Source organism: Melospiza georgiana, chromosome 7 (genome assembly GCF_028018845.1).
Source record: "Melospiza georgiana isolate bMelGeo1 chromosome 7, bMelGeo1.pri, whole genome shotgun sequence".
NCBI lineage: Eukaryota > Metazoa > Chordata > Aves > Passeriformes > Passerellidae > Melospiza > Melospiza georgiana.
Window position 1 is genome coordinate 9,692,335 of NC_080436.1, and position 144,179 is coordinate 9,836,513.

Here is a 144,179-nt window from a genome sequence, read left to right on the forward strand (position 1 = left end):
TGTTAAGTCTGTGATAGCTATTACTGTTTAGTGCAATTTATTTTTGTGTAGCATCTAAATATTGTTCCCTACTAATTCAGTATTTTGTTTTCTTAAATATTTATTTGTAGAGGCACTGGAGATACAGTGGGCTGTGACAAAATGGAACAGCTGTCTGTGGACTACACTGGGTCAGATACCACTACTTTACAGTGATCCCTGTCCAATGCATGGAGAACCTTTGGGAGGAGTTTCTCTGCTACAGGCCAACGTTGGTCACCTTTCATTTGCAAATATCAAGGTAAGGAACCAAGCAAATACATGGATACTTGTGTTCAAGCCTGTTTTCTCCTTTGATAATTTGTGCATGGCTTATGATTATGTGTTTGCTGTACAGCTCTGGGATTCCCTGCTGGACTCTGCCCCAAGCACTGGCCAAGGGCCCACTGGCTCCAAACCAGTTCTCTGCATAGAAGGGTTTGCTCCTGGCTCCTTCACAGGCAGAATTCAGTTTAGATTGCCTGAATCCACCAATAAAACTTGGATTCACCACACAGCACCAGCACCTCTGGGCACTTTTTCCCTTGTGGCAATTTTTCATCTTGATACTGATTGTGAAATCTGAATTTCCAGGAAAGATCGTTCATCTTAAATCAGGAATTAACAATAGTGTGCAAGCACTTTTCAGAAAACTGGCTTTAATTTTTTTTTGTATTTGTAGTTAAGCTTCAAAGGAATTAGCAATAATCATATGATCTTTTCTCTTTGTAAGAGTTTTTATTTAGAGTGGTGAATCTTGTTGAGGGGAAGAAAACTTTGAAGTAGTCATTAGAAGTAGTGGCTGAAAATGTATTTAATATTTAGGGGGCAGTGATAAAACTCAGTTTAATTTAAAAAGAATCTTGTATTTCATTTGCCTCAAATGAAGTGTGAACTCCATGTGGATAAATTGGAGTTGTTCATTTAGGGAGTATGGTTTAAAAGATGTTAAAGAGCTCCAGCTACAGGGTGATTGATAGATAATTGTTACTATAAACAGGGGTCTGTCACTGCTGCACTTGCAGTCAGACTCACTTTGGACTGGATTTCTAGTTCAAAATGAATTTCGTATTTTCTTGGCAAATGGATGTTCAGAGTCAGATAATTTTCAAAGCTAAAACTTTGGTTTAGAACTGTGACTTTAATGGTGACTGCCACAACAAGGATGTGCAAGATATGCTATTGGAGTAATTGGAATATTTTCAAAGGCTGTAATCTTGGTATCTTGCAGAGAGTGGAACAGAATTCTGTGCCAATATTGATCGAATTCTGGTAAGCTTGTTTTAATTATTGTGAGGCTACTTGTGTATAAGGACACTTAGTTTTTTAAAATTATATAGAAAGTGTAAGGATCACAGTTTAGCCTGAGGGGGTTAGGATGCTGGGTTTCATTTTGCTTTTTAATTGCTATTGGGAACCTGCATATACTGCACTGGAAAATGCTACTGTAACTGTCATTTATGTTCCTACATTTATGTTTCTACTGCCATGTGAGTTACAATAAAATGTTGTAAGGAGCAGCTTTTGGATTTGGGGAATTGGATTTACTTCTTCTCTACAGTTAATTGCATTACAGTACACAATAATTGTTAAATGGACCGGTTTCAACTCTGTACCTACAGAGAATCAGTAAGGGGGAATATTGGTAGAGAACTGAGGGAACAGACATAACTTAGAGTCTGTAACAATTTCCACTGCCTGAAATTTGGTCCCAGGAACTGGAAATCAAAAAAACCTACCTGCAATTACAGGTTGCTGCTTAGAAGTCGTGAAGAGAGGCAGGATATTGTGCATTTTTTGGATGGATATTGGCACACTTTAAATAGGGATAACAGGTAGACAGCAGTATTAACACCCAGTATTTAAGATCTCCATGTGTTGTTAAATATTCCTTGGGGTTTTTATTTGAGCTCAGGTTTGCTTATCTAGCTCCTCCTCAGCTGAGGGGCTGAAGAAGACAGATACACTCAATTTAATCTCTGCTGTTAGTTCCTGATGAAACAGACATTTTGGCTTAAGGTAAGTAAGTATTAACAACTTTTTATTAAAAGGTGGATTCAGAAGACAAGAAATAGGGATATTAAACTTTCAGGTAAATAATTTTATGTCCAGTCATCTTATATTATCTGTACAAACTTCCTCCAGAAATTCAGCACTCTAGTATTAAATATAAGTATTGAAAAACACTTAAAACCAGCATTGTTAGTAACTCTATGTAATTATTTTCTCCCTGGGTTAATATTTAACCAGCACAGAGTTAAGACATCTGTGAAAGCCAATTTAGATCAGCTTTGTTATATTACAGCACAAGAGAGATGAATAAATTGAGTAATATTTTATTGATCAGAAACAATACTTTTCTCAGCAATTAAAATGCATGATTCATATGAACAAGGTGAAAATGAAACAACCAAAAAAAATAACTTCACATTTTTTCCATTTTCTTCTTAGTGTAAGCAATAAATACAATGCCATAGCTTCTATTAATCTTATTTACATAGTACAATAAATGAATGTTGCCTGGTTGCCAGCCCAAATGTTTCTTGACATCAAAAGGAGTACATGTTGCAGCATTTCTACAGCCAAATACTCTTGTAGATCACCACCATGAAAAACTGAATAACATAAATGCCAACATTAAAAAACAAACGGAGGGACCCTGCAATGCAGCCATTTATTAATCGAAGACAGTAGCATTAAAAATAGACATTTCTCTCATTGAATCATAACATGCTGGTGTTACAGATAAAAAATGTAAGACAACTATTGCTGTAGCCCCTGTAGATTGATACAATAAATCCTCCGTAAATAAACAAAAAAAGAAACAGCAAATAACAGGTAATAAACAAATAATAATCTGCATGTTCAAAGGAATCTCACAGCCCCACCAAAAGAGAGTTTACTTCCATCCCAGAGAAGACAGCTATGGACTACAACATTCTGTAGAGAGAGACATGAGAAATCAGCATAAAAATTTGATTTTAACTTACAGTGACAGAAAAACATTTTAAGAATCAGACTCTTCTCTTAGCTATGTAGAAACTGAAAAAAGGTGAGGTAGGAAGACAAAATAAGGAATTGGTATTTTCCAATGTAAATTAGAAAACAGATTATCTAACCTCAGCAGGAGAGGGGAAATACAGCTCTGCTATACCATGCGACCCTTCACAGCCAGAAAGATTTTCTTGCACATCCAGCTGGCTGTGTTTCTTTTCCAAAGTGAAGATGGAGAAGTGTGTGCCTAGAAGGAAGCTGTGATTGTCCACCTAGAATTAGGGAAATTTCCAAATAAAAACAATTTTCCCTCCTAAATTATAATTACACATTTCTTTAATAGAAATATATATTAAATGACAAAATCTGTAGCCTGTTAAATTTGAACTGTCTCTCTGAGATTGAAGCTTAATTAAAGTCTAATACTGTATCAAACGATAAACCAACATCTATGTGTTAATTACAGCAACAATCCACCAGGTACCATGAAATAATTGTCTAATAATGTGCCATAAATGGTTTACAGCACATTTAAATGGACAGACACCTGTCTGGCCTTTGAGTCTCAGTGGTACCTGCAGATTGTGCAAAGGGAACTCAAGACAGATTTATACCAGCTGATGATCTGGTCCCACAAATGTAAAGCTGGAGCAGGGATTCTCTGCACCACTGATATCTTCAGAAGATGGCACAAATGTTAAGTAACACTACAAAGATCAGCAAGCAGAGTTGTAAATAACCTCTAGTCGTGTTGTAGTCATGTTGTAGCAGACATTGTTACTGTCACTCTTAACAGTTAAGAGACTGACATCTGATTGCCAGATCTCACGCTACTCTACATGATCCAACAGATTCTTCAAATCATCCCCATCAACTGACCAGACAGCCTTGCAGTAAAGGAGAAACCTTCATTTGTGCATCCTAGCTGAAATTCTATATTGTGAAACGATATCATTAATAAAACACTTCCTATGTTCAATCTCCACACAAAAGAACTGTAAAAAAAACCTAAAGAAAGGTGCAAGTGGTAGGACCTTGCCACGTCCTCCTAATGTTTTCTTTTTAAGTACAAAGTATTAAACACTTTACGAAGTCACAAAGTAATAAACACTGAAAATTACCTTGACACTACTGAAGCATAGAGAAAAGTTACTGACAAAAATGTTTAAATGTCAAAGTCAAGGTGGCTTGTATACAATAATTTTGTATGCAAAATTATTTCTAACTGGTCTCAGAGAGAACTGTCTTCCAATTTTTTGACTGGACTACATGCATCAGAAATATGCTCATTAGCAAAATAGTCTGTTACAGTTCCAGCATCTACTTTTTCTTCTGCCTAATTTTGGTTTTTCAAGTAGACTTATCTGCAAATGAAATGCATAAAATTTTTTCTTACATTTTTCCTTTTCAGTGAACTCACCTCGTTTCATGCCCTCATTCTTGAGCATTTTTATTTCACTTAACAAAGCTACTATTCCTTTAAAGCATAAAGATTAAGAAAAATATAAGTTTCTCTAAAGATACATTTTCTCAAGACCTTCCTGACAACCTCCTAGTTTTCAGTGAGACCTTTATGCACCAGCAGAACCAAAGAAACAACATATAAATTTCTGTTCTTAGCTAATTAACTGAGACAGAGATTCAGATTCAACCAATCCAAAATAATATTGAAATTCTCAATCCATAAAGTTTTGAACCTTTGTAATACAAAACTTATACTGGATTTTCCAGATAATGAGAATAACTAACATTAGTTTGCTTGGTTGGTCTGAGTCTTATACTGGCTTTAAAGGTAGTATAACATGTGCACTGTGCTCAGTCTTGCCCGCTCACCTCAGACAGCAAAAACAGCCACAAAATTAACCAAAACTTTTCCCCAAGAATGAAGGAATAAGTTATCAAGCATATGGCCAGGGAAATACATAAAAGTAAAATCAGAACAATGCCACAAGGAATTCTGTACATGATCTTCTCCAGTTGAGTAAATTCCTTAAGAACACAGTGAAGTTCCACCAGCTGCAGTTACTACGAGTGTCTGGAGGGACTTACAGTGACTCAGGTTACTCCTTGCTCTGGCAGTGAGGCCTCATCAGTATTGTCTTTGTTAAATCCAGAAGAAACTTCCATACAATGCAGGAGAAGGAGACACTTCTGAATATCCTGAAATAGCTTCAATAAAATTTCTCAAATCTTGGTGCAAGATAGTACATTGCAGTACAGAAGTACATGAAGGCTCACACTGGAAGTGGTGTCTCTGTGCTTGGTGTAAAACAGTGGGAAGAAAACAAACTGGCCAAACCAAAGCAAAACATCAATCTCTTTAACCAAAACAGCAGTATCTATCTTTGAATCTATTACCTCAGACTGCCTGTCAGGATTTTTGACAGCCAAATGAATACTGGACCAAAAAAAGAACCTGGAAAACTTCTTGTTATTGCACCTACTTAAACCATTTTGCTTTGTTCTATTTTAGGTTGAATTAAGACAACAGAGTACGGTATTTACACTCTAATATTCTATAGGCAAAAGAAGTGGCTTCAACACAGCACAGTCTTATACAAACTTCCAAGAAAATAAGAAATCCTTCATTGATTCCCTTTGTACAAAAATTTGCCAACTTTGTCTACACAGTAGAAACTGAAGAGGCAAAGTTTGTATCCTTGTATAAATGCACATACATACATAGATATATATGCACAGATGTCCATACTGGATAGATACACAAACACAAACAGCAGTATATATGCACGTGTGTATATACACACACACACACATACACACGAGAAACGTGTCGGTTTAGGAGAAGAACATACCCCAAGGTAGCTGAGATCTTCTGGCCATGAAGTCACTGGATCAGCTGTGGATGGGCACAGGGCGTGGGGCAGGGGGCAGCCCCTCAGCCATAGAGCTTCTCAGTCTTGAGAGCCACGCTGTCCATGTCGTGGTAGCCCTTTCCATTGAGGTGCTCGCCGGCGCAGTCGTGGCCGTAGCCGTAGCCCTGCACGTCGCTGATGGTGGACACGGTGTAGGAGGCCGTGCGCATGGCGTCCGAGTGGCTGAAGCTGTGCTCAAACTGGATCTTGTACTGGTTCCAGTGCCTCCTCAGCACTGCCTGCACCTGTGCCCACAGAGAAAGCAAAATGCACGTAAACCACGGCTCAGGGGCTTCGTTGTTTGTCTCTTCATTCTGTGTCTCAGCAAATGGGGCAGCAAGGCCCAGAAATCCTGGGCAAGGATACCCACCTACAGGCCATTTAGTACTTGAGGCTAAAAGTTTTGAATTCTGAATTGTTCACCACTTAGCATCATTTTTCAGCAAATTTGGTGGGAAGTAATAGCACTTTACAATTGTAGTGTACCAGCTGCTCAGGAAAAGCACAGGTTACAGGAGGAACAGCAGCGACACAACTTTCTGCATCCTCCCCTGTGAGCTGCCTTCCAGTGTAGGACAGATCAGAAACAGAGGTTAAAAAGCTAATTTTTGTTCATCCTTATTTTCAAAAGCCTACATCCTCAGCATTTGTAAATCCATTTACTCTCAAAAACCATAATTTACTGTAATCATTACATGATTTTAGCTCAAGTCAGTTTTTCCAATATCTGGCCGTACCTTAAGCAAATGACAAGAAGGACAAATTCCTGAACTGCACATTTCTAGCAGAGTTAAAAATAAAGCTGATAAAATAGCTGAAGGCCCCACTGGTTTACATGTCTGCACTGAAAGGATGTGATGTTTGTCACGGCCTTCCTCCCCTCCAGTATGGTTAAACACCTGTGCAGAGTGGAGCCATGAAGTGTAACATTCATGAAATTCCCACAGAATTAGTCTCTCAGGGCAGTTGCCAAGTGGGGAATGCTAACAATGGTAACAGCTCCTGTTGTTGCTTTTTCAAACATTTTTCTACTTTAAAAAAAACTGCCTACAGGTCATGAATATTTAATTTCCTTTTCATCCAAACTTTGTACAGAAAGCAGTCCTATCTGCTAACCAGTGAACAGTGACTGCTCCAATTAATTGTTTATATTGTGGGTAAATATTTTTAGGATTTTCCATATGTCTTCAGGGTTTATGTTTGCTTTCCATTTCCCTCACACAATGGTTCCTTTTGTCTAATTTTACTCTGGCTTTAATAATGAAAAATAAAAATAAATACAAGAAAAGGGATGTAGTTTTTAGACTTCCTGCAGTCTGGTATCAGAAACCTCTGTTTAAAGGACAACTTCGTATTTCTCAAATCCTTCACAAGGAGATGTTAGAGCAAGGAAAGAAGTATCAACCAAGTAACATAGATTAGCATTTTAGAGCAAAGGAAGTGCTTTGTTACTGTTCACAAAACCTTTCTAATCCACTCTAAACATCTAAACGCAAATTTTCAAACACTGAGAAATCAATTATCTTAACAATTTTGAGTTTCAGACCTTACTGATTTTCATATAAAAATTGTGCACTTCTTCAGAGCCTAAAGGGTGAGTACTTGATTCAGCAAGGAAGTTTTTGATTAATCATTATATGCATTGCATGGAACCATAGAATAGAGCAAATACAGAACCTTAAGTCTTTGCACAATTTGAATCCATCTCCTGTAATCTATCATAAAGCCAAGACAAGGAGCATATTCAAAATTCCAGCTTTTCCAAGAGGGAAGCTTGGAATTTAGTTTGGAATCAATCAATCTGCGTTCATCACTAAGATATGTGATATTTGTTCTCCTTTCACAGTCAGTTATTTCAATAAGCTCAGAGTTTGAACGTAGACACACATGCAAAAAATTACACATTGAGCAATTTTCACTTTAGACAAGACAGGCTGGAGGTGGGGAAAATGCCAGCAACTGGAAATAAATGGCTTAACAAGGTCAAAAAAGTCTCTTGGCAGAGCTGGGAGATTAACTAGGCTTGCCAAGCTACACACTCCACTCCTCTCCTCTCCCACACTTCTCCTGGTTCCTTCAGTGACAATTGTCCATCTTATTTTTGCTTGTTAATAGCATTTGTTAACCAATCCTAAAGGTTTCCATAGCTCCTGAGAGCCACCAGCATCCCTGCAACACAAGTGTCTTGGGGCTAGTGCCAGGGGAAAGCAGTCCAGCTGCCCCATGCCAGGGACAGAGCTATAAAAGGGTTTCCTGCCTGGGCAAAGAGCATTTCCTCCCTGCCTGCCCCAGTGCCCATCATGCTCTCTCCATGCATTTCTGACTGAGCCACTATTCCTGGCATTCTTCCCAAAGCCTCTCCATAACTGCTGAATCAGGACTGCACCCCTGTCCTGCTGTGTGTCTCTTCTTGGAGGGTTTTATATCCTTTCATCTGTTGTGAGTGGCTTTCAGTCTTCTCTAACCTTCCAATCATTTATAGAAAATAATGGGAAAAACCAATTACGCTCTGTTTAACAATGTGTGTCTGCCCACTAAGTGAGAACAGAGCTTTCACCACTTTCTCCTCAGCTTTGAGCAGTGGCATGGAGCTGTAAATTCAGCTCAGGAGGGGCAGAACTTGGTAAATTTGTTACAAGAAAGTATATTAAGGAAAGCATTGAATGAAAAAACATTATGATAATATAATTGTGTTTCTCAGTCATTAACAGAGATGCTGGTCCCAGCCAGAAGAGTCTTGTCTTGTCTTGTCTTTCTTTCTCACCTTATAACTTAATAATGGCTGGATTTGATGAGTTTGCAGGAAGGACTCCTTCCATTCAGCCCTATAACACTGGTAGCTTGATGCTGGATACCAGACAAATTAAACAGCTCAGTAGCCAACCAGGAGAAAAAAAACAAAGCAAACCACAACACAGCCTCATCTATCTCATCTATTGTACAACAGATTGTGTAACCTTGCAAACCTGAGACTATGATATTCATGGCAACGTTTCTGTGAGCAGTGAAATGAAGGGAAAAAAGCAAACAAACCCCTCAAGGCTTACACAGATCAAATAGGTCATTACAGCACCTGCTATAAAAATTTCAACAGGAATCTTCCTACTGGTTTATCAGAGATCTGGGACAAGCTTCTGCTCTGAGCACAGCCTGTATGAGCCCAAAAGCCACTCCAGGCCACCTGAAGCTGGCAAACCTGATGTGCTGTGAGCAGACTGGCTGTGAGTGTCCTTGGGGAAGCCCTGCCACAGAGCATCCAAGCTGAAGGGCTTGCACATCCACCCTGGCTGGAGGAGCTCTGTGGCCAGCAGCTGCAGTGCCTGCAAGAACTGGATTTGACAGGCCATCCCTGGCTGCTCTGCTCAGCAAACGAGATGTTCCCTGGCTGCAGTCAGCAGCACATACCAGCTATTTTTCTTACACTTCTTAATTCATCTTCACTGAAGTTCTATCTTAGCAGATCACTTTCTTTCACTTTTTAGCCAGAAGTGTCTTGCTTGAACAGGATTTGGCTCCTGATATGTGGTACACACTAAAATGTACAGTAACAGGCTAAGACTTAGAAAGAAACTAGTGCTTTTAGCAATTTGTAATTGCTAATACCCCCAGCCTGCAGCCTCACTTGCTGGGGCTGGAACCTTTTAGGAGAAAAAGGAAAGACATTTTTTCTGTGCTGGGCATTTTTCCCTACCTACATTCTCCCTCTTTGCATTTCTTTTACTGATACAGTTGTTTATAAAGCACTAAGTTCTTTCTTGAGCAAGGTGTACTGAAAATAATTTTTAAAAAGGCAAATGGTGGTCACTGAAGCACTGAACCCAAAAGTGGTTTAAAAAGGATAAATTTCCACTCTCTAGAGAGCAAATACAGACATCTATGTTTAACTAAGTCAAGGTCTATGGTCTAAAAATTGAACTCCTAAATTAATAAATGTTAAAATACCTCCATCCTCCTTTAAATATTATTCTGCCAGTAGATATTCAAGCAGTGATTCACTTATTAGCAGGAGTTGTGGAAGAGCTCATCTTTTACCACTGATGAGCCCATGGTGAATTAAGGGCATGACTCAGGTTTGGTTTTTCTTACACAGCAGAAAAGGATATGTTAAAAAATATGAGTTTGTAACAATGAAATATTAACAGCTACAGGAATAGATTCCAAAATCAATCATAATTTAAAATTAAAAACAGCCTTGGAAGAGGCACAAGGATGAAGACAGAACTGAGCAGTGGACAGTATTTTTTCATAAAAACTCCAGAAATTCCACAGTTTTCCACCCCTCCTCCTTAATTTTCTGCTGGACAGAAAAATCTGATTTTTTTCCAAATATCTGTTTTTAGAATGCATTCTGAACTATACCATGGCATTGTGAAGGCATCCTGAGCTTTCTGCTCTGTACAAGGGAAAGAGTGTCAATGAGTGAGATGTCAATGCAGAGTGAGGGCAAGTGATCAGATCCAATCCAGAACACTTAATGATGTTCTTGTTTGGAAATAAATGTATCAGTAGAGACTTGAACCCGCATCAGCTCTATGGCAAAATCAGATCAAGGCCCCTACCCCAGACAAAGCCTTTCTTCATCTTTTCTGGCTCCTTGGCAAAAAATAAAATCAGTGAGACTCATGCATTTGGGTGGGGGGACACACAACAAAGACACACAAATAAACCTTCAAAGCCCATAGTAGTTTCATTGCAATTCTGTCAGCTTTGGACTTGGGAAGAGAAGGAAGGCCAATCTACACTAGTCAATTCTAGCATTAATGAAATATTTACCTTTGAGTAAAAATTACTCCCCAATAACACTACAGAAACACACTGACACAATTTTAGATAAAAATACCCTATTCAGTCTGAGGAAAACATCTGGTTACTCCCAACTTTCTGTTTACAGCCTACACTGTAACCACACTAAATGTAGAACAAATGAGCAAACAGATGTGTAGGAATAACTATAGCATTGTAATTGTTCCTCTGCCAAAAGTGCTGGCAAATTACCAGTTAGTTTTTTGCTGGGGGTAGTTCTGTTCATTTGTTTTGGGGTTGCTGGGATTTTTTTTTTTGCAAGCAAGAGCAACATCAACAATTTCAGATATATTTTTTTAGCCTTCCTACTACTTTGATCTCTGACACTAAGCCTCTGAAAGTGTAGTCTCTACAGCCTGGGGCAAGAGTTTCCACATGAAAGTCACCCTGTGCCCTCCAGGGACCTTGAGCTAGCCAAGATAACAGCAAAGCTTGTTAGCTTCAACAGGATCGATACCATCTATTGCTGACACCTGGCACAATCCTCTAATGTCAGAATGAGCTCTGTCCTTGGAACTGGCTGATCATGGTGCCTTAAACATGCACTTGTGACCCACACAAATTCCTGCCCCAAGTGCACCAAGCTGTTAAGGTCTGACTGTTGGAATGCTGCTTTTCACTTGTGCTAAAAAACACTTTTCCAAACCTCAGCCTAAAATTCTCCCAGGGAGCCTCATAAAACAGTCCCAGACTCATAGAAGGAGTTTGGTTGGAAGAGACTTTAGTGACCATCCAATTCCAGCCCCCTGCCATGGGGTGCAGCCATAGCCCAGCCCAGCAACACCTGTGCAGTGTGGTCCTGTTCCTGCTACAGAGGGACCGAGCAGTGATTCTCCAGGATAACATCTTGCACAGCTTCCAACACAGACAAAAAAACCTTCTGGGTGTTGAACTGCTTTTCAGTGTTATGAAATTTATCTGGAATTTATATCAAAGTGACAACTCTCTTCAATTTCTTAATCAAGACAAATGTGTATAGCTCAGCACCCAAGAATCAGTCCTAACACACTTAATGGTGCCATTAATGATCCCACAGTCCTTTCCAAGCTCTGCTTTTGGCATCCTGATACCTTGTTTTCTTCTTTTAATTTAGACAAATTTAGACATAAAATTAAAAACCAGGAAGAAAATATTACCACCTCCTTAATTGCTGAAACAAAAGCATATAAAAAAGAAAAATTATTATAGATATAGTAAAAGTTGTTACTCTACCTCGCCATTGAAGAAGCAGAAGATTGTAGCCACCAGTAGACCCTGTAAAATAAAAACAAAGATTCTGCCTTAACTCATATGCATGTAGGCTATTTCAGGTGTGAGATAATTAAAGGTTTGTGATACAATTTCAGATATAGATGGCACAGAAAATGCAGGACAAATCTAAACATGATGAACTAGTTCTACAAATAGACCACTAAAAACATGGGGCCATCTTTCTGCCACGACGTTTCCTTTGAAAATTGGAAGGTAAGTAAATGAACATGCAGCATACTGAAAAATCAAAAACTATGGATGAAGATCTTTAAAAACTCCAATACACTACTATTTCTCTTGATTTGCTTGCTGTGCCAGCTGCTCTGAGCTGAGGGAGGCAGGGCTGCCTGCTGTCCCCACCTGGTAGTGCATGAGGATGTGCATGACGTAGTCGTACACCTCCTCTGCGATCCTGCCCTCGGGCCGCCACGGGAACAGCACAAACTCGATGCCAAGGAGAGGGACAAGAATCAGGGTGGCTCTCACTGCCTTCATGTACAGGTTGGACTCAGCCTTGTGGGTGTCTTTCAGCTTGGTTATGAGAACACGAACGATGTTCAGCAGGAAGAAAAGGTTCACCTGTCAGAAAAGGAAATGACACTGAGAAAGAGGTCTGGAAAATAATCCCACACACTGACTTGTGAGACTGGAAACCAGACAACACAAACTCACACTGCTTGTATAATCACCCTGGGATTACACAAGAGATATCAGAGGAACATCTTTGAAAATACCTTAAAGTAACTGAGATGTGGCTCAAAATTCCACTATCCACACCCATTCCTCAAACTCTCTAAGCAAAGTACCTGCCAGTGGTAATAACCCACACACCTTTCTCTCTGCTGCCAGTAACAGTGCATGGGTAAAGGACTGATTCTTTTCTAGCTGGTCAAGAGAGAGGAAGATGCTTTTCCCTCCTTGCATTTAAATATGGTTCTTCAAAGCCCTACTTTTTATTTTTCAAACATGAATTTGGTAAACTTCAAGAGAAGGTAAAATCTGAATAATAATAAAAAAATCATCAAAATGCTGCTACAAGGAGCTGTATATTCCTCTGGACAAACAGTACATTTGGCATTCTTACAGTAGCCAATGGTTGGATCTTTTATTCTTTCAGCAGAGCTGCCAATGGGGCAAGCACTGAGATGATGCTCCATGTCATTCCCTTGCACTACTGAAATTGTTTATTTCCATAGTTACTAAGGCTTTCTTTTGTTAGAAATGGTATATCTCTGTTTTTTTTCCAGGTTTGACCAGGAAAAATAATCCCAAACTGTCATTGTGAGCAAACACAAAACTGATACACGGATATGTGTATGGATACAGACACACACAGGTATGTGCATGGATACACACACACAGGGATGTGCATGGATACACACGCACACAGGTATGTGTATGGATACAGACACACACAGGTATGTGCATGGATACACACACACAGGGATGTGCATGGATACACACACACACAGGTATGTGTATGGATACACACACACAGGGATGTGCATGGATACACACACACAGGGATGTGCATGGATACACACACACACAGGGATGTGCATGGATACACACACACACAGGGATGTGCATGGATACACACACACACAGGGATGTGCATGGATACACACACACAGGGATGTGCATGGATACACACACACACAGGTATGTGCATGGATACACACACACACAGGGATGTGCATGGATACACACACACACAGGGATGTGCATGGATACACACACACAGGGATGTGCATGGATACACACACACACAGGTATGTGCATGGATACACACACACACAGGGATGTGCATGGATACACACACACACAGGGATGTGCATGGATACACACACACAGGGATGTGCATGGATACACACACACACAGGTATGTGCATGGATACACACACAGGGATGTGCATGGATACACACACACAGGGATGTGTATGGATAAACACACACACAGGTATGTGCATGGATACACACACAGGGATGTGCATGGATACACACACACAGGGATGTGTATGGATAAACACACACACAGGTATGTGCATGGATACACACACACACAGGTATGTGCATGGATACACACACAGGGATGTGCATGGATACACACACACAGGGATGTGCATGGATACACACACACACAGGTATGTGCATGGATACACACACACACAGGGATGTGCATGGATACACACACACACAGGGATGTGCATGGATACACACACACACAGGTATGTGCATGGATACACACACACACAGGTATGTGCATGGATACACACACAGGGATGTGCATGGATACACACACACAGGGATGTGTATGGATAAACACACACACAGGTATGTGCATGGATACACACACAGGGATGTGCATGGATACACACACACAGGGATGTGTATGGATAAACACACACACAGGTATGTGCATGGATACACACACACACAGGTATGTGCATGGATACACACACAGGGATGTGCATGGATACACACACAGGGATGTGCATGGATACACACACACAGGGATGTGCATGGATACACACACACACAGGTATGTGCATGGATACACACACAGGGATGTGCATGGATACACACACACAGGGATGTGTATGGATAAACACACACACAGGTATGTGCATGGATACACACACAGGGATGTGCATGGATACACACACACAGGTATGTGCATGGATACACACACAGGGATGTGCATGGATACACACACACAGGGATGTGTATGGATAAACACACACACAGGTATGTGCATGGATACACACACACACAGGTATGTGCATGGATACACACACAGGGATGTGCATGGATACACACACAGGGATGTGCATGGATACACACACACAGGGATGTGCATGGATACACACGCACACAGGTATGTGCATGGATACACACACAGGGATGTGCATGGATACACACACAGGGATGTGCATGGATACACGCACACAGGTATGTGCATGGATACACACACAGGGATGTGCATGGATACACACACAGGGATGTGCATGGATACACACACACAGGGATGTGCATGGATACACACACACACAGGTATGTGCATGGATACACACACAGGGATGTGCATGGATACACACACAGGGATGTGCATGGATACACACACACAGGTATGTGCATGGATACACACACAGGGATGTGCATGGATACACACACACAGGGATGTGTATGGATAAACACACACACAGGTATGTGCATGGATACACACACACACAGGTATGTGCATGGATACACACACAGGGATGTGCATGGATACACACACACAGGGATGTGCATGGATACACACACACAGGGATGTGTATGGATACACACACAGGGATGTGCATGGATACACACACACACAGGGATGTGCATGGATACACACACACAGGTATGTGCATGGATACACACACACACAGGTATGTGCATGGATACACACACACACAGGGATGTGCGTGAATACACACACAGGTATGTGCATGGATACACACACACACAGGGATGTGCATGGATACACACACACACACAGGGATGTGCGTGAATACACACACAGGTATGTGCATGGATACACACACAGGGATGTGCATGGATACACACACACACAGGTATGTGCATGGATACACACACACACAGGGATGTGCGTGAATACACACACAGGGATGTGCATGGATACACACACACACAGGGATGTGCATGGATACACACACACAGGTATGTGCATGGATACACACACACAGGGATGTGTATGGATACACACACACAGGGATGTGCATGGATACACACGCACACAGGTATGTGCATGGATACACACACACACAGGGATGTGCATGGATACACACACACAGGTATGTGCATGGATACACACACACACACAGGGATGTGCATGGATACACACACACAGGGATGTGCATGGATACACACACACAGGGATGTGCATGGATACACACACACACAGGTATGTGCATGGATACACACACAGGGATGTGCATGGATACACACACACAGGGATGTGTATGGATAAACACACACACAGGTATGTGCATGGATACACACACAGGGATGTGCATGGATACACACACACAGGGATGTGTATGGATAAACACACACACAGGTATGTGCATGGATACACACACACACAGGTATGTGCATGGATACACACACAGGGATGTGCATGGATACACACACAGGGATGTGCATGGATACACACACACAGGGATGTGTATGGATACACACACAGGGATGTGCATGGATACACACACACACAGGGATGTGCATGGATACACACACACAGGTATGTGCATGGATACACACACACACAGGTATGTGCATGGATACACACACACACAGGGATGTGCATGGATACACACACACACACAGGGATGTGCATGGATACACACACACACAGGTATGTGCATGGATACACACACACACAGGGATGTGCGTGAATACACACACAGGGATGTGCATGGATACACACACACACAGGGATGTGCATGGATACACACACACAGGTATGTGCATGGATACACACACACAGGGATGTGTATGGATACACACACACACAGGGATGTGCGTGAATACACACACAGGTATGTGCATGGATACACACACACACAGGGATGTGCGTGAATACACACACAGGTATGTGCATGGATACACACACACACAGGGATGTGTATGGATACACACACACACAGGGATGTGCGTGAATACACACACAGGTATGTGCATGGATACACACACACACAGGGATGTGCATGGATACACACACACACAGGGATGTGCATGGATACACACACACACAGGTATGTGCATGGATACACACACACACAGGGATGTGCGTGAATACACACACAGGGATGTGCATGGATACACACACAGGGATGTGCATGGATACACACACACACACAGGGATGTGCATGGATACACACACACACAGGGATGTGCATGGATACACACACAGGGATGTGCATGGATACACACACACACAGGGATGTGTATGGATACACACACAGGTATGTGTATGGATACACACACAGGGATGTGCATGGATACACACACAGGGATGTGCATGGATACACACGCACACAGGTATGTGTATGGATACACACACAGGTATGTGTATGGATACACACACACACAGGGATGTGCATGGATACACACACACAGGTATGTGTATGGATACACACACACACAGGGATGTGCATGGATACACACACACACACAGGAATGTGCATGGATACACACACACACAGGGATGTGTATGGATACACACACAGGGATGTGCATGGATACACACACACACGGGTATGTGCATGGATACACACACACAGGTATGTGTATGGATACACACACACACACAGGGATGTGCATGGATACACACACACAGGGATGTGTATGGATACACACACACACAGGTATGTGCATGGATACACACACACACACAGGGATGTGCATGGATACACACACACACACAGGGATGTGCATGGATACACACACAGGGATGTGCATGGATACACACAAACCCCCAGGGATGAGGAACCAGAGCCCCAGCAGCCCTGGGGATGATCCCAGCCCACCCTTACCTCCTGTGCAGCCCCTGGTGGGAGCTGCAGGCAATGAGACCCTGGGAGCTGAGCCAGTCCCTGTCCTTGTCCCAGGCTCAGACAGGACAGAGGTGCTCTGGGAAGCTGCTATGGAAGGGACAGAGGCTCTGCTCCCATCTCTGCCTCCACAGGACTGTCTGCCCTTGCCAACAGCTACAGACAAATGGGGGTAGGGGAAGAATCTGGCAGACAGACAGACAAATCCCTTCTAAAATACATCAGAATTTCTGGTCTAGGAGGAATTCTCTGTCTTGCTGTAGCACAAGTGCAAGCAGGGAAGGCATTTCAGACTGTGGCTGTCACGCTCCACAGCCCTGGCAGAATTCTTTCTGTCAGTTCAGGCTTTCAGGATAAATAGCTCTGTGCTATTATAGCAACACAGCCCTTTACAGATATGGGATGTTATTTATATTCTACTTACATGCTATTTAAATAACTCTAACAGGAAGCTGTTTTACATAGGAAACTACTGCATGAAGTTCTCCTGGAAGCCTCCAGCTACCTTTAAGCTTTGTTTAAACACCCAAGGTCTTCTGACTCTTTCTCAAGGGATTTATTTGGATTTTATGTAGCCCACGATCCCTATCCAACTTCCTATTGTACGTGCAGACAATGAGTCCTTCCTCCATTTCTAAATTTAATCCTTCTCAAATCTACTTGTTCAACATTAACACATCTCAAACACTGAGTTTTCTGTCCTCTCATGTTTTGGCAGTGTGGCCAATTCCTATAACACTGTCCTTAAGTGCCAGCTGAAGATGAAAGCTGCAGCAGCCAGGCATAAATTGCAGTACCCAATGAGGGAGTTCTTTTAAAATATGCACGGATTTTTTCTATTTGTTTCACCCACCAAAACCAAAATGCACAAAATTAAGCATGCAATGAGTTTGCAAACAGCAAAAAGGGAGGAGGCAATGCAGAGGGCAGAGCTGAGCAGAACAGGATGAGTGTCAGTACAAGTATGTAGCACTAGTTTTTGATGAATATCTCTTCTGTCAGAAAATAAAAGTGAGATTGGGATGAACTGAATTTTTAATTGAAGTCATGAAAGCAGGTCCTGGTTTTAAGTAAGGTGCTGAGTAGATTTTTACATTTAAGCAAAAGTAGGGCAGTGGAACTCCTTGCATGCACATTATCATCAAATTGATTGTGATGGTTTGGAAAAGCCCAAAGGAGCTCTGTTGTGCTATCTGCACAATGAACACAGAGTGAAATAGCAACAGCCCCACAGTGACCTGAAAATTGAACAAGGCAACTGAGCAAAAATAGAAACAAAGGCAGAGAAGGCAATCCTAGACACAAAAAAATGTGTTGGTGCCTATACTGGAAACTCAGCAACATTTAGAGTCTGGCTTGAGAGTCACAATGAACTGAAGCTGAGTTCCTAAGTCAATAGGGGCTGCAGTTTTTGAATTAAACTCTCCTCATGTCCCTGATATTTCTACTTTTCTCCATGCTGAGTTTGCACTAAGTAGTATAGTAATCCTTTTAGTTTAAATTCTGTTTCAATTCTTCCTCAGTATGATATAAACAGACCATTCTCACTCAAGGCACTCAGATATTTTTAGTTATGAGTTGGTAGCCACTGCCTGGCTTTTAGTACAGTTGTTCAGCTCCATTTCTTTGCCTGCTTGGACACAACTGAGCATTCAACTTCTAAACTCCTAAGCCTGGTACCAAGTTGAGCTTAAAATCATTAAACACAAGGACATAAAAGACAGGGGAGCACCTGAGCTTCATTCTAGCACACCTTCACTCAGAACTTGCATCTGTAGAGGTCTGTCAGACTGCAACACCAACAAATAACATTATTGCAGGGAGAAAGGAACATCCCTGTGACAATATCTATATGAAAAATGGCATAGCTAAGTAATCCAGTGGTACCCAAACAAAGAAAACCACAAGAGCACTGGCACATCTGAAGTCTACATGAAATCACTACTGCTTTCACTGAAGTGCAAACCAATTCCTTTTCCCTCCCCACTCGATTTTGATCAATATTTGTCTAGCATGCAAACTAACATCACCCTCTGCTGTCTCATTCCCACTCTGTTTCTTTAATTGTGAGTGCTTAGGCAGACAGTTGTAATTTAATGGTCAGTTGAAGACAATTCCAATCAAAGTGCAACCTATGTCTGCTCCTGTTTCTTTGGCAGAAGAACTGACCACAGTTACGTAACAACAGGGGCCATAAAAGCAGCGTTGTTTTTAACTTTATGTAATTGTAGGATTTTCAGTGGTGTACGAGAGTTAAATTTCCATTGGTTTCTGCCAATTCTCCCTGGCACCCACTTGACAGTCCCCTTCACGTTCTTTGAGATCTGCTCCTGCAAATAGAAACAGTGTCTTCCCCCTCGTTATCTAATTTGCAGTTTAATGTTGTTGCTTAAATGTCTACTAAAGCAGGTCATGCTTAGTAAAGTGTGGAAATTGTATCTGGCAAGCAAGCTGCTTAAGCAAATGAGGGTTCTGTTCACAAAGCCTAAACACATGCATTTAATCTAACATCTTTAGCCCTGCCTTGTCTTTTCTGAATTGAAACAAAAAAAAATCTTTTTTTTTGCCTCCAGAAAAGAAAACAACTCCTTTAAAGTACTTTCACATTACAGGCAAGATGCACAGTTTAATCTGTTATTCCTAGATGATTTTCAAATAAATTTACTCATTGTACTGAGGCAAGAAAAATACAAGAGAAACACTTTTAGTTCGGTCATGAAAAATATATGAATATCAGGTGAACAAAGTTGTAAATTGCAAAGAGGATGGACAAAGACCCTGCCCAGACCAACCCCACAGAGATGATTATTATGCCTCCAGTAAAATCAAAGAACATTCTGAATGTGGCCTTGAATAGAAACAAGACTTGGTCATTTGGGATGGATCCAGAGCATTTGAATCCCACCGGAGTCTGGCCACTTGCAGTGTGATTTTATGGAGGCCACTGCTTAGAAAGAGAAAAAAATGACCTTACATCCTAAAATGAGGCCACTTCATGGAACATAGTACAGTCTTACAGTTTTTACACAAATTTTTACATTGCTATTTAAAGCAAATTCTAATACTAATTATTGTTCAGCTTGAAAGAATTTTACTTAAGTGATATATCTGTGAAGAGACACCAGAACAATGAAAGTAACAACCCACAAAAAACCCCAATACTTTTCTGTGAAAACAGGGTTTCATCTCCTGTGTAAAGCAGAGGGAATAAAAACTGAAAGGATTTAGAACTGAGTTTAAGTTTACACATTAGAGCATAGCAGATCCGTACATGAACAGATACAGCAGACCTGTCTGACAGGGCAAGAGATTACCAGCAATAATTCACACCCCAAGGGTCGCAGATCTCCATGACTTCATGGGTATTGCTCTGGCTGCCCACACACATGGGCTCAGGTCTGTCATGGTATCACAGTCTTCAAAATTTAAGTTCACTAGTTAATTTCACTGTGAATGAAAAAGGGATTCACAAGAATCCCAGGATTTATGCAATGGTCTTCTGAGAGAATCCTCCATGCACTGAATGCCCTCCACAGGTATTCATTAACAAGTTAACAGAAGGGCAAAGTGTAGATCAGAAAGGGAATTATTTCCATAAAGTTATGAAATTCCATAAAGGTTTTTATTCCTATCAACTTCTTTTTGTGAACTGAAAAGTGGGGAGCAAAGTCAGCAGCCATGGACCCAGCAGTTTGGCCAGATCAGCTTGAGGTTTTTGCTTCAATCAAACAAATGACTGTCAGACACCGTCAGGGGCTAATGACATATGGAATGCTTCTATGCTAATTATGTTAATTATGATAGTTGTTTAAGTGCACACCTATTTCTATTTAGCAACAATCCACTGCCTGAATTCCATGGGGTAAATCCAGTCCTGGTGCAACTGACCTACAAGATTGATTTTTATGCAGTAATGTCCTCAGCTACTCACCCAGAATTTCATTTAGCAGTGAACACTGAATAGAGCTGGCACTGACTTGGGGTGTCAGACAGAACACTGTGCTCTAAGATTTCCTGAGCACTCCAGAAACAGAGGAGCTGCAATACCCCAGTGGCCAAAGCAGAGAGTGCTAAATCAGTGTCAGAACAGGGCCAGTCACAGGTACTGGCAGAACCATTTGCACTGGCTCTCTCACAATCACCTGCTGTGATTTCTCTCCATCCCATATTCCCATCCACAGCCAGTCCTGGCACCCAAAGCCCCTCCCTGAACCCCAGACAGTCTGGTGGCTGCTTGGCCACGGCTCAGTGAGGCTCCTGGCAGGGTCCACCTGGCAATTAGTCTGGCCAAGAGAGGCATTCTCAGCTCAAGGAAGCATTTTAAATTCCCCTCCACTACTCCAGGTAAGGTTTAGTCCTTCTTTGTCTCTAACATTTAAGTGGAATGATAATCAACACTGCAAACCCTGAGTTTCTCCAAGGACCAGAAGCACAGATCCTTAATAAGGCCAAGACTTCTTGTATCTTGTGTGTCTGAAGCACCTGCTGGGTGAAGCAGCAGACTCACAAGTGACACTGACCTCTAAATGTTGGCTTAAGGCTCTTACCTTTGTAAGCCCATCAAGAGCAGCCAGAAAAAAAACAAGAAAACAAAATATTATTTGAAAAATGCTTACCAAGAGAGCAGCACAAATAGGGCCATGGATGATGTAAAGCAGATGAGTATCAGAGCTGATCCAACAACTACAGAAAACAAACAAGAAAAGAAAAAAAAAAAGGTATTTATTAGCTTTGTTGGGTTTTTTTACCTTAAAGAAAATATAAAAGTTTTGCAAAGCAAGCTGAAGCTACTTACTTGTCATTATAATATAAGCTTCTTGCAACAGCATGTATGCAGGCAGGGATCAGTGGAAAACCTGTGGAGAAAAAAGCCAGCATTTTCTTCATTAGTAAAACCTGGTTAATACCTAAGCAAACTTGCATATTTTGTAGGAATCTTCTGTATTTTCATCTCACCCAAACTATATACCTGCAGAGAAAATAAACTAACATGGACCAATTTAAACTTTCTTTCCTTAGATTTCTTTCTGAGGGCTGTGTGAAACCTTATTCCCACTGACTTGCCAAGAAATCCACAGCAACAAGCAGGAAAGGCAAATCAACTTTTTAGAATACAAGTTATCTGCATTAACAGAGGCTTTTCAGGCTGCAATCTGCAGTTCCAGCAATAGGAAGGTAATATTAAAATGGTGGTTGCATTAATGAGCAAAGCTTCAATAGTGTCACCAGTGGAGAGCATGTTCTCACTGGTATGAGGACAAAGTATCAACACCTTGCTGTATTAAAAAAAAACAGCTTTGAAATTAGACTCAGAAAATTAAGCCAAATGAAAAAAAAAATGAAAAGAATAAGTAAATTAGTCATCTGGGGCCCTTGACCTCTGGTGGTGCCTGATCTTCAGGAGCTGCTGAGCAGCTGTGAGCTCCCAGCTGTGCCTGCAGTGGGGCAGTGACCCAGGTACCCATCACACTGGAGCCTGGTGTGCCAGTGCAGGGAGGCTGCCAGAGCCCTCACTTTCACTTTGTGAACAAGCCCTTGTGCATTATCTGCAGTGAGTGGGCTTGGCTTGTTGGTTTTGATACTGATACTACTCGAGATGTCCAGTTACTGCTATTCTGTGTTTGCTTAGTGAACAATACAGGTCAAATGGAAGTGCTGGAAAAATAAATCCTCAGCCATCTCTAACTCCTGACCCTCCACCCTCGGCATGGCGAGACTTCTCTGAAAACAAACATTCACTCCTGAATAAACATCTTTGAGGTGAGGAACAATGAATAATTACTTCTTAAGGTCTCTTTTATATAGGAGACTATTTTCTCTATACAAAGGAGGAGTCACTTCCTGACTCCAGAGATGCATAATCTCTCTCTCTCAGCAGAGGTACACACAACTTCCTACATTAATATTTCTAAGCTTGTTCAAACACTCCAGACAAAGAATTGGGGTGTGCCATGGTCACTCAAAGCTACAGCTCAGAGAGGCAAAGGTAGGGGTGTTTGAGGGAGGAAGAGGCTGCATTGACCTGAAAATGCACAAGGTGAAAGCACATACCCCAGCCAAGAAGGTAATACCACATCAAGTGCTGCTTCTCAGCAAAAACAGCCACCACAATCAGTGTGTGCAGGTAAATGCCTTCACACAGCATCCAAAAGTAGTTGCAACCCATCAGGTACAGGTAGATGAACTGTGACACTTTGCAACTAACCTGCAGGGAAAAAGAAACAGGGTATAACATAAATTTATAATTTGCAGAAATCTCAGAGTTTTATTTGCAAAGTGGAAAAAATATCACTGGAAATAATGTTTATTCTGCTTTTCAATACAATTACATATTTATTTACTTTTTTAAATAGAATTTTCTTCAGATTACAATCCCCTACTTTGTGGTGACATAAAACTAATAACTGAGTCTGGATTTTTATTATTCAAACACGAGGACCCTGACATGCTCCAGCGTGACAGAATGCTGCTATGATATTTTGCCTTATTGCAAACCTTACCACACTTAACCATTCCAAATCTTTAAATTATCAGATAATAACCCCACAAGAAATGTACTTTGATGTGGGTAATCCCCTCTGTTTTACCCATCACAACATATAACTACCTCAGAGAACAATTCATGTTTTTAAAATGCTTACAATACTTCCAGTTGTAACCTACTCATAACTGCACATATGGACTGAGAGCTCAGAGTAGGTTCGGGAGAAGCCTGACATTTATTATTTGTATTTAGCTTCAAAATATATTCTACAGTTCAAATGCTATAAATATAATTTATTGGGAAGTATGTGAGGTTGTGAACAAGGACGAACAGCTAACTTGCAGATTTGGTCACATTAAAACATTTTTTCCCATCCTTCCAATATTGCTGCCTGTTTGATTGTTCTATTTCTGCCACTTGGCTTAAAACAAACCAAAACCCAATATTGTTTTACCATTTTCTGCTACCTAACTCACTTGATGATGATTATTAGCAGCTATCTCAGGTATGTTTTCCAGCACATTGATGACTGCTTCTACAGGAGAAAAGGAAATCATCTTTTTACTCAATTCAACTTCTGCAGTGTTTAACCTAACTTCAGAATTAAGATTTATCTTCCATGTCTAAAAAACAATAAAGCCAGAGCTAGGGATTTGTTTGTTTATGTACTTCATCTTTAGAATATTGTGTTGCAAAAATGAAAATTTTTCTTAGTTTAACTGAAGATGGCCATGCTAAAGCCATAAGACAGATCCAAAACGTCTTGCAAAACCTTGGTGAATTCAGCTGTCAGCCTCCCTGACCCTTATACTCTCACAGTAAAGCACAGCCATCTAGAATAGATGCAGCTGTTTCAGGGCAAAAAACCACTCTGTGGAGCTGGGAAGAGGCATCCAGTGAGCTCAGCCCCACTTTTACCATTCCACAGCCTGGAGAGTGCAGCGTGCCAGGCACTGCGAGGCATCTGCAGAGAGCATTCCATCAGCTGTGCACTCCCACCTCTGCTGCAGCACTCTCTGGGCCACTCACCTACAAACACACACACTCTGCCAGACTTTCACTTACTGGGTTGGTTGCAACTAATTCCTGGTTGTTGGCAACGGCCGTCAGTGAAATTATTGTTACAACAGAGTTGCAAACAAAAGAGAAAAACAGATTTTTATGCAGGGTAATCCTTTGGCAGCTCAAGCTCCTGGAAAAGAGAAACAAGAACAAATGAGTACATGGGAGGACAGCTATGTGTACTTGGGGACAACTCTGACATTTGAAAATGTTAGAGCTCTTGATTTTACTAACAAGTCCTACACCAACACTTTCTTCATGTCCAGAGCAAATTTAATACAGCAAAGGGAAGAAAGAAAGTACATTTAGATCCAATATGCTTATAGTGTCCAGCTGAAAGCTATTTAAATGCTGATAATAATTTTCAGAAGATTTACTTTTCTTTTGGTTAGTTCCTGAAGAATTTCCCAATTACCTATCACACCTGTATTTGATGAAGCTGTCTTACCCTGTTTCCATTTACCCAAATCAGACCTTTCATATCCTTTTCTTCTCTTTTCTTCAGCCCAAAGTTAGAGAATTATCTAAATAAGCAAAGTAATGCAAATCTCCCCCTGACTTTTGTGTATAATTTAGTTATAAACAATTTATAGGACATAATTATAAAATCCCTAGAGAACTGCATTTAATTGTGTTAATTTCTAAAATTTGCTTTTAATCTTGCAATAAAATTAAAGAGAGAATATCTTTGAAAGATAAACAAAAAAAACCAAACTGAAATTCAGCTATATCAAAGAATGTTGAACTTAGGTGCAGCAACTTTCTGTTTTTCCGCCATTCTAGAGGAAGCAGGAATAACTCAGTGTAATCAAGGAGGAGGGACTGCGTCTCATTCAAGATTTTCAGTGAACTCCTGGGCTGCTTCAGAGACAGCACTGAGTTGCTGCAGAGTCCCCACACCTGCCTGTCCCCAGGTAATGGCCAGAGAGATGGAGTGCAGCTGATTGACCCTTGGGAATGACCAACTGGGGGAGAAAATCTACCACTTACACACGTGCCACTGAGAGAAATCAGAAACACATTCAAAAGGGCAGCAGGGGACATGTCTAAAGGGAAAAAAAATTAAGTCAAGTTTTCTGGCCTCTTCAAATAGCATGCCTGGAAGAAAAGATAAAGGAGGGACATCGGTGATTTGTTTTTAATTTGAGAGGATATAAGGGACACCTTTATATTTTTTCAGAGAAATGCAGATATGGAATCTTCACAAAGGCTGGAAGAGTACATTGAAAACTGCTGACAGATGAAACAACAACCAAGGTGACCAAAGAAAAAAGAGGACAGCCCCACAGGCCTGGCCATAGGGCAGCCTTGGCTGCACCCTTTGCAGCTCTCACAAGGGCAGGGCACCAAGCACCCACAGACCCCTGCACTGAGCTCACAGTACTCACTGCCCTGAGACACTCCCAGCCCATGGCACTAAAAACAGGGCAAGGAGAAGGAAACCCCTCTCTAACCAGTGCTGCCATTTAACAGCGACCTACAGGAAACTTTGGTTGCCACGTGTCATTTGGCTGAAGAAAACACAAAAGAAAAAGTTTCAAAATATGGACAACAGGGTTGCATATGAGTTTGAGGAAAAATATATTTCATTAGGCTCTTTAAGATTTTATTTGAGTCTTGTTTTAATACCCAAAAAAAGGATAAAATTTAATTATTATAACATACAGGGTCTTACATTCTTTGCAAATGTATTTTTCTGTGTTTTCTTTTCCCCCCTGTATGTTTTATATATGAAAAGAGAGACAATGCTAGATTGCAGCGAAGGGCTTTGTGTAAACAAGTCCTGAACAGCTCTGGAATTCTGTCTGCTTATTGTTAAGACTCAAGGCTCAGGCGAGGAAGAGCACGTACAGCTAATGGGGCCATCGCTCCGGGTCATCCCGCAGCTGTTCCTGTTGAATATTCAAACACACCCATCCACACCCACCTCCACCCATGCATGAAAGGACTGAGAGGATCACCGGACAAGAAACAGAAAGCAAGACTGATGACATTTAAAAACTAAGACTGTCTTTGGTAATAAAAAGATTTTTCCTAAGCTTCCCAAGCTTCCCCACCCTCTCTCTCCTGTTATCCTTCCTATAGTCCTTTATTCTCACTGTTTATCTTAATGACATAATATCCTTTAATCACTTAATTCTCATGTTTATGATCTAAGTAGATCTAAGTACATTTGAATGACCAACCCCTCAATTAAACCTCAAATAAAGAGAGACTTCCTACTATATTATTTATTTCCCTTTTTTTTTTCTTTTTTTTTTTTTGACTCCTGTATATCTTGGGAATCAGGGAACAATTAATTTCTCCAACAGGAAAAAGGGTGACATTTTCAAAAGCCCCTAAGTGGGTTTGAGATTTAAGTTTTCATGGTATTTCAATACTGCAAAACTCAACCTGTGAGATCCACATGAGCACCTAGGGGAACGATGTGTTCAGATGACATTAACTGAGTGATTTAGGTAGCTCTGTCTCCATAACAATCCAATAATCAGCGCTTTGCCCACTCTCTCTTTCTTTAACACACTGCTGCTCTCCTGTGTGAATGCTGTCATGGGATTTGATGTGACACTTGATCAACAACTGCATTGTTTCAGGTGGGTTTGTTTGTTGGCTTTTTTTGTCTGCTTTGATTTTAGGTGGGGGCACCTTTGAAACTGCAGCTCCCCTTTATCCTAAATCACTGCTTTTTAAAGTATTCTCTTGCCTCATTTTTCATTCTTTATGCAAACCATGCAATTATTTTTAACATTTGCATCACGTGCATGATCTCGAGTATGTTCCAGAATGACAAAGCAGAGACACTGCAAGGAGTTACTTTTATGTCTCACAGATGAGTTTTCAGAGATGTTCAGAGTTCCAAGCTATGACCCATCTCATTCTGTTAAACCAAGAACTCCAATGCACTAGGGGAACACAAGTCACAAGCTGGACAAGTATTTCTAAGGAGGAAATTTTATGAAGAAAAAACAAAACCTAAAACGCAGAAAAATTTTAGTCCTAAAAAATAATTCAAATCCCAAACAGTTGATATTTCATTCGAGGAAAAGTTCCAAATTCCTAGCCAGATCTAAAGATATCCTAATGATCAGAAATCCAGAAAATGTTATCTGGAAACTGTCAGTTGACTTACAGATTAAATCTTTTGGAAATGACAAATTCAAAGACATCCCCCACAATAGGAAAAAAAAAAGTCCACCTGTTAAAGCTATGAATAATTATCCAAGCCTTAGCTGATACATAATACATCCTGGTATTAATCTAGGTCCTTAAATACCCTTCTGCTACTAAAAATACTTTAGAGGAACTGTACATCCCAAGAGAACAGCTTGCAGAGGACTTTCTTCAGCTTCCTTTGAATTTTGCAATTTCCTTTTATATCCCAACATAACCACAGTCTAGAAAATGTGGTTTGTGGGTCTGGATTCATTCCCTGTGGTTCTCTGAGGAAGGATGATCCTGCTCCCAGAGAAGAAAATCCTTGGATGGTGAGACAAACATGACACAGGATGGCAGCACAGCAGATCACCTGCTTTTGCAGTAAATGCCACAAGCAAAGATGAAATTACTTTGGTTTTCATATTATCGTATAGAAAAATCATGCTTGACTCTCTGCAAACTTATAAAATCATCTCCTACTCCAAATCTTTTTCTTTTCCCATGTGTTAAAGCATTTTTCCCATCACATTAGAGATTTAGTCTGCTAAACTTTGTGTCATTTATTGCAACAGTACTGTTCATTTTTATGCAAAATCAAAGTTCTTATGATGACTCAGAGCCATTTCACACATTGAGTTTGTGGAAGGAAAGTTAATTTGGAAAGAAATGTTGTTTTTATAAATCATACAAAAGAAATTGATTGAAAACCAATTATATGTGTTTTCCTCATGAAACAAGATCAGAAAAAACTGAAATGCCATCCTGAATACTGGATTTCCAAAGGAAAGGCTACAAAGTTGAAACCCTCCTGTTTGTGGGGATTTGCAGGAATGCTGTGGAAGCCTGGGGAAATAATGCACAGCTAAAGTGGGAGTGCTGCTTTCAGACAGACTAAAAAGAACTTTTTTTCTTTTTAATCAGCTATCAGCTGCCTCCACCTAATCAAAGCCCACAGCATGAGAAGAGCAGCATCCACGGGCACTGGCAGTACCTGCTATTGCTATTTAAATGTCAGGAGGAAACGGAGTGAGGCAGCAGGGGCAGATGTGCAGTGCCAAGGAGAGGTGTTTATGAAATGATTAAAGCAGGCTGACAAGGGCAGCCTGCTCTGGCCACAGCAGCAGCTGGCACAGGGAACAACTCGTCTTTCTCAGCTCTGCCCATGTGGCAACCCTCCTGGGTTCACCTTTCCACCAGGCCTCAGCAGCTTCTTAAAGGAAGAAGAAAAGAAAACAAGTCTTTCATAGGGAAGCAAAGAAAGTTCACCAGATATAAAGTAATAAGACTGATTTTAAGAGGCCTGTGTAGTGTAATATGAGCTGTTGGGACAATGGTGACACTACTCAAACTTCCTTTCAAGAAGGTGACATAATTGTTAGTCAGCAGATGACAAGCCTGTCATGCACAATACTATGAATCAAAAAATGGGATTATTCTTATTACTTCCATTTCTACTGTAGCTCTCAGCCTTTCTTCCCTTACAGTTGCCATGTTTTGTGAGTACCACTTTGGAATGTTACTGTACCTATCAAATGTCATCACTATTTTGGTTTCCACTTGCTCTTTAGTCCAGTTGATGCTTGGCATAACACAGAATCATAAAACATCCGGACTTGGAAGAGACCCACAAGGATCACTGTGTCCAGTTCCCAGTATCATACTGTCATTTATCACTAAAAAAATCCAGACATCACAAACCCAAAATGAACAAACCTTTTCCTATTTTCAATATATTCTACAGGTTTTTGATTTTAGATTTCTGAGAAAAGAAACCTGCATTTTTACTACAATATAAAGTCCAATGGCAACCCTATATACTGGCTTTCTTCACCTTCCTGCTCGATCTAATTTTATTTGGATGGCTGGTGTTCCAAAGCACTGAAACCAGGATTGTGGCAACCACTGGGATTCGATGAAGGATTTTAAATGTACTTACTTAAAATAAAAGAATATGCCAAGAGAAATCAGAAGTGATACAATTGAAAGTCCATGTCCGATGATGGCCAAGTAATACAAGTTCAGAGCAGTCTGCAAGACAAAAACAAAGCCAAGTGATTCAGACAGAGCTACTGCTGATAAAGCACATATTTATACATCTCTTCTTGCAATGAAAGTGACTTTAGTACTAATAAGGACAAAAAACAAAACAAAACCATTTCAGGTAATGATGGAACACGTCTTTTCTCAGCATTTTCAAAGTGAGCTATGATTATGGTACTGGAAATTCAGTTTTTATTGAGCATTTCAGGAAGGGCATGAAAAAATTGACAATAACTCAAAAACAGTGAAGACTATTATGTTAAATAGTCATAATTATGTTTCAATATTATGTTATGTTAAATAAGCCTGCTACCAATTATGGTATTATGAAACTCTGGATAGGTAAAAAAGGTTAAAAAAAAGGAACTAGTGATTTAATATTTGGAATATGTTCATGTTATCATTCATTCTTGTAGCTAATATATTTATTTACTAATAAGATTTATCAGAAAGTAGCAAACCTTTACTTTTAGTCATGGAATCTGTCTTGCAAAAAACCCTTACTGCACTAAATGTAAGGGTATAATTTGGCACATAAGGAAAGGAAGATTTTCAGGTTGAACTTTATACTCACACAATAAAGCACAACTATTTGGATTCCATAGGGAGAGTTAGAGCACATCCAAATGCTCACATACTGCAAACTCTGTGTATCCCCTGAACTTATTATTCCAAGTTAGAACAGAGTAATAGCAGCTGGCTATATATACTGACTTTTGAGATTAAAAAAATGATAAAACGATTACAAGTAAAACTTTAAGAAGGTTGTAAGATGACACAAGGGTAACTCTTGAATGTGCACTAGAAATTTTCAAATTAAAATTATTTTTTAAATGAGATAGCTTCCTTAAAAAAAAAAAAAAAAAAACCAAACATCAATGCAATAGGTATAAATGGAACTTATTGTGAAATTCAGAAAGTGAACAATTTGTGAGTGAGAAAAATCGAGCGTTACCCCAAAATGCTAAAATTTGAGATGTATAAATGACAGCAGCTGTTCTGGGACAGGTCCATATCCTGTACCACCCCCTCACTCAGTGGCCAACCCAGGCAGAAGGGCATTTTAAGGATTTAGAGATTGCCCCACACTTTAGAACAGGCACAAGAGCGTGGCACAGCAGGGAGTACTGCTGAGGGCACTAAAAATGAGAATTAACAAAGCACAACAGCCCCAGTTACTGTGCAGTGTCCCACCCACCTTCCAGGCACAGTGAGGAGATAATGCTGCTGCTGAGCAAAACAACAAAACAACACACAACTGCAGCAAGGCTGTCATTGGAGCTGTTATTCCATACAGTGGAATATTCAGATTTGTGACAGAGTTGGAATATGCTGGCAAAACAGCCTGAGGGGAACCACCTCACTATTCATAAAGAGGGATTGCCATAGATCTGCTCCTTTCTGAATAATATCCTCCATTCCCAGCACAATATTAGCAAGAGCCAATGAATTATGGTAATTCTGCTAATAGACTTAAACTGCCATTACCAAAATCAAACTCTCATGATTTGAGAAAAAGCAATAATAAAACGCCTTATCCTCTGTAACCATCTTTTGCCCAATATGGTTTTTAACTAAGTACCCTAAGGCATTCAAGAGCAGTGGTGCAGGCAGTTAGAAACTATTACAGGACAGATTTTTTGACACAGTCTGCTTCTACTGAGCCCTTTAACATGAGATCCAAATAAACTTACAGCCTGTCCTGGTCTGTGGTTTGTATTCCTGGTTCTTGGGAATTCACAGTTTCAATTTACTGCTTCTTCCCATGACTGAATGTTTCATAAACATAAGGAGTATTAGTGGACATAGAGTTGGGGAGCAGGGCAAAATATGAAGTTTTGCCCATTGTATTCTCACATATCACTAAGTAACTCTAAGAGGTCATTTAGAGATTTAGTTTTTCTTTTTCTAAATCTTGTAATGGATGGGCATATTCAAGATAAACTGAAATCTATAGAAATAGCATTCATACACAGACCCGCTACTTTTGACATATAGAAACTTGTAAAGATTCTCAGGTCAGTTTCTTGACGTGGGTACCAAGCACTCATTCCTGTCCTACCTTCACTTTTTCATGAGTATAGCTATTGCACTGGGTGTAGTTTGTCCAGGTCCTGTTGCTTTCTGGGTGTCTGAACCAATTCCCATTTGGATCACAGATCTTCGTAACTTTTTCTGCAATCAAAGTTGACGGAACGAAAAACAAAAGAAGAAAAGTGAAAGAAAAACACAACAGTCAGCAATGAAATTCTCTTTCCTGATGCCAAGCATTTAATAAAGATTGGCAAACACATGACAGCTTTATTAATATGACTAGAGAGACTTTGCTTGTTACTATGAATTCTGAGAAACTTGAGGCTGTTGCTTTTCCTTGGCAAGGGCGAGGGATGATGTGATTCTCCTTAAGAAAACAAATAGATTTTCCCTCTCCAATCCATTAAGTATCAAAATACATTGAACTAACTGTTAGAGAACTACCAGATGAAGTGACAAGAATATTTAAATGGCTTGCTTAACATCCAAGATGGAAACTGAATTAACTAACATCCTACCACTATAAATTAGTATTGGACAGGCAGGAAAACATAAATAGCAAAACTGCTCAAAGAACCAAACTGGAAAATTGCTGGAAACACAGTGATTTCTATCATCAAATAGCCATGAAAAGACCCTGGGAAATACAAAGAAATCCATTACATTTTCCACATGCTCACAAAGCTTAGCCCATAGAAACAGGAAATGATTCAAAGTGGGAGAACCTCTTTGTTAACTTCAACTGTTAAATTGAGGTAAAGGAGTAAGTCATATTTCTTCTTGTATGTCAGAAATGCTCATCTCTAAGAAGAAAAAAGTGTGATCTAACTTCAATTCCTACTGCTAATCTACAGAATCCCTCGGGGATACAGCTCAGGAAAGAAAGTAAGTAACTTGTCAGTTTTCTATGAGATAAAAGGAAAATGCAAATAACAAATCTTGAGTGTCTGAAATCTTGGAGCACTAATGACTTGAGTGAGGCAAACATGAGACATCAAGCCCCCAGACTCTGATTTCAGTGAGAAACACACTGATGTAGAAGCCCATGCAGTCATACCTGATGGGTTGAAATCCTGAAAGTAGTCAGGACAGCGCTGCACCGACACGGTTCCCGCAGCAACGTCACTCCAGCACAACCAGCCATCCCAGGTCCTGTTGCAGTAAGGACCTGCAAACAGAGAGAGACCTGGGAATCAAATGTCTCCTGCTTCAGAATGGGCTTTCAAAGGTAAGGTGTAGGACAGGGTAAGGTAGGTTTGCAGCAATGGGGGAAAAAAGAGAAAAGATTTGGCAGTGGTTGATTAAAACTTCACTTAACAGAGATAGCAGTTCCTTATGCATACATTTCTTTGAACGCATTTCAAAATCTTTTCTCCTTCACCTTGAAATGGCCTACATCTACAACTGGCAAACCTCAGATCTAGAACATGGTGGGCAAAACCCCCTAAACTGATTTGTAGTCGATAATGTACCTTAGCCAAGAGCCTCACTCTTTCAAAGACCGCTTTACTGAATTTATTTCTATTTTGGATGTACACCAAGCCTGTACATGTGTTTGCTTGTTCATAGAAAACACAGAAGCCAGGAGAAAGGCTGGCTGGGAGGCAGCCCCAGCTGCTCTGCCTCAGGCTGGGCTGAGCCTGCAGCAGCCACTGTGGACAAACACTTCCCTAAGAGCCCCAGGAACAGGGAATCCAGTGAGCCTCAGGAGCCTGTTCCAATGCCTCATTGCTCACACACATTTCAACGTCTAAATAAACCTCCTTGAGAATGAGCTGGCATTTTACAAACAGATTCCTTCCCAAAAGTCAATGACACAGTCATTCTGTGTGCCTCCCTACAAATTTCAAGATGTTTTTATTATTTACGAACAGCTTCAGTTTTCTTTTAAAGGCTGATTAACGTCCCCATCTCAAAGGCTGCAGCTCTCAAATGTCCTGTCGTTCCTCCTCATGTGAAGATTTTCCAATTTGTGCAGATCATTCTGAAGCTGTGAGGCCCCTTATGCTGTGGGCATGAACTTACACTGCCATGTCTGCATCCAGTCCTGACCTCCAGGCACTCAGCTCCTCCAAAGAATCATTTCAGAAGAGAAAAATCTCTTTGTACAAGAACACAATTTCACCTTTCCTTGCCTCAAAAGCCACTCAGCATTTCCAGAAGCTTCCAAATGAATACAGCAGCAGGTGGGGTGGCTGAGGTCAGCTCTGACTTATCAGGAAAAGCAGTAATGACACCAGCACAACCCTCAGAGCAGGGAAACTGTGTGGAGTAAGATACTTACAATTTTTAAAGGCAGATGTGACCAGGCAGACAGAGATATAAAAAGAGCATGAAATGAAATGAAATAAGGTGGTAAGATTAATTAGTCATGATTTTTTAATGTAGCTATCTACTTAAATTAACATTTTCTTATTTCATCAGAAAGAAAAGCTTTGTGTTGTATCTGAAGTGGTGCTATGGGCAGACAGCATAACATATTACTTCATGCACCCCAAAGTGATGTTTATAAAAAAATTGGGAAAATAATGTTACAACCTGAAAAAAAAGAATTGCTAGCAAGATAAGAAATTAATATAACTACAGGATCCTGAATTACTGTAATAATATCTGTTGACAACTTATTAGTGAAACCTCATGAGAAAGCAATCTCTACCTTCTTTCTTGTGAATAGGGTCTTGCATGATCTTCTGGTAGCATTCATACTGTGCTGTCATGATTTTATTCCTTGTAACACTCAGCTGGGCAAAGTCCATTGAGGAGTTCTGCTGTCCCTCAGCAGGAGAAGCAGTAGCAAAGAACTAAGAGGAAAAACACTTCTTTTAGCAAATCACAAGTGCAAGCTCCAACACACACTTTTTCAACATCTATCTTTTCAAATATTGTACATTAAATATTATTTTACTGAAAGAGAGTGATCTTTCAATCTTATTACTGACAATATGATTTTATGTTTTTCTGGTAATTCTTACTACTGAATCTTGATAAACATCTCCTGAATGAGCATAGGGTAGGAACAATTGGCAAGATTTGTAAATAAGAATGGCATAGAAAGAAGAGCATACATAGAAAGCACTAAGACAGTCAGAAGCATATGAACAGCTTTAGTAAAACCCAGTGAAATATCTCTAAATTTAATCTAAAAGACATTTCAGTCAGGCCAAAAGTGATCCTTTATAAAAAATGATCTTCCATATATTTTTTTGCACTGAAGCATTTAGCTTGTTCAGAGCTATTTGGTTTCTCTGTAGTCAGGTGAACCATAAAGTCAACCCTCAGAACAGAGAATGTTATTCAAAAGACAAGTCATCCACTTTGATAGGTATTAAAATTAAAATAAATAAAAATCTTTAAAAAATTGATCTTGACCATAACTTGAACTTTTTAAGTGCATTTTTAATAATAATTAAATATTTATGGGAAGTTACTAAGCCTCACAGAAAAACAAAGCTGCAGACTGAAATACAGTACCACTGCTGTACAAGGGATGAAATTACAATTTCTGAGGATGTCTCTGAATCTCAGTTAGTTTTCTCCTCCTGCTCTTCCTGGGGTCTGCAGGGTACTGACTCTGTGTCACTTGTCCACTGCTACTGTTCTGAGCCAGCAGAGAATACGCTGGATTCAGCACAGGTGAAAACTACATCTGTTCCTTTGCCAAAGGAATTTAACAGATAACAGAAGACAGATAAAGATCCTGTTGTGCAGGAGCTACATCTGAACACAAGATTAGCTCTTTCTGTGCTTCCATATTAATAATTTCTGTGGTACCCTCTACAGGGTTGTTAAGGCTGGAGGTGATTTTAAAAATTCATAAGACTTACCATAGTAACCAATGAGAAGAGCAGCAAAAATGTGATCCAGATTTTTGTCATTTTTAGATCTGGTGCAGCCAATCTTATGTTGTAGCTGAATGAACTCAAACTGCAATAGCAAAAAAAAAAAAAAAAAGGAAAGAAATTTAGGAATTAACAAAAGCCAACACTGATAAAAGAGTTTCACATTTTATTTTTGAACTAAAACAAATTGATGGAGGTCCTTTCTGTTTCTGTTCACACACAGTGATGCCATGTGAAATATACAGGGATGCACCAAAACAAGGCACTCAGTTTTCCAACCCTGAGCTCCAGCAGCAGGGTTTTCCTGCTCTGCTGCCTCCAGTGCCTCCACCAACACCTTCAGAGGGTTTGTGCCACCCCCAGAGCAAACAGCCCCAGGCACAAACTGCACTCTGGCCATCTCTGCCTTGGGAGCCCACTGCAAACTGCAGGTCAGTTCCCTCAAATACACTCAGACTTTCAAACACACACATTTGCTTCCCATTTTCTTCAGAGCTCCTGATATTTAATTTTGCCATTTCTGAAATAATTGATCTAGTGAGAAGCCACTTCATCCTGAACTTCCAGCTTCACAAGGATGATAGCAGCAAAGCAAGAATTCACTGTGAGCTGTAAAATAGTTTCTGTATGTGCAGAAGATGTAGTTTATCTGTCATTGGAAGAAAACACAAATACCCAAGCCAGCTATGACCACCCTACACTGCAGACTCTTCTTAGAATTGATTCTTGAAGTGAAAATTTCACCCAAGGCATAAAATATACACAATTATTTATGAAGCACATAGACCATCTATTCAGTGTAACCCTGCCATGACTACTGCCTCAAGAGGAAGGCAAATGTCAAGGAGTTTTGCCTTTTAATATTTCAGTGTCCTGAAGTATCCTGAGAAGATCACAAAGCTGAGACTGGAACTGAGATAAAACCTTCTGATTGCATTGTGACAAAAGAGCTCTGCACATCCAGTTTAGTTATTACAACTACACCACCTTTCCAAAGATCCAAGTATCTCACTGCGGCAGCATTAATGAAGCTGTTCTCAGCTAAAATAAAAGCAGTAGTAGCTTTTATTTTAGCTGAGAATAAGCATGTGCATGAGCTTAGCTCCCTGGTACAGATGAGTTCACTCCAACTCTCGGGATGTGATGTAAGACACAATCCTTGCATGCCCAAAGTCCTCACCCAGCCCAGAGCATCCAGAGGGCAGTGGGTGCTGTGCCACACACAAACCTGCACCCTGGCCACACCACATCCCCCTCACAGCACCCCTGCTTGGCTCTGCACGTTTTCCCTTCCAGCAGTGATGTGCTGCGAGAGAATGGGGGAGGACAAACAGGCAGGCCGAGATTATGGCACAGAAAGCTCATTGCACCCCTGTCCCAGTCACAAAAAGCAAGCATTCAACATCAAACTCTTCTGCTTCTACGCTGGGACTGGGTCCTCCTAATACAACTAGAGTACAATAAACAGCTTTTTGTAGGACATATGAACTACTAAATATGAAATCACTGCTGTTTATTGCACAGCCTGCTGCAAAGACAAGAAATGTGCTGTAAAATCAGCTGTGCCTGTTTAACCCAGACTGAAGTTGTATCCACAATCTCCCTTCTATTTTTACCAGTGGCATGCAATCCTGGAACACTGCTGCAAATTGCGCAGGTGAGATTCTGAAATTCAATTCTGAAGGATCTTAAAACACTTAGAGGAAGACCAATTAACATATATGAAATACATCCTTGGTTTGAGCTACTAATTGCCTGGAAAATCCACATGATAAGAACTAAAGTGAATAGATAATTTTAAAGACCTTGATCTGCTAGCTAAAGAATAAATATCTTTGTGTAATGACTGAGACTTCACTAAAACCAGGTATCTAAAATATATCTAAATTAACAGAAGGGCAATAGGAGCTCAATTCTGCATGAAAACTGGGGGCAAGTGTGATTAATTCAAACTTATCACATGTTTTATTCATTTACAGCTGTGTCTGTTTTTCTAGGGGAAAAAACCCTGACCTTCTAAGGAAATTGGAATTAATAACTTACTGTAAAATAATTCACCAATATTTTCTCTCCCAAGTACGACAAAGCACATCTGTGCAGGGTTAACCCACAAAATGATGCACACAGGACAAGCCAAGAGATGAACCACAAGTAGAAAATAGCAATAATAATTTAGTGTATGTTTTCTATACATGTATAGAAAAACAAGAGTTCAAAATAATTTTCTCTACAATAGTTCCAAAAATCTTTATGCTAAAACAAATGCTGGATGGAAAATTTAAAATGCATGTTTGTATATTGCTCTCACTTAGCCTTGCTTATTTTAATTTATCTAGAAGATACAACATCATATAAACAAAGGCAGAAATAATCTGCTTTGATTCAGAGTCCAAGTTTATTTCTGTTTCACAATATCAAAAGTCATCCCTTAGCTCAGTTCCTTTAATGCTCCAAGTCTTTTCATACCTAGTAGTTCTGTAGACATTTCCCATCAACTGCTCCAGTATCTGCTGCTAAATTATTAACTCTTCCCAGGAGATAAGATGTCAAGTCAAGCCTATAATGCACTCTGTGCTTTCCACTCGTTTCTCTCAGTTGCCAACATATAGAGAGAAAAAATCCCCAAACACTGCCCTGTTCTAGACATCCCTACTTATGGACTTAATTACAGAATGCAGGATGAAGGTCATTCAGATGCCTGTTTGAACTGCAGGAAAGCATTTCTTGCATCACTACATGAATTTATTCACTCAATATTTACTCCAGTTAGTCTGAACAAGACCTTTCCAAAGAAAATCAAGAACTTTCTTAGGGATGGACAGCAATATATTCCATCAACTGAGGCAGCAAGCCAGTGCTGCTAAGAAAGTCAGGCTGCTTTTATTAATCATCTGCTCTGATGAGACACAAACCAAAACTAATTCTCTGGAAGTTCTTTCCCTCTCTGAGCTGGGAGGTATTAGGCACACAAGAAATTAATAGTGAAAAGAGACCATTCGTAGGTTTCCTCACATCATGATGCTTCCCAAGTTGTTCTGCTGTTGTAAATCTGACAAGTCCACCATGGGGCAGAGAAAAGAACTCTGGATTGAGATTAACCTGAGTGTCTTGAATGAATCCCTCGACTCCACTCAGTGACAGTGGGAATCTGCACAAAAGCCAGTAGGGCTGGGATTTACAAGGCAGGCATCGACTGAAACTGAGTCTGGCAGTCCTCTGGCTGAAGGACTTTCCCACTAAAAGGCAACATCAGAGAGAAAAGAATGGGGAATTGTAATGGTAAATCAGATCTTCCAGATCTTTGAAATATCATTTTTATTTGTGGTGCATATTCATGCATTTAGTGAAGACTGGGATAACTGAAAGCAAAACAACAACAAAAAAGGAGCTGCCTGTAATGATACTGCCAAGGCCTAGGTTGTGTTTGTCACTGATAGCAGTGACACCTACTGCAGAATGAGGAATTAAAAAGGAACTGCAAGCTGGACTTAGCCAAAATAGTCACTGGTATAGCTTTAACAGATGTTCCCATTTCTCTTCCTCCTGCTTTCTCTACAGAGCCATCCTGCCTCATCAGCTGTTTCTACTTATAACTTTTCCCCATCCTCCCAGGAATAAGTGGCACCCTTGCTGAGCTCCAGACATTTCCCCTTTCAACCATACAGTAAAAGGGTTAAAAAAAGCAGTCATTAAAAAGAAAATAAAATCCTTTTTTTTGAACTTGAAAACCACATTTTGTAAAAAACAAAAAACACAGGCAGCTTCCACCCCAAGCAGTTCTCAAATCTGACTTCAAGTGAGAATGCAACTCTGTGGGAGTGGGACAAGAGGGAGAGCCTTCTTGTGGCACTGCAGGCCCATCCAAAAACGCCCAAATATTTTTCACTAATTGGTAATCTTTAATGTGCCCAGAAGCCAACAACACAACCATTCCCAAAGACGACAAAGAGAAAACCACAAAACTTGTGCAGTGTAAATTATTTACCTTGCAGAGTGCTGTAACCCTGTAACACTGGACTTGAACATGTTTGCATACAGATATATAACCTTCATCTGAAAATGGGGTCAGGATGGGTATTTTCTTGGCACTTTGCTACTTCTGGTTCTTTTTGGAGGGAGGCATACAACTTGAAGTACTTAAAACCTCAGGCAGTGTTTGGTTGTTTCAGCCCAACATAAAGGCAAAAACAAGTTGGAAAACACTTTTCAAAGTGTCCCTAATTTGAATTTCTGTTCAAACTGCACTGGCAATAAAAAACAAACAAACAAACAAACAAAACTAGTAGCCTCAAATGGAATTCCAGATAGAGCCTCCACATATTCACTCACACAAACTTTCTGGGAAATACTTCTCTGGCTAAAAGGGCTTCACAAGCGGGCAGCACCAGCCAAGCAGTAACACACACCAGATCTGCTGAGTCCTGGAGATGGGCTGCAAAATCTCCACACTTACATTACAGAACAATGCAAGGCAGTTTGGAAATCTTCCTACTTGGGTAATCTGCCTTTTTTTCTGAGGGAATCACTTCTGCCAGGATTTGAACAAACTGCTGAATGGTATCCCATAATTGCTCACAGCTGTATGTGTGGGAAATACTCCATTCTCCTGATAATTATGGAGCTTTAAAGTAAAGGTAAATAAAATACAACATTCTCCCTCATAAAACACAAACATTCTCTCTCTACCTTCCTTTCCAGGAGTTTCTCCTAGGAAGAAGTTGAGGCACAATGGCATTTACTGTCTTCTTGGGGATTAAAAGAAATAAAGAGACACAGTGGCATATCCCAATTTATCCCTGAGTTATTCTGCAGCACCTTCCCTGTGCAGGTGGCAGTTCAGCTCAGCAGGAGAAAGTCCTCACTGTTTAACTCCTGGGCCATGTGCTGGGCTCATGGTACATGGTCTGTGCAAGAAGGAAATTTGGACTGGCTCATTGGGATGTTTCACATCTTGCATTCTCTTTATTAGCACACTTTTTGCTTTTGCATCACTCTGGCTGCATGTCAGAGGCCTCACAGAGATTGCAGAACCATCTGCATATGAGATTACACAGATTAAATTACTCCTGGGTGCTTCTTCCCATGAATAGCTCTTGGCAACCATTCAGATACGTTTTGTCACCTGCACCCAACAGAAATTACTAGCAGTAATTGGCAACACTCGTGGCCAGTTCCAATAACACCTAAAGTTGCACAGTGATAGTGGTGCTAGTTTTCCTCTATTTTCTGACACTTCTTTTGAGCAGTTCACAGGTGAGGATGACATTGCAAGTTATTCTAAGGAGGTCCAGTTAAAATCCAAACCAACCAAAAAAACCTGAGCAAAAAGTGCCACCACAACAAAGCTCTCCAAATAAGATTTTGGAGAGGGAATGTCTACAAGGTTCTTTCCCTGGCATATTCTGCAATCCCTGCCTTTGGTCAACATTAGTCCTCTCCACACAGCAGACTGCAGAGCAGATTTTTTGTGGTTTTATCCATCACACCAATTTTGGCTCTTTAAAATAGGATTTCCACTGATAAAAACAGTATTTCCTCCTCAATTTTACATTTGAAAAGTCTTCTCTTGGCCCTTGTGCTTTCCATTCCACCCCTATAAATTATGAAGGCTCTGTCTCTCCCTGTCCAAAATTATGAACTTCCTACTGACTTTAGGACACATGAATCCAGGAGTAGAGATGGTGCACTTCCATGTGGAAGAATGGCCAGGACTCACTGAGGGTCACAGGTACAAGCCAGCAGGGTATCTAACCCTGCCAAAGAGATGCAGCATAGGAATTTTAAAAATATTGATGCAAAGTAAAATTATTTGTGTCTCCTGAGGAACTAGTTGTTAAAGGAAGGCAAGAGAGGTTCTGGCAAAATAAAATCTTTACCAAGAGACTGCTGGGGCTTTGCTGTCAAGATATGCAATTGTGATTTCCAGCAGTTTATAGCTCCTAATGCCTCCAGTTTCCAGTGCTATTTGACCACTATTGTGTAAGCACACAGTTATCCTTCTTTTACAAGCTTAACCCTTTCTACCCCATAGCCCTAACCCGGCTGTATCTTGTGCCTAAAATCCATCAGCATAGCCACACACATGCTGCCAGGCAGAACTCTCCATGTTCACTTCAGAGTTCTGGGAGCCACAGCACTGAAATTCCAGAGCAATCACTCGAGCACAAAGCAGTTGTAAAGGGAGGCTGCTCTGCTGAATGAAGTTATCTGTAAAAATCCACTACCAAACATCCCAGAAACAGCTATTAACAGAAAGGAAGGAGATGGCAGAATAGTGAATAATTAAATTCTAACAGCTGATGGATCAAAGTGATTTAGTTTTGGCACTTCCCTTCTAAAACTTTTTAAAACTGTATTATATTCCTGTTATAGCAATTTTAAAAATGGGTTTGAAATATATCCAAGTAAACTTCCCTGCAATTTTACTTCTTCCAAAACAACTGCTGTGATGTGGCATGGATGTTCCAATTGACATGCTGTTTTAAATAAAAGGGAATAGCTCATTAGTTCTTTTCCATGGATTTCAAGCTATTAGCAAACTGGAGAGCTCCCACCTTGTTACTAGGTATGTAAGTGTAGTTATCTAGATACATTTATATACAGATGATGCTCTTAGCCATAGGATTTAATTTTAGGTAGTCCTGGCAGCAGCAGAGAGATGCACTCAATGAGCCTCATGGTCCCCTTCAACTTCAGAAATCCTACAATATATGTGAAAAATACAGTACAGTCCTCCAAGGAAAATTTCTCCCCCTTCAAGCAAAATTATTTCTGTTTTGAATTAAAGCAAAGGCAGTATGAATTTATGAATTCATCAGACAGACCTTAGGGCTTGTGTCACAGCCCTGGTTGGGATGCTGCAGTGGGGTTTTTCCCAGCCACTGCTGCTTAAGAGCTGCAGAGCCTGCTGCTGCTCTGTGTGCCCCTTTCAGGCAGTGCCTTTTTTATCTGAATGACTCTGCTTGATGCTGTTTACCAAGTAATGACCCAAAAGAGATCCAAAGGTTCCTTTGTGAAAATGTTTACGACATGAAGGAATTTTCTCAACTGGCTGAGTTCTAAAAGTTTTTTTGTTATTTCTTCATTGACACATGCTAATTTTACAAGAACAGTATTGCCACAGTTCAAAGACTTTTCTCAAGGTCAGAACAAGGCAATGGGAAAATGAGCTAAGCAAAATGTACCAGGACTTTTGTTTTTTTCTGTTTGCCACTCAGGCTTTTTCTCATTGGCCCCAGCCCAGTTTGGCAGCTGAGCACATCCTATGAAACTCACAGGTTTTACACCAGTTTCCTTTGGATTCACGTTTAGAATCTAAACGTGAATTCAGTAAACTTAGAATCTAGAAGTGTGAATATTTATGCACAAATGTATCCTCATTCAGTTCTAAGTAAAGGGATAAAGTTTCAAAATACAAGTTTTTAAATTAAATATTTAATTTTCAGGTGGACTGTGGCACAGCAGCAGCTCAGAGCAGGATGGGGAGGGAGCAGGTGGCCAGGAAAGGGAACTGCTTTTGCCAGGATAAACAAAGTGCTGGTGCAGCCAATGCATCAGAACCAGTGTCCAGCTTTGGGTTCACCTTTGGTCAATGACTTGACCAGAACTGAGGGACAAAATGTAGCAATAAACTCTTCATGGAAATGTCAGAAGCACTATAGTCTTCTAATTTTGTGTTGTACTTAGTTGCACTTCTTTCTTTTACTTAAAAAGTACTTCAAACAACAACAACCAAACAAAACCCCAAAATGCAGGACAGAGAACTAAAATATCCCCAAGGCAGCTTTCACTGGCAATGATTTTATTTTGGCTAAGGATGAAATTTCAGATGTACAGTTCATGCCAAATATTTAAATTTTCTCTCATTAGATATTTCTGATGCATTTACTAGTCCAAAAAACTTCAGGTAAATTTAAGGCAGCTTTAGAAAAATTCAGTTTGGTGTACTTATTTAAAACTAAATAAACCACCAGTTACTTCAAAGCCTTTACCAGGTCAAGCTAAGTCACCACAGTTCAGAACATTTCCTCTTAAATTTAAAATTTCACATGCCAGAAGTCAAAAGTGCAAGCTCTGGAATATTTCACCCTTTGAATATTAGACAATACATGTTATACTGTGCTAAATTATCAAAACTTCTAATCCACCCTGTAGAAAAGCCAAGAACAAGCAGCAGCCAAAACCAAACTTTGGAGTTCTAGTGGTGTGCAGCTTGCCTCCTTTGCTTTAATTAGATACAGATATTCCCCATCTTTCCTATGTCTTTGCATCACTAAAATGGCAATTTAACAGCAAATGGTTTAAGCTGGGCTCACACAGGCTGTAAAGGAGGCTGTGAGACTCAAGAAAGTTAAATCAGAGGTAGTAAATCTGAGCAGTATGGAAGGAAATTACCTTCTGTATCCTCTTCTATGCCTGCAAATTGGTATATGCACCTGCTGAAGTCCACACAGAGGGCAAAGGCTTGGAAATTACCTCTAAGGGCAGAAATGATGGATGCATATTCCCAAAGGGCAGGCTAAGAACACAACAACAATAACAAAGCTTTTCTCTTCACATTTAGAACCAGAGCCTTCTTTTTTATCATATATACAGGGAGATATTGCTCTTTCTCCTCACAGACTAACTGCAGAAAATCATGCTAAGGCAGCCATAAAGTAGGCAGTGATAGAAGGTTTTCCCATCCTCTGCCCACATTTCCTTCTGAGATATTGCTAAAGCAAATGGTATTTTGGATTAACATTATTTTCTGTCAATCTGAGTTAACGTTAGCTTTGCCAAACTGAGGAAAGTATTACCCGTGGTTATTTCTAAGTATTCTAAATGGGAATTACCTTCAGCTCCATCCACACCCACAGGAATATCAACTTAAGCAAAACTCTGACACGGGCAAAGCATCTGGGAGAAAGAAACACTTTGCTAGAGATGTTGTCAGTTTAAAAGTCAATTACAGGATCACCCAGGCAATTAACTAACCAGCTTAACAAAATTAGATCCATAAAACAGATGCAAACTGCTACCCTGCGGCTGCAGTAACCCCTCTCTGTATTTGCCCAATGCATTCCTCATTCTGATCTGGACACGGAGGGCAAAAAAATAACTGGCACCAGTAGAAATAAACTTGAGAGTCTCAGTTTGTTTTGCTACATGCAATCCCCCAAAGGGCACTTATGACTGTTTGGACAGGCAATGCCATTTTCAACCACCTAGAACATATTTGAGTGTTGATCTTTATGAACTATCATTGTCAATGTGCACTTTCAGAAGAGTAATTTCTTTTTTGCCTGACCTCAGTCTTTTAGTTTAAGTAGAAATCTTTAGCACTAAGTATAAATCTTTAGCACTAACTGAAATAATATATTTCTATATCTTTTCTGAGATACCACTTAGGCAAAATTTCTTCCACCTGAAATTGCATATAATCCTTACCCGAAAATAGGAAGCTAAGCCTTTTCTAATTTTCAAATTTCCGCAGCAATTGCATCCTGAAGCCTTAATTCACATTTTGAAATACCAGAGAGCAGCCATGCTGAAAACTGGACAGTCACAAGTCTATATACTTCAGCTGATACCCTGTGCCATTTCCACGCTGTGAACAGAGAAGGGATTCTGTGCTACTGAAACCATCCTGCTTGCAGAGCTCCTGCTGCAGTGAAAAGTTTGAACTAGCAGCACCTAAGGGAGCTGAAAATGTTTCTGGCACAGCCTGACAGCCAAAGAAACACATCTGGGGGTCAGCAGGGCCCTCCCTGCCATGCCTGGAGCCGGGGCAGTGCCACATCCCTCACTTGTGCAGGCTCTGTGTGCCTGGCTCTCCTCAGGCACATCCCGCCTGCATCCCACACCACCGCAGAAATCCCCGCGCTCCCTGCCAGGCAGAGCTCCACAGACAGTGCCAGCTGCAATCTGTAGGAAGCAGTGTGAATGTTTCCATGAATTCAGTTGAAGATCATATGCTCGGGGTGTGGCCGTGGGAAAGACCAGTGTATCTTGCACACGGTCCCTGAAGTGCAATTAGTGTTCCTTTAATTGCAAACAGACTTTTCCATATCCTTTCGCAGCATTCCGCCCTCTCTTACCTGAATGACAACCAAAATAAAATGCTGTGGATGTTAAAAATGGCACATAAATCAGACACAAAAATCTCTGCCTTGATAAACTGGAGTCTCACTTGTACAAGAATATCAAATGTAATAAAACATTACAAGTTTATAATAGTTTCTCATAAAACATTACTATTACAGGCACTATAGCTACAGCAGAGGAATGTGCATCAAGCACAGCTATTCTGGTCATGAATTGCATACAAATTTTATTTGCACATAAATATTTACATTTAAGGACATTTTCTCCCCTCCAGATGTAATAATAACAATAATATAAAAGGCAGGAAATGTAATGGAAAAATCTCGGTTTTGAGCTTGTCAAAATTGCAAGCAAATGAAAATTTTCCCTGCAAGCATGGAAAATATTATATGGCTTTTAATAGGTGCCCATATTTTCTGCAAAATCACATCCTGCATTTATTTTCCTTGAGAAAAATAAACCTCACAGAAGCCTCAGACTGATTTCACACTCCAGAAAAAAAATCCTTGGCAGAAACAAAGTGCATGGAATTTGATGGGAAGCTTTTATAAGGATGTCTACCCAAATTAAGTTAAAAAAGAATCATTTGAGTCTGTACTTGAATAGAGCAGATCCTGCCATTCTTAAGTCAGTGTCTCAGATATCAGTGCAGAACTCTCAGGCATTACTTTGGCTTTGATGCACAGCTGGGACATCAAACTTGCAGGCATTACTTCCTTCAGACTGAGGTACCAAAATCACTGAGAAATGCACTTGGCATACATTTTTAATTTTTTCCTGTATTCTTTAACATAATAAGACATCTCAAAGGCTCATCCATTTAATGCACCTGCAGAAGCTCCAGACTTGCACCCCTCAAGTGCGACCCTCTCGAAGCCGTATTTGTGCCTCCTGTCCCACAGAGCATGTGAAAATTCAAATTCATCTTGCTGAGAAATTCTGCTCACAGCTGCTTGCTTGGCAGAGATCTGGCTGGGGAGGGAAGGGACAGAGGGAGGGAGGGAGGGAGGGAGGAGGCAGAGACAATTTTCCAAGCAATGGGGAAAAACAGTTCAGAACTTTCATCATCAATGGCCTTGACACTGCTGGAGCCAACGGAAACAACATCGCCCGAGCGAGGGAACCATTCACAAATAAAACATCTCCTGCGTTTATTTCTATCATGGCAGCTTATGCCAAGCTTCCTTTGGTGAAATCCAGATTTCTCCTGCATTGGCTTCCTCCTGCTGTTGATAGAGCAGGATATTTGCTGAAACAGGCAGGTGATGAATGAGATATTCTGAATTAATCAGCATTTATGCTGGAGAGAGAATGGTGTTCTCTTCTGAAGCTCTAAGAACAACTGGCTGTGTTTTTCCAAAGGAGATTACAGACACAAGATTTCTGTACTGAATTCTAAGTGTATGGAAGTCTTGCTGGCAGGTAAATTCCATAACAGGTACATCTCTTACTGGCCCTGTCAGTGATTTTATGGAAGCAAAAATGCCTGACAATTGATACAGGCCTACACCACAAGAAGAACATTTCATATTAATGTTAACAAGGTTAACATTTCATGAGGTAACTTCTCATTGCCATAATTCCTCCAGGATTCCAAAAGAAATACAAATTTGCAGGAATAAAGCCTGGTTGGTTTCCTCCCCAGCCAGTAAACACATTTCCCTTTCTCAAGAGAGAATTAGAAAACAAGTACTGCACAAGTCTATTTGGTTAACACTCAGTGATGAGCGTAGGGTACAGAAATCACAAAATCATTTTTATTCTTGCTGTTCCCTTGTGATATCCCAAGCCTTTACTGACTCTGCAGTGCCAAACACTCCCTGAATACCACTCCAAAACTAGTGGCATTTTACTGATGGCATTAGTTATTCCAGATATCATATAAATGTTTTATAGAGCAGGAAGAAAAGTACTTTTAGCTTTGTCTAAGCCAAGAATGGATTAGATAAAAACCCTGATCAAGAAGGACCCTGAAAACTTTATGCGTATTTGGGTTTTCTACTCTAAAAGACATAACTTCCCAAATATTAATTAAGACGCTGAGATATCAGAAAGCACCATTTGCAACCACCAGAATGAGTAAAATCCACACTCATTGCCACCAGACAACTTCTATCTTTGTAATCATTGCTGATCCTCAGGCTGCTTCATTACTTCACAAAGCTTTGCAGAGCAGAAGGAGATTTTTGATGAGTGTTTTTAAGGAACAGAAAAATTTAAATCTGGAGTGGCCGTCACCCAGAGATCTGAACTCTGAACCCCACTTGGCTGGTGATCTCTGAGGGTCAGGCATTACATGAAATATGAGATCTGTTGGGAATCAGACTACCAAACTGATGGGAAGTTCAGGCTAATCCAAACGTGGCAGCCAAGTCAGCCACTGAAAATAATGCTATCAATGCACAATCATTACTCTGTGAAGAAAATGGTCTCAGTTCTGGCAAGAAAATCATAAAAAATAGCCCTTCAATTCTGTTTCTCCTTTAAGGTCAAAGAGAAGCACCAAAAAAGAATATAAAGGAAAGACAAGAACAAGAGAATTAAAAAAACCTGATCCTAAATCAAAGAGCTGGGAGTCAGTTGATATATTCAGTAAGGGCTCTGTGAAAGAATTCTTAAGGCATGTGTGGCACTTACAGACATATCTGTTGTGGGTGGCATTTTAACCAGCTTCATGTCTGACAGACAGTCTGTGGAATATAAACAAATTTCAGCTTCTAATTCTGACATAATTTTCATTCCCTGTAGGAGTGAATACCAGTGTGAAGTACAGTGTGTTTAGGATCAGTCCACTTGGATTTACAGTTTTTGAGAAGAACTGACAGTTTTGAAGGCCATAAGTAATAAAACTTTTAATGTGCTGGAAGAAAAAAAAAGGACAAAAAGAAAGGAATTTAAGCGATTTGCCCACCAGCACTTTGCACATTGTGTCACAGCTGAGGTTTAAATATCCATTCAGCAATTAGCAAAGGATTTATCATTCATTTCTGTTGGGATTGTCATCAGAAGGACTGCAAATAGAGAAAACCTAGAGTAATGAAAAGTCAGGAAAATATAAACCAATATTTCTGCTAATAAATTACCAGTCATTTATCATCTACACCAGTTTTTCACCTGGAGCTGTGAAGTACTGCTTCTGAGAACCAAATTGATACAGCTTCCCATCCTGTTCCACCTGCAATTCCAACTCCCAGCTGGAAGCTGGGGATTACCTGCTTGGTGTAATGAAACTCCAGTGCCACCTCCCAGTGAGTAACAGGATTTGATAAAGGTGGCTGAAATGTCTGATTCTGGTCATTGTTTATCAGCCACATCTGATTGTCCTGATTCCTTCATTGCTCCCATAAAACCTAAGAGGAATTGGAAATCTCTTTAAACATAACCACAAAGCAATCACAGCTCTGAAGCAGGCCATCCTGACAGAGGGCAAGAATGTTAAGGAAGGACTGGAAGCATGAGAAAATTGCTTTTCATAGAATGTATTCCTAGAGAAAACTGTGAAAAACACTACAATGTAAAATAGAATACAACTCACCTTAAAATAGCATGTGTAATGTTAGTGCTATTTATCCATTTTACACCACAGCACATTCAAAATCCAGCACCTGATAATTACCATTATTGAGGATCAATTTAAAAATCTGCAGACATCAGAGTCAAGCCTTCTCTTAGATTTCGAAACACTCAAACTAAAAGTGATTTTGAACAACTCTACATCCGTTTAGTTGGGGGAATTCATACACAGTGTTCAAAGTACACCAAGGAATTCTCAAATCCCTGCACTCCAAACAAAACAAAGGAACTGAATGGGTGTCAACTTCAGAAGCTAACTTGAGCTTTTTAAGTCCCAGCACCACCAACTATTTTGCTCTCCAAAAAATACCCCAGAGACACCCACTACACATGCTGCTGCAGTGGAAATGGACCTGCCCAGCTAATCAGGATCATCTTTTTATTTTTAATTGACCTTTTACAATAGCAAAAGGTGATCAACACATGCAAATATTGCAGAGAGCACAAAACCATTAGAAATAAACCTCTGTCTCTCATTTTGCTTGCTCAAATCTGCAGGTGGGGTGTTTGAGACCAAAAGATTCTCTACTGCAGCCTCCATTTGCACCATGGTTGCACTCAGTCGTGGCTGCACACATTTGCCAGTGCTGCTCCTCCCCAGTGTGGGTCAGGAGACAGATCAACACCAAAGGTTAAATTCCCTGCCTGTCACAGAGCTCCCTGTGCCCTCTGAGATGCCCTGAGGGTGTCAGAGACACTTGCCAAACCTGGCCCTGATGGATCTGCTGTATCCTGATGGACTGAGCCAGGCCTGGTGGGTTTCCCAGGAAGCAGCAGGCGCCTGAGTGCGGGATCATCCCATCCCACCCAAACATGCAACACTACAAACCCTTCCCCTACAAAGGGGAACAGGAATAATAATAATCATTTTTTAAAAAAGAGCCCCTCCTAACCAAACCCATTCCAAAAAAAAAAAATCAAAAATAAAATTTGATAAAGAATTTAAAAAAACACACCGCATGTTTGCATTCTGTTCGGTTTCACTGAAGTCACTGAATCATTACATGCCCAGAGCAGAACCAAAGGTCCTGAGGAAAGGAGGTCACACACACTGGGCCCTCTCCAAGGGCTGCAAATAAAGGGCACCTTGCTAAGTACAACTCTTAGAGAAACCCCAGCAAGAGCCAGGAGAGCAGGAGGAAAATTTTTGGTGAGCTCCCAGCACAGAGCTGACAGCTCGCCTCAGCTGGGCTGGAAGGATCTGGAACACAACTGGAGCAGTTTTGCAGTGACTGCAGGGCCCCTGCCCCAGGACAGATGAGCGCTGGGGCTGCCCTTGCTCTGTCCTGTTTACACAGCCCCTTTCTGCAGGAAACAGCTCCTCCCAGGTTGGAGGGACCAAAGAGTCAAGTGATCTTGAGAGGAGGTGGAGGAAAGGGTGGTATTCCTTCCCATCAAAGATCATTTTTTACTTAAATATCATTCCCTGTTGAGCTTAGACTCTTGTTTCTGAGGCTGTAATTGACACTGATGGGCTTTGCCAAGCAGCCCTAAAAACAGCAGCTCTGAAGGTATAACCTTACAAAAGAAGTACAGGAGCCCCTTTCCCTGCTTCCCATGGGAGCTCAAAGAAATGTATCTTTGTAGAGACAATATTTGGCAAAGAGATTGATATACTCAAGGGGAAATGCTATTCTGCACTGAAATAAGACCAAGCTGTAAATCCAAATAGTCCCTTGAAAAATTAGTAAGTGCTCTCAAGTGTTTCACCACATCTGGAAGAGCTGAAAAACTCAAACAGAACATGTACTAAAAGTAAATAAATAGATAAATAAATAAAGTGGATCCACATTGCTCTGTGAGGTCTAAGTTTCGCTCAAGGTCTCTTCCATGGTGAGTATTCAGGTGGAAGTTAAGGGCCCAAGAGATTTTTGTGAAAGCAGAAAGGGATATCCTGAGTCACAGGCACCAGCCTAGCAATGCGGCTTCCAACAGCCAGGACTGTGTGGATTGTGTCAGGAGCTTCCCTCATTACTGCCCTGCGTGCCCACGGAGTCTTCTTATAATTCCACTTTTGCTATCAAAACTGTTCTATTTATGGAAGATTACCACACTTTAAGTAATAGGTTCCTACTCTACAAAAATCAAACGATGACTTTTAATTACTTCTTATTTCTCAATATACTCAGGTAGCGAGCTTTGAAAGGTACACTGTGTAATTCTAATATACTTAGTGGGAAAAACAATTTTCACAATTTGCACAATTTAGGCTTTGGAAAGTCTATTTCTAACTTCACTCTCATTTGTATTTGACCTCTGACTAGTGTAACTTGAAATTTTCTTTTTTCTTTATGACAGTCTGTTCTAGGCTTCGAGGCAAAAAAAAATTCTAAACTCAAAACAAGACAAAAACCTCACCCAGTTTGTATTAAATTCAGACCTATGCATGTCCTGCTGTTTTCTACCATGAAATAGCTGAAATTCATTTCTCTCAGCAACATCCCCTGTCCTGCAGGACTGTGACAGAGCGGAGATGATCACCGTGGGACTGCACTGGTTTCCTGGCAGAGGTGGTTATGACGTACTTGCTGCTCCATCCTAAGGTCTGTCAGCATTCCTTGTCCCAGCTGGATCTGCACCCCAGAGGGACAGCTGAGGAATTACTGCAGTGTCTGAGCTGTGGGTTTCAGAATTAGCTGCATTTATGTCCAAGGGATGAAATGCTTCAGTAACTTCTGCGTTATTGCACGTTACTTCCTATTCGTACTGAAGCTCATAAAAGTAAGAAAGCAGAACTGCCTAAATTATAAAACTCTAAAATTTCTGATGGCAAATCTTTACACTCTTAAGACAAATTTATGTCCTATGCAACAGTCAAAGAGCTACAAACTGTTTAAAACCTTGAAAATCTCTAAGTTCTCTCATTTTTTGTTACACCTGGCAGTTAATTTGAATTAAGGTTTTTTAATTTAGCTGCAGAGACAGACTTGTTGAGACAACTACAAATGTGAGTCTTCATACTTTTATCATTCTCCCTGGGCTATTCTCACAGCTTGATGGCACACTGGCAACTGACTGCCCCATGCCATTTCTGCAGAGTTCCTCCCCTGAAGTGCCTCCTGGCTTGTCAGGCCTCCCTGCCCAGAAGAAACCTGGGTGTGATCCTGGCTCTTCCCTGATAAGCTTCTTCATTGCAGAAACTGTGATTTTATTGCCTTTATTCTTTCCATACTTCATTGACCTTTGCACTATCATCAGGCAAAACACAGTCACTGAAGTGTGACTAACTTATTGAGAGCATCAAAAATTATTAAAATGCACAATGCTTGATGCTGACATTATTAATCCAATTTCTTGTAGATGAAGGAAGTAGCAAAATTTGAGTAGGTGGAGTGTATTGATCCTGCCCTCAATAACCCAGATGTTCAAAGTGTCTTTGTGCACAGTTCCTCACCATTCCTGAAGAAGTGAAGCTGTACTCTTAGCCAATGCTTAGGGGGCAAATCAGAATTTTGTCACTCTGACAAAATTTTGTCACTTGGACAAAATCTGACTCTGTTTGAGCCTTAAGTTTGGTAAAGTAAAAAAGAAAGTTAGGGAGTTGTTGTTGATCAAAGCTCCAAACAAAACACAAGCATGCCTTCCTTTCTGTGCTAATTCTAGGAGGAGAAGGAAGTCAACACAATTAATGGCTGATAATTATAAAAATACTGTGTTACTTTATATAGTGCAGCATATCGCTTTCATAAACACTGAAGATGTTACATTCAACTCCTTTCAGTCAAGTCTGGATATTATTATATACTATCTTGTTAGCTAAATGTGTAGTTAGATTAAAGATATGTGAGTCTCAAAGTACTACATAGTTCCCAAGACCATTAGGGAGAAATTATTTTTTCTGTAAACAAGTAATTGAAAAATAAATTCAGTTTCTTAAGGTGCCATATACATTTTTTTTTCCATTTCAGGAAGCACCATGAACAGGGTATATACAGAAATCAAAAGGAGGATACAAAAGCTCACTGGTCTATATGTGATTCAAGATGGGAAATCCTATGTCCTGAGAAAAAAGGTTCCAATTAAATTACACCTGTGAAACAACACTAAGTATTCTAAAATAAATGAAAAGCATGAATTGCATTACAATATAAAAATATAATATCCTGACCCTTGAAATATTCTGATCCCTGAAAACAACATGTCACTGCTAACAAATCAAAAACATCTGTTTCCACAACATTAATTGGTCTTAAGAGTAATTTGTTGTGGAGACAAATTCTGAAAAACTTAAGAATAAAAAAAATCATCAGGATGGGACAGAAGGTAACAGTGAGGAAAAGATTTCAATCCCAGTATCTAGAAACAAACTGGCACATTATCTTCAGCTCATTGGAAACCTGGTACATTTGTCAGTTTTACAACATTCTCCATCTGCAGCTGCAAGGTACAAATATGCACAGGACATGGTATGAATGTAGAGCATGATCATACACTGACCCCTTGGAACCATTCAAGCCTGAACATTTCTGGCCCTCATGTTACAAAAGTTGCCTAATAATCACTTAAAATTTGTAAAAGCTAAACTACTTACTCAGTTGCAATAGCCAAGAGCCAACTCACAAATTAGGAGCAAAGGAAAACAAAATCAAGTTCATCAGCAAATACAACCACCTTTGACTTGAGACCAGATTATTAGTAGCAAGTCCTCTCTGACCTGACTTATTTTGGAGACACGTGGTTTCCATGTGTTGTTTCTACTGTTGCAGATCTGCAGATTGGGACATAAAAACTCTGTACAAATTTATAGTAGGAGGAGTGAGATGGTGCTGAGGCTGGTGCCCAAAGACTGGGAATGGATGAACAAATTCAGCTCCTCAAATATGAAGCTGCTCTCAAATAAATATCTGGATAAACGAAGTAGCCTTCTGTATATTTAATGTTATCCAAGCCCCATCATATTATGAACAGAGTGCACAGAGGCACAATAATTTATCTAGTAAGAGCAATTTGAAACTAAGCTTATGAATGTTTGCTGAATTAAGGATAATAAGAAGAGGCTAGTACAGGTCTCAGTGCAAAAACACTTATCAGTTTACCAAGAGCTGGATTTTCTCCCTCAGAAGTGAATATATGAGTATATTATGTTGTTAACATTTCGTCATGAGCCACTGCAACAGCATGTAGGAGCTAGAAAACTACATTTTTCCCCAGGAAAACACCTGTAAGTAAATAATGATGAATTCTAAAAGAGCACCCTACACCATTCTGCAGCCACAAGTTATGCTGACCAATGCTTTCCCCCCCTCCCATTCATCACATAGATAAAGGTTTCCTCCTAAAAGGCTAATTAATTTAAATTTATCAGATTATCAAACTTTATTTAAGGGTAATATGGATGCTAATAAATAAATACAATTTAAACCACACATATCATATTAGTTTACCTATTACAGACCCCAGGAACCATAAATAGGAGTCACTACTGGAAAACATCTATTTGTCCACACAGGTAATGTGTGGCAAATGTGTTTTTCTTTGAGTGATTATGTTTACTGATTTCCATCAGTGAAAAATGACAAACATTTCCAGTGAGCTCAATCCCACTTCCCTGAGAAGAAAACAAAAACAAGGAGCAGCACCAGCTGCTTGGCAGGGCTGTGCTGGAATGATAACATGGTCTCAGGGCGCTCTTGCTCAGGCCATGGAATTAATTACTGGTGAGTAATTAACTCAGCCACAGCACTGACAGTTGCTTCACCTTGCCCAGCAAACAGCCTGCATTGCTCGTGGTGCTCTCTGCCTCCACACAGAGATTCCCAGAATTAGCTCTGCATGCACTGCACATCTTGAGCAACATTAGAACTGAGGAGGGGACCCTGTCAGACTATGAAATATGTACATCTAGAAAGGATTTGTGGACAAGGAAAATCTGATTTACCACTAGCAAAAAGCTCTGTACTATATCTACCTGAAACTAAGCAATAAACCCAATTTTATCTAATAATATCCACCCATTAATTTGAGTGAATCTTCATTAGCGATCCAGTTCTAATTAGAAAATTAGTATGAACCATTCTATAGTTCATTCTGCAAAACTTTCATCACCCTCCAATTTAACACTCTTGTTCATAAGATTACACTTTTTTATAAGAGAATGGAAAATGATAAATCTGAATTTAAAAAAACCCAACAAAAACATTAACAAGGGAAGGGGACAAAGAAACAAGCTAAAATTACACAAAAGTCCTTTTAGACAAAGTGACAAAGGAAGAATAGCAACCAAAAAAAAAAAAAAAAAAAAATTCAACCCAAAAGCCAAAAAAGAAAACCAACGAAACCACACACCCAACAAAGCCGCACCACATCAAAGAAACTCAACCACAAGCTCCGCTGTAACTGTGTGATTGTGTAGATTTCTACACTTCCTTGGAAAATGTTCCAGATTTGTTGGAAATCTGGACAGGGCTCTCATGAGAACAGGCTTTCTGATGATATTTTAGATACTCCCAGGTTATGAGCCTGGCAGAAGAAACGCAAGAGCAGCCTTTTTCCATAGTAGTTTTGTACTTGGATTCCAACTGCGGCAAAAGAGGAGGAACTGCAGAGATGTGTAAACTTAGACAGGAATCGGTCACAAAACTTTCCATTTTCCTGACCAGGGCACAATATGGTACAGTCTGGATTTTAGGGGAGATGCAAGAGAAGTCTGATTTAATTCAACTCACTCCAGACTTTTCCAGTTTTGAAAAAAAGCTTTAATTGGTGCTACTTAAAACAAATGCCTGACAGGAGTCACAAGTCACAGCGCTATTCAGTTTGTTACCAAATGGTTTTCCAATGAAGAGCAAGGATTCCCGTGCTGAGCACTGTGCTGTGAGCTGAACAGGAAGGATCCCTGCAGCTTACAGATATGGCTGGTAAATAAAACAGGATGCCGCAAAGGTTACCTTCCTCACACAAAACAAGGAAAATATTGAAGCAGTTGGAAGACTGAGAAAAGGGATCTTCCATCAGCAACAACAATAACATGCTCACTACATTTTGGAGATGGGGGGGAAAAAGCAATGTAACAACTGATTTTCTGTTACTCCTCAATGCTGGCAACAAAACTAGAGGCAGTTTAATTTCTGAAAACAATGACATAACCACAACTTCCACACGTGTATCTTGCACTTCTTTGCAAGAGATGCAGCTTAGAAAGAGGTGTTGTGAAAACCATGCTTTCATGCAGTCAAGACAAAATAAGCTAAAAAGGCTTCTGGGAAAGGAGATTCCTAGCTCAAACACCTTTTGTGTTATTGACATAAGTTTGCCTTTATGCTTTGTTTTATTACAACATATACACTCTGTTTTTATGGGGAGAGAACAGTAAGTTCCTCCAGAGGGGTGCAGAAAAGTGGAAATCCTTTATCTAGACATTTGTGAAAACAGACAGCTTTGGAAATGCAGCTTTGGAAAGCCCGCGACTCTTGGAGCATAGGGAAAGGAATGAAGACACATTTGGTTTTTACACACAGATTCTGGCAGATGAAGAGTCAATAGATCTGAGGAACACAAAGCAGAATGAAAATAATTACTTCCATCTCGTGGGGCATTTACCTTTTCAGCTGGGAATAAAGGTCTAGATAATCTAAATTCCCAGGAGCAGCACTGGTTTGTCTTTGAAAGTTCAGGTTCTGCAAAGTGGGGCAGGAAGGGCAGCTGAATCTCTTCAAACAGAGAAGTTGCTAGATAAATTGGTGCCCTTCCTGTTAAGCCAAAAGGGCCCCAAACACACAGAATCCATATGACCCATGACATCATCAAACACTGGAAGCTGTTAACCAAATGCCCAGTGTCAGGAAACAACCATCTGTCTGTGACAAACTTGAGGTCTTCCCTCTCTCTGGGACTATAACTAATTTATTTTCTATCAAAGTTTGCTTACAATCTTTCTCTCTCTTCTCTCATCAAAAGATGCATTTTCAGCAGTCACTTGCAGGTTTCCCCTCTGGATACCCAAAAGAAATTGGTTTTAACCTGCTTTGTGGTTACCTTACTGGAATGATATTTACCAAAAAAACTAGTGCTCTTTGAACTGGTCACTCTCTAGGAAAATTGATGTAAAAAATCATCACCTGTAATCCTTTGGTCATGCTCAATGCTCTGAGTATTTAAATGTTTGTTTAAAAAAGCTACCAGTGGATTCTGGAAATCCACATGTATTGTAGATTTGGAGCTTGGAGCTTTTAAAGTTCAATAAAACTGCTTGCCTTCATCCACATAAAATCATGTGGTGTTTTAGGAGGAACATCTTAACTATTGTTCTGCAGTTAATTGAGACAGAAATACTGTTGATTGGCATTAATTAGTTTCTTTAGTTTCTTTATTTTTACACTAAGCAGTTCACATGGCCCTTCCTATACCAAGTGATACATTTTTTTTTTTAAATAGATACGAGTAACATTAGTAAATAACTACTGAGCATCCTCTGTATCTCACCTTTCAATAGTAGGAGTGCTGTGCACCCAATGTACAAGAAATTTTCAGCATCACATACTTACTCTTCAATATTTCCTAGTTTTTCCCTCTGCATTTTAAACTGCTTTTAAAGGGTTTGCAAACCTTTGTGTGGCATTCACATGCTCTGAACACGACACCTTCGCCCAGGGCTTTTTTTTCCTGAGAAGCTGAAACACAGCGAGAGGTCTCAGAGAAAAAGGAAAACAATTCTTATCTCATTTGCTTCTCCTGTGTTTTGCTCACGCCGAGTGTGTTTGGAGATTGCTTACCCAAAGGTGATTGCCTGATTGGACTCTGGTGTGAGTTGTTTTGGCTCATTGGCCAATTGGGGCCAAGTTGTGTCGGGACTCTGGAAAGAGTCACCAGTTTTCAATTATTATCTTTTTAGCATTCAGTAAGTATCTTTTCTGTATTCTATAGTATAGTATAGTATAGTATAGTATAGTATAGTATAGTATTCTTTAATATAATATAGTATAATAAAGTAATAAATTAGCCTTCTGAGAACATCGAATCAGATGCATCATTCCCCCCCCCCTCATCAGGGTTGCCTGCATTTACAATACCTTTGGCCTTGCTTTGTGCTCTGGGCATCATCCACACAGTCTCACTAAGATGTGGACTTTGTCAGCGTGCTCCTTGTAACCTGAAGGCTTTTCTAGGATTGAAGACTCAAAAGGAGTCAGAGAGCTGAGGAAAAGTGACTGGTCCATAACGAGCCATTTGTCAAAGTGGACAAAAGCTGTACAGCTTAGAAGAGCTTTCAAGGAGCAGCATTAACGCCAGTGTTCCCTGCTGTCACCTCGTGTCCGTGGACATGTCCCCTGCTCCCCTGCAGGAAGGTGCCTGCCGCGGCCGGCTCGCGTGCAAAGGGATCCTCGGCTGCCAGACTTCCCCTCTCGGCCCTGCTAACCCCAGCCCTGACCTGCAGTACCCTCAGTTTTCCATTCCTCAGCCTCTCTTACGCAAATATAGCCCAGGATTCCAAATTGGGCTGTGTTTATTCCAGGAACACAAAGACAACCGTTTTCACAGCTAACAAAGTGGCACGTCTTGATAAAAAAATTGAGCCTTTTCATACAACGCCGAAAACAAATGCAGTTTTCATCAGTATCCCAAATCCCTGTGGACTGGTTTCTAGTCTATTTTACTAATTTCTGGATGTCTACACCAAATTCATGTCTTCCCAAGTTTGTCTGAATTCCCTCTTGCTTGAGCTCCTTATTTAACATTAGCTGTAAACCTTCTCCAATGTTTCCAACTGTGCCCATTAGCAGGTGTCTTTCAGGCAGAAAGTTAATTCAACTGCCCACAGAAACAGCCCACAATTGTTGCTTCAACCAGGTGTTATTTTTCATCTTTACCTTTTAAATAAAACTGAACTGATTTGGATTCCAAGCGCTGCAAACCACGGAAAATATCCTAGATGTCAAAAAGCACCGCTGCAAATAAGCCGTTTTCTTTTCAAAATTCAAAACCAACACATTTTTCTTTTAAATGGTCTACCTAAGTTTTCCAGTACAACAGCCCCATCACAAGATTTTGTGATTTCATTTTGCTAAGCACCTTAAGGCTAATTTGCAGTTTGATGGTGAAAAACTTCCTTTTGTCTTTACTTTTTCAATGATGATAGTTACCCCATACTTTAAAAATCCATACATTTATCATAAATATGGAAAAGCAGCTTTCCACAGAGCTGTTAGAAAAAAACTTCATTTCATCAAATTGACCTTTGCTAGAAAATGAGCAGTTCATAGCCTTACAACACCAATTAGTAACAGGGTGCTGACAAATAAAACAAGCTGGTAAATATGAATCTTGTGCATAACAAGATTGCACAAGAAAATATACTGCAATGACCCTGTCTGAACATCCTGTAATGGCCCATTGTTCCTCTCTATTACTGTCATTCAGCAGATTTTTTAATAGCGGATGCGTGGCAGCGCAGGAACCAAGGCAACGTGGGACTGCACGTGCACGAATCCTGCCCATCCTGGAGGTGAGGAGAGAGCCCTGGCACTCCTGAGCTGCTCTCTGCATGTGGAGATCTGCACAACCACCCCACACCTCTGCAGAACTCAAATGAGACAAACAACAATATTCAGCTGTAAGTGCCTGAGTGGTTTGTGAACTGAGGAGAGAGCAGAATCCTTTTACCTGTCAAGGGTAAATTACAGGAACAACAGGAATTAATAGTGGAAAAATCATAAATTCTGAGAGATTGTGGAGTCTTTTAGACAATACATGGTGGAAGAAACAGGAGGTGTCCTGTTCCATAGATGAATAGGAAAGGTGGTAATAAAGATCTTCCAAGTGTGACAGCTGGGTGTCTCACCTGCTCTCTGCGTGGGGAAAGATGAGCTAACTGAGCACTGCAGTTACTGACACCTGAACTAGACCACGGACTGAAACCCAGCATCTGGTTTTGCTGTCTCATTAAAACACTGAATAGACAACTGATTTCATAACCATTCTGTGAATTCATGTCACAGACAAGCAGTGGTTTCTCACCAGTTACAGGAATCTTGCTGTTTATCAAATTCTGACTGGCCACAGGACATCTGATTGAGCCTTGTCCCTGCAGTGAGAGTTATGCTAAAGGCAACATCATTCCATTTACTGATTTCTTCAGTTCACTTTCCTAAGGGAACAACATTTTAGGGTTCAGACTTTTTTTTTCCCTTTGTGCATTTGTTATTCCTTCCATCACTTTGTCTTCCTTGCTACCAGGCTTCATTGTTTTACTGTTAATTAGCACTCAAGGAAGGAGGAGTTGGACAATGTCCTGCTTAAAATCTGTAAATGTTTAGAAATATAAAAGCTCAGAATTCTATGAAACACAAGGGATAAAGAAATGGTAAAAATAAAACAAAACAAAACAAACCTCTGGCTTAAAAATTTCCACATTCCTGTATGGTGTAAAGCTATTTTTGAACACTTTGGTTTGGCACACGTGCATTCCCTGAGGAAGCTGAGTTATCACCCATAACTCTGTCATGCCAGTTTGTCCTCATTGGACAATATAAACTTCTCTTGCCTTGCCTAAGCTGACTTAGAAAGGGTTTTGGTCCCTAAAATCTGCTTTGAACCAGGGTTCTTTTGGTGCTGTGCACCCTGGAGGTGGCAGCAGCCCCTGCCATGCTCCGGTGCCCCAGTGCCCCCACAAAGACAGCACAAGTATTCTGCCAGCCTTCCAACAAACCCTGAATTACTGCCATGTCCTTCACTGGGCTGTAATGTGACTCTAGGAAAAGCTTAGCATGTCAGCAGACTATTTTATATCCCTGCAGCCCTAAATAAAAAGTGTCCAGTTAAACTACATTGTCTGAATTCTCCCCCTGGACTGCATGCACAGTTTTCAGAAGAGGGATCTTCCGTAAAGAAAGAGTTCTACTTGTGCAAGCTCTGCTGAAATAACTGAGGGAGAAAAGGGAGAAGAAAACCCAGGCCCAGCAGCTATGCCAGTGGATCATGCTGAAAGGTTAAAAACATCTGAGTGATTTTCCTAGGCACTCTCTAAATGCTGACAGAACACATCGAGCACACGGGGTTGGGGGAACAAAAGGCTCTGAAAGGACCATGCTGTGACTTCCATCATCAACCCAATAATGACACTTTAAAGAATTGAAGATGGACCAAGATCACCTCCTTTAGTCAGAAATTAAGAATATCCAGAATGAGAAACTAAAAATAATTTCAAATGAATACAACTGTACTCCAGACAGAATTGTTTGAGCTTCCAATTGTAACCACTACTCCTGTTTTAGATAAAACCTACACTGTGATAGCAAATAAATATGAAACAAAAATCTGTTTTCACTAGTGTGTAATCGGTGACAATGTTAATTGCACCTAAGACATAACACACAGAAAATTACATCTGATACAATCTTTCACACCTTCCTTAGGAAAAAACTATGGAAGGTGACATCCTTGGGCTCTCTAGGACAAGGAGAAGACTACAACAGCAGAGTTTAACTTGATGGGAATTCTTACTCTTATTTGCATATTGCTTTCTAAAGTTCTTCTTTTCTAGGACTATAATTTCCCATTTGTTTTCAGCAGAAAGGCTTTCATTTCCTGACACACACACACACAATTAACAGATTGAAACCATTTTTTTAAATCCCTCTTTACCCACTTCTTCTAAAACTGGAGAGGAAAAAGAAACAAAAATCCACCAAAAAACCAAACCAAAACAAAGGAAAAACACAAACCCTCCCCCGCAAGCCCCACACTGGGCTGGCACGAACATAACCACAAGAAAGGCAGCAGCTCAGCTCAGTGTTTAAGTGCCTCCTTAGCATGTGCTTTTTTCCCAGCTGCTGCCAGCCACACACAAACCCGGCGCAGCCCCGGTGGCCCTCCGTGCATTTTAATGCAATAAACAACACATTTAATAAAGAATGAAGAATGTGCAGTGGTAGCCACGCAGAGAGGGCTTGAACAGCGCTCAGGAAAGAGCCTTAATTTGCCTTTCCTGAGCTCGCTGGAGGTAACTTTTTGCCCAGAAGACAGTGAGTCAATGCTGAAGAGGTGCCCCATGGCGATGTTACGGTACAAGGAAGATGGCTCTGAAGTTCAGCAGGGTCATTTATGGAAAGGGCTCCCACCCCCACCTTCCCCTTCCAAGAAACTGGACGTGTGAAGACAGACATTTCTCTGAGAGGAAGGATAAGGCAGAGGTTAATTTCATCTGCATGAGGCAGCATAGGATAAGCTGTTGGAAATACTGTCAAGCCACGTTCTTAATGCCTGGCAAAGTGACTCACTCAGAGTCATCACAGGAAAGGAAGTTGAATAGAATCAAAAACGGAACAGGATGGGGGCTTAAACAGGAGAAAGAAGTGAGAGAAAGGAAACTGGATTGTTTAAAGTAGGCTGAGGTTACAAGTTCTGGAATGAGATTATTTTTAAAATACATTTATAAAAGACAGATCTGTAAAAATATATATGCCTATATAAAAATACATGAATGTATGCATGTATTGGTAAAAAAAGTTTCTTTCCACTTAAAGAGAGACCTGTATTTGTGGATTGCCTTCCAAAGATGCCTGCTGAGGTACTTGTTTCTGTTTAAGGTGGAATTAGCATGGTCTGGGAAATAAACAACAATCCCCTCTAGAAACCCACACATTTTTAAGGATCATATTCCTGTTCCACACAATATGAAACTCTCAGAATATGGAGCTCCACTCTCACGTAAAAATCCACCACAATACGACATCACTACATCATTCTCTAAAGAAACACTAAGAAATAGTCTTTTTTTTTTTTCCCCACACCAAAAAATTCAACATTGGCTTTTACTTGAAACTCTGTGACACAGGGCAAAGTTTCTCTTCTCCAAACTTTTTTACTGTGGAAGTTTGGATGATCAGCCACCTCACATATCAATTTCTGGTAAGTCAAACACAAACAGGGTGCAGACTGTCTCACAATGTAAGTCACTTGCAGAAGCACCTCCTTGACTTCATCACAGCTGAAAACACATCACTAATGCAAGAGAATGTTCACCAACAAAAAGAGCAATTTCGGTCCCCAAAGAAGATGATAAAAACATTTTTTTAATATCATCAAGGCAATACTGAACTGACTCACAGCTCTTTATGTTTCAGCCATGTCACCTGTGGGTACAAGTTCTGTCTGTCCTTTTTCATGTTCAAGGGGACACACAGAAAGATGAATAGACACATTAAATCATATAACTCAAAAAAAACAAATTTCACACTTAAGAAGGCATGCCTGTTCAAAAAATTGTTCTGGAAAAACATATTAGAATAAATATTTCTAAATTCTTAAAAATATTATCTCTGTTTGTGTAATATTTCTTATTTAATCCCCAGAGTGACACCTGCTGGATTTCACTAACTGAAACTAAAGGGCAGATATTGCCATTATACAGAATATCTCAGGATAATAATTGCAAAACCATGCCATTTTAGCAATAAAAGGCTGCAGAGTAGAATACTTTCCCTCCATTTAGGGTACTAAATAAACACATGGATGCAACCACAGAAGAAGGAAGTAGAGTGTCTAAAGGTCTTACTCATTTCTGAAAAGTAAGTCTTTAAACTTCTATCTAGGAAGGATTCTACGACATAACATTTGGTGACAAATTACATTAACTGATGAAAATATTAACATGGAAAAAATCCTTTTAAATACTAAAACAAATTATTTTAGGTATAACAAAAACATTCTCAGTACATCCTTTGTTTTACTTTAATGAAACTCTAAAACTCTACCAGAATTGCCAGAACATAAAATTCATGAAAAGTAATTGACAAGATTTTACCAGTGTAATGGGCATGGAAAAAAGAAAGGAGAAAATCTAAATGGTAATTCAAAGAGTGATGCTTTGTGCCTATACACACATTCAAGACAGTGCAGTTTTCAAGCTGATAATATCAAAGAATAGGTGGAAAAGATGATCAAGTTTTTAGGAACCCAAGATATTCAGCCTAAACATTCAGTAAACAGTGTATGAGTTAGGTGTAGGTGCTTTGAACATAGTAATCAAAAGAAAAAAAATTACTGATTTCTTTGGTTGGCTCTCTGTTCATGGTATTACAGGGGAAGTCAGACTGGTATGGGCTTCATTAAACAAATTCATCACTAACTTTTGGGGGGATATTTATCCAAATGTAGCCTGTATGTCCCAGTTATAAAACCAAAAATGCAACATTGTTTTATTTTCTAAAATCCAGTCAGAATGGTCAGCTACAACTTAAAAATGGCCAAAACTGCCAGAAGCGGCTTGAGTGTCACTTAGGATATACTAAAATGCAACAGCCTCAGACAAACATGCAAATTTACCACAAGAGTCTGATTTCTTTTCTTGAAGGAAGAACATGGCTTTTCTCAAGGAAAGTCTTTTTCGATGCATTAGAACGAGTTAAGTGCATTTCAAATGCATGTTCCCAAAGAAAAGCAACTCGAAATAGATGACTTTAGGACAGCATATACTGCAGAAATGATTGAAAGTGTTTGAACAGAGCTAGGGCAGAAAAAGGATGACTTTGCTGGGAAAATGTAAACAGTATAAACAAACTTGGGAGACTGAAGCATGAGAGACAACTGTTAAAACTTTAAAAATGTGAAAGTTTAGCCTTTCAGCTCTGCCCAGATTCTAAAATAGAACAAAAAGTGTAGCTAAAGACAAATGGTCTCATGGAACCCAATTTCATAAGATCTTCTATTTTACTACACTGGCTGTGGAATTCTCCAATAAGGTAACAGGTAAGAAAAAGGCTGTTTTCTGCTGCTCTTTGTACAAGTTTCTTACACTGAAAACATCAGAACTGCCAACGTGAATACAAAAAGTAAAAACAACAGGTTGTGTCCACATACAGAAAGCTTTCTCTGCTTTGTTTCAAACATTAGATGTATGCAAGTCAGAATATTAGCATGTGTGATTCCCCATTTTCCAAACAAAGGATAAGGTCTAGAGTTAATTTCCTTTGAAAGTTTCTTTGTAAACTTAAATTCTCTCTTTAGTTGCTACATTGGCAATAATGGAAATCAGCATGAAATGGACCTGCGTGCATTGTATGCAGAAATAATATACCAAATATGTTATTATATGTCTAATACACATAAACACATATAAAACCACACTTATTTTACTGCTAAAAGTTATTTGTTAGCCAGCTCACATCTGTTTTGATGGTAGCAGTGTTCATTCCTTCCTCGACACAGCAGTACCGAGGATATAGTCAATTCCAGAGCTCTGACAACTTGCTACACCAAACACTAAAAATACTTCCCAGGGACAGAGCAGTTCCACGAGCAAGTGAAGGCTGTTTTCAATAAGTTTTCAATAAGCTTGGCTGAGGAAGCTGCTGCACATGGACACAGTGACAGAGCTTTGCAGAGCAGAGGTGGCAGGGGCACCGAGGTGAGGTAAATGCTGTGTGTGTGTGCGTGTGTGTGCCACAGGGGTGGCAGCTGGGCAGCAGCACTGAAGGGATTTTGGTACCAAGTCAAGAACATCGTAAACACGTTGGCAACAGATGGGAACAGCTTCTAAAGGAGAAATCCTGCTTTTCCTAACTGTTTTCCTAACTGTGGACTTGGACTTTCCTCAATGGCTTTAATAGATAGCTTATGCCCAGCATTTACTACAGCAGTGACTAGATACACTTCTTTTAAATGTCACTGAATACATGTTATTATTAAAAACATACCAGTATAAAACATATAATTTCTTCCAAATGACCACAAACCCATTTTAATTTCATGACTGCATGGCTTCATGGACTTCTATGGGTCCAATCTTACCCAGCTCCTGCACAAGCCAGGAATGCTACTGGAGAAAGATGATTGCCTCAAATGCACAGAATACAGCAGCAAGTTAGAAATTATACAGGTGTCAAAGGAAATCTTTTAGTGTGCTTTCTCCCCTCAGTTCTTAATTCCATCCTGGTCTATAATCTGAACAGCAATTCCGAGATAGCCCATGGAACAAACCTGTATAAGTACCTTTACTGACCCAGGTAAGGCATTGGTCACCCAGTGAGACACAGGCAGATCTGTTTTTCAAATGATCACAGGCATCATCTGTTTTTCAGATCATATTTTTCAACAGAAGTACTCAAAAATTACACAAAGTACCAAAAAAACCCGCTGCCAACAGACAGCAGAACGTGCGTGCCTGGATGGATGACCATCTATGTATAATTCCTTCAAAAGAAAAATACCCACATTTAGGAATGTCTTGCCCTTTGACAGTCAGTGGAAAAGTCTGGCTCTCAGTGGGCCAGGATTTCAACAGTAGTGCTCTAGCAAGAAAAGCCTGTTCAAAGGGACAAGTGCTCCATCTCTTAACACGGAGAAAGACCCCAACTGACCAGAAACTCGGGGTGCAGAAACATTTGAAGTTGAAAGGACACACATAATGCAATTCTTGGATCTGAAATCTATCTTAGATATCCAGGTACTTCATTTTGTCCAGTGAAATGTTCAGTCACACTGTTTTATATCAATGCTCTGCCTGTCTCTGCTTTAACCTGCAAACACTGTAGATTCTGCCACCCAGCCTGCAAACACGCACGTGTCTGTCACATCCTCTGTAGGCACACACACCTCAACCTACACCAGTTGCTTGTAAGGAACAACAAATAAGAATCTAAATCATTTAGCTGGTGTACTTCTAAACACAGTTGTTCCCACTGCACTGATCATTAAAACAACATAAGCACCTTTTATGTGAAGCGCCATCTCCATTGACTTAGTCACCAAGTGCCTTTTGCCAAAACTTTTGATTTGATTTCCAAAGTTGGATAAAGACTTTGGGATTGCTCCTATATGCAGTGAAATAATGAGAGTTCAAGCAAACTAGAGAAGAAAACATCATGCTAATGCAGATTATTATTCTTAATTAAAAATTTCAGACAGTACCACAGCATGTGTACTTTAAAACACATCTGTTTTCAGATGTGGTCTTATATTGATCGAGACCTAGAGTGCCTCCCTCCAATGCAGTGAGCAAGAGGAGCTCAGATTCAGAGCACATCTCTGAACAGGTTTCACCTGTTAGAAGCATTATCAGTGCAAGGGAAGACAAGATCCCCAGCAGGCACAGCAAGACTGGGAAAACTACATTGGCACAATTGTAAGAGCAGCAAAGTCCATCCCCAGGGTACCTGGCATAAGTTCATTAAGGCAAAGAGAAAAAAAAAAAACTCAGTTATTTTTATAATTATTTCATTCTTTTCCCTTATAAATTGCATGGATAGCTGAAGGACTCGTTGCAGATGAAATCCAGGTGTGAATTATAGCCTAACAAGATTTATTTTCCTGGTTCTATGGCTCCACTGCTTACACACACGAGTGAATGACTAGAATTGGCAATCCCAGCACTGCAACCGCGTTTGTAAAAGCAGAGGGTATCACATCTGTTTTGGAAAGCTTGAGGAGCGGCGAGCCTTTAAACTGCCTATCAAGTGAAGGCACGGAATCACACACTTGTCACCGTTCAGTGGTTTCTCGAGGAAAGGAAAAGTGGGCAATCAGCTGTCAATAAACCATCTCGGTGCTCGCGGTTAAAAACCTCAAACAGCAACACGCCGGCACGCGTACAGGCTTCGTAGCAGCCCAACTTTTCCTCAAGCAAACAGAAAGCCCAAACAAAACAGTAGCTTTATCTTTTAAGTTGTGTAATTACAACACAAAACCTAATTATGAAACAACTCAAGTACGACCTCTTTCCTATATTGTAAGTTTAGAGAAATACTCAGAGTAAGCAAACCTACACCACTTTATCACCTAATTCAGCCTCTATTGAAAGAGCTGCAGTTGTGTTGAATTAGTCTTAAGGACCCTTTCCAAGCCAATGAGCCTCTAATTCTCTCCAGACGCAAAGACAGAAATTTGGTTAGTTAACATTAGAGGTTTCAGGCAGAATGCTAACAGCGCTGCTTTGGGCATTCTATCTATCTATCTATCTATCTATCTATCTATCTATCTATCTATCTATCTATCTATCTATCTATCTATCTATCTATGCATAGACGATAACAAAACCAGTCATAAAATCAGCTCAACACCTCGCTCGCTATAAATAAAGGAAGGTTTTCCCCGCAGCCCGTGTCGGCGCGGATTCCGCATCCCACGCCGAGGCTGAACCCAGATCACACACACAGACAGACACGCGTGGCTCCCGCTGCGCTCGGGCGGCACCGAGGGTGAAGAAACAATGAAACTGCACTCACCAGCCGGGCTCCTGCTGCCAGAGCGCTTCCAGATACAGCTGTGCGGAGCTGTCTCGGATAAAGCTGAGCGGAGCAGTCTCAGTGTGCGGATCTGTCTCGGATAAAGCTGAGCGGAGCTGTCTCAGTGTGCGGAGCTCTCTCAGATAAAGCTGAGCGGAGCAGTATCGGTGTGCGGAGCAGTCTCGGTGTGCGGAGCTGTCTCAGACAAAGCTCTCCCAGTGCCCCACTATCCAGCGGAGAGCGGACCCCGGTGCGGGTATTCCCGAGCGGCGCTGGGTCCGTCCGTCCCGGCGGAGCTGCGGGAGCGCCGGGAGCGTGTCCGAGGGCAGCGCGGAGCGGCGGCGGCAGCAGCCCAACATCAGAGCTTCCTGTTACATCACCGACCCCGCCTGCGGCCGCCCCGAGTTGCTGTTCTCTCCGAATGGCGTGTCCCGGGCAAGCGGGGCTCCCGCGGCATCCCGGCCCCGGCGCTGCCATCTGCTCCCGCCCGCTGCCCGCACCTGGCCCGGAGCGGCTCCGCCCGCAAAACACTCACTGCTCTGCGGGTAAGGGAGAGACCACGGGACCTGTCCTTTCACGTGTCGAGCCTCTGAGATTCGTCCTCCTCGTCCAGCTAGACCCGTAGAAACAGATTAGTTTGGACCTTTATTCAAAGGGTACTCGAGAGCTGCTTTCCTCCTCAGTGACACTGACCTGGCCCAGCTCCTCTGCCAGCGGCTGCGTGACGCTCCATACGCTAAGGGCTGAAAAGCTCTGCACAGAAATACCTTTATTCCTCAGCTGCAAAGGTCAGATTCAAATTTTCACTTACAAGCAGGTGCATTATTTACAGTGCCATTATTTTTTTCTTGGGTACAAAACAATGCATTAAAGAAATAAGTCTTTGAAGTATCAAGAGTAGGAAAAAAAAGCAACAGGAACACTGTTACTGCTGCTCTCTATCTTTTTCTAAACACTGGTGATCTGAAAGCACAAGTATGAATGGTTTGAAAACTGCCATGAGAGAGGATAAAACAAAATGAATAGCAGTCTTTCTACAAGAAGGACTTTCTTTCTTGAAAGAATATTCAAAGAATATTGTACCAGATACTAAAAATGTTTTTATACAATCAATTCCCAGTACTATGGACCAAATCTGTGCCCTCTAAACCAATAACGAGTTACTGTATGCACAGGACAACACTATGCTGAACAAATGGGGAGTGCGTGGAGCATCAGACTCAAATGATATGAACACCTGTAACACCAGTACTCCCTTAGGGAACCCCACAAGAGCTTCCCAAAAGTCACATTGTGACAAAGATTTATCAGAATTAGACCATTAAATTTGCTCATAAACCAACATAAAATATTTTGCTTGTTTCTTGCCACCTGTCACTTATCCACTTTTTTTTTTTTTCTTTTTTTGTTACTAGCAGCATCATTTGTGGAACACACTGTGAGCTAGGCACTGAAAACATTTTCCTCAAGAAGGAAAACAGCAAGAAACACAAAGTTAAGGGGGGCAACATCTCCATAAAATAAACAAAAAACTTCAAACAAAACCCAGCCCCAATGCAGGGTCAGGAAAAATTGGAAGAGGGAAAAGAGGACCAGGAATACTTTAAATCCAAATGGCCCCTAGACAATACAGTTTGTGAAATCTCACTCCAGGGTTACCAAAAAAGCAGGCTTGGATACTCATTTGGTGCTTCTAGCATCTCTCATCAAAAGGAGAATGTTTGAGTTCTATAATCAGTGAAGAACTAAGGAATGGCACTCTAAACCTCCAGGCAATGTAAGCACCTATAAACTGGGGAATAGCTGTGATTTTGAACAGTGATGGAAATTAACTTCTCTAAAAGAAGCGGTGTCATCTCAGGTACAGGAACTTCAGCAGGAGTGATCCTGGTAGCATTGCTTTAGACAAATTAGATCTAGGTTGTAGATTGCAACAAGGTACATTGCACACTCTAGTTTAGAGAATAATCCATGTATCCCAGCCAAGCTCACAGCTCCAAGACAGGCACCTGAATTAGCTAGACATGTTTTAGCATGACACAGGCCATGTTTGATTTGGCTGGTCAAAGTCAGTGGAGTTTTGTGTGAGCGTTTTTGTGGATTTTTTTTTTTCACTTGGTTGCTTGCTCTGGGGGGTTTTGGAGTTTATTTTTACAAAGTTTTATATTCTACTAATTTAGGTAACATTAAAACTTATTTACTCATACCCTACAGATACCTGAGACCCCTCAGCTGGTGCAGTTTGCACTCCTGAGCACGGTGCCTCCCCTGCATCTCCCCATCCCCTGGCTGCGAGGAGCATAAATCACACCCTACAGGCTGCCCTGCTTGCTGACAGCGAAGGAGGGAGCAGTTCAAATATGCAAAACCACCTGCACTGGGACCAAAGGAAGGCTTAAAAGCGAGAAAAGAGAGTAAATCCAGGGAATTCCTCCTTTTCCATCAGAGCCAGCCCGCCCGGCGCTCGCCGAGCCGCCAGCGCCCTCTCGCGGCCACCCGCGGCATAAACGCAGGCGCGGGAGCGGCGCACGAGGAATTCAGGAATTAATTAATGCAGGAATTAATTAATTCAGAAATTAATTATCCCGTGTGAACACCCACTAACCACAAGCGTACAACTCTGCTTTTACCTGAACCTCGCTCTTTCTTTGGGGAAACACTGAAACAACTGGCTAGGAAATGTAACCCTTATGTCCCCTTCACTAAGTTTGAGAAGGTAGAAGTTAGAAAGATGGAGACTTGCTCAAAGTGTAAATAAAAAACTATCAGCTTTGAGAGAATAAGTGGACTGGAGATGCAGAGAGAAATGCTGGATCAAGTGAGGCAGGAAGTAGAAAATAAAAAGGAGAGAAAGGAGGGCATACCAGTAAAAATGTGAGGAAAAAAAGAATGAAGAAAAGTACTCTAAATTATTTCTCAAAGATAATTTGTTTTACCATTTGCATGGATTAAGGGCACATACCAAGTTATTGCAGGTCAGATGATATATGGAAATTCATCAAAACCTCTGTGAAACTGTTTCAGCTTGTTGTCTGTTTTCAGACAGCTTGGAAGAAATTTCACAGCACTCTGCATTTCCCCTCCAAAGCAACTGGAGAAAATTCTGGAATGAAATGACTGGATGAATGGACTCTGGTCAAGTGGAACTGTACAGTCACTCTAACAACTTAGCACAGCCTCATGTTCTGACTGCTTCAGCATTCTGGCACCTGGTCCATACCTTTTCTTGTGTTGTGCCTCAATTCTGCCCCTGCTCATCCTTTAGCTGTCTTTGGGAAATGCGTAGATCTTTTTTTCTTATTCTTGGATTTGATAGTTCTGCAGCTATGGAAAGTACAGGAGCAAAAGGAAGTGAATGAAGCAAAAGGGCATAAAAGAAACTTCTTGTTATGTTGAAGATCATATCACACTGCAGTTTGGACTTTTTATGGGAAAAAAAATAGCTCTATGTCCTGTAGAGCTAAACAAAACCAGAAACAGCTGGGTGGCTGGTGTGGTGGCCAAGCTGAGTGCACACACAGCTGAGAGCAGCCTGCACTCTCTGATCAAATCCTGATTATAATCAGGTTTCTACAGTCTGTGACACTGCAGCCTTGATTCTCATTGCACTAAGCAACAAGCCTGACAGATGAATCACTGAGAAATGTTTTCTTAGTCAGTTGAAACAGAGCAACTCTTGAGATGCTAGCAGTACAAATTCCCTTCTGTCTCAGCAGTGACACAACAGAGACCTCACTGGAGACCTTTATTGCTGTTATTACAGAGTGTACTACGGCAGCACAAGAAGTTTCTTCAGTGCAGTGTGAGTGGGGTAGGAGAGGATGGGAGAGTACCTGTCAGTCCTGTCCTAGCTACAGCAGCCCTGGAGGAGCCTCACAGTCCTAGAGAAACTGATCCCTCTCAGGGAGGAGACCCTGTCAGTTGGCAGTAGAGCTCAGCAAGAAGGAAACTTATAAAATGGAGAGCAGCCACAGAGCCAGGGTTCTCCTGGGACAGAAAGGATGATTTTTTTCCCTAGATCTTTTTTTCCCATGTGGGTTTTGTAGGTGTTGAGTCCAGGCAGCCAGGGACAAGTTGCTGGAACAAGAGGGAGCCTGAAGGAGAGACACTGTCATGAAATGACACAGGAATCGCAAGACAATCTGCACACAAATCCATCTTTTCTCTCCTATCCTTCTATACCTATTGTCTCATTTCAAAACATTCTGTTTTAGAAAGTTCATCATTCTAGTTTGTAATCTCATCAATCTCACAAAGTTTACAAATCCTTTTCCACATTCTTGGTGGGATGGCTTAATGATTTCCCTCGTCTTTTACGTGAAATCCCTAAACGTTTTAGTTTAATGGAGTCACTTCAGCTCTGCCTCCCTCTGAGGTGCATCATGTAATCTAGAAATCATGTAAATTGTAATATTGGCAGCCCATGGGAAATGTTTACAGCTGAGAGTGGAAGATCAGATATTTTACTGGCTTGACCATGAGATGCAGACAAGGGGAGGTGCAGACATTTGTGCCCTCACCTGCATCCCTGGCCAGGCAGACACAAGCAGGGTAACCTTGGCACGAGGGCAAATCCTGACCCAAATGTGCCTAAATCCACTGTCCCTGGGGAGGCCACACGACCTGCTGTGCTCAGGCAGGTGCCATGGGACGAGTGTGGAGGTCTGGGAGCAGTTTAACCCATGGGTTCTACACTTATCTGCAGGGAGGGATTCCAGCTGGCCTGAGTACTTCCCCTGCTGCTCTGCTCCTCTGCAGGGCACCCACACCTACACACTCCACTCCTGGTGCAGGAAGGGCAGCCAAACCTGGAGAGAAAGGGCACAGTCAGGAACCAGAACAGGAAGACAGCAAATTAAAACTGAAACCAGGGGACTAAAAGTGCCAAATTAATTCTGTGGAGTTTATATGTTCCCTGGCAGAACTGCACTTTATTTATGGGGTTACTGTAGTGGTAGTCTGTGGTGCTCATACATTTTATATGACAAGGCTCTGCAGAGGCTCTCTGCTGTGCACTCCTGTTCCTTGAGAATCTTTCAAATCAGAATTAATGCATCCTAGATTGAAAGAGCCGTGAAAGGACTTAAGCACCAGGAAAGAGATTTGGATAAAATTTCAGTAGAAAAAAAATCTGATTTTACTTATCCCCTCCATTCTAGTATTTAGAATGCATAATTTTTTAACAATTTCAGCAGTAAAGCTTAGCCATGAGTCTGGATCAGTAACAAGGATAAAAATCAATGACCACAACACATACAATTTTAAATCTTTCAAAAAATTTGCCACTCTGTTTTACACCTTTACAGTTTTAACACTCCCTTTATGGATTTTCATGGGTTAATTCTGATTTCATATACATTTTACAGTACTGTAATTATATGCACTTCAATGGAGTTAAATCTAGGCCTGCACAACCTAAAATAAATCTGGTTAAAACAAATCCAGTACCTATCTCCTTTTTTATAGCAATACACCTATCTTTTAATCGGTGATTGAAACAATCATGATTGAAACAATCATGCTTGACTAGTGATTATTCTTTCACAAGTATTGTGCTTTCTTTAGTACAAAAATAGAATTCAAAAAGAATAAGGTAAGAAATTAAATCCAAATTTTCTCTTCATTTTAACCATTCAATGCTACTGTTTATTGTCCTGCTGCAGCTCTGACAATTATATACAAGCAAACAGCAATTTAAAAACCTTTAGCAAAGTAAGAGGTAATGTTTATTAACATAGTTGAGGAATACATAAAAAAATATGAGCAGCTTAGTAATATATAATCAAAATAATCAGTAAATATATTTTAATGGTGTACACTGAAGGTTTTCATTCACAGGTGAAGAGAGGTTTACATCACATTTCCATAAAAATCAAAGTTGCATTGCTTCAGGCATGATTTCCAGGTCCAGGGCCTTTACTGGCTGTTTCTTTCTTTTTTTCTTGATTCTTATTAGTCTTCTTTCACCTATTTTCTTATTGAATCCTAAAGGCAAAATTAACAAAGTAACATTAGAAGACATCCAAGATTATCAGAAATGAGAGACAAGGCTTGTTTCAATTAATTTAAAAAAACAAAAAAGAACATTGTCTTACCTAAAATCTTCATACGCCTGACCACTGCCAAGTTGTGCTATTGCTGTTCCTTTACACTGCACTTACTGTCCCTCCTTCTCTCTCTAGCTCTGTATCTCTCCTGATTTCCATCCTCACTTTCCTGAGACTTGCAGCTGTTACATTTGATCAGTCCAATGCTTGCTACCAAAAGTGGCGAGAGAACATTTTGACGCGCGCAATATTTACCTCTGAGCCATAGCCGGGGGCAGTAGCACTTCCCATACCTTTCCTGCAGATCCTCAGGCACGACTTCCTGGAGACGAAATTATTCTCGTTCCCACCACAGCCGCTGTAGCTGAACGGGCGACACCTTCCAGTGGAGAAGTTGTAGAAAAATCTCAATTCTTTGGCTCTGCAAAGCCCTCTGTCCATGGGGGTCAGGCACAAGGAAGGGATGGCAGGGGGTTCTGAAAGTACCAAGAAAAACAAGGTGAGACAACACTGCAGCCTTTCAGTTTTATGCCAATATTATTTGAAATTTTTGCTGGCAAATTTAATTCTGCTCTCCTGAAAATGCAAGATACTTCGCATAAGCATCTTTTATGGTTACAAAAAAAAAATAAATAAAAAATAGCACAGTAAAATGCCATCCTGTGTTTGGATTGCCAGCAGGAGCTTACCTGAAAGCTATACCTTTACTTGTGTTGTTAGTGATAAAATTGCCATTTCTGCCATAGGAGAGAGAACACAAATGCATTTTGAGGAGTTTCAAGTGAAGCATTTGTAGAAAGTGACGTGAAATAAATTAAACGTGGACAGCTTTAAAAATGTGGCAAATATTTCTAATAATTAACAGAGCGAATCACTGCTAGACATTCTGAAATCAAGGAGAAGGTAAAAGTACCCAGCATTTCCAATGTAAGATTCAATACCTCAGTGCTGAGTTGAATACTACAGAAAACTTGACCTAAGTCACAGGGTCTGTCAGCAGCCCTTGAGCAGCTACAAAACACTAGCTTGCAACTTGCAGAACAAAAAAAGCCCTGAATGTGAAGAGCAAGTGCACAAGTGAATGGAGATGCTGGTGTGTTAGTGCTGCTGGCAGGATTTTACCATTCCAAGGAGAGGCTGCTGGTTTGCTCCTTCAGGGGGGCTGCAAGTGAGAACTGAAACACTGGAGGATGAACCTGGGGTAGCCAAAGGACCTGGGCACTGGAACAAGTTCAAGAAGCAAATCCATGCCAGAATTCCCAAACCTGGAAGAGCTCCATCATCTATCAGCCCAGAGTGACTAATAAAGAAAATAGGAACTGGTAAAATTGCTGCACAGGCTGCAAGAAGCTGAATGGGAGCCATTATGGGAGCAGTTATGTGGAACCCAAAAGAGCACCATTTTTCCTCAGGAAACAGCAGAACTGGGTGCATAAATTCAATAAATGAATGCATAAATGCAAATGTGAAGCCACTCAGATGGAACTCTTGAAGATACAAAGCCACACAGAAGGAGTTCAGTGGAAAAACAAAGTAAAAATTTGAGGAAATCGTTTGGGTTACTGCAAAGCTGAAGACATCCTGTGGTCACAAAAGTGGGAAGCAGATGAGCTGCTGAAAGCAAGAAGTTATGCATTAAAACCTGGGCAAAGCAGGAGGCTGAAAAATATTCAAAAACCCATGTTGCGTCTTAGGTGTCTGACATATGGTACATCTGCTAAAAAAAAAGGTTTATCTGAAATGTAAAATAGCTGAACAGTTGTGGTGAAAAAGTATGAAAAATGGCTGGGAATTAGAATGGTGTGTTAGCAACCTCATACTATTAAAAAAATAAATTCTGAAATTTAGAAACTGAGTAATGAGTTGCTTTTTTGATATAGACTAAGTTAGTTTCAAGTTATAAAATGAGAACCTCAACTTCTTTTCATAATTGAAAGACCAAATTTCACTCTGGGTCCAGAGTACAAGTCCACAATGTGATAAAATCTATATTAAACCTACTGTTTTTTTATAATGAAGATGGTAGTTAAATTAACTAAAGCAATGCTTTTGGCACTGCTCTGAGAACTCTTGAGCCTGGAACTAATTTCATCTCTCTCTCTAGCTGGAGAGGAGGGTAGTTCCCAAAGCATATGTTCAGCATGGCTTGCCTATTTAAACCTGCTAATTTCTGAGCCCACAAAGAACAGAGCAGAAAGGCTTGCCAGTGAGCAAAGGGCCAGACAGCACAGGCTTGTTAATTATAAGAGAGAATTCAAATACACACTTTGTAATGCAAATTACTTATCTGCCATGTAGAATTCTTCAGGGAGTCCACAGTCCCCTCAAGAAGGAGTTCCCACAATGACTGCAATATTTGGGGGAACCATGGAGCCAGTGATGAGGTAACAAGGACTGCCTGTGTATGTACAGTGCACCAGAGAGCCAGGTGCTATTCAGAATCCCTCTCGTATTCTTCCCAAAAATTATGTTATTCCTTGCCCCTATCATTGTCAGATAAATGCCTAAAATACCAAACACTGTCCTTGTTTATCTTCAAAACACCTGCATGTTCCTCACTCACAGAAGGAACCAGCCCATGAAGAAAAACCTTAATTTTGCCACCTAGAGCCATTTTTTCCTCAAGAAACCCAGTATTTTAAAATAAAAACTAAATAACTTATCATAACTTCCTCTACCATGAAGATCATAAAATTTATCCTGAATTTTTTTGAATGTATCGATTACTGAAATACTCGACTTCAGGTAAGCAAAGAAGAAAACATTCCCTGTGTCATGCCCAGTGTGTCTATTGGCAGGACAATGTGAAAGCCTGTGAGGCAGTGTGTAAATAGTGTCACCAGGACATTACAGCAGGTGAGTTGCCTCTGTTCACCTCCAGTTCCTCAAGGTGTATTTATGGATGTGATGGAACAGAAAATTGAGCTATTATGCCTATTCTTGAGTTTCTCTCCCTAAAGTTTTCATTTTACAACCCCATTTTTCTGAGTTGTTGAAAAGTTTTCTCTCCTGTTTTTTTTTATGAAGAAAAAAAGAAAATGAAAGAAGCAGAAGTCCCCCAAGCCACGAAACCACATAAAAAAGAAGAGGTACACATTGTATGGTTTAAGATTCAGTTCCTATAATACAGCTCTTTCTTGAATGCCATCCCCCTGAGGTATAAACAGATGACATGATCATAATTTCTGAAAAATCAGAGATTAGTCAATCTCAGAATCTCTGAAAAATGCACATCTAGCTAAAGACTCACATTTATCAGAGAGAACCCCAACCCCAGGCTTTGCAGGGCTTGTGTGACAATGGACTGCTAGTAATGATTGACACTGGAAAACAAGTTTGAAATTCTCTTGGGAGGAAAGGGAATGCAGTGAGCACTATTCCTCCCCAGACAGGAGTGTGTGACATTCATGAAGCTTCAGGTTTATTGCCAGATTTTCAATATGTGCAGACTTCAGCTCCTCATTTCTGGTTGCAGCAAAGCGAAAATAAAAGAATCTTCAAGTGGACAGGCTATTACAAAAATAATGAGTCAGCTGCACTTGACAGTAATCCACAGGTATAAATTGGTGCAGATCCATTAAAGCAAATAGAACTGTGCCAATTTATATCAGCAGAAGATGACCCTGACTCTGTACTCACAGAACCTGCATCCTTGTGCTATTCCAAATTCGCTGAGCTGAAAGTTGACTTTTGATCCTGTCTCCCACTCAAATCTCCCAAATCAAATGTAGGTATAGTGCTTGCAATTCCTACCATAAATCACATAAAATGAAAGCTTTGATTCTTAGCCTCACTCTCTCTTAGTTTGCACTCTCTTAGTTTTTGTAGAGTAAAAGTTATTACAGATGTTTCAGCAGAGGGAGACCAGAACTATTTTCAATCTCTGCAGAAAGTTCATTACTGAGAGTGCTAGAAACTTCATGTCTGTATCCATGGTTTGCTTTATTTGGCCATTTATTTATAGAACAGTTTATTCTTCTGAAAATCAACAACTATATTGTAAATCTAAAAAACTGATATTGTTACAGAGTTACACATGCCAAATTTTTTTTTTCTTAAAATCAAGATGAAATAGCTTGTCAATTGTAAGGTGAGGTATTCTATTAAGAGACAACTCCATGTAATTTTTTAAAGTGTAAATTAACTAAATTACATTTAATTTTTAAATGTTCTTTGAAAAAGATACATAGCCAGGCTAATTTACATAGCAAATAGATATTACAATGGCAGATCAATTTGCCTATGCTTGAGGAGATGGACATCAGCCACTCCATCCCAAATAGTTCACCGAAATTCCTGTCCCTCACAGAAAGCTACAGACAGTCACCCTGCACGTTTGTGTGACCTGTCTCTGCCTTGGAGCTTCACTTTATAGCTGCACCTCCAGAAAGAGCAACAATAGAGACAATGCTCTCCAGGTCTCTGTGGAGAAATCAGCAGTCAGCTTTGGCTTTCCTCTCTAGTGAGATTGCCAAAATCAATTTTAGCCCATTCCAGCACCCTGAAGGGTACCAGCTGATAAACAGAGCAGAAGGCTGTATGAGGCAGAGAAGGGCAAGACAAAGGTCACACAATTAGGAAGAACCTGTTGGATCTTCAGACTTTCCACTGAAATTCCCTGGTCCTTCCACAGCTGCGCTTCTCACGCAACCCATCTGCTACACTGACTCTGTTCCATCAGTCTTCAGTTCTCTTTCTCTTACCCTCAAAGTCTGCTGTGCAGGAAAATTCCTATTGCTGACACAATCAAAACCCCTTCCATTTCCTCTAAGAAAACATAGTGAAGCATGCTCCTTTCCTGGTACAGGTCAGCTGTTTGGAGGATTATTCATACTATGACTAAAAACTTTCAGGGAATGTGCTTGCCCCTTAATGCCCCTAGACTTATTAGCAGACCTTACGCAATTCACAGTTTTCAGTAAAACAGGCTGCCAAAATCTTTACTGTTTTATAATCATTCATTTAAATTACAGAGTTCGTTGATGCTTTGCACGTGGCAAACAACACAACTGTACAGAAACTTACATCAAACCAGCAGTGCTTATAGATTACAGTGCAGGCAAAAATCAGAGTACAGCACACACTCATGCTTTATTGGACACTCCATTCTAAGCAAAGAGCACAGGAATGCCACCTACACACCTGTTCTCTTACAGATCATATAAAATGCAAAAACATATAAAATGCGAGTCTCTACATCATCACTCAGTCCTCAAAAGTGCAAGCAAGTGCAAAAGCAAAAGACCAACATAAATACTTGGTGAGAATGCTCAGGCTCTTTCCAACTGTTGGTTGCTTCCTCTTGCACAACTGTGGATCATAAAAATGGCACACTTCAAATTCAATCACCCTGCACAGTGTGAGCAAGCAGCAGCCACCTACAGTGGACAGTGTCCAGCTGCTGATACTATCAAAGCTTATCCCTCCTCAGTAAAAGGGAATCCAGAGTCCCATCTGCATTATAATACATAGTGCAAAAATACCTTGGAGAGACATTTTAAATTAATGAAATTAAAATTAATTACATTAATTAAAGCATTTTAAACTAATTCATACTCATTGTGATTATACTCAATCCAAAAGTGAGGTTAATATAGTCACAGTGAAAATAAAAACATTTTGGTATTAAATATATTATACTATGCTATGTTCTAAAATCCAAATGTCCTTCTTTTTTAGTGGATGAAAGGAATTTAAATCAATTCCCTATTAGATTCTCATAATAATATTAATTTAGATTGAAAGAATTATGCAGCACTGCTTTTGCTCTTTGTATTAATCAGGCCTTTAGGAAGTGCACACTTTTTAAAGAGAGTGGTCAGTCTTCCACTTGCTGATATTTATGAAAGATCCATAAGTTGTGACACATTCTTTTGCTTTGGCTTTCTCTGCTTATCAAATCCTTTGGCAAAGATCAAAACCCATTCTTTAGTCTCAGGAATGTTACAAAATGGGTTGAAATGGAAATGCAATCCATATAAAAGACTGAGAGCTAAGAACTGCAAAAGCTAATTCTTACCAAAAAAAATGGGGAACTGGTTGGGCTCCTCCTTTGGGGAACTGCTGTTCAGGGTGTTGGACTCCTCATTTGGAGCAGCTGGCAGTGAATTACCTAAAAGAAAAAATTAGAGACAGTGGGTGTGAAAGAGTCAAGGGTGGGACATGCAGACACATCCAAGCTCTGGCAATCAGCTGTGGTTGGTACCTGCTGGCCCTGCTCAAACCCACTGCTGATGCCAGTTGCCAAGCAACATCTCTAAGGCCCAAAGGCTCAGGAAACTCAGGCTGCTGAAACAACTCTGCAATGAGTTCTTTTTTCTTCCTTAATTTTACTGACGTAAAATTTAGATTGTACACAGCTTGGTAAGGTTATTTTTATATTGCCAGCAGACATTCTAACCTTTGCAATTGTAAGGCTTTTGCAAAATAAGTATTGCTGGCAGGAAAGGGGCTCTGAAGCTACTTTAATGTCAAAGACTTCCCTGTGCTCAGATATTTCCAGTGATACACAAATGAATGGGGAAAAATCAGTGGACAAACCAAGGACCATCAAAGGCTTGATTATAAACAGCAAAAGAAAATTCTTACCAAAAATCCCAGGAGACTGGCTGGGTGCTTCTGCTGGGGAGCTGCTGTTCACAGTGCTGGGATGCTCTGCTGCTGGGGAGCTGCTGTTCACAGTGCTGGGATGCTCTGCTGCTGGGGAGCTGCTGTTCACAGTGCTGGGATGCTCTGCGGCTGGGGAGCTGCTGTTCACAGTGCTGGGATGATCTTCAGCTGTAACAGCTGGCAATAAATTTGTTAAATTTTAAAAAAATAGCGAAAACTGCTAAGAAAAAACAAAAATCGGTAACGATTCAATAGATAAAAAAATAAAAAGCTTTAATCTATTTAGACCCTGGCAACCCTCTCTTCTTGGGTGTTAATGCACATGTACATGAAGGTGTTATTTTAGACTAAAGCCATGAAAAAGAATATTCTGCAACTTTTAGTCCAGAAGGTAAAAGAGGAGTACAGCCCAGGAAGAAATGCTTCAGCAAAAGTAGGAAAAATCCACATGGCTCTATATTTATAATTAAAAAAAAAATCTTTAGAAAGAAATATAGTGGGTCTTTTCTACTCTAAGTGTGAATAAGCTTGAGTTCCCCTTGCCAAAATGACAGCTTATGAAACAGTGCTGGAAAAAGGCCCACTAGAGACAAGCAAGATAAAAAGGCCTGGAGGCCCTTGGTGGGAAAATGTATTCACATTATGAATAAAATGAAGCATTTGGTGAAGGGAGAGGAGCTCTGAAGGTCACTGTATGTCCTGATGTAGAACAATTCATTGGAATGAGCAGGACAAGGAAGCAAATGACTGATCTGTGGTCAGTCTGAGTGGCTTTGGTAGCCTAAGCTGCACAGCCAAGTCATTCCCAAGGGACTCAGGTGTTACAGGAATCTTTGGTGGGAAGCTAGCAATACACAGTGAGTTAAAAATTCCTATATGGGCACCTCTTGTCATTACAAGACTTGGTTTGAAAGTATATGAAGACCTATGGGTTAAAAACATACACAAGTGTTTAATGGTATTATACAGCCCAAAAAATGGCAGATTTTAGGTTAGCCGTCGCGAGAAGAGTAAAAATGTAGGAGTCATGTAACATTCCTTAAATTGTACCCATGAATCTTTTACTCCATACTTTACTTTTTGGTACTTTCATTTAAAAATACGTATAATTAATGTAAATTTCATATATAAATTACTGCCACCTCAGGGCACCCTAAATTGCCTTTTTTCCATGCAAAATACCTTCAAAACACACCAGTTTTTTATACAAGAGTAAAACTAAGAGTGATTAAAAGCATCAACTCACAGTTGTCTTCGCAGGTTTTCTGGCACTCCTCCAAACTCCTGAAGTTGTTCTGGTTTCCTAGGCACCCACCATACTTGAATTTCTCACACAATTTTGTCTCTTTGTTGTAGAAGTACCTGGTAAAATACCCTCGGCACACCCCGGGCTCTTGGGCGTGGAAGCAGAAGTCAGGCTGTCCTAGAAACAATGCTAAATGATGAACAGGGTGAGAGAATAAAAGAACTAAAATGCATCCCAAGACAACAGCAGATCTGCAGGAAGTTTATAAAATAAACCTGTGACTTTGGGCTAAAGGCCAACTATAAAATAACTACTGTTATTTTGTTTGTTTTTGTTCTAGATTTAATGATAATAATATTTAATTGAATAATTATATGAATAAACTGTTAAATGCACTAAATGTTATAATAATTAGTAAATACAATTATAAATATATTGTATCATACTACATTATTTAATTATAGTAATTATTTATTTAATTCTATATTTAATCATTTATATTTACACTGGAACATTATAGGCGTATTTATTGCTCTGTTCAAGTAGCCACTAAATTATATCTTGAAAAATGTCATCTAATGAGTCATTTAAAATTCCAAAACATAGAGGTTTTAAGTTGAAAATTAGTTTTTACTCTGATTTTAAAGGAGACCTGAACCTCAGCTGGATCACTCACACTTAAATATACATCCTTGTAAGTTAAATTTCCCTCAATGTTAACACAAAGCAATGCTCAAATAGAAGAAAAAAGGAAGGCGTTTTAAAATAGAATAGAAAAAATATCTAGCAGCTCAGTTTATCCTTGTAAAAGGATACCAGAAACAGGGAGACAGAGCAGCTATCCTACATTAATTCAGTCCCAGCTCTGAGTTTGCAATCAGTAACTACAATATCAACCAAGGAAAAGTTAACAAATAAATATTGCATAATTTGACTGAATATCACAGCATGATATCACATCCTTTGTCAGGGAAGAAAAACACACAGCCATATGACAATCCCCAAAAGTCAACTCCTCACGATATTCAGTTTTTTCTTGAAATAGTATGCTTAAAATCATGGTAACAATACAGAAATATATGCAGAGGAATTCTCAGATTCTTGATAATAGTTTTTTTGAAATATGATTCTTGTCTGAGCTCACTTGCTGAGAAAAGTCTACTAAACCATCATATAAGAAAATCCTGGCAGGTGTAACATATAAAGGCCTTCCTTAGCTGTGAAAATTCACAAAATATTGAGACTAAAATGGTGTGCAGCCAGCAGTCATTAAAAAAAAAAAAATATATATATATATATAACAATTACTTTGAAATTCCTAACATTTTAGAAGTATGTTATCCACTTGCAAAGAAGTTAATCCTATAACACCTATTTTAGGTAGGTACATATTCAAATTCATTGCTAGAACAAGATGATTATTAAAGGCTATTGATGCCCATGTTGAATTTATACAAAATATTATAATAGCTCACAAGTGCTTTTCCAAGAATTAATTGGCAATATACTGTATTTCAATTTTTATAATAATTCATGAACAGCAAAAAATAATTTTCAGAGATCATATGCAAAATTAAATCACTAAAATATTCTTGAATAAAGCAACCAAATCAACTGTTTTTAGCATTCCTGAATGGCTTAATTTTGATTCTTCATCACAAATGTGTCATGCTCTGCCAGTGAGTGTAATCCACAGTTCAGGCGCTTCACCCCTCTCACTACACAGAGGCAGCACCTGTTGATGTGCACAAATTCAGAAAGCTAAGCCCACACAGAGCAATAAAATTGAGAAATATGTGCAAGGCATGTGCTGTGCTCCCAGCTGGAAACAGAGGTGAGGCAGGAGCCTGGACAGGGAGCAGCACCAGGAGTATCTGTTCCATCTCCTAAGAGCTCACAGACAACAGGAGCTACAGAAAAAATTCTCTCATCCAACCTTGCACAATACTGTGAAATAACACAAAGGGATTATTAGATAGATGTCAACTGAAAAAGGAAGGCAGGTAAAAATAAGGGTGTGCAAAGTAGGCTACAGGATTATGACAGATTCTTAAAAACGGATGTCTTTAATTTAGAATAGCCTTATATTAAAATGGTTCTTGCAGGTTCTTGCAAATGAAATTAAGTCCAAATTAGATGAGCTCATGGCTAACTTTTATAGCCACTTTTGAAGAGAAAGTTCATGAAGGCAATATAATCCTCACCACACAAACCAGTACTCTACTTCTAAATGCCACATCTTTCTCTAAAGACTTAATATTCAAAACTACATTAGTGGATGCAATGGTACATGTGCAATAATGCTGATGATAGACATGGGCTGAATTTTACAGGATGTGTTCTGGTTTGTCATTAAAAGCAGGGAATTAGGGTCAGCCCTTACAAGAAGTAGTGCCAAAGTCTGCAGCATATGTGGAAAATCAACCTTAGTAGCTTCCACATATAATCATGACTTTTTGTAACACGTTAAGAATAGAAAAGACAGGAAAACAGGAAAAGAAAACCATCATCTCATATGAAAATATTTCAAATACCATTCTGTAAAGATAGGTGATTTGATTATAGTCTATTTCAAAATGTAAGTGCAAATGTTTGCATTTCTGCAAGTTGACAAGTGCACACCCATTCAGGGATGAAGGAGAGAAAGCAGAAAAAGAGGAGCTGACTTGTGAAAAAGTGTACTCAAGTCTGTGTTTGTGGAGCTCTGGCTGCCCACAGTGGGCCCCATCCAGGTGAATCTCCAATGTGCAAAGGGGAAGGGTACAGTAAGTTTTCACAAGCTCTACTCTGAGTGTTAAAGTGAATTATTCTTATTAGGAACATCAGTTTTCTCAACAGACCAACAGTGTTCCAGTAAGGGACTCCCAATTCTTTAACACTGGCTATTTTGGAAGCTTGGAGTATCAGGAATTTAAAGTTCTGTCAAAAGTCTGTCCCTTCAGGAATGGATAACTTGCTCCCCTGTTTGATTTGCAATTAGGACATCTAACCTCTGGTAGCCCTAACCTCTGGTAGCTCCTCCACAGACAATGCTTAAAGACTTCTGTTTCAGAGCAATTTTTTCCCTACTTTTAGAAAAATAAAAAGGCATTAGTAGAAAGCATTTAGCTTGTTCTCAAAATACATGATAAGAGCTCCCCATCGTGGCTAATTATACCATGCTTGAACCTCTGCTGAGTTCCTCTTTTTACAGAAAAAAGAGAAATTATGTATTTATTTTGTGGAGAAGAGATTGCAGCTACCATCTTCAGTGACCACAACTGTCGTCAAATTCTTTGACGAAGACAGAAGAAGATTTGGTCTAACTCATTTTAAACTGACATTGCTGTTTTTGTTAGAAGATAAATTATGTATTGTTCTGAGCTAACAAAAGAAGAAAATACATTCCTTATTGTGGTAGAGGAATCTTAAATTATGATGTAAATATAATTACCTTTCTTATTTTTTGCTAATGCCATCTTCTGAGGAAATTCTGCAAGATAAATAAAAGTATTTAGCAAACGCAGACATGTTAAGTCTCACTTGTGATACCAGTGTGTTTAGCAGTGACAGTGAGCAATGAGAAGCAAGAAACCAGAATTTCTTCCTTTTCTTTTTCCTCTTTATTTGGGAAGTAGCACAAAAGCTCATTGTAGAGAACTGAAGCATCAATTCCCTTGTATAGGAAGATCTGCTGTATTGGAAACTTGTCAGCATAGCAAGTACTGAAATCCAATTATGCCAATTTAGAATTGAACAGGGAAATTACCCTTCTTGCTACTGCATTCAGGGTCCTACATCATGCCATCTCTCTCCTCAAAAGAGGAATAATTAGCAGACTAAGAACCTGACTGCTGTAGTTACTGATACTGCTCATACTGTGGAGCTGGCTGATGGAGACAGCAGGACTTCCCTCATCCTACCCAATTCCCTCTGCTCTGCCATCTAGGGCCTGAGTGAAGATTTTCTCCTCCAGTTAATGATATTAATTAACTGCAACCGGCCAATTACCCCCAGGTATCCCCAGGGTGCTGTAGATGAAAACTTGGTCTGCATGGTTCTCTCCCTGCACAATCTGCAGTGAAGTTGTTATTGTCATTTTTAATGCAGGAGCCTGGGTTTTATTGTATCAGCTCGAGAAACTGAGTATCTTAATTCAACCCCAAATTCCTTTTTAGAGATGGAAAACAAACCTTCTGCTCCTCGTAGAAGACTGTCTAATCATAAAACTGCAAAGAAGTCCAAGGGCAGAGCAGACCGTACAAGATCTGAGAAAGGCCAACAATATTTTGACAGCTGAGAGAAAGGTGGCCAGCAGCTTCTGGACTCTGCCTTAGTCACCTTATTTGCATTGCTTCATAATTCTTGTTTTGTACTTTACTGCCCTTTTGGATCATAATTCTACCCTAGTTTTCTCTGCAAACGTGCTGATGTTATATTTTCAAAGCAGATCTATTGGGTAGAAATTCTGTCATGACACATTTTTCCTTCCACCTCTGGGACAATGCAGCTGTTACCCTTTAAAAAATATTAAAGGCATGGCACGCACTTCAGAGTGATGTAGCATTTCTTTGAACAGGTTTCCAGCTTTTCCTATTAGTAGGAGGCTTGGCCCTCAGCATTTAAACCCATGACCTAAACACGGACACGCACGTCAGGCCGTTCCACTAATCTCACTCAGCTGTCCCCTTCGGGGCAAAATCAGCAATCATACTTTGGCATGTGATCTCCACTCTTCTGGCAGAGAAAAGGAAAATTTCATTGTGAGTTTATACAGGCCTAGAATATCTTAATCCTGGTACCATGTCAACAGGGTTTTTGCTTCTGGTTTCAGTCAAAAATCCAAATCTTCATCTGAGTTGGTTTCTTTTTTGTAAACAGAGTGTATTTCTTAGCAGATCCACTCTAAATAATAGACATTAGAATTGCTATCATGACCAGAACCATTTATCAGAGCAGATATTTTCACAGTAGCAAGCTTATGTAGCCTAAAATTTATATTCATGGCCTTGAAAATTAAGGTCTTTGTGCGAGTGATGACATTTGAGATTATACTCATATCCAGTAAACGATGACACCCATAGGCAAATTCCCCTTAGAAAGTACCTTTTCATTCCCTGAAGTTGTGAGCACTGGGCACAAGAAACAAAAAATACAGCTCATTTCTAGGAAGCCTGATTCAGAAGTACTCATCTTGAATCTGAGCACTGTCTTGGAGAGCCTTAGAGTGGCCAGAACACAGCTGGGCTCTTTCAACTCTGTTGTACTGACATCAATCAGTTCTGCCTGGTGGCTTATTGATTCCAAACTGTTAACAAGTTATCCTGATCTGGTAAGTCCTTCATGTTGGCTCATTTATTCTTGCAGTTGTGCTCAATATTGAAAATCAAAAACTTTGACTGATCGCATTATTTATTGTGAATTTTTGCATATATTAGATAGCTGCCCTTGAGCTTATTTTTATCAATACGGTTCTCATTTCTACAGTCACTAAATAGTGATCTCCTACAGTAATAAATGCTGGAAATGTAAGTAAGATGAATGCAACTATATACTACAATACTGCACAGACTGAGTTAGAGTTAATAAAAATTCACAGAATTATACAGAGTTTTGCTGTTTTATGTTAGCAAAAGGGATTAATGTAAGGGTTTACTTTGCTTTATGCCTGATGGTCTGCAGCACACTGCATGTAACACTAAATAATTTTATCTGCTCTTATCCACTCAGAGAATACAGAGATCATGAGCCTTTGTTTCTCCTCTTCCTCCAAGCAGATCCAGCTCTAGGAGAGTCTTGGATCACTGTTACTCATAGACAGAAAAGTGTATGGGCTGAGTACCAAGATGTAGACACTAAGCCAGTTCTCATTTTAAATAACTTTCAGTTTTATACTATAGAGTTATGCAAAAATATGCCAGTAAAGGATTTGGTCTAGAAGATCTTTTCCAGATCCAACATGTGTGTCAGAATCAAAGTAACACTGGGTCCCTTCCAACTCAACTAAAAAAAACCTTAATTACAAGGATGAATTCCAATAGCAAAACCAGCATTCACAAAGCCCTTGGTGCACATTGTGCTGTGTATCATATGTTAGATCTCATTTTCTTTTTTCCAATGATTAACTGAGGAGGATTCAATAAACCAAAGTTGAAAAATAGCCATAACTGGCATTTTTAATGAGAATTATCTACTACTGTAGTAGTAATTATGCTAAAACAGAGAAGACAGCCAAAATTTTGGACAACTTCTATCAGCTGCTTAAGGACAAAACTGGGTTAGATATTCCAAAAGCTATAAAGAACCTGTTTGCTACCCACCAGTTTTACCCAGTCTCAGAATCAATTTCACTTAAGAACTCATCCAAAACAAGGTTCTAGCTAGAAAATAAGATTCTTTGCCCTGGTGTCTCTATTCCAGAGGTACACTACAAAACCTACCTGTCTTTCCACACCACGTAAAATAATTCAGATGACTACAACCTACTTGGGAACATAATTAGAGGAATCGTATTTCTGTCATAATAGGAACCGAGGAGGGCTTCTACTCCCCAAATTCAAGTGGTTTGTGAATGAGAAATAACAGCTGGAAACGAAGGCTTGGTAGGAGGGTGAGAGCATGGGTACTGGCCTTTTGGCACACACTTCTCCTGGCATTCCTCCAGCGTCAGGAAGTTGTTCTCATTGCCATGGCATCCACCATACTCAAACACCTCGCACTTGCGGCTCTTGATGCTGAAGAAATATCGGATGTGGATGGCTTTGCACGGGCCTTCGTCTGCTTTCATGGCACAGAAGGAGTGCACCAGCTTCAGTGGAGGCAAACCAGCACCTGGAGCCCAGAGAAGAAGCAGAATAGCTGAGTTAGTTTGCTGCACACTGCATGGTGTAACTCCCAGATGAGGTTGCTTGTTGTGTTCTGCTAGAGAGGCACTGCACAACATCTGCCTGCAGAGCTCCCAGCACACTGAACAGATGTCAAAAGAAAAACATCATCTGCGTTGGAACACAGACTCCACTCGATCAATTCAAACGTGTGGCTTCAATTTCCCACCAAAACAGCTCACAGTATAAACTTCAACTCCTCATCACAAACCTCTAAACAGTCATGGAGCGTGCCTGAGTCACAGGAGCTGGGGTGCAACGCTGAATAACAAAAACACACAAAGACACAAAGACCACCAGGGCAGAAATGTTTCCTTGGGCTCTCTTCCATGCACTGCTCCCAGAGAACTTGGCTCGGAAAGGAGCTGCCAGGGAGCAGTGTGGGATGGCCGGAGGCCTGCAGAGGGCATCCCTCTCCTGTCAGATGGCACTTCTCTGGGACACAAACCCTGCTGGCACCACTGACAGGCACCGGACTCCTTTTCCTTTCATCCCACGGTTCTTGCATTACAGCTTTCAACAGCAAACAACTAGAAAGCCAGGGCAAAACACTTTAAAATTGTGTCATTTCTGTCTCTCAATATATATTAAGTCAGGGAATGTTCTATATAAATTTTCATAGGCATTGTGAAGAACACTACCAAAGTTTCACCCTGTCAATGTCTATAAGGAAATTCTGACCAACAATCCAGTTCCTGATACCGTTCCCTTACAAACATATGGTTTACTACATTTTTTTTTGCTTTTTTCTGTTTTGCTTTTCCAAGACAGTATTTTATCCTAGAGGGTTTTGAAAGCTTTGCAGAGCTTTGTGGGCTTGCCATAGGAGCCAGAACAGACCTAAGGTTCTTCATTCATTCTCCTACAGCTAATTAGAACATTGATGTCTCCAAACATACATGCAAACATATCTGTCTGTGCTCTTTGCAGTGCACCAGGAAGGAGAATAAAACAAGGAAGAGGAGAAGAGTTTACATGATATCATAATCATTACAGATTCCTACTATTACTAGTTTAACTTTCCGGTGTTAATTAAAAGAATCCACAAAAATCAGGCTTATGACATGGTGAAAAGGGAACTTGTGTACTTACGACCCACCTGCTCTGTGGATATCTAATTTTAGCATCTAAAATTGACCTTATTATACAATTCTTGAATTAAATTCTAAGAGCTGTGATAAATCCTTAGAAGTACTGAGGTCCATGGAAGTTTACTTATTTTATTCCATTTGATTATAACTATCAAACTTACAGAAAAGAAACAAATTTCAGCACTAAAATCTTTTAAAGAATAGCATTTAAGTCCTTGAAAAACTAACAACCTCTATTACATGATTACTACCAGCAGAACAATCATAACACACAATCAAATTTTCCAAAAGTAGACCATTTGGTGTTAAAATACATATAAAAAGGACTAATTAAAAATTATATTTAAATGTTCCCCAAAATAGTTTGTGACTTATGCCATATTGCTGAAAACACGTTTTCGGATTTTGAAGCTGGGTATAATAGATTTGAAAATATTACTGAAGACCGTACAATAGGAAATACTGATGAAAAAATAATTATAAGAGATGTTAGATTTGATAAACAAGATTCCAGAATTCATTAGCTGGGTCTTCCAGAGCCCACAAAGATTTGGTACTTAGAAGTCATGATAAATGCCAAGTTGGACTTCAAATGTTCTAAAGTTCTCCAAAAGGCTTGGGAATCCTTTGGAAGGGACTTAAAAAGGCTCAACTTAAAAAGTTGAGAGGATACTGCATTGCAAAATGAAATTTTGGATTTCCCCTGCTCAGTACCAGGGAAAAAATGCCTTCAAAACACCAAAGTTTTCAGTAAGTTATGAACTCACTTCTGAAATGTTAAATCAAACACTCAGAGCTCCAGAGAAACCAATCCAACTCAGATGTGGTGAGGGTGAGGGCTGGCAGCTGGTTTATGAACACGTCATTTTCTTGGCGCCCAGAAATGAGATCCCCTCTGTGACCCCTGCCAGTGACCCAGTTCAGTCTACAAGAGGTTGTGAAAACTGACCAGGTTTCCTAACCACCGAAATTTCAGACACACAGTTATGTCAGCTCGTTTTCTTGCTGCATTGCACCACCCCAGTGTGGTGGGCTGTCCAAACAAAAACAGCATGCAGGCATTGTTGCAAAACTACACCAAGAGGATGAACAAAAGGCTTAGCAGAGTTCATCCTGGGAACTTCCTGCTCTCCACTCCTAGCCCACTTCCCACCAGACCCACGGAGCAAAATCATTGTTTTGGTTACCTCCTAAGGCCTTTCCCCTGCAGTCACAGGGATGCTGCTAACCACTGTCAGATGTCCTGACATCTGCTGAGAACATAATGACTAACTGTGTCACACTTCTTGGCAATCACTCAGGTTCCTAGGAATGCTAGAAAGCTGCCATAGTTTGAGTAAAATCTGTACCCTGTCAAAGCCCCAGGGGCCAAACCCTCCAAGTCCAAACAGTAACCAAGTGACTCTGAAGAAAGAGCTCTCCAAGGGATTGGTCGGAACTGAATCATCCTTCTGTCTGGAAACAGTGAAAGAATTCTTCCCCATTATTTTACACCTGGGAGCACTTAACTCACACAGATGATATAAAATTAGCTTTGCTTCTCAGATTAGAGCAGCAGATGAGAAGGCAAGCAGGAGTATTTGCCCACAGACACACATCTGCCTGTACTTGTTTCATTTGTGGAATATACCTTGACAAAATTAATTCTTAGTGTAAGGACTCATCCTCTGCTCTTGAACACTGGGACAAAGTATTATTACATTTTAGGTGTGAAAGGCATAGGATATGACATTTACTGAAGATGTCTGTCAGGAAAGTCAGTGAAAATTCCTCAGCAGAAACAGAGGAAGATAACACTTGAATGAATGTTAATGGAGTTTCTCATCCAAGTGAAGTTCCAAGCAATCTGAAGCAGTCAGCCCTAGGATTTCACTACTCTTTGTGTAAGACAGCCCTTTTTTTGGTAACATGCTGCCTAAATATTCTTCATTATATACTAAATAATTTTTACTTCATGCATAGACAAAATAATTTAAACCCATATATATATACACGTGGTAAATCAGTTTCAACTTTCCAATTCACCATCTGTGTCCTGCAATTCAAGGCTGCTGCAGGAGAGAAGGTTGTTTCCTATACTCTCCAGCTTGATTTTGGGCTCTCCAAGTTCAGTGGCTTCCCTGGCTGCTTGAAGCCTTGGTGGTGCAGCAGCTGCCCTGCACTCACAGCATCAGCTCAGTAGCCCAAATCTCTACCTATTCTCTTTTAATTGGAAGATTTTATCTCCTCTTAATTATCTCCATGCTAAATAAACTCCTTTCTTCTCATCTGTTTGTTGGCCTTGCTTTCTAATCCTCTCATAACTCTTATTTGGATGATTCCTATTGGTCTGGATTCCTGGTAAAATGTGCTGCTGAGAGTTGAATATAATCCCCTACCTGACACATTACTAGTGGCAAATAGAGTGGAATAATTGTCCTTTGGTTTCTTCCTTAATCCAACACAAAATCACTTGCCTTTTGACATTGATTTTAATACTAATCACTTTAACATTGAATTAATTTTGTAATGCTCTGTAACTTCCATTGACTTAACAGCAAATACTACCTTGTTACACAGGTGCTTCAACATTAATATTCCATCTTGTATTTATGATTGCATTAATTCTCCTTAAGTATAGCGCATTGCATGTGTCATTTTAAAAAAATAATTTAGCCTCCCATGTTAGATCTAGTTCTGCTGGATATTTATTACTCATCCAATTTAGACACCTGGTCCAAATATATAAAGAATTCCGGTATAATTGTAGGACTGTACTAGCCTAGACCAAGACATTTTGTTATAAATACATTAAATAATGATTACAGCTCATGTTCACTGTCACACAGAAGTTATTATTTGCCATACTAAAACTGGAAAAACACCCAGCAAAATCTCTTCTCCCTTGTTTTAAGCTTTTTAATGTAATGGCTTCCTTACATGAGCTGCGTGAGCCCTAAACACCCATTGCTCTGTTTAACAGCCACTGCACTCCCCAGTCTGTGTTAAGACCCAAAGTAAAGCCCAAGAAATGGCTGACAATGAGAATGAACTCCTTGCAGGTATTTTTTGCCACTCCTTTCTTCCTCCAGTCCTTCATCCTTCCTGCTTTTTGCAGCTGTCAAACAAGATGGGGCCAGGGCTGTTCCTGTATACAGCACAGCCATTCCCATCTTTTTTGTCACTCTCACAGCAACTTTTGCCACTCAAGGGGACACCACTCCTGATTTCAGTGCAGCCATTTCACTGAGAGAGCTCCAAAAGGCTGCAGGCAGCCCTGATGCTCACCTGAGCACAGGTGATCCAGGCAAGGCTCTGTTATCACTTCACTAGAAAGCAGGGCAGTGCTACAAAAGCAGGAGTGGGGAATGATGCCTCTAATCCTCTTACATTAGTACCAGTGAAAACAAAACCTTTCCTCTGAATATAGGCATAACAAAAGACTCTAATTTGGTTTTCAGACTCTTGTGGATAACCTGCATGGCTGCTTGATAAAAAGACTTCCCTGTAATTAGGAAAATGAACTGATTTCTATACTGCACCTGAAGCACAATAAATATGAAAGGTCATCGTTATGGAGGAGCTGCTTTTCAGAACAGAGAGATATGAATTGGGAGAAAAAGGATCACAAGTATTTCTGAATTTTTATGTAAAAATACTTTGTTTTAGTTTGCTTAGGTTATGTCTTCTTAACTTTATAAGAATTTCCATGGTTTTCCTTAATTATAAAGATATGCTGTCATCTTTCCAGCCTTCCTTGGCAATGTCTCCCTTTGATAAGTGGTATCAATACTAAGCACCTTGTCACCGATGAATAGCTGTTTCTTTTCTCTCCATCTTTGTCAGTTTGACAGCTTCCCACCCACACACTGTTCAGTGCTCTTCCTACCCTGTGTTTCCTACATTTTTTTATAGGCAGGCACATTTATTCTTGGCAAGCTTTCACATATGAATAAAAAGCACATTCAATTTGTGAGTCATTTTCTTCAGGCTTTGGAACATCAGCTGCAGTGCTGCCTACCACATAAGGGATTGATGAACAATATGCATAACCTGGTTATTTTTATACCTTTCATTTTTGTTATTACACTTATCTATTGATGGAAAAAATGACAGATTTTGCTGGAAGAGAACAAATTAAAAATATTTTTATGACATTGGGCTTGACCCTGCAATCTTGATTATTACTGTGATTAAAATAGACAAAAGCCCACTTCTTAAATTCACAAAGCACTTATACTCAATGTGATCCAAAAGTATGACATTAAAAACAATGGATGCACAGAATTAATTTTATCCTTTAATACCTGAAATTTATGGAATGCTGGGGTAAAATGTCATTGCTTTATAATCATCTAACATCAAAAACAAATGTTATCAATGATATTGCAGCCCACAAAATTTCGACATGTAAAGTCTGAGTCCAGAAGTTAAATCTTGAGAAACCACAAATAAAATTTTAATTAACAACAATCTAAATATTTAGTGAAAACAGTACAGCAAAAGCTTTTTTATTATAAACACTACAACTGAGTCCTCAGTAGTCACAAAAACAGGATCCTAGTTTAATATCTAAACCTCACATCTGATGGATTTTTATTTCAGAATTAAAGCCAGAAGTTCAGAATTGTTTCTCTTGCTAAATCAGTTAGTGGTCACATAATCCTAAGTAACCAGTTGCAAAATAACCATTGAAAAAATAATCCCCAGTAAAATGACTATTTAATTTCCTTGAGATTATTTACTTATTTTCTTTTATAAACAAAGAAAATAGAGGAAAAAAATTAAGCCATCAGATTTCTTGTTATGGTGACAAAATGTGCAAGCTGGTTTGGCCTTCACGACCTGCAAGATTGGCTAAGAATTTATACAGCACTAAGAGTTGTGGGGCAAAGATAAATGTGGCTTTGCCCTCAAACAAAAAGGGCATTTTTGTACTTCAGAGTTTAAGGGAAACAAGTTTGTTCTGCGTGAACCAGTCTTTACTACACAGCCATTCTAGTCATACACTTCACCTGGAACAGCAAATACATTAAATTGTAGTGACTAATTGTGACACGGTCCTATCTTAGTATAGCCATGACTGTGCACAACTACTATTTCTGGCTCAAAGAACACTGCTGCAAAAGTCTGATAGAGAGAAATAATCTGGATGGAAATAGGACAAAAAATAGCAAAAAAGGTTCCCCTTAGCTTCACTTTCATTTGCGCTTCAAAATCAGACTTATCAAACAAAAGCATCCACTCCAGAATCCTCTGCAGCTTAGGGAAGTGATCACAGTTTCAAGTCACTTCCTCAAAGGAAAAAGGAATATTTTAGTGTGGCCTCAGCAGAGTATGTTTCCCTCATCTTTCTCAGAATTGTTTGGGAACAAATTGAAATACCCTTCACAATGATATCCAGTCTAGAATTCTGAGAGATCTTAATTTCAGTGAAGTAAACAATGATCTTACCATGGTGAAAAATCAAGAACCTCCCCATTTCTAACAGTCACACTGCTTTTCTAGCAAAAATTTTCGACTGGTGAGTTTTTAATCATAGAATTGTAGAATATCCAGAGCTGGAAGGGATTAACAAGGATCAAGTCCAACTCCTTTATTTATTCAGTGATATCAAATCCTTTGGGCAATACAAAGACCTTCGGTTAAGGCCCCAAAAAACTACCAGGACAGTAATTGTAGCATCTTTAAATCCAACTTTGCAAGTTAACTGTGACTCAAGAGATCTGTGCATGGAACAGAGCAACATCAATCTACAATGGTATTAATCATATTTTTGCTTTTTCTATGTGAGGAAATAAAGCCTGAGTAACCAGCTCTATGTTTCCTTGCCTGAACGTTGAACTTTTCCATGCTGCTAAAGCAGAGTTTTAAAGGAATCATCTTGACATCTAACCCAGTGTTTGATTAAGATTAGATGTTCCAAAAAGCTTGGTAAACAGAAGCCCCAGCAGAAGGCAATTTTGCTAAAGCTTAATAGATAATTATAAGCATCCCTCCTAGTTATACACCATTTTTAACTTGGTACCAATTTCAAACGTTTCCCACAAAAGTTCTCAAGTACAGAATTACATCTGTAGTGCACTTTAACATAGTGGGCATTGTTGTTTGAGTGTTTGGGTTTTGTTGGTTGAGTTTTAGGTGTTTTCTAGGATCTCTTACCCACAACATGCTCTTCTTTGCTGCCATCCAGCTCAGCAGTTGCATGCCCGGCGATACAGAAGAGCAGCAAGATCAAGGGTGAAGGTGAGGAACGTCCCTTCTTTCTTCCCTTCATTTCTCCTGCGTAACATAAAAGTGAGAATTGACAAATTCAGTCAGATTCCTTGAGCATTCTGCAAAAGTTAGTAGCAGGGCAGTGCACAGCCCTGTGGGCAGACAGACAAACTGGGAGCTTTGGAGATAATGTGAGCTCTTTTAGTATAAACCTCTTGCAAGCACAATGAAACACAAGACAAGGATTGCAAGTCTCCTGTCCCAGCGCCAGTCCAGGTTAGAGGCACTGCTACTGCTTTCAATCTAAGCCCCAACTGAAATCACCTCCTGGAACACATCATGACAGAAAATGTAACACTTGGTACTTTTAATGTCCTGATGCCAATTGCACAATTAGCATTGCTCGCCAAGTCAAATCGTTCCAAGTTTTACTCCATCTGCAGAACCTAGATTCATTACCACAACATCTTCAAGCAAATGTTTAATCATTTCATAATTAGCAAGCTCCCAAATTACTAAATACCATTTCAGAGGAATCAGTGAAATTTTTGCAGTACAGGCTTCAGCGCCTTCAGCAGGATTTTCTATCTTGTGCATCTCTTTAATACTGAGAACTTCACCTCTGAACTTAAGTTCAGAGCTATTATTTTTCACTTTGAAGCAGTGCAATCATTGACAGAAGAAAAATGCTTTTATTCCGTGGCAGCTGGCATGTTCAGGTTGCTAAACATGAGGTTATGCACGCACACATGAAATTAACTCCAGAAAACTTTTGCTTTAACTTTTTTAGAAACACATATTTTCCAACTAACTAAAAGTTCCTTAAGGATCTCTGGATTTTAATCAGAAAATAGACCAAATATCTTCTTTGTTACCAACAGATTAATTCCCTATTCATGATAGGGAATAGAAGGGAGTTCCCTACCCTCTTCTCTTAAAGTACAGTACTAAATTTCTTTTTGCTATGTTAATTAAGTAAAAAAAAGTTAAAATCAAAGGACTAGGAAGTTTCTAACCTTCAGACACTCTTTGGTCTTGAGTGCTTTTGTTAACATGCCTGTGAAGACAGCATGGTCTTCACCAAATCAAAGCCACAATTCTCATTTCTCTCTAGAAAACTTTGCAATTTTTTCCTCTGCATACTCAGTGTTTTCCCAGCTTGCAGCATATCATAAAAAGGAAATTAATTCTTAAAAACAACTCTTGGTGAAATCATGAGCAGCACTATTTAGGTAATTTTTAAATTTGACAATGCCCTTTAGAAGGCTTCAGTATATAATGTAGGGAAAACTACTGAGAGTTCTTCCTTTTTTATAATGGAACAAAAGTTTTGGTTTTAAAGGAATTTCTTTTTTAGCCAGAAAATATGACCATGGTAAATTCCACATCATAATGCATTCCTGCCAAAACAAACAAAAACTTGCATGTCTTTGATTCCTTCTAGACCCAATTATTAAGCCTAATTTCTACAGGAACAATTAAAAGGCTTTATCCACACATAGTTTGGCAAAACATTTTGCAAACTAATACAGATCTCATTTTGTGCTTTTAATCATGATTTCAAAATCTTTCCTCAAATACTATTCTTTAACTCTGCAAACAGATTTGGAAATTATTGCTTTCTAGCAGAGATAGAACAACTTCTCTTGGATTAGAAACCAATGCACAAGTTTTGAAATATCCCTAAATGGAAAAAATGAGCAAGAGCTAGAGTATTTTTCAAAGAAATAGAAATAGCATCCTTTATCATAATTCTAACTGGAACTCCAGTTTTACAATCCCTTATATACAGTTTTGTAATACAAAATAGACAACCACTCTGTACATGGTAACCTGAAGTTGTCCCAGACTGTCTTTGTGATTTGAGAGATGTCTGATTTGTGATGTTAGTTTGATATCAGCTGAAATTAAAATAAATCCACAACTAATAAAGATGATATGGAGAGAAACATTAAGTAAAAAAACTCAAAGAACTGCGCAGACAATTATCATTACAATATAAAAATTCTGATGATCATTTGACATTGTCTAGGCTCACTTAGAGCAAAAATACCACCAAATATTCAGATTGGATACTTAGATATAAAGCAATAACTTTCAAACTGCCTGGTTCCAGTGAAGTCACTGGAATAAAAAATTACAAAATACATTTATAGTTTTTGAATTACATGGGAAAGAGAAATTTCTAGCAAATTGTTTTCCTTAGAAGTAATCATTGGCCCACTTGTGGCTCTTCATAAAGGAAGTTGCTGATTAATAGATTAATGGATTAATCCCATGTTTGTCCCTGAGCCCTCATTTTCCATGTTTGAGTTTTTCCAAACATACCATCAAAACTCTCACTATTTCAGCAAAACTCTATTTCAATTTGGGTTTTTATCACTTAAGCTGAAGCTTTGGTTCCTTCTTCCAGGAATCCGCAGAGTATAGATTTAGATTGCAAAATGTAGCAATCGGTTTTTAGCGATTTATCCCATATTCTCAAAAGCTTTTCCCCAAGCAGAAGAGAGGCTATCAGGCAGAAGTGGAAATCCTTAATAAGTTCCTATTTTCTTTTCCATTTGGAAATAGAATTGTGTGTATCGTGAGCTACCATACAGCGCTGTCACTGTGTGTTTATGAGGACAAATTACTGCATTTGTACAGAGAACAAAACCCTTCCCAGGATACAGCATTTCTATTCTTCCACTCAACTCCTACATTTCCCTTAAAAGGAAGGGTCAAAGTGTGTCAAAAGCTGGGCATCCCCGTGCTTGGGCCAGTTCCCAACAGGAACAATGCAGGCTGTGCAGCAGCCTATCTGCCTTGCTGCCAGGCCTCCTGAGCAAACACAACCTCCTTCATCTTCCTGCTGCCCTTCCCAGGAGCTCACACAGTCCCAGAACATTGGGTCAGCTTTGGGTGGAGGTGGGATGAGCGGGGCGAAGGTTTTGGTCATAAAATGCTTAAATCCTTCCGTAGTCTAATTATTTCTTATTATTCCTGAAGGAAGGATGAAATCCCAGATCAAAGTGTACTTGGCACTGGATTTTCAATTAAAACCCAAACCCTCTAGAAAAAGTCCAGGTTTTCTGACTGGATGTTCAGCTGCCCAGTAACAGAACTTTAAAGCTGTAAGCCTCTTATGATACTAGTGTAATTTTTTTTTTTTTAAAGCACTCTGATTTTTTTTTGTTGCTGTATTTGTATGGAGTGAAAAATTCAAAATACTTAAACTATGATATTTGGCTCAGTAAAATGTCAAATGCACACAATGGTGAAAAACTGTGTGTCATGAGAAAAATAGGAAATGTTTCCATTTTAAAGAGGTCATGTTTAACTCTCTGATTATTTCAGCCACATTCTGAAAACTTCTGAGAGTAAATAAAGCCTTTTCCTCCAGAAGGATTCCAGCTTAGGACAGCCAGGTATCAGTCCAGCATTAATATTCTACATCATCATGTCATTAGTGTATATTTCATACAGACAATTCCTAAGGAACTGGCATTCTACTGCTCCCAAACTCCTTCCCCTTTTAATGAGACATTTTATAACAGACAACAAGAATTTTACTTGACAAAGGAGATCAAAGGTCTGTGGATAATAATTGGCACTGATTTATTTACTGATTTAATTAAATGCTTTCATTTAGTGCCATTAGCTTCCCTCAGGCTGAAACACAGGTAGCCAAGGCAGACCACAATCAAGGAAGCTCCCAATAACAGATCCTCACTACCTGGCCTTATAGCCAAGACTTTTCCTCCTGACACCCAAAACAAAAATAGAAGGAAGATCTCAAGATGTTTATTACCAAAACCAGAAAAGTATAAAACCCAGCATCTTGTCCATTGCAGCCTTTGGAGACAGGACTTTTTTTTTTTTTTTTTAACCAAGCACTCTCTTCAACACCAATTTCTGTAGTTCCCTGAATGTTTAGTCACAAGCTTTTTTTTTTTTTTTTCCAGAGTGGCATTTATCTCTAACAGACTAACTGGAAAAAGAAAAATAAAACTAGCATTTCCCATAGTAGCCAAAAAAAAACATCCTTAGAAAAAGGCCTAAAGTGACATTGCAATGATGGTAAAAGTGACTCATTCACACTGACAGCCCAGGAAACAGAAACACACACAAAAAGGCAGAGGATGTAATTAAGTAGAGGAATTAATAGCAGAAGGTAGGATGTGCATGGCCAGAGGTCCATTTCAGCACAGCCTAAAATGAAGGATTAAAAGGCCTAACTAGACAGGATTATAGCACTTGTGATATAAAAGCAGACCTTTTCAGTTCACTGCAGTTCAGAGGCATTGTCTTTGCCCTGTGATATCTTGCACGGCCTCCTAGGACTCATGTGACACAGGTTTCATTAGTCTCATCTGCAGCATTGTCTCCCAGCTGGCAGAGTCAGTGTTCCCTTTAATATTATTTTATTACATGTGCTGGTCTGGAGCTGTTTTCTCATTCCCTCAGCTGTAAATATGAAGAGTGGGGTGAGCAGGAATTCCACCACCTCTGTTCTGGTGGTGGTACCTGAGTCAGTGATGAGCTGTCAATTTAACTGACTGCCACCAGAGCCTTGAGCTGGCACAGCAGCTTTATAAATTCAGGCAGTGCACTGTGAATCATGAGCATGCAAACATTACTGACTGAAAGCAAACCTATTTAAATCCCACTCCCATCTCAAATTATTTCCTTTTTTCTGTGCCCTGCTGTGGCAGCTTTCAGCCTGTGTCAGTCCTGGGACAAGGAACTCCATCTGCTTCCTCCAAGGACTTCAAATTCCTTCTTATCAGGAAAGAGAATTTTGGTTGGTTACCTACCTTTCACCATTTAGCTTAAATGCTTTGCTGCTGCACTATTCCAGTCTCTGAAATTACCTAGTGAGACCTGGAAAGTGAAGTGCAAACTGGGAAGTATGAAGAAAATTTGGAAAAAACTAATGTTTTTATTAGCTTTTATGCTAAAAAGATGTATAACCTGATGTCACTAATTCAGATTTAAATTCTCACCTTCTTTCTGCTTTTATGAAGGTCATAAATGCTGCTTTTCAAGAACAGGTGATAAAATAATTGAAAGTAAAAACCTTGTCATATTTTAAAATGGAAATATAAAAAAATAAGTTAATTAATAAACCCAGCACAAGAAGTCCCTTCTTTCTTATATGCCTGTGGACGTCTTGCTTTTTCATTTTCCGTGTTAGCTTCTTTCACTCTTGCTTTAAAACTGTTTTCCATTTTCCCAGCTTAGATCCAGGGCCTATTTTTCCCTTCTGCTGGTCTGTTCACATCCAGCACTAAGTACCTCTACCATCCTGTCTCCACTCACCTTCTGGTGTGACACAGCTGCAGACCCTAAACTCCTCCTCCCCTGAGTTCTCCTCCTTGCCTGGCTCAGTCAGGTGCCCCATCCATGGTACCCATGGCCCAAGAGCAGGGATCTGCATATAATCAACTAGAGCTGCAGTGACAGTAAGCCACGGCTGCAGAAGGCTCCAAACAATTTTCCTAACTCCCTCACCAAGCACCTGATGCAAGAGTCAAAGCAAATTACAACTTCTGAAATTAAGACTGATTTATTAAAATAACTGCACTTTTCACAGGACCACTGGGTCTGTCTGCAGCAAATCACATAACTATCTCATTTTCATGTTGATATAGCTTTCAACAGGGAAAAGAAATCCTTTGCTCCTATCAAAATATTTTTACATGTGGAATAAAGTGAACAACTTGTTTACATAATTTCATAAATCTTAATAAACAAAAAAAACCCCACTACACTCAGGCCTGAACTGCTCAGACATAAACTACCCGTTGGTAGCAAAAATATTGGCCATCTTATTTTCAAACAGGGAATGCTTTCAGTATCCTAATAAAAACCACTCCAGAGCACAGGATCCACTAGCAAAACAAACAAGCAGCAATATTAGTTACACCTAAGTGCTATAAAGTTTTTTTCCTAGCAGTTTGGACTGGAAAAGTCCAGCCCATGTGTTCAAGCCTCAGCTGTCCTTATGGATAAACAGAAGTGAATTTAGACTTCAATTAACTTAGCACAACCTGCTTTTCTAGTGGGGAGAGAAATTTCAGCACTATATTATACATAGGTGATCCAGTGGTGTGTAATTTCCCGTTTGCACACGCTCAGGTGCTGAAAATAACACAGGCAGGCACAGGAGCAAACTGCTGCCCCAGTGATGCCTCTTAAGGCTGGTTTTGGTCATACCCATTCACTTTTTGTAACCTCACCATCACATCAATCACATTTTCACACATACAGAGGTTCAAAACACAAATTTCCCTGCTCTGTCGGGCAAGTTGAGCTCACCTGGTCTGGCTTCCCAGCTGGAGTCACCACAGCCACTTTTCCTGCAGTGGATTTGTGATGGTCACACAGGTTAGAAATGCTGAAACTGCCTTCAGTGGGAATCACCCAGGACTCAGACTGCCTCAGATTATCATCCTACAGCCATTTTAAACCAACATGAAATAACAATGCCATAGAAAAAAAGGATTGTATTCCCTTCATCTCCCACCTCTGGACACAAAGCAAATGCCAATATTTTCTTGAAGTTCATAAAAACAACACCAATTGAGCACTTCCTTTACATAAAATCTGTATTTCTAACTTACTTGCTGCAACTACTCTTTTCAATGTAGCTACATTAAAATTAGTTCTCTTGGAATGCTTTGTTTTCTGAAGGAAGGTTCAATTTTCTGAAAGAAAATTGAACTTTCTTGTGATACAACTCATACCCTACAGCAAGCCTAGTTTTAATTTCTTACTAAACTGTAACTCTAATTACCTGATTCAGAGCTTTATTCAGTTATTCATCAGGGAAGGTGGCAGCAATACTAGGGATGGGAAATAAATATCTGTATTAACAGCACAGGAAGTAATTAAGAAACTGAACAAAGAGTTGTGAGAGAAAATGAAAAGGATTAAAATAAATCTATTTGGCTGTGAAGTAACTACGAGGGGAAAGGAATTATACAATTCTCCATATGGTTTTGCTTCATTCTGTCCCCAGGGGTACTATGTCCCCATTGTTAAGTTAAACTGGTTTCATAAGAGAAAAAGAGAAGCGAGTAATTTGTCCCTGTTCTTAAAAACAGTTTTCTCTGATTTCAGTGTGAAGAACAACTGCAGATAGGTAAGAGCCCATCAGCCTCTCCTGATTCTCTAGAGGGAAAATGTCTGTTCAGAATGCAGCCCAAACAAACAACACCAGTAACTACTGGAATTTAACAGATTTTAAACACTTTGCTCAACAGTTGAGATATGACAGTCATGTAAAACTCAATGCTACTAAGTTCTACTAATATTCCTTTTTTTAATTTTAAATTTATTTTCTTTTTCCTATGCAAATGCTTTGAGTCCTTCTGGCAGACATTCTCAGAATGAACTGAATGACAGCAAAATCATGAAAGTAAAAAACCCTTAAAGCAGATACCGCCTTATTTTACAATGCAAGCTAAAATTACTGCCCGAATCACCTTTTTAAAGTAAATGTAGATATTAAAGCAACTTTCCAGAATGTGAAAGATTGTGTAACAGTATGTTTTTTCCCCAGAGGAGATTGGGTTTTTTTCACAAACAATCCTAATCCCACTGATATATCAGTGGGAAAAGTCTATGTTCTGTGCCCTAAAAGTGATCCAAGATGCACAGAATCAGAATAGCATAAAGAATATCAGTGTCCCCATGCAGGTGAACATCTGGGTACCAGTGTCTACTTCTGTTTATGCACTTGGAAGAGTTATTTGAGAAACAAACAGTCCTTGCAGGCAGAACTGGAGCTGAGGAATTCTCCTTCTCTAACTGTGGATCTGGACAAGTTCTGAGTCTGCTAGGATGCTCCTTCTTTTACACCCTTGCTTTGTTTCTAAGATCACTTTTCCTTCTATTTATTGACATTTCCTCTTCCTAGAAAACTGCCTCCTTTTTAAATGCTGCCCCTCACTTCCCTTTAGATCTAAAATACACACCAAAGAGTCAAAGTTTTACCACGGGGCTTTCAAAGTTACTCTCCAATGAGATTAGGGATAGACAAACTCAATGTCATTAAATTTCTATCTGTCCTTAGTCAGAAACATAAAACTCTAATTCAGCATTTAGAATATTACTAAATGAATAGCAATTAAGTTTTCATGAGCAATATTAGTGGGCACTGCATTAAAAAGTTAATGCTCCTTAAATGTCACATAGCTACACCAGAGAGCTGAAATGCTTTAAAACCCAAAAATTACAAACTTGGTAATGTACAATGGGAGGACAAACACACAGATTACTGAAAGGCAATTTAAAGGGCACTCTGTGACTCTCTGGCATAAAAGTAATAAAATTTTCAAATAAATGGATTCATCGAGCAATTGGCCCCATGGCTGCTTTTTAATGAACCATTTCACTTGGGGAAATCTGACAGGGGAAAAGGCCAGAGCAGGATGTGCTTTAATCACCTTTACCTCCTCAGCACTGTTCTGTGTGCACTACCTCCAAAGTAAACTTGATCATAATTCTGAAATTCAGCTTAAAGAATAATTCAGGGGAATCTGCGGTGGATACAGATACTTGCTGCCCTCACAGACAGTAATAAATGTCTCCTAGTGAAATTAAATCATGGGCAGAAGGTTCCAAAGGGCAAAGGCTGACAGCTTTGCCCAAGTAGGTGCCTGGCAATTCCTCCAGCACGCCCTTGCTGTCCCTATCTGCACTGACAGCTGCATTTCCTGTGTCTGCCCATAAGACACTCAGGAAGGAAGGTTCATATCTTTACATGTTTCCCATGACACTTTCATGGCTAATTCCTGGAGCACTGAGTCAGACTGACCATACACACACTCCTCCCCCAAAACAAATTGCTGTTTTTCTCCCTGCCTCTCATTTCCCATTGTTATGGGCTTTTTCTTCATTAAAATTGCGTTTTTTTTAACATATTAGCCAATTCTAGCAATATTTCAAAACACAGGCTAGAATCACTTCTTTGTTTTACAAAGTTACTAAAAATGAAGTTTACATCAATTGTTCTGAGTAAAATATTACAGAAGTCACCAAAAACATTCTGGTTTTTTGGAGTGCAGAATGTGTTTGTTATACTGAAACAACTGGACGCCTCATTCACTAGTTTCTGGTACATTTCAAATATACAGTGAGTGAAATTGGCTTCTGTCTTAACAGCTTTATTTGATTGTCCTAAAATCTTCCTGTACTTCTCAAAACATGAATTGCTTCAGAAGTTAGTTGCCTCAGGCTGATTTGAAGCAGCCTGGCAGACTACTCTGGATCGAGCCTCTCTTGCATCCACTGTAAAAAAGCAAGAGCTTTTCTTCAAACTCCAGCTATTGATCAGAATTAACTTATTCAGCTTTAAGACAGCTTCCTTTCCAAGAACTGATTTAGAGCTTAAAGTACCTGAGACTGAGATTATGGCAATCAAATGGCAGTTGTATTAATCGTGCAATCGTTCATTGTTCTGCTGTTTAAAATCTGGAGAGGAAAAGAAGTCTCTCCCTTTTTGCAGCACTCTGCTGGACTTTGAATCTAAACTTCTGACTACTGCATGTAACGAAAAGCCACCAGCCGAGACTGCTTTCGGCAGCTAAAGGGAAAAGAATTACTGCGTTAAAACCGAAAGTCTGTTGCAAAGTACTCACCCAACTCCTAGCAACAGCTCTTGAAGAAAGAGGGAATTCCTGAATCAGAGCTGAATGCGATCCTCCCCTAGCGATCCGCGTGGGAGGGGTGTGGCGTGGAGCTGCACAGGGAGGGCTGCGAGCTGACTGATATCTGCCTGCTGCTGCCGGGGATGGATTGCTCGGTGTGGAACCGCAGCTCCGACACGGGCTGGCCCCGGCAGCAGGCAGCGATCCCCGGGCAGGAGCGGCGGGAATGCTCCCTCTGCCCGGGGCTGGGAGAGCTGCTGCCAAACACCACGGGCTGCAGCGAGACGCGCCTTGACTGAGTGAGGGGCTGTGGGATGGTTCAGTCGCTGAACCCTCTGGCATGGCCCTGAGGATGCCCTGTTATTCCCTGTGAGTTTAAGGGATGCGGTGTGATGCTGTGTTTTGTTCTTTTTAAACAAAGCCACGCTGCTCAGCCGGCTGTCTGGAGCTGCTCACAAAAGTTATTCTGCCGGCAGCTACAACATCCCATCTATTTAAACATCGCACCAGTACGTGCCAAAACTCGAGTTTTAGGGTCATTAGAGTACCGTGGCTGATGATAGGGATGGGGAGACCCCAGAGACCTTGTAACTCATGTGCGCAGAGACGCACGGCCAGAATCTCAGTCTTGGACACGCAGGATGGGAATTTCCCAGTAAGAGAGACAGAAATAGCAGCTGAAGCACAATAACCTACACAGTCAGTAGCTGTAACGCATTGTAATTATTTCTAGGCAAAGACAAACAGGTAGTTAAATCACTTTCATTGAAGGTTATGTTCAGCTGTTCATCACCATCCTGAAAGAGACTGGCAGTTTGTCCTGGCCAGTTAATGGATTAACTATCTCTGACACAAACAGAAGGGCTCCTGGCAGCTCCTTGGATCTCCTGGCTGTTGTTCCTGACTGTAAAAATCTGTCTGTAATACTTTTCAGAGTAAAGCCAGTAGTCAGCTGAGTCTACTTACTATTAACTGGGTCAATAATCAGATGGATTAACCATCCTGTAATGGACTAGAAACACTCCCAAAGCAAAGGGACAGTTCAAATGCTGGGGCCAGGTTCTACTCTGCAGTTACTAATTACCAGCTCAGATAAAGCAAGAGGCAAGCCAGCTGCAGAGGTCAGTGAAAAGGAAGTGGGCACTCTGTCATTTGTGACACAGCACAGCAAATGAAAATCATTGTGGTAAGAATTAGTGTCTATCAGTGCTATCCATAAATCTAATTGAGGGTCACAACAAAGACAGTCCAAAGCAGATGCACTAAAATTACACCATGACTTAAAGAAATGTCTGTACATTTACAACAGAAACAAAACAAAACAGAAACTCAATAGATTTCAGAAAGTGTGCATACGTCTCCACTTTGATAATGCACCTAGATGGATGAACAAGTATCTGTGTGGATAGCTTCAAACCTGCTCCACTCTACATGAAATGGACAAAGAAAGTTTCTTTAGTTTTAGTTGTACTGGATGCTGAATGGTCTGAAATTACAAGTTCATGCAAATTTATTTTGAATCTAAGGACTGGGCCTGGCCATAAATTCAAGTGGATATTTTTGTTGCAGTTTTTATGAGGTTTTTTTTTTAGTGAACACACACAAAAACAAATGTTCATAGTTTGTGTCAATGAGTTAACATCAATCTTTTTCTCACAAGACTTTACACAGGTAACTCAAAGGAATTCTGAAAGATATGGCCCACACAGACAATAAAAAAAAAAGGGAAAAGCTACAGTTTAAAACACATTTGACACCTTATTCTTAAATTCGGTGAGGGTGTGACATTGCCCGAGCTTTAACAGAGTTAAACAAAGTCTGTGATGTCTTGTTGCCCTCTAGCGATGCCATTTGATTTTCCTGCTGCTTAGGTCTCAGAGCTGAGAGCTGTCTGCCTCCTGCCTCCAACAAACTGAGTCATAACTTAATGCTTTTACTGGTGCTAGGAGACGGGACAGCACGGGCATTTCTGAATCCTCATAAGGGTAAAGAATCCTTATCAATCTGGCAGGAGATCCACCACCAGCACAGCTGGCTCAGCCCAGTGAGCCTAAGAGGGAGAGCTAAGATGTGGTAGTCAGTCACCACAGCCACACAAAATCCTAGCTAGGTTCTAAAAGGGGAACATAGAGAAAGAGATGAATATAGTTTAATTTCCTTTCAGTAGGAGTTTTACAAATAGCTCTATTACTGGTTTATACTTCTTCCATTATATTGTCTCTGTAGTATTAAATATTTCAATGCTGACTAAAAACATGTGAATGGAAGTGAAAGGCCTTCCTTAGTGAAAGCAAGATCAGAATCCAGCAGCTGTCACTTGAAGAGCTGTCTCTCTGATGCACTCCTCTCTCCCCTCCTATTGTTTCTTTCCTGTAACACACGGATCTTATTTAAAAACCATGGCTATCTCAAGGGTTTTCTAACAACTGAAACTGAAATGAACATAAAAGGTCACTATTTTTCCTGAAAGCAGAACATTGAGATAGCACATTGTGGCAACTCCAAAAATTTAGGCTTTGTTTCTGTCCTCACTCCAAACTAGCGATAACTAAGTAACACATACCATTACTAATGGAAATGTAGTATTTAAACATCTTTAGAAATATTTTAGACATCTAAATATTTAAACATTTTTAAAAGGAAGAATCTTCAACACTTGACATCCAAATTTATTTTTGCTGGGGTTTTTTATAGGGCTTTTCTGCTTTGAAAGTCAAATCTTTAACAGGGGTATCAAAGGTAAGTTGGGTAAGTGGACTATCCTAATGTGCTTTTTTTCTTCAGGGGTGAGAAGAGGAAAGGAACTGAATGATGGATGAGAGGAAAGTGATTATCAGATCAACTTCTTACTAGTTGAAAATCTTCCCAAGCTGAGCTACCCAGCCTGTTTGAGCAGCAGCAAAGAAAACATTCCACATCTGCCTTTCTGATTCCTAAGCCCAGCTGTGCAATTGGTTCTCTTGAAATTAAACTTCTGCTTTGACCAGCAGAAGTACAGAGGTTCTGCAGTCAGCTGGTACTGTTGTTCTTTTTCCTGAAAGAAGATGAGCTTTCAAAATTTTCCCTCCATCAAATCCAGGGCTTAAAAAAAAAGGGCTCTCCTTCTATTAGGCAGAACACTTTGTCCTCTTGAATCCTATAGAAACCCAGTATTAGCTTACCACCAGAATATAACATTCTCTATGCTGATACCAGATGAAGCAGGGGTTAAATACCCAGCATAATTAATAATCTGAGTATCCTAGAACAAGCAGAGAGAAGCAATGCAACGCTAAGGATTTAATTTCTCTTATTTTCCTTCTTGCCAGAGGACAGATGTGAGAAACTTTCCCATTTCTTGTTTCCATCTGGGCAGTTGTTTCCCTTGTAATTCTTTTAATCCATTTTTCTGTGCATTTCTTTTTGCTTATGACCTTATATAACTCGTATACTTTATATTTTTTTTTAACTCATCAGTTTCTTAAGAGTAAAATATGGGCAGCTTGGAACATGCTTTGAAGTGGAAATCCTAAAAAATTAGTTCCCATTACTACATCTTTTAAAAGCCCAGAGATAAGCTACTTCTGTAGTTAATTACAGGAATCAAAGTACAGCAGATACCATGTGACATTTTGGAATAATGCAGAGATTTTCAAGACTCATACTCAATAAAAAAAAAAGGATAACTAAGGAAGTAGGAGGTCAGGTCAGAATCAAATGCCACTCATTTTTAGAGCCAGCAGCTTTATGAAGTGTGAATTTCATTAAACCTCAATATCTTCAACCAAAACAGAGAAAGGGATGTCTTATGTAAAAGGACAGTGAGCCTTTTATTACCTTCCCTACAAAAGGCAGGTTTCTTTTTTCTTTTTAGTCTTTTTGTTTCATTAATTTGAAAATTGAAAGAACTTTTCATCATACAGCTGCATTTAGATCTGAGGTAGATCATATCTGCAGCAAAATAGAGTAGAAGTATTACCTACTGAATTCTGTTAAATAATAAAAAGGGTGTGTGTAAGTTCATGGAACAAATTGCCTCACTGGACAAAGCACTTGTTTTAAAATAATATATTCCTTGTTTGGCTCAGCAAATGCCTATTTCTGAAACAGATATGGATTCATTCAACACATCATTTTTCTTGATTACTTATTTATCATGCTATTCATTCTCCCATGGCATTTCCAATTATCCTCTTAATGAGCCCAGTGTTGCACTAAAGATCTTAGCAAACAAACATCCCTTCCCATCCATGTCCTTCAGTGCTCATTCCAAAAGCAGCCTGAGCCCAGGACTGGCTGCCTCAGTCACTGGATGTCACTGTAGCAGCACTGAGAGCTTTGGTGTCCTATGTGGAAACAGCCAGCAACTACACTTGTATTTATTCCTTCTTTAGTACTATCATGGGTTTGCATTCCTGTTCAGGCCGCAGTCAGTGTGAGTTTTATCACAAGTTAAATATTTATAAATATTCAGGCCTGAGGATAATTTCTGCTTTCAGGGGGAAATATTCCATTAAACTTTTAAAACTCTTTCCTTTTTGATTTGTGTGCCCATTTTTATTTCCACTGCTCTGATGAGAGATTTATTTCTGAATATCTTTTTATGCATGCAAAGTATACATATTTCAGCTATTACTTATATACATACACACACCATACCAGAATAATATACTTATTTATGAATACAAATGCACATATTAAATTGATATAATATTTCCTTAATAATTCAAAAATAGTTCCTGGTAGGTTCACATAAGCTGTAAATTTAAATGATTGACTATTGCAATATCTAAAATACCTATCTCTTGCTTTAACAAAAGTGAGACAAGGCTAAACAGTGCAAGAAACACAACTCAACATGCTCAGAGTATTGAAAATTGACTATTTTAAGCATGCACATAAGTGGCTTACATTGTCAGAGACTCCTTACATGGGTTTTTCCAACCCCCCTTGAAATGTATTCTAGCAGCACCAAAATCATCAATTAGAAGTATATTCTAATTTATTGTTAGTAGTATTACAGTATTATTTAGCTGTTTCTAACTTTTTGTTAAATTAAACAAATTGCAATTAAATGGAGCGCGCTTTTAGATAGAAAACCACAAAACAAGCAGAACTTCCCATTCATTGGACTTCCTGCTGATTTCTCAGAAAGCTGTGAGCACGCCTGTGTTTCATCTTGGCAAGGATGAATAGAAATGAAGGTTATTTTCTCTTCAGAGGAGGTGACTGGGAGGCACTAGTCCCAGGTGCTCCTCCAGGCTGCACCCAGGCCCCCTCGTGTGTCATTTTGGGTTTTGCACCGTGCCAGTTTCCCCAGGCTGAGCCTTCCCCCGCGGCGTGGCAGCTGAATAAATCAGGTGCAGGAGGTGCGCAAGCCGTGCCATAAGGAGCAGCAGAAGGAGTCCCACAGAACGTTTTCAGGGAAGTATTTTAAGGGTTTGGTCAAGCGAAGGAGGTGGCAAATGAGGACACCACCACGTGCTGCCAGCTCTGGGGAGCCTGAGCAGCATTTCCTGGCAGGCAGAGCTGGACCCAGCCCCAGCTGCCCCAGGGCCAGACCTGCTGCCTTCTGCTCCCCCCAGCCCACCGTGGGTACCCTGGAGCCCCCCAGCCCCACTTGTCACTTCTGCTCCATCACCTCCTGCCTGCTCATGCTCCACTCACAGGAAGGCAACCCAGGCACACAAGCAGGAAACCTGTTTTCCAATCTGCTAGAATCCAAAATAAAGCATTATCAACAACTACTGTGATAAAGACCTGCCCTTCCTGAGGCTGGCTGCTGCCTCCCCAGACCACTGACTCTCAGTCTTCCATTTGGAGAGGAAAAGGCTTCTCTAGGAATCATAGAGACAGCAAAGTCCTTTGGGTGGTGAAAACACCACCCAAACATTGCCTCTTATCAGTTGCTATCCAGTATCTAAGCCAGCATCTCTAAGCAAAACAAACATTTCAAGTGCGCTCAGAAGAAGTCCTTAGACAGCTAAACCCAGCCACTTGTTCCTGTGAGAGTGACTGCAGTGCACACGCTCACCAGGGAACAGATATTTACACAGTGCTTACTTTGGTTTTCTTAGTTTTTATAGATGGGGCCACTGAGAGGTGTTTTAAAAGATTTTATTCCATTATCAGTCTCGACGAAGAGCGAGACACAAGAGATGTAAAACTCAATGCCATTCTATCAGAAGCTAACATATTTCTTTGGTTATAATACTTTATAAAATGTTTTTAGCCAATTAGTTTTTGCCACACAATGCTGCTATTAGTAAATAATAGCATAAATAATTTACTTCATAAATCCATTTCTCACAGCTTACAACTCTCAGAACAATTGCCCATCTTTTATCAAGTTCCTGCCCTCCAAGAAACTGGAAGCAATTTTTTGTTTCACAGATGACAGAGCACTCATCCATCTTCAGCAAAGCTTAAGTTGCCTAGCAGTGAGAAAAAGATTTTCATTCTTTTATTATTACTTTTCTGGTAATAGCAAATAAGTAATAAATAATGAGATTAGAACATGTGGGAGAAGAGTAAATACCAGATTGCACTTCAAAAAAGGGAGAAGAGCTGGATTAGAAATTAATTTTAAAAAATCTTGTATGAAGTCTAAAACTAATCAATCAAGAGAAGACTGTGCCAAACATGGAATACTGTGTACATTGTGGTACTGAAACTCGTGACATGATAAAAGTTGTGTGTCACAGGTCCTGTCAGACTGCTCCAGGTGGGAAAGCCCTTTCCAACTCATTAGGCAAGAGCCACCTCAGATGGCTGATATCCATCAAATTAGTCAGTGGTAAAATAATTTCCTCCTTTCTTCAGAAGCAAAATTACTGCAAGGAAGATGTGGGATTCAAAACATCTCTTCCATGCGACTGTTTCACGGCAAACACACCAAACAACAACAAACCAAAACAGATTCCTGGCAAGATCACCTTCCCCGGGAGACAGAAAATGGAACACAATGCCTTCCACAGGAGTTTTCATTTTGGTTTCAAAACAAAGAGTAAACATCCGGAATGCTGAGCAGCCAAAGTCTCCCAAGTGTGTGCCTAACTCTAAACACAGCTCTGGAATAAGGCAGTGCTTTTGAAAGGAGGAGAGCACAACAGGCTGCTGCAGAGGAATTTCCTGATGCTGCATTCTTATCTCATGCCACAAGTTCGGACGTGCTGCTCTCCTCTCAGTGAGTGGATGAATGAAGCAATTTAGACTGTATCCACAGCAGAGCTCTCACAGAAATGAGCTAATGATGGCTCTCATGCTGGGGTTACTCAGAGTGCTACCAGAGGATGAGTCAGAAAGGAATCCGAGAAGTCTGGAGGACTGAGAACAATGCGATGATCCTGGTTGGGTCACTACAAAGAAACCCAATATTCAAGGTGTTTCCTGGGTGCTAAGTGCCTCCTTAGTAAAGCAGAGTTTAACAGGACTGTTCAGAACGCATACAAAAGCTGTATTCACAACATATGGAAAAGTGTGTGGATCCTGTGGGAAAATCCAAACAGTTCTAGTAAAATCCTGGTTTGCTGAGTGGCAAATTTTTAACTGGCAAGAATCTCTCACTGCAATATTCTCATCATCTCTCCTGAATTAGCCTGTTTTAATAAGAAAACAGGCAGTGAAGGAGGATTTTCCATAAAGCTTGTGTGCTATTGGTAAAAGAAGATTAAGAATTACTCAATATTTTTCTTTGATCCTCTGCAATCTGTTTCTAGCACTATACAAATCTCCACTAGATTCTGGCAGAAGCCTGTCAGCTTATTTGATTACTTTCCAGCCTGGGAGATAGCTGGGGTGATATTTTTTGCTTGCTTACACCACAGGGTAAGAAAATTTGCCCAGAGCTAAGACATTGTAATACACACACCCTGCTCTAATGCACGGATAACTCTTCTAAAAGACAGATATAAATTTCTTTGACAGATAACCCTCACAAAAACAAGTTACAGTTTCTGGCACTTATGTTTCAAAGCTTTTAATACAAGCTACTTGCAGTAAATCAAACACAGAAACAGTTTCTTCTCAATAGCTAAATACAAACTGAACACAGATTTTTTTACAGAGTGCTGTGATGGAACACATTCAATTAAAGATGCTTAAATATTCCCCCCAACAGATTTTATTCCTCCAATTCTATTTTAAAAAATTGTTGCTTTTTGGAGAAATAGCTGCTATATAGATACAAGGCGTTCATGGGGGCTTTTCATCCTCTCAAGATATTCACATATAATTTGACCAAATTAATTTTTTCCTTTAAATACTTTGTAATAATAATAATAAAAGTAATAAATAGAAGCACCTTACTTTGATGCTAGATGCAAAAGAAAGCATGCAATTAATAGATGGATTGAAATATTTCCAATTTTAAATATTTTGAGGAACATCTACAGTAGGTAGATCTACAGTAGGTAGACCCTTCCTCTGCCACCCTGCAGTTCTGGAATGCACTGGCATAGATTCCAGCCAGGAATGGAATCTAAGACAAGAACTATAGATGCAGAAAGACAGATGGTGATTACCAGCCTCCTTTAAAAGGGCTCTGTTCATTCAGTTGTTCCTTCCAGGTTTATTTTACAATGAGCTGTAATAGCACACAGAGCCTTTCCTACTTGGTCAGGACAGAGGATGCCAAGTTTTGAGGTTAAATAATTTCACAAGTGTGACAAATGGCAAACTTCTCTCTTATTTTTGTGTCATTACTACTGAACTGACAAAAATAGGAGTATGAAAGCTTTGTAAGCAAGAGAGGCTTGAAGAGACTACAGACCCAGACTAAGGTTGGAATTGTTTATACCCCAAAATGCAAGGAGAAAATGAAGTTTTTCAGGACTTGTTCCACAGAATATGAAGTCATAAACAGGCAAAAATATTTTTAAATTTCAGGGTGTTTGTTAGTTTCTATTACTGTACTGCAGGGAACAGAGGATAGGGTAAAAAATAACAAGAGAGCAAAGTTGAGTGTTTTTCAGAGTTATAAGTTCCTCATGAGAAAAAAAAAATAAATTATTCATGAGAACATATACTATTATAATTAACCATTTTCAACACAGGCATCTTGGAATTTACTATACAATTTTCTTTCTTACACAATGACCATTGATTAAATTAGTGCTATCAATCAGGATACAAATTTGGGCTTTTTTCTTTGGGTTTGTGTGCTTTAGTTTGCTTTTTTTCATATTATGTCAACATTTTAGAAATAAATGAAGAACACAGGCATTATCACTGTTTTGTTCCATTTAAAACAGAAAGATCTTATGGGTTTCTGAATTTTGCTTTTTGGATACAAACTGTAGGCAGGTGGACAGGCCAGCTGGAAAACAGAAGGAAAAGAAAAAATAGAAAGTTTTAATTGCTCCAAGCAAGAGACACTTATTTAAAGATGAATCCCTGTGGTGGTTTTGTAAGTATTTCTGGGGGGAAAAAAATAATGCTAAAATATGTCTTCCCTCAGTAAAAAAAAATAATTCTGAAACTAATGTTCTTTTTGCAAAACACAGACGATGCACATAATTGAAAGAATTAAAATTAAAATTTAAAAATCTTTGATTTTTAAAGAGATTACTCATTTTTCTGACCAAAATATCATTCCCAACTATCAATGCTTTTCTCACAAGAGACAGCAGAAAACTTTTAACCCAAATATTTGTGTGAATAATGAACTACCCCTTCTTTCTGCTTATGAAATTAAGGAGTGCTGATTAATCAATTAATGATCTGTTGTCAAGACCTGGCATGTCTCTAGGGCGTATCAAAGCTAAGGTGGTTGAAACACCAAACATGGAAAGAGTTTCTTGGTGACTTGTTGCTGATCTTTAGTGAAAAAGGTTAAACTTAGCAATATTCCATTTGATTGGTGCTGCTGATTTCTCAGGATCATCTGTGACTTAGGTGTAGTGTTTACTGCTATCAAAGAGGGAAGATGGCATTTATTCCTTTGCTGTGTCCAACTACTCCTTGTGTCTGTGAAATGCCAGGAAGTTCCTTCAGCTCTGCAATAACCAGCAGGGCTGGTTATAAACCAAGCCTGGAGCTCTCCCCCAGCTCACAGATGGACCTTGATGTTTTATACCAATGCCTGGGATGTGCCTGCAAAGATCCCATTTACTTTTCATTTCAAAACCACCTTGAAAGCAGCCAGCCTGCTCAGTGTAGCATTATCAGCCCCAATTCAATCTACACATCTGAGGTTAAACAGTGCAATATGTTTCTGGATGAAAACAGAATTGGTGATTTGTTTACCCACTGTATAATATGTGAAGATGGTTTTGTTCATGTGCTTGGATTTTCTAAAATATAAGGATTCAAACAAACAAAAAACAAACTCACAAAAACACTCCTCAACAAATAAAACCTCATAACACCAACTGCCAACTGTTTTTCCAACTTATAGGTGACACAGAAAATATTCTCTGTATGTGGTACCAAGCAATGGCTGTGGGGAAAAAGGTCAGTCCTCCACTGATTATATTTTTCTACAGTAAAGAACCACACTAATTCTCTGGTATTACAGTGGCTACTTGTGAGAATATCTCTTCTCCTCCAAAAGAAGCAAACTTGACACAAAGTGGAAAGCTGAATAATTGCCACTTCACAGCTGGAGATACTCCAACATCCTCTGGCACATCTGCAAGTGTTTGGCTCTGTCAGATTGTGGAAGCCCACAGCTCAGAAAAGCAGTTTAACCACCAGAGGGGGAAGCAGGATTCCCAAGGGTGGTCCCTGCATGGCCACCATGTGATGCATTACACTTTTGTAGCACGTGCTCATTAATTTCCATTTCTTCACTTGCTTTTTCTATACTTTCTTGGAATAACACATTAATTGAATTACAGAGGTGTTTCAGTAACCTGGACCATACAGAAACCTGTGAGGTTCAACTTCTCTGTGCACAAGGGGTTCCTATTAATGTCAAAGCCTAAAGAATGCAGAAGCTCTAACCAGGATTTAAAACACAATTTTTTTGCTTTGTGGGATGACACAAATAACACAATCTGATAAGAAACTATGTTTTACTTATTGCTGTTGGTATAAGCTTTAAGGTCTTGAAAATAAAAACCAGAATCTAAAAAATGGGTATCTTAGCAGATGTCAGTAGTAAAGAACTCAGATTTCCTCTGCTTGGAGTTCTGGAGCACTCAAAAATATATTTACTGCTTTAAAAAGCTTCCCAGGGGAACTTCTGTATCTCTTTGGAAATACAACAGTTACTGCTTTGGTCAATACCACCACAAAATTACATAAACATTTATCGCACAGTCCTAAATTTGTCTCTGCACTAGTTATTTGTTATTAAAGTCATTGCAATACAGGCAATGCTTTTTACACAGAGCGGATTCCTATCTGAACAAATGCTTCTGATTATAAAGACTTCATCTTTGGAATCTGCCACAAGAAAACATGAAGCACACGTCATGACTAATTACAAAAGGATGCCAGATTATAACTCATGGCTCTTTAAAGCACACACAAACACACAAAGCCCCCTCATGTGGAACATCCACTAGGTCAATCACTTAAACCACTTCAAAAGAAGAAAATAATTTCTTAGTCTAACAATAGTGAATCCTACTGTACAGAATAAAATATGGGATTTTTCAGCATATTATTAGTTAAATTCATCTTCCAAAATGGTGATTTCAATCCAAGACAACAGAAAGAAAACTGTAAATGAATGGTGCAGCTAATGGAGGTAACAAGCCCTTTTTGTCTTGCAGGATCAATCCCCAGGTCACCTCTCAGTTTGCCTGCACATCTGGTAGCTGACAAAGGCTTGATTGTTCCAATTGAAGAGAGAAACCTCTTGGTAGAATGACCTTTTTCTAACTGTTCCTACCCACAGTTTTGGATCTACAGGACATAAAGAAATAAATACTTGAATGAAGGAATCTTTTTTATTTTGTATGAGATGCTCTGCTCATCCACAGCTTCTGGATTAAAACAGAAAACATGCCCCAAAATGTATGTGCATATGTATGGCATAACTTATTTTCTGAGGATAAGAAAGAGCTAAAAGGTTTCAATCTATTTGGTACAAAAAAAGGTCAATGATGGCTTGAATTCATGCTACTTCCAACTCACTACTGACACATAAAAAGAGGGGATCAAGGAACAAGTTTTCCTAGTTGCTAAGTGCTCAACCTCTTCCTGCCCAGTCACTGTAATTTTTGACTAGTTTTTCTTTTGTTTATTTGTTCAGGTTTCTAAGTCTGAGTTATAGCCATAAAGATTGTCTGATACACAGAGTAAACTTCCAGAAAAGATACATCTCTATGGACAACCTAAGCAAAAAGAAATACTGTAATTGAAAAAAAAAAAAAAAAAACCAACAACAAAAAAACCCACAAAAAAAAACTGGGTCCGCAGCAGTCTATTTTAAGAAGTAACAAATTAAGTGAATCATTTAGTTAGAATCCATTTTCATTTCTTGATGTTTCTTTTTTTTTTTTTTTTCCAAAATGAGCTGTTTAAGCATTCCTTGCTTCCAGGGATAATGCTGGAAACTGTGTATCAATTTAGGGCTTTTGAATTCCAGACCTAATTAAGCTTAACTTCTGCAAGATAGAGTTATTTAACAAGCTATAGAACAAGTTATCCGGTCTGTTAATACAATATAAAGTTTTATAAGACAAAATAAATCAGAGAGAGAAAATAAAAAAAGAAAATAACCATTGATAAGAGGGTAAGTAGAAATTATAGCCTCTGAGGAATGAAGTAGTTAACTCTTCAAGCATTATCTGCTGCTGTGGAAGTACAGAACAGACCTATATTGCATGAACAGGATTTGAAAGTGAGAATTGTACCAGAGGCTCTCAATCAGTGTGAAATATGCAAATTGAAGTAATTATTAAGCAATTTTATTCATTGACAGGACATGATGTAGATGGAGCTGAGCCCAAAGCAAGGCAACTCAACTCTGCTGCTGTGCAGAGGGTGAGCCCTTGCACTGCTTTCAGCACCCTTGATTAGAAACACCGATTTGATGGCCAAGGAGTGAAGGCACTTAGAGCCCCATAGCTCTCAAGCCAAGGGAGGAGGCTCACGGTCATATAGCTCTGGAGAGCTGCAGCAGAGCTTCAGGAAACACTCTTTCTTCATTGGACCAGTATGTTATTCCTTTCCACAAGCTCCCCAAGGTCATAAAACACACATTCTATTCCAGAAACACAGAGCAGAGAAGCAGGGCCATTTCCCCCAACTGGCTTTTCTTACAAAGCATGTTTGGAACAATGTGCTCACATTGCTGGCTGGATGTCAAGAACCACATTCTTCACACACAACCACACTATAAAGTAATTTCTTTTGCTGGATCTCTCACATAATGTAAATAAAAATACTGGAAACTTCAGTAGATATTACTTTTATGAAGTAAAGTCTGTGGTTCTTGCTTGTCACCATTAATGAGAGCAAACTCCTCTAATCACTGCTGTAGCAGCTTTGTTGGCCAAAAACCAACTTTTTGGCTTACTTCTCTCTGACCTTAAAATTGTGTACGTTTTAATTGTTAGGCATTTCATTATAGATAACAAGCCCCAGTGACCCCCACAGAGTGATTAGACAAGCACCATTGCTTGCCATGATCTGAGGGAAGGGCAGACACTGACAAATCCTAAATAGAAATAGAGCTAAAGCTCACCAAGAGGGAGTGTGGAATCTATGGCAGTTTATGGCTCCTGAAGCTCCAAAGCCATGAGGAGCTCCACAACAGAAATATCATCTTTCAAGCCTTGCTCATGGCAAGGCATTAAAGCAGGAGCAGAGCAGAAGATTTCCTGCCCAAGGCTCCAACATGGCTCTTCCTCGGCGTTGGACTGCAGCCCAAGGTTTATAACCTAGGTCTGATCCTGCACAGGCTCCTCACTGGGACCCTCCCCACTCCACCCACAGCAACATCTGCTCCTAGCCAGGCACTAGAGGGTTTGAGCAAAAGGACTGCTTCTGCTTTGGGTTGCAGGAGTGTCACAGACTCTTTCTGGAGAATAACATCTTTTTAAACTGTTCTTGCAGAGATCACTTAACTTCTCGTTGTCTCCATATCCATTAAAAATAAACAAAACCACAACAAGCAAGGGCTGCCAATCCCTCTTTTAGATTTTTCATGGTTTTATGTTTCTTCCTTTCTCCCTTGTCTCTTCAATACCTTACCAACTGAAAAGATCTTGTAGCAATATTTACAGCAGATTATTTTTTTGTCCAAAGGCAAATATAAAGCACAACACAAGAACAGTGTCTGTACAATTGTAAAGATATCTGCAGAAACAAATAGCATCTCTTACAGAAAGCTGCAGGAACAGCTATTATAACTAAATATCACTTGCTACAAAACACAAAGATCTGCCAGTGATGTTTCCTCATATCATCTGCCACCAGTCCTGTTCACTGTCATAAAAGGGACAATTCCTTCTATGGTCCTGACAAATTCTCTTTCTACTGCCTATAGTGCTTGACTAGGAAGAACAAACACTTCTGTCCTCTTCTCTGCAATCATTAGGGACAGAGAATTAAAAAAAAAAAAAACAAAACACAGGAAAAAAAACCCATAAAACCTAACAAAAGCCCTTAGTTTAAGCTATATGTAAATTTAGAGTTCTGCATAAAATATTAAAATGAAATTCAGTGGGCACTGGCATAATGGGACAATTTTCCTTCAGAGATCTCATGCATTTGTGACTTCTGGGATATTTTCTCTGAGAAAACCAGGCGACCTAAGATCTCATATCTTCTCTTTTTCAAAAGGCCAGTAATTCTGACACTCTTACCCAATTCAAAAACATGAATCATTCCATGTAAAGAGACACTGGATCCAAAAATGTACCAGGCACCTATAAATCTTAGCCAGATTTGAGTAAGTTTAAGGGTGAATGCAGATTCTGCAGCTTTAATCAATAAAAACACTTTCTAAAGTACAGAAAACCCACCTATTTTGAGCGAAAATTTGACATTATTAAAAACCTTTAATTTTTCTCCCAGTCCCTTGTTACAGGAAGAGGCAAAGCCTGCAAAACTTGCACTGTTTGTGAAGACTGCATCTCATGAAGCTTCCTCTCATGCTCTCTGATCATGCAGTTTCATGCTAAATATTTCTTCAATAAAGCAAATTTATTGTTATATCTCATAGATATTACATAGAACGCTACTACATTTTTGAACCAAGGTGAAAGATGAAAAATGTTTGTAAGAGCAGTTATGCAATTGTCACAAACAACCTCGCTTTCAATAATGCAGAATCCGTTTGTGAATCCTGCCATGGATCTAAGTAGATTTCCTTTAAATACCTATAGATGGTGCTGAAATACAACTGTTCCTTAAAAAAAGCAACAATCACAAAGTCACTGTAGCACAGCTATCCACTAAAATGGGTTTTAGTCCTGGCTGTGCAGATTTACCTCAGGGAGACACAGCTGAATCACAGTTTGAGTGCATTACTGGTGTTTTCCTCAGGTACTTATCAGAACAGATTTCCCTCCCTTATAAGGCCATGATGCCTTATAATCAAGACTAGTGGCAAAAAATGAGGCTATTTTTTTAATTGGTGGAAATACCCAATAAAAACAGCAGGACCTGTGAACACATAGCTATCCTGACCATGGCATAACTAGAAAGGAAAAGAAACATAAACATGTTTGTCCAAGAATTTCCCTTTCAGGTTGCACAGTTCACCCTGATAATCACAAATTTTGCCATTCAGTATAAATAATGACAATGAAGCTGCTAACAGTTGTCTGGGCATCAGCCCAGTTTGCTGAAATGAAGCAGAACTAACTGGCTTCTCCACAAACATATAATGGAAAAGAACAAAATTTTTGCCAGGCATAATTAACATGTGGTAACATGATAATCAGCACCAGATGAATCCATACTTTCTGATCTCAAAAAATGCAGAGTAATTCCACACTGGTGCTTATTAATAGAGAAACTGAAGTGCTAATGATTACAAACATAGTTTATGGTAAAAGTCATAGCTTGAGCCATTTCCTGTAATGTTAAAACTGAACAATTTCCAAATTCTATTCAGCCTTGTAAAAGATGAGACAAGTTACAGTAATAAAATAAATTTAATATTTCTATATTTAAAAAAAAATAGTGCACAATGAAAAAATGTGGCATTAAAAATTTGCATAAATAGTTAAATGCTTACAAAGTTTTTGAACAAAGGTTCATGTACATCACATAAAACAACTGAATGACATAAAACATGAAAGTTAAGAGAATACTTAGTACCTGAACACATCTCTGTCCATTTTAAAAGTCAAAACACGCAGAACACCAAACTTCCTCTCCATCTTGCACCATAAACTGCAAGTCACAGAAGTGTTTTTGCTCTGTTCATTATAAAACCCACAAAACACAAGAAGCTATGCTCCCCCCTCCAGTCTATCCCCTCAATTTTTCTCTCAACAAGAGGAAAACACTAAGACCATACACTATGTTTCTAAAAAAACAGAAAAAAATTTAACAGCAGTATGAAATTTGATATTTATTCTTGCATTCCTTTAGTTGCCAATTTAAGCTACTTTCAGAAAACAAAAAAAACCAGCTTGCACGGGAAGTAGAGGTGTACATCACTACAAGATGAACATCACCCTTTCACACAGCATGTTCTTTTGGTTAAGATGTAACCCATGTTTTCTTCTCCCCCTACCATCTTCCAGTCATTCCAACTTCCTTGTGGCTAATTGAGAAGTTTAAACCCAGTGTAACATGATTTGGATTCAGTAAAGCAGTGCAGCACACACAGACAGGTTGAAAACAGGATATGAAACCCACAGAGACCATGCTGCTTCACAGCTAAGGCAGACTCTTGCTCTACACATACAAGGATATTCAGGCCTAGTTTTGAAATGGAAATATAAACAAATATTAATTTTTTTCCGGGCCATCTCACTGAAAAAAGTTGCGAGCCTACACAGGATGAACAACTCAATTATTTCCTTTAGAAAATCCTTCCCTATATTCATCCACCTCTCCTCAGAATTCTTTTTGATTTGGAGAGCATTGTTAGTCTTAAATTTTGCATCCTAATGTCTTCCCAGACTTGGGTCACATATCTTAGTAGGAAAAATTAGACTACAAATTGGTTGTAGTAGAGAAAAATAATTCTCGAGAAAAACAAGAGAAGCAACGTCTGCCGTCTATTTTCTTATCTTTGGAAAATTTCTATAAACACAGAAAACTGATTTAAGTTGCTTAAAGAAGCTGAAAGAATGTGGAATTCCTCAGAATATGAGTAGTTTTAATCTCCCCCAGCAAAAGGTAGACAGCCTAAATCATACATTGTGGTTAATGTTTAAAGTTATACTTAATTATATCTCTGTTAAGTAGTTTGATTACACAGGGAGTATTTAAGCTAACATGAACAAGTCATTAGATTAGATAAGGGAGCATTATTTGGCAACATTTTGATTAATTCAAGATATTAGGGAAAGGACTTCAAAATGTCCATGTATAGTGCTAGAGAATGCTCTGACACAGATCAACCATTCCATAGGCAGACAGCCACAAATCCAAATGCAGGCATTTGTAATGATGTATTTGTATTGGGATTGTGGCTCAATATTGTCTCTAGAATCAGAAAATCTAAGACAAAATTATTAAAAAGTAAATAAACTCAAAACCCTACAGACTCAGAGTTGCAGCTGTACTTGACAGGTTCATTTCACAACAGGCACGTTCCAGGGTTGCTGCATTTGAAGGTTTAGTAAGGTAATGACAAAGACCTGGTGGGTGGAGTGCTCATACCCACACACACAGGGTGAAAGATCCTCTAGCAGGGGAGTGGCCACTGGGTGATCTTTCTCTTCCAAACCAAACCATCCATGCCAGGCTGGAAACCTGGCTCAATTATGTATTTTATCAGTTTAGCAACAAACCAACTCTGAGCTGGCAGCTACATTCCAAGTCCACCCTAAAATGTGAAATGCCAAAACCTCTCATTTGGCCCATTCTGTGTACACAGTCTCTGACAGGGGACTACATTTTGTACCTCCAGACACATTTAGGGTGGAAAAAGAAAACAGCTGCACATATGTAGCCATTAATCTGAGAAGCTGAGGGAGAACAAGGCAGTAACTGCAACCAGATTTGAGCCATCAGCACTGAAGATGAAGCTTTATCTAAACTCTTGTTGTTTTTCATGTTATAAAAGATCCAGTGATCTCATTTGTGAAATTCTCACTGCCAACAGCTCATACAGGATATTCCATTGACTCCTTGCTTTTTCAATGTCCTCTGAACCTGCTTGCAAATGGCAGCAATGTGGGACTGTCACTTCCCTTGCCTGCCTTACTGCACCTGGTTTCTCTTCACTCTGGGGAAAAAAAAAAGCCTTTTCCTTCTCCTAACAAGGCAATGCATTTTCTTGAGGCAATGCTGCATTTCACAGCTCAAATGCTCATCAGTTTAAAAACTCCCTGCCTCCCAAAGGTGGACATCCTCCTACATCTCCCAGCCTCCCACATGCTGCTTTTTCCCGTGGTTTCCATGCACCCGGCTGTCCTCACTCAACTCACTGATCTCAGCAAAGATAATCAACAATCTTCTTCAAACAAAAGGGAGAGGATCACATAGTGAGGCTCCAGCAGCATCTCTTTCAGTTTCCTTATTTCACAGCACATCTAGATGTAGATAATTTAGATAATTCTCAAATTTGCAAGCCCTCATCTGCCACTATAAAAACCTTTAAAAACAAACACCTGTGGTTTAAATGCAACTGCAGCTGGAAATGACCAGCAAACCTGCCCTTCTCACCTTCTTGTTCTCTCTTGCATAGTAACTACCCCAGTGGTTTTTGGAGGTTTTTTCTCCCTTATTGCTTTCAGAAATATCATGTAACTCTCCACTACCTTTTCTGCACACCCCCACACTCCAGAGTCACTACATGATTATGATCAGCAATAAAACCTGAAACCTACTCCTCCCATCAGCCCTCCTGCTACCCTGCCTACACATGGGCTGTTTATAGAAATCAGCTGCTCAATCAAGGAATCTCTATCAGCTGGTACAAAAGCTCTCGAAATGTGACACAACCACCGTGTATTTATTAAAAAAAAACCTCATATTAGCTAAGAGATAGAAATGTTGTGCCATTTTTTCCCAAGTTCACACTATCTCACAATTTTATTCATGGCATGGGAGTTAAACTCTCATTACTCAGGCAGGGGAACACCAAACTGACTGTAAGGAAAAACAGGCCACATTTCTAGGGGAGGCTGCTTGACAATGAATCCTCTTAAACCATTCTACTAAGTCATTACAGAACAAAAAAAGTGCTCTTCACTACAGAACAATTTTACCAAATTTAAAAATGGAATTTATCCATTAAGTTACAAGCTGGACAGTTTTCACTCCTATCCAATGGGTTAATCTCAGACTGAAGTTTGAACTCATTCAAACCAGCTTACTGGGCACAATCCTGTCTGTTAATGGCAAGGCAGCACAGAAGTAGAAGAAAGGCCAAAATTAAAATATTCATATTAATTATCATGGCATTATCTTAAAATACACATAAAATTCTGTTCTCCAACTGTAACATACCTATTTTTCTTGAATAATGTAATTGCTGGTGAACAAATAACTCTTTCCAATGCTCATGTGCCCTTTCTCTGAAAGGCCTTGAAAAGGTTGTTGTCACAAAAAGAATGCCAAACCTAAGCAAGACAAAAAATGTAGCCAGATAAAAGCTGCTGAAAAAACTTTTCTTTTTTCTTTCTACTCTATAAATCCATGTTTCAGTCAGTCTGGCCAATTTGGTGCCTAATTCTGCAAAGCACTAGCATCCTAACCATATAAGATTCCATCAAGAGAGAGCAAAAGAAAGAATCAGTCCATATACTCAGGCCTTGGGGTTGGTCAGAAGTGATTAAGTCAATGTTTATCAATTTTTGTGTATTTTTATAGTGGGAGAAAAATAGGTAAAGACAAAGGAGCACTATGCAACACTTGTCCTTTAACAACTTTGTCCAGCACAGTTCATGAGAACTCTGCTAAAATAATCTGTCATTATCTAATCATTTGATCATCAGCAACCACAAGAAACAAGAGAAAGTTTAAGCAGCAGTGACTTTCACAGGCCAGACTGGAGGGAATGGGAGTTTTGTGGATTGCCCCAGAATCTGCACAGGAAAGAAAATCCTGAGCCTTAAACACATTGTCTCATCAATATTCTATGAATGGTTTTACTTCCACTCTTGGAAAATAATAAATGCTTTGCTCTATTCTAATGATTAACTGGAATGCAATGCACAGTTCTGCTAAACACACTCAGTATTCACATCTAGTCTCTCAGGACTAGGTAGAGAATAAAACCACTCCTTATATTGCATCTGGTGTTATAACTGAGATTTTCATTCATTCTATCACTTCCCATTAACCCAGGCTGAGGTCAGACTGTTGTAGCACTGTGCTTATGAAGACAAAAGTTACTCTATTTACTGGAAATGCTCCCCAAAGCCTACTTAAAGTGATTAAACTGTTCAAATATTCATGTGGGTTATTGTTCATTTTTCTTTTTTTTTTTAATATATTAACACCTAGACAAAAAGGTGTTCTCATACTCAAAACAGAAACATTTTTTCCTTACCTTCAAAGAGTTTACTTAGCAGTTTACATACATGGCAAACAGATGCTGCTACCCTGATTTACTCATAACACACTGTGATGGTATCTAGAGAAGCACAGAGCAGACTTGTGTGGCTTCTACCATCCCTTATCTCTGCTGCAATTCACACTGCTCTGCTTTGCAATACCCGAGGAACACTTTGGGATGCTGGCAGCTACTAATGAAAACATCTCTTCCCTCCTCCTCCTGCCTCAGAGAAGCTAACAGCTTTCATGAGGTACAAAGCAGAACAAAACCATTGTTTCTGTAATCGCTTCATTAATAACTCATTCCCAGCCACACACAGTTCTGCTTCCTCTCCTATCAGGATGCAGCAGATGCTACAATTCCAAATTATTCAAGAATTTGATTAGTTACTACCCTCATCAGCTGAGCCACTGAACACAGTTAGCAAAGTCTGTCAGGGTGAAAAAAGGGCAGTAAAAGTAAGTTGCAGCCAAAATTTGCAGTATTTCACAAAGCATTATTTCCATGCACACCTGACCTGAAAACGGGCCCGGCCCATCCCGTTCCTGCAGTTTTCATAGGCTTTTCCCATCGCCTGTGGCTGTTCCGGCAGCTCCTCCACCAGCACGTGTTGGGTGATAACACTGAGGAAAGATAATAAATAAAGACATGTGAGTAAATTATTAGTTTTTTCAGGTGCTTAGGAAAAATCTGATGGCGATATTGGTGAATCACTGTTCGGCCCCGCTCCTTCCCACAGGACCGCGCTCACCTGGGGATTGCTGAGCTTCAAGCCGCCATCATTCTTAACTTAAAAGAGGAAAAAAAAAAGACAAAAAAAAACCCAAAAACAAAAAAACCCGACAAAATACCCAAACGCACACAAAGAACACAACCCGGACCTTTCCATGAGGAATTAAGCGCAGCAGCTCCCGCTGAACCCCGCTCGGAGCCGGCTGTGGGACTGATGGGGAGCGCCCGGCCCCTCCTGCCTCACAAACCGCCCGCGCCGCTCACCTGCAGTTCATTACCGCAATTAGCCCGCGCGCGGCTCACCTGCCATCAATTACCGCAATTAGCCCGGGGCCGGCCCGGCACTGCCTTCTTCGGGGAAGAACGATGGGACAGACCCCGACCCTGAGGGAGCCAGGGCTCCACAGTCCCCCATCCCCGGACACACCGGCACTGCCTCGCCTGGAGGGTGTGATGGTCCTCAAATCGCAGAGAATATGAAAAAAAAGAAAAAAATACCAAACCAGACACCTCTTTCTCACGGGATTAAGGGTCACTTTCCAAAGAATCAAGGTTTCAAATATCACCATAAAACTGTTTTGAAACACGCGGAGAAGAGGTTTTACATAGAATAAGAGAGCAGACTCCAGTTGCAGTCACCCTGCTCTGGATGTGGCTCAGTGTGACTCAGTGTTACTGCTTTCACCTGAGTGCCTGAGGCATAATGGGCTCACCTGACAAGACACGGACACCCCAATCAGCACAAGCTGCTCCTCCAAACACACCCCGGGTGACAGCACTGAGCACAGTGGGCTGCACTGCCTGATAAACATTGGTGCTAATGGTAATGTGCTCTAATCACTGTATTTCATACATTTTTTGGGGCTCTGGTAACACCTCATTATGTTCATCATTGCAGTCAGTTTAGCTCCATTATGTAGGTGGAACTCTCACTACGTGCTCTGGTTGTTCGTAGTGTTCAAGCACACTCTGATGCAGGCCAGCTCTGATTAGAAGCAGATTGGTGGAGGATTATTCCAGAGGTAGTTAAACACCACTCAGTAGAATTAATTTCATCCAGTGCCTGAACTACATGTTTAAAATCCCTTTTGCACTTATTGCTTCCCCCATTGCCTACGCTTGATCATTTCTTCTGCCTATGCAGGATGATCCCCAAAATACTGGAGATGATGTGAAGAAGAAAATTGCCTCGCTCACTCCCTTCTCTGTTTTTACCCAACATCCTCTAGTTCAGTCTACAAAAAAAGAGAACATTCACAAGTTCCTTGGTCTTGAACAAAGGCTTGATTTCCATGTTCACAAACAGAAATATTTTCAGATTGTTGTGAAGATTTTGGTGGGAAGCTGTGGTTTACCTCCAGAAGCAGAGTTTAGGTAAGGCACTGAGCTATGTCAGTGAGAGGAGCTGAAGGGTTTGGGTTTCCTCAGCAGAGTCCAGAAGAGTTTGCAGTGAGCAGGAGGAGTTGAGGTGGTACTATTCTGTTTGGGCAGGAAACAGTGAATTATTCACAAGAGCATTTTGGGGGACAGCTGGTACAAATAGACATAAAGAGTGTGACAGCTGATTCCCTGGGCAAAAAGGGCTGAAGAATCAGGTGAGAAATACAGCAAATCCTTTGAGTGAAGGAGTAGCATGAAACAGAGAGGACCTGAAGGAAGAGCAGTGTGTGGAGAAGCAAAAAGCTGAGGAAAATCTTCACTGAAAAGCTGATAAAAGATGAAGGTTACTGTGTGAGGGGCTAGGTCTAAGCTGGTAAGTGAGTGAAGCAGGAGACAGGATGAAGATCCCAGTAGGAAATGCCAAAGCAGCTTTCTTGACCACTGCTGACAGTTGCTCTGGGTGCTAAGTAAATTTCACTAGAGCTGAGTCAAGGGCTCTGCCTCATGGTTTGAAAAAATAGCATTGCATCAAGGAAAGAAAACAATCTTCACAGACTTTACAAGACCACCTGGGAACAAGAGTTTTGAATTACACTTAGAAAAGCAGTAATTCCTAAAAAATTGAGAAAGCAAGTCTTAAGCTCCCAGCTTAAACCTTTTTATTATTTTGTATCCTCACAGCACAAGAACAAATATGGGACTGAGACTGAGAGAAAATGCTCAAGAAAACGGAGCAAAAAAGTAGAAAGAAGTCGATACTCAGGACCTGAGGAGCCCTTTGAAGGACAGAGAAGTGTGGACAGCTTTGTTATACAGGGTGAGAGATGCCTCCTTTTTGTGCCTTGGTTTTGGCTGCTTTAATGAGCAGCACAGAAGGAAGACTCTGGAAGGATGGAAAAAGTCAATAAGTATTTTTCCTTCTGGTACCACCACTTCTCCAGTCCTAGAAAATTTGCTCAGAGTCATGGACCTCTGTTCTCTGCCTTATCCCTGGTCAGCAGATGAAGTCCTGCCCTGGGGACTCTGCAGCTGCTCCCAGAGGTGAAGGAGTGGAAAACACTGTATAAGCAGTAAGAAAAATATCTTGATGGTAGTAATCATATGTTCAAAACAACAACAACAAAAAAATTCCAGCAAGTGTTTCGGGCAGTAATGCACCTGTATAATGGATTCCTGATTTATATACCATACCTACTACTCACTTTCACTACTCTGGCAGGAATCAATAATCCTTCACACACAGACTCCATACAAATTCTCCTTACAGGGACCACATTCATAACTAGTATTTGTTTACAGTCATATTATAGAAATGTGAGTAAAATATATTATGGCACTCTGCATAATGCCTGTAGGCCACATAAAACAGGCATAACTCTCACTCGTGTCACTTCCCATAACTCAAGCTCTGAAAAGCATGACAAGATTCATCAATTCTTGTTAGTCCTAGTATTAAATAATGTATGAACATATGAATAAACAAAACAAAGAAAAAAATCCAGGTTGGTTTTGTATATGCAAAGTACGCAGAGTTCTAAGAGCTTTATTAATTTATCTTTATAAAATCTCACTCAATGTGGGCTCACTCTGTTTCTCTGATGGAACCAGTGGCATAATGAAATTATTTTCAGTCTGGCCAGCCAGTAGTTTAATGAAAATTATGCTACCAACCTGAGTTTACACCCAGTGTAATCCTCCTGTTTAATTTGAGGTGTTTTTCCTGTGTTTTTTAAACATCTACAAAGAAATTCAGGGAAGAGTATTAATGATATCTGCAGTAGCAAGGCAGTTACCAACACTTTCCTCTCTTCAAATCCAATTGCAAGTTTGAGTCCATAGTCTTAACATTCTGCTTCTTAAAAACTGGTGGGTATCTTGAGAGGTATCCAAGGAATCCCTAAATGGTATTACAACCAGGAAAGATTATCAGCCCCCAGCATTTTGAGCTGGAGCATAACAGTAATTTTGTTTCCATTAGAAGACATATCACAAAACCAAATTGTTTAAAAGCAACTAAACTCAATCAGCCCACACATTATTCCAAATCTGAAAAAATCTATGTAGTTTCATGCTAATGAAATGTGGCTTAATGCTGATATCTTTGTGGAAACACTGCTGTGGAAATAAAGGTAAAAGAATGCTGCAATGGGACCCAGACTAGTACTAAAATGTAAGGGCTATTTACTAGTAAAATAATAATGGCACATGGAAAAGACTGAAGAAAAACCACATTTTTAATTTACTTATCCTCTTCTATATGCACAGAGCTCACCATCAGAAGAGTTTGATCAGAGTATAATGGAAATAAATGTATTTTATTCATTCACCAAGCATTTCCTAATTATGTGACACTGTCACTAAGCTGGCTGCTTTTGTTGTGTTTGCTGGTTTTATTTCACACAAAGAATAATAAATACAAATGGTCTCTTTCATATTCCTTCTCAGCATTGTTTGGATATTACTGCTTTTACTCTGAGAATGTCATCTCTTTGAAGAGAATGCTTTTGCCATTCACATATTTCACTGGCAGAAAGATGTTGTTATAAGAGTTAATGTTGTTATAAAATTCCTTGGCATGTGCTGTAAAAACAAGATCATCTAATTTTGTGGTAAATAACAATCTACAAGAGGGAAGAGATAGAACTGTCTATTTTCATATCATGCTTTGAAACAGCAACGAAAACAATACTCAAAGATGCTAGATTTGCAGTCTTAAGGAATAGGACTCCTCTGTCTGTGAAGATGATGGAGGGGGAGAACCACCCTGTTTTCACAGCACTCCTCATTTTTGTCCAATTGATTTTATAGGAACTACTGATAACCCTTTAATAGTTATTGCTTTCCTGTATAATTAGAGTATGTGTATGAAGGATGAGATTGCAGCTGTTACAGAATTATTCCCCAAGTCATCTCCCCAGAAATTATTTTTTTGATAGCATGAGCTCTTGAGACACACAATTGCTTCATTAATTGATCAATTTTTCTTTTTACCCTTGGATATTCCTTGACTTTATTAGGTGATGCTCAGATTGGAGGAGGCCACTTCCTCAGGGCTCATCCCACCAGCTGACCAGTTCTCTTTCTTTATTGAATTTTTCTGAAACATCCTCCAGGACAGGCCCTGTAACTGCTGATTTTGAGGTGTTTCTTGGTTCCATACAAAACCCTTTGAGATTATGTGGAACTAAGAGCAGCTGATGGTGACAGAGCTTAGGAAAATTTGCATTAAAAGTTTGTTGCGCATTGGTAAGCTCATGGAAAAAAAAAAACCTTCTGTAGAGTTTTAATCAAAGATTGAATGACAGTCCGTTAGGGTACATATTTTGAATAAGTTTTTAAATACCATAATGCTGGTATAACTTGAAATGCTTAAGTAACTTTCTGACAGTTGCAGAGAAATGCAGTATTATGAGTACAAATTGATATGGCTTTGAGTTTATTTGGTGGAAAAAAACACTGCGTAAAAATTTCATTTTCTAAAGTGATTATCAGCTACTAAATAACTAGTTGAAGTGAATAGTTTAAATTAAGAAAAATGGATAGGTCAAATTTGTGCAAAATTGTTTATCTGGTGTAACCTCAATTCTGTCTAGACTGAAGTAAACCTGTATTTATGCTGCATGAAAACAGCAGTAGCCGTCTCACTTTCCTCAATTAGAGATAAGAATGATCTTTTAAGGCCCCCTCCAATGACCATAACTCATGATCAACGGAAAGTTCCTCTTTTGTTGCAATGGAAAACTGTTTACTTCAAAACAAAAGCCAAGAAAATGAATTATCTTATTGTATTTCAAGATGACAGATAATGCAGTGAGTAAATCATTATTGTGGTACTCAGGATGACATCACAGACTTATTAACTGAGATCATAACTATTTTGCGTAGGTTAAGACACGTTTTCTACATTTTGGAGTTTTTTTGACACAATGAAGACTTTAAACTAAATTTTAAATTTTTAAATTTTAATTTAAACTTCCTAATTTTTTTACTGTATTATTTGGATAACTAAATTAAATATTCTATTAAGGAAAATGATAGTAATAGCATAAAGACTGTTATATCTGCATTAAATTTATAGAGGATATGGTGACTTCAGATACTGTGGCTACCCTAAGAGAGAGATTTTTCCTAATCTTCCATGAAATCATATTGTAAATTCTCAAGGGCACTTCCTGCTCCTAGCCCAGTGAGTAGCATAAATACTCTTTGCTCAACTGCTCCTAACCTTGAAAATTTCAATTGATTGTGTATTGGTTGAAATACTTTTAACAAACACAAGCCACTTTGTTGTGTATTAAATTCTGTGCTGTTTATATATGACTAGAGGTGAGCACAGGGACATGGAGCAAAAAGTGTGTGGTGTAAAAAGAGAGAATGAGAACCAGGTTACATAAGAAAGGAAATATAACCATGCATCAATTTTGTCTATTTATTAGAGCATGCATCTGTGTTCTGTAACAACTAAAACTGGAGATGAGGGAAGAGAAGTTAAGCATGTTATTAGACAAAGTTAGTGGAAACAAGCTGCAGAAACAGACTAAGTCATAAAATGTCTCCAGTTCTACTAAGGATAATTTTAGGGTTTTCAGTAGTTTCTTCACTGCTTAAAGTTCACCTTAATATTTTCTCACTGCTAACCTCTTCCCAGAGCAAATATTTTTATGGGCTTCTTAATAGTACCTGCAATTGTTGATCCTGGCACAGGGACAAAGGAACAATAGATATTTTAGTGGTTTCCATTGCCATAACTACCTGCTCCCTATCTTTGTTGGCAATGACTAATTAAAAACAAAAAAAAGGAAAACACTGACTCAAACTAGAGAGTTTCAGGTTCTTAAGTAATTTGCCTTCAATACAACAGTAACAGAACTTCTCCCTGTGTGGAGATCAATGCTTTAACAGAAAGAGGAGAAAAAAGAGCAGGAAAAAGATCAATAATTCATAGTTCTTGCTACCACTTTGTTGCCCCAGCTTGTGCTATATACAAACAGGTCAAGCACTGCTTGTTATTACTTGTTGTATTAAAGCACAGCAAGTTCTCTTCAATAGACCTTGCAATTTCTGGGACTCTTCTTCACTTACAATTGAACTGTTTTGATAACAAGAAAAAGAAAATAACCAAATTGAGGACAGGAAATAAACACAGTAGAATTATGTCTTACATGAGAAAACCCTGGTACAAAAATCATCTTTCTTGTAATTATAAGGAATATGTAGTTACTTGTTTCTTAGTTTGCTGTCCATAATGAACAGAAGAAAATAACTTCAAATTTTTTTTTATTATGGGATAGGTAGCCAAAGCAGATTCACTTCCCATTAACAGATTCAAAAGTAAAGTGATCCCTTACTTCTTTAAGAGAAGAAAGCCAGTCAGAATGAAAATAATAGACTTTTTTTAGATCCATGTGAGGAAAAAACTAGAAATTACATTATACTTTTTGCACTCAGAGTCTATTTCAACATGACATGACTGATACTATTAGATGAGAATACAATAACAAACAAACAACCTTTTTCCCTTTTAAAAGAGTTTCTTCTCAAGTATCCACATATTTGCAAAATTCAACCCAAATGAATTCTTCTAAAGTATCTTCTAAAACATTTAATGAGCATCTATAGGACAACTATTTTAGTGTCTTGATGAAAACCACATAGATCATGCACCAACAGCTTCTCCCTCAAGCCACTCAGTCTTTTACCTTTATTATGTTGAAACTGTCTGGAAAAATAAATCATTTATAGAGCACCATTTGCCCTGTGACTGCTTATATCCAGTACAAGATGATTCCCCAGATAGGTAAATGCCAAGCTTTGTTTTTGGCAACAGATCTAAAAGTCTCAGCTTTCTGCTTCACCAAAGATTTAATATTCTTCATTGTTATGCAAAAACCTTAATCAAACATGAATGTGATCAAAGCATCTCTGCTGGTTTTGAAGTGGATGCAGGGAATGGTTATGTGATGATTAGTATGATTTATCTTTGAGAAACTGTTTCAGATTAGGAAAGGAAAAGGCAGTTGCTGCTGAGGCAGTCACTTGGAAGTCACAAAGAAAACAAAATGTACCAGGGTTTGGGTTTGTTCATGCTTCAATCTTTTATGGCTCAATTACTAAACCTGTGCTCCCAAGGAGCTCTCATTACCTGAGAGCAATAAATTTCTCCAGGCAGAGGTAACATGCACTGTAACAAATCCAAACACCCTTTGTCACAGACATATGCTGAGCCTCCAGCACTGCTTTCCATGTGAGTTTTCCTTGCTTTGTTTCAGCATTTTCCTGAAACTGGTTCATTCATCTCTTGAGAGCTGAAGGCTTGCATGCATTTTAATAATGGTAGTTCTGATAATGCTTTGTTGCAGTTTAAGCCCAAACACAAGATACCACAGAAAGAAAATATACATAATATCATAGAAATTCAAAATGTTCTTACTGCTATCAGGGTACTGTTTGTTTCCTCACTAAAATATGCAAAGCTTAGCAGTGCAGAAACAGTTACTTAGAAGGCAAAGTAGCTAACCAGTAGATAAGGAATTTTACTCTTTAGCATCCTAGTTACTAAAGAAAAATTTATATTTTTTTGTTTATAGAAACCATTCCTTAGCATTTAGATTATAACTGATCTCTTTCATACATGGGACTGTTTCCAGAGAGATTTAAGCAACTGGGGAGTCATTTCAATTCAAAGACCTTATACATTATATACTTCTTCCCTCCCATTCCTTTGTCTACCAGCACCAGAAGCTCAAGGAATGTGCATTTTCATTTCTTTCAGTATCTCTGTTTGTGAAGAATGACATTTATTTCAGAAACTACTTACAGATAAAGCTGAGGCAGCTCAACCAAAATAATGCCAGAAATGAACACAGGCACAGGTCTGACAGCAACAAATAACTCAGGTCCGAGTTTCACCTAAAAATAAAAATTGAAATATAGTTCAGTTTAATGAATGACTCTTTAGTGATAGTGAGATCTGTACTTCCCATTTTGCCACTAATTTATTGAATTACTGTAGCTGAATTGTTTTCAGTTTTACTGCTGCTGTTTACCCATCTTTTTCTCCTCTTTCTCATTCTCATTTATTTGAGACTACAAAGGCTTTTAATGTGGTGTAGCCTGAATTCTCAAAACTATAAAGCTTCCAGTTACACTTTAGTACTGTAATAATTTTTTAGAGGAAAAAAAATAATTTAAATGGATTTCAATTTTCCCTCTCATTTGTCTCAGTGATCTTTTTGACTCCTGACTGATTTGTTCTTGGGCCAAAATATTGGGTTTATATCTATGACATAAACTGGATTTGGTTACTAATAAAAAGAATTTAAAGAAACACTTCAAAAATCAAATCAGTTCACTGACACAGCACAAAATACCACATTCCAGTCCCAACAACTATTTTGCCTTTCTAGATGCATTTTCTACTTGTATTAGGATATTGTAGTTCTCATTTTCTATCTCAAACTTTTAAATGCAAACTTCTCAAGTGCTAAATTTTGTTAGTTTCACCATGAATTTCATCTGAGATGCAGATAAGGTATAAAAAAAGTGATCAAGGTATCAGAAAAATTGCCACCATTATATTTCCTAATAAGTTCTATGTGATAATCAGACAGACATTCTTATTTTTCAGGGATTCTGACCAAAAAATTCCCCTGGGTGCTGGGAGGTGATAGAAGGTTGTGTCACTCATAAGGTCATATAAGATCCATATGATTATATCATTTTTTTTATTATCCTTGGGTAATTTTTCCCTGGTTCTCTTCTCTCCTCCCCTCCCTCCATTAATTTAATATTTATTGTTCTAATGGACAGTCCTGCTGGGCATCATGGCATGAGGAAAGGTGGGTAACCTTGTTACTCTTAATCTGTAATTATAATGTAGCAGAATGAGACATTCTGCTGACATTTCTTCCTAATTCTGAAAACCACTGATTCAGAACTACTTAAGATAATGATGCTAATGGACATTCTTGGCATAATTCATATTTCTGTTAGAAGGTGGGGTTTTTTTTCATTTCTTAGTTTCAGTGTTTCCATGATAACCCTCATTTAGGATTGGAAGGAGAAAATCTGTGATAATCAGAGCCAGTGGAACTAAACCTCATGCTTACAAGCAAAAGTAGTATATTAAATTCAAATTACTTTACCTTGGACAAAATACAGGACAAAGCATTCTGATTTTCCCTCCACTGCTCCTTTAAAGCTAATTTTTGTAAACTTGTGTAGCATTTGTGTACAATACACATTTGGCCTTATAAAACATTAATCACAAATCTTAGCTTTTGCACAGTGATACTGATGAATGCAAATTAAGGTCAAATGTGACCATTCATCAGCTGTGTAAAATTCTGTTAACTGATTTACCTGAATAAAAAGCTAAAATTCTGAAGACCAATTGGTTCAGTTTCAATAGAAGAACACAAAAAATGTTAACATAGTGTGTCAAGATACTATTTCCTGTACTTGGCACACATACATTTTGGAAGGACAGAATGATTTCTGTCTGTGTATCAGGAGATGATTCACTGCTAAACTTCCTGACAACTACTGCTAATCCATTTTATTGCAAAAAAATAACACCCTGTCATTTAAAAACTTTTTTAGATTTCACTTGCACCCTAATGGAGACCTAAAAAGTTAATTGCTTTAGTAATTGCAATCTTGATCAATAGGAAAAAAATTAAATCTGTCATTTACAAATGTTTTTCTTTATTCTACAGCAAATTAAGTCATCTTGATGCTCTGGAAAGTGTCAGTCTTTTATTGCAAAGAAAAAACTAATGTAGTAGGTTTGCTTGTGGCTTTCAGATAGCAATTATACTGAAGTATTTAATGTATCACAGCAATTATTTTCAGTTCTTCAAAGTTACCTATCATTTTTTTTGTGAAATACTGCTTTACAACATGAAAGAGGGGAGAATCTGAAATTAGAATCATGGTCTTTATTATTATCTTCAATCATAAGAGAAAAGTATCATCGTTTATGACTTAAAAAACCCAAAAAGTTGGGGCTTTTTCCAGAGATCTCTGCACATCACCGACAAAGGTCTAAGAAGGCAATTTTGAGGCAGTAGTGTGACAGAGAACAAATGAAACATTTAGGATGATCATGGGGAATGTTTTCCTAATGCTGAGATCTGCTAAATTCTAGAGAGTCTCCCTGAAGAAAAGGCTGCAGCCTGTTCAACAGGAACTGATAGAATATCAACACTTGAGAGCACATCACAGCAAACAAGTCAATATTGAATGCAGGGATGAAAATGCATCAGTGTTGTGTTTTTAAATATCTGAGAAAATGGAGAAATAAGCAGCCACTTGTGGCACACATCAGAGTTTCAAGGATGGATGCAGCAGATTGATCTGCATATCCAGAAATATTCACTGCTACAAAACACTCCTGTGCTGGAAGAAAAGAAAGTCTCAATATAATTGATCCCAGCATAACTTCCATAATTTTGTTTTGAAGAATCATTTCAGATGAATGATTTCAACAATCATTGCATTGGGTATTTTGCAATACAATTTATACTGCAAACTTTTATCTTTTAGTAAGTCTACACAGTCATTAACTTCACCCAGCTATTATACTATACTCCTTAATGTTCTATTTTCTGTAACAGAATTTTTCATTGAAAAGGTTAATAAAAAACTTGAATTATCAAATTACATAAGTGACACTGGAAAATCAACTTTCTAAAGAAGCTTGCCAATCTGTGGCAGTTAACCTCTACTTATAAGAAAAGACAGAGGCCAGCTTCAAATGACGCTTTCAAGAAGGTGAGTTTTATTTCATGTAGAGCCATAAGAAGTGCATGAATAATACACACCAATATAATATTATTGTGCTTAAGGGAGGACAGCCCTCTAACATGAACAATTATTTCTCTGGTAGTGATTTTCATTGGCCCTGAGGGATGGTTTTCTTTTAATTGCACCTAATGAGCTGGCTAGACTATCAGTTCTCTCATTTCCACACAAATTAGCTCTTGCATAACTAGAATACTGAGGGGATGAGAGAGAGCAGAAAACAGCTCCAATTTCCACATCACCAGAGCTATCAGAAAAATGCCAGCACTTCCATTTAGGTAAGCTTTTTTAAAAAGTGGAATTCTACCATCAAATAGTACAAAGCCTCTTTAATGGACAGTATCTCATGAGAACATTCCCAGATTTGTATGAAAAGGAAAAAAAAAAAAAAAAGGAAATGGAAAGGTGAATGCACTTAGAATCATTTTAGATGCATTTCTAAGTTGCTGGGTGATATCTTACTGCCACTTCAAAGTAAGGCATTTCAATCATTGTCCCAGCACAGGGTTAATAACACAAAACCATATTCTCACGTGATGAAGACTGTTCTTACTCCAGTGAAACTACTTTAAAAACAAGCAGAAGATGTGATTCTGCTTGAAAATCCCTCAGAAGTCTGTGAGCCAGCAGTATGACTATTATTTGAGATAGAGAGTTGAAAGTTTCCCTAGAATCACAGAGAAAATGTGAGTAGCCATAGTTTGAATCCAAGTAATTTAAAATCTTACATCACCATCAGTGGCATCAAATTTAAGAGCTAGTACTTTGCATAAAGATCAAGCAAAATCCTAATGACTGAAGAACAAGCCAAAAGTTCACACTGATCTCTCTTTGTTTTTCTGGACAGTAAAATTAAACTTCATTAAACATAATGAACACCATGAAAATTCTGTAAGCACATGAATTCACACACCAAAAGCTTTTTGAAAGACAATATTCACAGAGGCAGACATCTCCAGATTCCCTCTCGTGAAGGATTTCAGCTATGCTCAGCAGATCTTTTTTTGTCTGCTGCAACAGTGGCTTTGATGGGACAGTGCCCGTGCAAGACCTGATCCTGTGGGATGACAAGTGTCTTGTTTTAGTCAAGGGCTTGAGTGTGGTGTGTTGGGTGACTCTTGGAAAGAGTCTGATGTCCTATGGCAGGCAAATCTCTGCTCCTGTGCATTTTAACTTCTGTTCTTGAGCCTAAACTCCTCTAAGGTAATGAAAGCCTGTAAGTGAATTTAACATCACTTGTTACAGCTTTGCCTTTTGGTTAGGTGTCCCTTGACTCTACTGCTTTTATAATGTGCTATGGCTTTTCAAGAGGCTGTTTTCACCCAAGTACCACTCAGTTGACTTAACTTCATATCCACTAAACTGTGTGTTATCAGATGCTCCAGTGTTAAGGACACTGCAAAAGTGGTGGTTTCAAATAATCACATTACAAGTAATTGTCTCTCTCACCATCCTATCTTCTAGTAATGAAGAGAATGAACATCAGAAATTCTGTTTATTATATTAAAATATTTTTCCCCCCATATTCAGCATAAACAAATGTATGTATAGACTCACGGGAGTAATTCTTGTTAGGTCACCAAAACCTTTCTCTTTTAATTGGTGTAATATGAAGACAAATCTTGCCATCAGTTGCCCACTGTTCATCCAAAGCAAGCATAACAACAATTAGAACATGCAAATTCCCCAAGAGTGAGATTTATATATTGAAATTACATTTAGCTCTGGACTTGGGAACAACATTTTTATTGCTTTAGGATTGCATGTGCAACTACTAAGACACTTGGAGGTTTACATTCAACTTTTAAATCATGCACTTATACTGCAAAATAACCTCTATTTCTAGGATTTGCCTGATCCCTTTTGAATTTGGTTTTGTCTACTTTACAGTGGCTTTCCGTAAATAAGGATATAAAACCTCCTATGCTTGAATTAAACACACAGTTCCTTCCTCTATTTGATCATATAATCTTGTTTTTCTCAGAACCTGTGAAACAGAAAGCACTGGTCACAACTTTGGACTAAAAACATTCCTCTATGCAGCAGCTATCAGTCACCAGTTCTGTGCAAAACATTATTGTAAGGGCTTCTTGTAAATTCACCTATCTCTGCTAACTGTTAATGGAAAACTGCAGATTTTTAATGAGTGTGATTCAAGCTTCAGAGAAAATTGGTACATTTATTCAGGTACATTTAATAGCTAATGAATCAAATGTAAAAACACATTTCAGTGATTGCACATATGAAACACTGCACTAGAAAATAACATTAGAGGTCTCACTCTGAAGCTGATTTATCAGACAAAATACCCTTCACTGACATAAGCAGAGATAAAATGGGATCAAACTGCATCTCTTCAACTTCCCAGCTGTTAGAAAAAGTGGTGATATGGAGCTCACTGTCACAGAGATGATGAAACTTTCTGATTTCAGTACATAAAGTACAGTATATATATTGGAGAACATATACAGTGAAGTGTGTATATTCTGGAGAAAGTGAGCATAAATTCATGGCAGGACACAAGTCCGCTTACACTGCTGAGGAATGGTGCCCCTGTTGCCTTGGATGGTGACCCATGACTGTGAGATCCCTGCCTGCCTCGGGTATGATAATGCCACATAAAAACTTGTCTCATAGTTGCCTTCATTTATGTTGAAAAATAGGAAAGTGAAAAATAAGATCTGTCCTAATTCAATAGTGTATGCAATGCACTGCTTTGAATAGTGCTCACCTGTGATATGACATTCAATAGATGACATCTTTGATACAGGAGGATGCATTTCCTGCCCTGGACAAACTTCAGCTCAATCATTCTCAGGCAGAGACAGTGGCCTTGTAAGCTGGCATTCTTTGATGCATGTTTTCCTTCTGTGAATAAATCTGGACCGTCAGAGTTTAATTACATGGCTTGTGTCAGACATTTTTCACTGTGTTCATTTATGTCTGGCAGTAGCAGTGCTGCTGCACAGCATATCTGTGTGGGGTCAGGCAGCTCCTTTCTGAACAGGAATCCTGAATGTTTGGGTACTCTGAGGCAGAGATCTTTTGTGGGCAGTTATGCCTCTCCTCTTCCAACACCTACCAAATACATTCACTTCAGGCACACTTATAGAAAACTCTTGTGAGAGATGCAAGCTCTGCAGTTAGGGCAAATTGTGAGTTATTGCCCCCAGCTGTCCCCTTCAGGAACTCAGAAAGACTGAACACAGACACCCTCAAGAGGCTGGGAAAGGGTTAACTTCACTAGTCTCATGAAACCTGGCAGCTGACAGAAGACTCAAGAGGGAGGTTGGACCTTGGTCTCTCCTTATTTTAATTAAAATATAAAAGTCACAGAGTATCTTCCCTTACTCTAAAGAACTTATCAAATTCATGGAGATATGATTCTCCCATGAATTATAAAGTGTCTTTTTTTACAGCCATATCTGAGCAAAATGTGCTTATTAAAAATCAAGCTGTCTAAAATACCTCATATAGCTCAGAGCTGCAGAACAGAGTCCATCTGAAGAGCCACATTTCTCTTCAGAGCTGAACACTCTATTGGTGCTTTTGCAAAAGACACAAAAGAAATTAAATGTCAGTTACTGAGAGACTGGAATTGATCAATATCATATATAATTGTACTTTCAAAACAAAAATAGGAAGAAACTGCAGCTTTGATATTGGAGTCTGGGCTTCAAAAGGACTTCTAATTAATAATGGAATTTTCTTTATAAGCTGGTGTTATCTGTCACAGAGAACAGGCATACTAGATTAGGAAATCTGCTAGCTCAACACTAGCTCTCAAACCAGATGGACCTCCCCAGGTAAAGATCTGTATTGTTAAAGACCACCAGACTTCATTTGTTGGATCTCCCATTAGCTGGATTCATAATGTATCATGGGGGTTTTTTTGCATTTGAAAGGAAAGTAAAAGTTGATTTCTATTCACCTGCTCATCCTTCTATTGATTAAAAAAAAATAACATGCATATGTTACCCAGACTTAATTAAAATTAATTTAAATTGTAATTTAGACCTGTGGGTGTTGTTCCACAGTATTTCTGCTTATTCATCCCCCTATAGGCATGGCCTGGATCATGAAATACACAGAGGAACACTTCTGAAGTTAAGCTGGCAGGTTAACAGGATCCTTCAGTGATATCAGGTACATGTATCTCAGCTGCTTTCAGTAGGGTAGAAGATGAATTTTCCATACCTACTAGAACAAAAAGAAAAGTTTCTTGCTCTTTTCAGTCTTTTTGTTAGAGATTAATCCATGCAAGTAACAGAGAGGGAGAAACAAAATCTGAGTCACACAGTGAGAAAGAGTTTGTGAGGGAGCTAAAAGTAATCTCCACATTAAAATTGTTAGCCCATTTTTATACACAGAGGCAATGTAAAAAGGGAGCTCAGGGACCATTGGAAGTTATGGATGGTTCAGGCCTATCTACAGTTTTGCCTTTTCAAGGTGTGACTCGATATTTTTGAAGATCAAGTTTTTGATATTTTGAATATCAAGGGTTTTTTTGAAGATCTTTTTTGATCGCTCAGAGCTTAGTCTAATTCTAGGCAGGTAAGCTCCACTAAAGCTGCTGCTGGCACATGGATGCACACTTGTTGAATGGGAAGGCTTTCCATGCGTTTCCTGGCTTGGCTTCAAGTGCTATTGTAAGAATTTATCTTGATCATAAATCTTTTTTCACTGATGGGAATCCGGTGGAATACCCACCCTAGGGGGTCTTGAATTTGGAGAAAATACTAAGAGGTCTGTGATATGCAGAAATATTTTTAAAATATTTTGAAGCATACTACTTGGGAGCACAATTTTTTACTTCTTCTCTCTCAAGCAGGTGAACAGCTAATTTTTATTGCCACTGGGTATCCAAAAGGACATCTGGTGTGCTCAGGAGCCAATGCAATCAGAAAGTGCTCTCCAAAGAGAGATGATCGCTGTCTCCTCCTGTGATATGGGAAGGCAAATTGGAACAATTGTTTTCTGTTACTTTTCAAAAATCACATATTTTCCAGCAGACTGTCAGAAGTATGATTTAAGACAGCAG

The 144,179-nt window shown here is 39.5% G+C and overlaps 2 protein-coding genes across 3 annotated transcripts; both read right to left on the minus strand.

The window, feature by feature from the left end:
- Positions 1 to 2,338: 2,338 nt before the first annotated feature.
- On the minus strand, positions 2,339 to 69,333 carry CALCRL (calcitonin receptor like receptor). The gene is made up of 13 exons (XM_058028374.1): positions 68,971 to 69,333; positions 36,140 to 36,239; positions 34,972 to 35,116; positions 33,373 to 33,483; positions 32,344 to 32,456; positions 30,178 to 30,269; positions 25,089 to 25,215; positions 23,591 to 23,744; positions 22,335 to 22,395; positions 22,156 to 22,222; positions 12,300 to 12,518; positions 11,901 to 11,942; positions 2,339 to 6,130 (listed from the first exon to the last, which is right to left on the minus strand). The coding sequence occupies exons 2-13, from the start codon at positions 36,188 to 36,190 to the stop codon at positions 5,909 to 5,911; spliced, it is 1,404 nt and encodes a 467-aa protein (XP_057884357.1). The 5' UTR covers positions 36,191 to 36,239; positions 68,971 to 69,333; the 3' UTR covers positions 2,339 to 5,908.
- Positions 69,334 to 74,568: 5,235 nt separating this feature from the next.
- Positions 74,569 to 106,717, minus strand: TFPI (tissue factor pathway inhibitor). Of its 2 annotated transcripts, none has more exons than XM_058028130.1 (9): positions 106,648 to 106,717; positions 96,968 to 97,087; positions 89,482 to 89,682; positions 86,306 to 86,344; positions 82,873 to 83,049; positions 81,606 to 81,803; positions 81,037 to 81,129; positions 75,311 to 75,493; positions 74,569 to 74,955 (listed from the first exon to the last, which is right to left on the minus strand). In XM_058028130.1, the coding sequence occupies exons 2-9, from the start codon at positions 97,080 to 97,082 to the stop codon at positions 74,843 to 74,845; spliced, it is 1,119 nt and encodes a 372-aa protein (XP_057884113.1). In that variant the 5' UTR covers positions 97,083 to 97,087; positions 106,648 to 106,717; the 3' UTR covers positions 74,569 to 74,842. The 2 variants fall into 2 exon arrangements, with proteins under 2 accessions (XP_057884113.1, XP_057884112.1); XM_058028129.1 differs by having other exon boundaries at positions 82,873 to 83,061.
- Between the last annotated feature and the right edge of the window lie 37,462 nt (positions 106,718 to 144,179).

What these genes read in the sequence shown, in the direction of transcription:
- CALCRL (XM_058028374.1), bottom strand. Translation starts at nt 36,190, where the DNA reads ATGACAAAAATCTGGATCACATTTTTGCTGCTCTTCTCATTGGTTACT. An exon ending in ATACTCATGAAAAAGTGAAG is followed by an intron (nt 30,270 to 32,343) that starts GTAGGACAGGAA and finishes TTTGTCTTGCAG; the next exon opens with ACTGCTCTGAACTTGTATTA. An exon ending in AATTAGTTGCAACCAACCCA is followed by an intron (nt 23,745 to 25,088) that starts GTAAGTGAAAGT and finishes TTTTCCCTGCAG; the next exon opens with GTTAGTTGCAAAGTGTCACA.
- TFPI (XM_058028129.1), bottom strand. Translation starts at nt 97,082, where the DNA reads ATGAAGGGAAGAAAGAAGGGACGTTCCTCACCTTCACCCTTGATCTTG. An exon ending in GAAAACCTGCGAAGACAACT is followed by an intron (nt 81,804 to 82,872) that starts GTGAGTTGATGC and finishes ATTTATTGCCAG; the next exon opens with CTGTTACAGCTGAAGATCAT. An exon ending in CCAGTCTCCTGGGATTTTTG is followed by an intron (nt 81,130 to 81,605) that starts GTAAGAATTTTC and finishes TTTTTCTTTTAG; the next exon opens with GTAATTCACTGCCAGCTGCT.